At 38.8% G+C, this 107,972-nt stretch overlaps 1 protein-coding gene across 2 annotated transcripts; it reads right to left on the bottom strand.

Annotated features, from left to right (window-relative positions):
- Nucleotides 1-369: 369 nt before the first annotated feature.
- On the bottom strand, nucleotides 370-71,911 carry mmp17a (matrix metallopeptidase 17a). 2 transcript variants are annotated; one of them, XM_086097236.1, is made up of 11 exons: nucleotides 71,746-71,911; nucleotides 71,393-71,596; nucleotides 34,247-34,379; nucleotides 32,458-32,593; nucleotides 20,584-20,870; nucleotides 10,803-10,979; nucleotides 10,052-10,154; nucleotides 7,940-8,022; nucleotides 6,808-6,960; nucleotides 6,416-6,673; nucleotides 370-2,915 (listed from the first exon to the last, which is right to left on the bottom strand). In XM_086097236.1, the coding sequence occupies exons 2-11, from the start codon at nucleotides 71,474-71,476 to the stop codon at nucleotides 2,590-2,592; spliced, it is 1,740 nt and encodes a 579-aa protein (XP_085953362.1). In that variant the 5' UTR covers nucleotides 71,477-71,596; nucleotides 71,746-71,911; the 3' UTR covers nucleotides 370-2,589. The 2 variants fall into 2 exon arrangements, with proteins under 2 accessions (XP_085953362.1, XP_085953363.1); XM_086097237.1 differs by having other exon boundaries at nucleotides 71,393-71,911.
- Between the last annotated feature and the right edge of the window lie 36,061 nt (nucleotides 71,912-107,972).

The following is a 107,972-nucleotide window of genomic DNA, read 5'->3' as shown; positions in this document are numbered from 1 at the left end:
ACTAGCAAAAAAGTGAATTGTGAATCTTGGTGTGTTGAATGAGCTTTATTTAGACAATAGTAGTTTAGTGTCATCTTGTGGCCTCTATAGGCAATTACAATACCTTTTTTTGGAGGTCCACAAGTTACTAAGGGCTTTTAGTTTTTCCTGTTAGGGCTTGGGCTCACTGTACAAAACAACAAAGAAAAGAAAAAAAGATGAGTTTTCCATCAAATTCTGGACTTACGTTTTACTTTTCTAAAATCCCTCCAAGTTTTTCATTTTTGGCTGCTGTATCATGCTATACTGAAGGCCTTAGTATCAGATGACTCTAAAAAAACTATCATGGCAAGACTTTTTAAAATACTTCTCAAAAAAGAAAGTTGCAACAACAATCCTCCAAACAGTGTGAGATTTATTTTCTTACAAAAATATCTTACATTATAAAACACACCTTGAAATATACACTCCACTAGGAACGATTGAAATATACTTGTTTCTAGTTTTCAAATTGCAGCTCATTGTTCGAGCCGATAGGTGGGGGTGCGGTGGGGGGATGGGGGGTTAATCCAGTTGCGAGCATGTGGGCTTAAAAAGAGTTCAGAGGTGAGGGGAAGAAAGCTTTGCAAACAAGAATCATCCATTAGCATTATAAAAATACAACTAAGCTTCTGCTTCTGTCTACGGCACGGCTGAAAAGGATCCGGGAACAAAACCCCCCAAAAAATCTGAGCTCCAACCAACGGGAGGAATGATGACACGGAAGGTCCCAGAGTGCGTCGACGCGGTGACACCTGTAAAGCTGACAATCTCAGCAGTACATGCAAGGGTTGCATTCGCCTGTCAGCTCCCAAATGTCAACGACTATATTCTTTCTGGAAGCTTCTCCTGTCACATGGGATGCAACTAAATGCCTTCTGTCAAAACCCAATCAGTCGCCATCACCGGAATGTGGTCTGGAGGTAAGTTGGGAGAATTTGGGGATGTTTTAAAATAGCGTGGCAGGGAGCCTAAAAAATGCAATTAAATTCTACTGGAGCACTTTTTCCACTAAGTTTCTGGAATTCATCACTGTTTCTTTCTTAGGTAAGAATGCCCTTATATGGTCAACGGGAGGGCCTTTTTGCCCTAATATGGGCAAAGAGAAGGACTTTTTATGTCCTTATATAGGCACGTGGAGGCTGTTTAATGTACTTATACTATAATACCTTAATATCCTTATATGGGCACCTAGACCTTTTCTTGTCCTTATAACTTTTAATTTCCTTATATGGAAAAGGGAGGTCTTTTAATGTCCTTGTATGGACAACAGGACACCCTTTGTTGTCTATACACGGGAGAGTGAGGGTCAATAATTGAGGGCCTTTAATGTCCTTATTTGGTCATAAGGGAGGGCCAATGGACCACTACCACCCCCCAGACCGATACCAGTACGACTATTCAAATCTTGTTGAGTCGTCACTGATTCAGATACAAAGTACTGATAGCAGGAGATAGATCATCATGGGGACATTATATATAATAATTAATATAAATCTCTCATATTTAGGCACAGATGGTCCCTTTTGAACATTTATATATTGATATATGTTTATATTAGGGGTGTCAGGCGATTAATTTTTTTTAATCCTAATGAATCGCATGACTTCAATAGTTAACTGCACGATTAATTGCAAATTTTATATCTGTTCTAAATGTACAATAGATTTTTTTCTAAGTTTCCATGCACTTGTTAGCATAAAAGTGGAAAAAGAATGTTAAACTAATAGAAATATGGCTGCTTCTTTTAGTCATTGAGGCAGTAATTTCATAATAATTCATAAAATTGAGTTAAAATTAAAAAGATGTACTGTACTGTAAAAAAATGAATGTGATTGGTTTGTTTTTAGGTAATTTTTCTGCCACTAGATGGCATAATTGCATTTGTAAGACATTGGTGACAGCTCAGTGCATTTTCCTTTCATATTAAGAGCTATCTTATGAGTAACTTTAAATTAACTAAAAAAAAAAACACACTAATTTTGACACCCCTAGTTTATATATGTTTCAAATACTTGGTCCACCATTAAAATATTAAGAATATTACTAACACATTTGAATTTGTGGAAGCTCTGTAGAATTGGTTGTACCTTTGAGAAGAATAACACTTTAATTAGTGAACTTAAGCGAAACTGGCGAAAGTCAAACATAATTTCCTGTCTTCAGCCCTTACAGCCTTTCATTAATTGGATTTAGCAATCACACATTCTCTTTTGAAAAAAGGTCAAACTGCTCTTTTACCAGTTTTCGTGTCTACTTTTTTAAAAATCCCTCCTTGTTATGAGTTAGTTTCATATAACATTTTTAATTACCGGAGCTGCTCCAAGACTCTGTATAGGCTCATTATTAAAGCATGAACTACCTTTGTCATTAAGAATGGATTGAAGCCCACCTCCTATGATAACCGTACTGCAAGGCTTTTAGAGAAACATCACATGGCTTGAGAAATAAATAAGAAGGAAACAAGAGCAAGAAAGTACAGCAATTAGTACTGATATAAAGAGACGGTTCCGTGTTGAGTGTAAGCTGGATGTCCACCAGTGAGTCTCAAGTGCATCCTGCGTTTTGGCATCATAGCGGTCGAGGGCGAAAGGCCAGCGAGAGCGTCCAGAGGGGCGGCAGCAGCCACAAAAAGGACGGGGAAGGGCGGACCCCTAAAGGCGAAGCGCTATCCGAGGTGCACGAGCACACTTCGTAGCCGTTCTCGGCGTGGTCCGGGTGAGGGTGCACGTTGACCCGGCTCTCGGTGCTTTTGGCCCCGGTGCCCGGAGAGTCCGACTGCATGTCGGTGCACAGCAGCCAGTCCTTGGCGATGAGGCGGGGGTAGTCCGCCTCCACCTCCATGTCGCTGTTGGGCACGCGCCAGTACTCTTTGCCCTTGAAGAAGTAAGACGAACCTGCGCCGGGGATGGAGAATGTCAGATTAAGTAGGATTTGTCCAAAACAGCCTTCGGGCGTACCATACACAAAGACGCGAGTAAATAATTGACAACCACTTATAAAGCAGTGGATGTCCAAATTCAGAGCACCAGCAGAATAACCAACACCGATAAGCAGAATACTTACAGAGTTTGCTAGCTTAATGTAATGCAATGCAAGAAACAGTAAATGGGCTAACAAATAACCTTATTGTCACATTATAAAAACTGATATTTGAACACAAATAGTGCAGCTACAAATGTAGACATACAGTACTCACAGACATATAGTCTTTATCCTCTGCAAAAAACTTTTCAATTACTGCAGCTTGCTGTTGTGAGTCTTTCGTGTACATCTGCATCTCTGTATCACACTGCCCTCTGGTGGCCAAGGAGCACGATGCGAGGCTGGAATGGCGTTTCTATTCATTTCAAGAGGCAAATGTGATTTCGAATAATGTCTTAAATGAAAACTAACGAAAATAATTAAATTAAAAAGAAAAATTTCATTTACGAAATAAAATAAAAACGAAAATGCTTTTTAAAAAACGAAAACTAACTGAAACTGCATTTTATGTTTACAAAACGAACTATAATTATAGCGAAAATGTCCTTCGTTTTAGTCTGGCAATTAATTTCATACATGAGCTTTTGAGGATGATTTTAAGTATATTTATTTTAATATTAACCAGAATATTTATAATTGAAAGTAGTAGTGTAGAGTAGTGATGTCATCTAGCAGCAGCCAATAGAAAAGCAACTTCAGATGACGTCGCCATTAAGAGACAAATTTGCCTGCTTGACTTTTGGCTCCAATGGCTCGGCTCGTCTGCTTTTTCATTTAACTCAGCCAAAATGCAAGGCTCGGTAAGAAATGCGTTATTTTTTTAATTTTACCATGGTGTTTATTAAATATACACGAGTAATATCATTCCAAAAACTAATACTGAAGCTAAAACTAAAATTAAGCTTTTTTTTTTTTTTACACCATTAAAACTAATAAAAACTAACAGAACCACTCTGAAAACTAATTAAGCTAAATTTAAAAAACAAAACTCAAAATAAAATAAAAACTAACTAAAATTAAAATTCCAAAACTATAATAACCCTGGTCTTGAGTTATGAGCCCAATCACGGATGCAATTAAACATGTAAGTCGAGGCACCAGTACTGTAATTAATCATGACGATTCTCCCTTAACCTCCATATTAGTACCTCCTCACTGCCTTAGTTACCGCTTTACCACATGCTCATGAATCAACCTGAAGGCAGATTAACGCCTTCATTGGCCTCAAATTCCCTTTGCCAAAACGGGCTGTCTGAGTATAAATGAATGTGTGCTTACGTTGATAGACTCTAAAGCCAGTGATTCCCAACCGGTGTGGCGTGAAAGATCATGGAAATGATTCAATTGAACTTAATTGCTCTGAAATGGGGTCAACTTGAATGATATTTACTAACATATCCTGGAAGGCCGAGCACGAGCCATCCAGCTATTTGGATCACCGTACATTTTCCTCAGAGTAAATAATGTAAAGTGAATTTCTTTGTTTCAGAGTCAAACTGTGACCGCGATAAAACCCTTTATGTGAACGGGCAAAGTCTCAAGGAGCATTTTTTTAAGGTTATTTGGCAGGGACAAGGTGCAAATAACCTTAATTAGGAAGATATATGCGGAGTGCAGCTCAGTGAGCTCATTTCCATCTGTGGCCCCTCACAAAGAAATATTTAAAAGATTTTTTTTAATCATCGTCATTAGATTTGTCTTTTCTGACAACTCCTTCTTACACTGCAGGTGTGTCATCTCTTTTCATTTTCTTTTGGCCTGCTCTCATTTACAAAAAACATCAGCAAACTGGAGCTGGCAAAACAACATACACCTGAGCGGAACTTCAGAAGTGGTACACCGCTTTTGGAGCGCCATTCCAAAGTCAGCCAAAGAGCCCGAGAGAAGCTCCTGCTAATGAGTTGTTTTCGTGCCAGTTCTGAAAACCCTCACAAGTGGCTTATCAAAGGTTAATCTCATCAGACGAATCAATCGCATAAATGGAAGGCAAAGGTTGTCGGCTCGCTAAATGCTACTACTTACTTCAATTCGTCTGCAAACTTTGTAGCTTTGCATTCAATTAAGGATTCAGAATCAAACTTAATAAGATGACTTTCGTCATAACGTAGCTCAGAGCATGTCCGTAAATCCGAATTGGGGATTGCATGACTTCAGGTTGTTTAGGTCGACGCTAATGTGATGAGAGACACATCGAACTATCTTGTGCCACCTTAAGGCAAATCTTTATTCGTGAGAGGCATCCACATCTAATTGAGGCGGCTAATAGAGCGAATTATCTGAATTTGAACTCCTTTCATTCTAAAAAGAGTTGGGTGAAAATTGAACAGACCCACTAAATTGGACACATTTTTTGTGTACAAAACAATTAAGAAAGGTCAAGTCAAAAATTGACTTGAGTCAATTTGACCCAACTTTAAACTGGATTGATTAATACAAAACAATCCAGAAAGTTGGGTCAAATTGACCCAAGTAAATAGGTCATCCAAAATTTGACACAAATTGGGTCGTTTTAAGAATGTACACTCTAAAAATAGTTGACTCAAAAACAAGCCGCAGTGAATCAAAAAGGGACTAACCCAACTTTTTGGGTCAATTGAATAACCCAAAAAGTTGGGTCAAATGATTAACCCACAAAAAAAACAAAAAAAAACCCACTGTAATTGCCTTGTGGGTTATTCATTTGACCCAACTTTTTGGGTTAAATAACTCAAAAAGTAGGGTTGGTTTATTTTTTGGGGCTAATTGAGGTTAAAAAAAAATAAACCAACTCAACTTTTTGAGTTATTTAACCAAATTAACCAAATGGCAAAAATCATTGGGAATAATCCACAAAACAACCCAAAAAGATTTTGTTGCTTTGTGGGTTATTAATTTATTTTGGCTCAAGTTTTAGTGTTAAATAATTCAAAAAGTTGGATCGGTTATATTTTTTTTAACCAATTCAATTGGGTTATTCAATTAACCCAAAACGTTGGGTAACCCACAAATTGGTTAAAAAAATTAACCGACCCAACTTTTTGAGTTATTTAACACTAAAACTTGAGCCAAAATAATTTAATAACCCACAAAGCAACCAAATATTTTTGGGTTGTTTTGTGGATTATTCCCAATGTTTTGCGTTAAATAACTCAAAAGTTGGGTGGGTTTATTTTTTGGGGGTTAATTGTGGTAAAAAATAAACCCACCCAACTTTTTGAGTTATTTAACCCAAAAAGTTGGGTCAAATTAATAACCCACAAAACAACCCAGAAAGATGTGGTTGCTATGTGGGTTATTATTTATTTTGGCTCAAGTTTTAGTGTTAAATAACTCAAAAAGTTAGGTCAATTGGGTTATTCAATTAACCCAAAATGTTGGGTCAGTCCTTTCTTCACCCAATTTGGGTTATTTTTGACCCAACTGCATGACTCACCATCAGACCACCTCATGGCGTCATCCAGGTGCGGGGGCAGGCCCTTCCACAGCGTGCTGTCCTTCGGGTAGCCCAGGTCCATGCGTCTCAGGTGGTCGTCATAGCGCCAGTAGCGGTTGTCCTTGAAGAAGTACGTCTTCTCGTTGTGGAGCCACACAAAAGCCGCGTCCACGCTCTCCAAAGGCAGGCCGAAGTCGCTGATTGGACGCGGGTAACCCTCCTCTACAATATTGTCTTTAAATACCCAGTACTTTAGACCTAGAAAGGATGGATAAAGATTTTTTTATTTTATTTTTTTAAAGATGTTGACATTTGGTAAGCTTATGTCACAACAGAAAAATAAACAGAAAAAGCAGCATGGTGAATTAGTGGTTAGCACGTCTGTTGCGCACCTTTAAAAAAGACGATTTTGTGATCGCCGGGCCTCTCGTAAATGGCGTCCACGCTGTCGACGTTGAGCGGGAGGCCTCTCCAGAATCGATGGATCTGCGCCGGACGCAGAGACACCAGGTTCTTCTCTCGTGTTAGACGCCAGAAGTATTTTCCTACGACAAGAAGCGACAGAATTAAGACGTTTGCTTGGAATTTCACAGATCATCATTGTTAAGTTTTACTTACTTGCAGAAATCCCGTTGCAATCGTAGGAATTATTTGTGTATCTAATTGGTATGTGGATACTGAAGCATACTGAAAATTGCTTTCAGTATGCTTCTGCGGAGGAGCTTCCTTGCACACTCTCTTAGAATGAGAGCACCACTGCCACCTACTGTAGCGGATGTCTAATTACACTTTATTCCAGTACAGCATTAAAAAGAATATATCTTGGGGTCACACACGTCACGCCAGCTGCTTTACATGGCTATAAAACTAGAATTTAGACTCTTGAAATTCCAGGACAACATAACTTGGGTCTTCTAAATATATTTTTCTAATTAAACACATTCTACTGACCTTGTTTTACCCCTTTTTAATTAAAGGCAGATTTTGAATTGCACTATTAGATTTTTGGATAATCAAACAGAGAGCGTACTCCCATGACTATTGTTTTCATTCAATATGAATATAATCAACTATGGTACTAATTTAACAACATACGTATGTACCCCGGGGTTGTGCTTCCCATTCCGAATCTGTGCTCAGCGTCAGCACTGTTGCATAAACTTCAGTTAATAAATGCAGTATGACCTTATTAAACACATTTTGCCGAGCTATTCTGCAGACGTATTAGTCGCCCGAGCTAATGAGCAAGCAAAGACGCACTGGCCATTAAACAGATAATACGTCTAAAGCGAGGCAGCCTGTTGGAGCATTTTGTTTAGAGCGTTAAATTCACTGACGGTGTGTGAGGAGCGTGCTGGGAGCAACACATCACTTGGCTTCCTATTGATCGCTGGATCGCCCACAAGCCCGTCTCTTCCTTTCAATTTATCTCCTTTCACCTCTTTCCTTGTCTCTCGCTCGCAATCATCTGCCATCCGGCGCTCTGCTTGTCTTGTACACACGCTTCCTTTGAGGCTTAAGTACCTTTAAAAAAGAAGGCCTCCCCTCGGATTTGGGCGACGGCGTCAAAGTGACCGGCGCATCTGTCGGGGGAATCGTGCACCAGCCTGTGTGTGTGTGGGGGGGGATTGGCAATAGAGGAAGGAAAAGAATAATGAAATATTTGCAGTCACCGAGTGAGAAAAGCGTGCATGTTAGTGGATGTGTCAAATAGGCTAAACACTGGGTGAGATGCTCTCATGCAGACAAGCTTGACCCCCCCCAAAGTGCATTTATCCACTAGGATAATAAGTGATCTCAAGTAGTGACGTGGCCGGCCTGCCAATGATGAAGCCATTGGACCCACAGGGCGGTCACTGTGCGTGGGAGGCAGTCAGCTCTCCTATTCTAAACAAACACAGCTCTGTTGACACAACACTGCTGCCTAGTGGTCAAATATTGAGACCTCGCCCGTGAAAAAGAGGCAGCTTGCCCGACCTCAGGCCATATGGGGGAAAAGCTCATTATAGAGAGGAAGCAGGATTTTCTCGTCTGATTGATTCCTAAAGGCTCCACATTCTTTAAAAAAATAAATAAAAATTAATTAAAATGGACTTGTGTGGATTTCAATGTATTTCCTCAGACCTACAGTAGAACGCACACTTCATTCCAATCAAGTGTAATAACTTGAACAGGATTCAGCCTGCTTTGGCTGATGATTAACATATCAAAGCGCAAGGGTTTTTTTGCATTGTGGCTGCTTGACAGCAACCCAAGGCATTATTGTTTGCGCGCTGAAAAGGGTGCTATTTATCAAGCCCCACTTGAGGGGCTTCTAAAGAATACTAACAGTGGTCATATGTCTGTTTAGACCAATTAGTGTCCTGCACATATTCACTGATCATATTGTATATCCTTCGGTTGACCTACTATTTGTTTGGATTTTACATAATGGAAATAGATTTCATGTATTGCCAGAGGTGGCAAATCCAGGTCCAGAAAGTAAAAACCCTGCCACTGTTTGGCTTTAGCCCCTAGCTAGCTCCCTAGCAGGTAAATGAGCACCATGGGAGCTAGCTAGGGAGCTAGCTAGCTAACACATGGGGCTAAAGCAGGGTTTTTACTTCCTGGACCTGGATTTGCCACCTCTGTGTATTCCAGGGTCAAACTATTACTTTATTAGTATATATATATATATATATATATATATATATATATATATATATATATATATTTTTTTTTTACTCCTCCAGATGATGCTCTTGGTTTAAAGGTAAATGCTAGTGCAATAGAAATTTATGACATTTCCATTACATCTTTAAACCAAGAATGTATCACAAGTGTTTCATGAAGCTTCATTTGTCCATCACTCATGGCCATGTAAAATCACACTTTGTTTTTCAATAAAGAACAGAAGAGTTGAGTACTCATACTGGTATCGGTCTGAAAAAGAAAGAAGTGATGTTGAACATCCCTAATTTGTTTCAGACTGGCCGTACCTTTGGAATACGTGTTGCAAAAAAGTCCAAAGAGAAACCAAAAAGCAAGCTAAGTTACTGCTTTGGTGCTCAGCGGGCTGAGGTGTGATAATATATTTACTTAACACCTTGCTTTTGTGCTTTTATGTTGAGCTGATGAGGATCATTTGTTCCGCCTTAAGATGGACATGGCACTTTCAGGACTTGAACTGTGCTGCTGTTAGTGGGGCATTATACTTTCACACAGTTGGAATTCCCTTATCGGTAGTGAAGAACAAACGAAGCTTCATGAAGCACTTGTGATATTTTTTGACTCCTCTCGATGCCACTCGTGGTTTAAAGATGCAATGGACATTTAATCAAGTTGTGTTGCACTAGCCTTTATCTTTAAACCAAAAGCGCCATCTAGAGGAGTCAAAATATATTGCAAGTGCCTCATGAAGCTTCATTTGACCATTGACCTTTACTACGACATCTTTCACAAAGGCGGATGGCAAAGACTAAGGTCTAAGGGTGAGAATCGATCAGGAGTGTGTACATTTGTGTGTTTTTCAGAACACCAGAAGAGTATAAAGGAAAAAAAGAAGAAGAGGATAACTGATGAAAAGGTCGAGGTCATTTCATGCGTTTGACTCAGTTGTTGGTGTTTGCATTAAATACAGGCGAATCGTCTACTTACAAGACAGACGATCTGTTTTCTGGGAGGTCCAGCAGGACTGGAGGCTCCGCTGTCTGGGAGGGATTGCCGGGTTGAGTGGTGTGGGACACCGAGTCTCTGACACCTGAGAAGGCCATACAGTTGAAGAAAAGTTGGGATTATTGATTCCAGCATCAGAGGTGGCAAATCCAGGTCCAGAAAGTAAAAACCCTGCCACAGTTTGGCTTTAGCCCCAGGTGCTAGCTAACTAGCTAGCTCCCATAATGCTCGTTTACCTGCTAGCGAGCGAGCTAGCTAAAGCTAAACTGTGGCAGGGTTTTTACTTTCTGGACCTGGATTTGCCACCTCTGTCTAGCATCCGCCAACAATAATTGGACGTGTTGAGAAACCTAAAGGAAGTATTGAGTCAAAAGAAGCATACGATGACATCACTCATGGGTAACCAATGATGGTGATTATTATTTAGTGTCATTTTATGAATAAAAAAAACTATTAAGTGGAGAATTGACTGATTTGCTGTCTCATGCTACATCATTTGTGAGCAGGGATTAAAATTCATTTATTTCCATTGTCCTCTTTCTCAGTGTCTCGCTCCCCACCGCTCTTTTTCATTTTCAACTCCATTATTCTGTCCCCCGCGCGCCGCTTCTATCAACACAGGGTGTGATAAGGTCAAACGCCCAAAAGATACCCAATTAACTTCATCCATGTTTTCATTAATCAATATGTTTTTACTATTCAGCTCAGTCTTTTGCACATAAAGCCATCGTACCGTAGAGCTGCCAGACGCGGACTTTGTCTTCATAGGGGAGGTTGTACTTCAAAGGGTCTCCGACAGGACCCTGGTAGTACGGCCTCATGATGGACTCCATGGCTGAGGTGTGGACAAGGCCGATGGCGTGACCAAACTCGTGGACGGCGACTGCAAACAGGTCCATCCCGTGAGAGTCTGAAGAAGACACGAATAAAAGGATTGTGGATGCCAATATACAATACAAAACACCGACGTGTGAGTGGTTTTACTCATTTTACTTTTAGTGGCTAATGTCTATTATTGTGAATAAACTAAAAAAAAAAAAAAAAAAAAAGGTCACTTGTAGCATGGGTATGACAGATAAAGCCAGCCGAGGCCACACCCTTTTTTGCTGAAAATTAAGTGGGCCATAGTTGCCAAACCCCTGCTCCGATTGACTTAAAATTTGAGATTTAGTGTTGTGCCATCACTATCATCATGTACACCAAGTTCCATTAAAATCAAACAACAATAAACCTGTCAATCAGAGCAGGGCTTTGCGAGCTCTGACCAGCCAAAGGGTTTAAAGGAAGGAAGCCACGCCCATATCCCCCCCGCCCCAATTGACCTAAAATTTTGTGTTGTGCCATCACTACCAACAAGTACACCAAGATAAAAAGTCAACTTCAAACATTTCTTGACAATAATATGTTATATGTGACCTCACTAATCTAAACATGACATTCTGATTAATATTACATTTGTGGAATATGAGTTATGCAGCGAATTTCAGCCATTTTTATCCAGCTCAGCTTCATAAAACAGCAGAGCTGTGATTGGTCGTTGCCTGAGCCCTGAGCAACTGTGATGTCATCTTCAGTCGACCGCAAGTGGCAAAATGGCCGCCCCCTGAGATGGATAAAAAAAAAAAACGCTGGATTTTGCTGCTTAACTCACAATATTAATCAGAATACAATATTTCAACCCCTGGTTGTTATGGCATGGAACAGGCTCTTATGTTGTCACCCCACAATTGGAAGCTCAAACAACATGTGTGAGGAAAAATATGCTACAAAAGTCAAACAAAATAGACTCTGGATCAGTTAGCATTTAAATGACTAACCTCTCAAGTTGCTTTTCGTTTTACGTGATATTGCCACAAAGTGCACCAGTGATCCAAATAAATCGATTCCACACCCAAAATAATGGCTCAAGGTTACCAATAAAATAACCAGATGATCCTGCTAAATCCATTTCCTCTACCACAGGGGGGACATGCAAATAGGAGGCCTATATATTATATCATACACAACACCATCGTGTTTTCATCATTTTTTGTTTTGTCACACAGTGTGAGTGACATCTTGAGCGTAAAATGAATGATTTCCAAAATATTATGGAGAACATTAGTTTTAAAATTAGAATGACTTAAATATATCTGTTCCACTATATGTAAACTATGCGTTTATGATGATAAGAAGGTCCATTTTATTCAGCGGAGAGCGTTTTTCTGCTACACCTGTGTGACTTTTATAGAACTAAAATGACGACTGTTTGCATGTTTGTGCCCTTTCACCAGTGAAGCCTATAGGTTGAGAGGCAAGGGAGACGGCTTCGGTGGCTGTGAGTGCTGTCGGCCATGTGGTGGAGTGAGATAACTATGGTAATACCGCCCCAGTCCTCGGGCTGCCAATCAAAGGCAAAGTGCAGAGAGAGGCTGCAGGCTCAAATAATAATGCTCAAATATATATATATATATATATATATATATATATATATATATATATATATATATATATATATATATATATAAAAAGGGAAAGCCTCAAAAAGCTTCTTGTCAGGCTCCACTAAACAAGACAATAGCTCAGTACAGATTCAGATTTGCAGAAATGTGAGCATTAGCCTGCTTGTTTGTGTGGATGTTGTTGTGCCGTACTCAAAGCAAGGCAAATATGTAACCTGAACTTGTTCCCGCGACAACACCGGGGGATCCAAAGACGCCGCATTATAGACGGCAAGTCTCTCAGAGTACACAGAGACGAACGAGGGCACGAGAGGGATGGTGAAGAAAAGAACATAACACAAAGAAGAAATCACGCCATTCTCTTCCCAGGAAAAAAAAAAACAATCTTATGTGTACAGATGAATCGAAATACAAAAGCAGCGACTGCGAGGGCATAAAAAAGCGATCGCGCAATCACGGGCCAAACAATATCACTGAATCACACGGCATATTATACATGCACCAAGCTAATGAAGCTTTTGAAGGCCAGATAGGTTATTGGGAAAAGTAATTATAGCGATGCACAGTAAACACACTGTGTAAACTTTGGATTTAGCACAGAAATGCTATAAAACATAGCCTGCAGCCCAGATGGCTAGTTTAATGAGATTGTGATAGCATGCGCTGGATGGAAATGAGAAGGAGGCCAACTAGCCCACGGCTATTCTCTTTGATGGGATTTGATTCTTGTACCATTGTACCATTTTAACACTTTCCACTATTGACTCCTGTAGCTGCGTGGGACCCGATTGGAAGCTCTTAACGTCCCACAAGTCAGTCAGTCAGTCAATTTGGAATTCAACCAATATTTTTAAGAAAGAAAAAAAAGATCCTCAAATATCATATTCATCCGCCTGGCTGAATAGTTAATCGCCAATCCCAGTTGAAGTTTACTGTTAAACTAAAGGACAACGCATTGAGTATTTAAAACAACCACATAACTTTGCCTTTATGTCTGCTTGGTTTCAATTTGATCACGATTCTGTGATTTTATATAACTGAGTACAATATTCGACAGTGGTGGCTCCAGCTCCACCCTAATAAGAAAAACACTATAAAAAAAACTGGGTGATGGTTGACTTCATTTTAAAAACGGTCACAATTGAGACAACAACAATAATAATAATAATAATAATGAAAGTGATGTTTTACACTTAACCTATTTTTATACTTGTATTAGAGCTAAGAATTCAATTATTATTGATCAATACATTGCTTAAGTCAGGGGTGTCAAACTCATATTAGCTCAGGGGACACAATGAGGAAAATATATCACCAAGTGGGCTGGATCGGTAAAATCATTGTACTGTATAAAAAATGTATTCATTATCAATTATACGCAGATTTTTGCTATTTGCGGGCCAGCCCTAATTTGCGGGTCCCAACTTAAAATATATTGTCCCAAAAAATAACACGAATGCAAATGAAACACGGCAACATTTTCCCCTTATGAGTTTTGGCCGTGTTATATACCTGTATATTGTTCACAGAATAAGAACAAACTAACTTTGCATGTAAAATAACGACATCCAGAGCAATTCCGTGTTTTACTGTACAAAATAATCTTACGGGCTGGATTCAACCCCTTTGCGGGCCTGATCCGGCCCGCGAGCCGTATGCTTGACACCCTTGGTGTAAGTGGAAGTCAAGTCAAAACATCCACCACGAGTCCAAACACAACATTCTGATTCAATTTGTTTGTGGAATTTAACCCCTTCGGACCCATAGATGATTGCAGCGGACATGACATATTTGCGCGTCTTAACCAATAAAACGCACAATGCGGATGACGTCAACACTTCTGGTTCATGATTGGATCCTAGCTAACCAACCACAATCACAAGTTAATTTGCATGATGTTCATGTTAAAAATGTTACATATAAGCTTGGTAAGTTTACAACACGTTACAGCCATATTATCCTGGCATCCACTATAAGAAATTAAATATGAGATAACCCCCCCCCCACCATTTTTTTCCATGTTGCTCTTATTGTGGGAAAAGAGTGAAAATCAACAAAATAAATAAATAAAAAATATGGCCAGCAAAAAAAAATGCGGGTCTGAAGTGAAGCAGAATTTTTTTTATCCATCTCAGAGGGCGGCCATTTTAACACTTTTACTGTCGACTGAAAATGACATCACAGTTGCTCAGGGCTCAAACCACGACCAATCACGGCTCACCTGTTTTCGGAGTTTGGTCATGTGACATTCATACGATGAGCTGTGATGTCACTTTCAGTCGACAGCAAGTGACAAAATGGCCGACTGCTGAGTTGGATACAAAAAAAAAGGGAGGATTTTGCTGCTTAGCTCATATTGCACAAAAACAATTTTAATCAGAATGCCGTGTTTAGACTAGTAGTGGCCCATACAACATATAAGTGTAAAGAAAAGTTTTGGGTTGACTTTGGGTTGACTTCCCCTGTAAGAACTCACATTAAGAATTCATCATGCAGTGACTTGATTAGATGACAATTTTGTTCCAAAATTGCCAATATAAGGTTTTAGGATAGTTTCATCCTGGAACAGATAATATTTTCCTGTGGGAAATTATGTTCCGAAATCCAAACAACAGGTCAAACAGCCACCTGGAACCCATTGAATAGTAAAAATTTCACTGCGAACAATTTGAAATGCTTTTATTCTATTTGCGGAAACAGATCAAAATTCATTGGAGACAAACACCTGATTGGTTCATCAGCAGGGTGTTGATTCAAGAAAATGAAAAGCAAACATCCAAGATCGGGACGCAGCAGCATTTCCAAAAACGAAAAAAAGGCTGGGGGCTACTGCAGAGATATAACAAAACACAAAAAGATGAGCACGGCTGCTGGCAAATAGAATTAGGAAGAGGAAAGTGTTGTGAACTTGTCACTTCACAGTAATGCGAGTTGGCAGCTTCAAATGGAGATCTGTCAGTTAATATAATAGAATCCATTAACTCTGGGACAAATTTGAGTTCTTTGCGATTGAACGAATAAATAGCATTTACATTGGGTGGGTTGTTTCTTTCTTTATGACAAAATGGTTTGTGGGAAAAAAAAACATTGGTTATTTTTTTGCTGGCGTTTTTTACTATTGTATAGTAGTAGCATGACACCCGGACAGGATGTGTAAAAAAATAAAATTAGGATGTCCAGGCAAAAGAGGACATATGGTTACTAAAGCTGATTTGGTTGAATCCTTTGCTCTTTTTGAATGAGGACGTGAAGTGTCTTACATCCGGCAAGTTGTCAGCTCTGAAACATGACGCTTTAATTGAAAGAACAGATCGAGTGGCTGCAGAACTAAACAAGGGACATGGGACATATCAGAGGCCTTGTTTAACAAAGACATGCTTAGTTTGCGACAATAGTAAAGACAGCATGCAATTTAGATCCGACAGCCCCAACCAGCATCGATGGCTAAATGGGGGAGAGCAAGACAGAAGTTTAAGGAAAAGAGGTTACAAATAAAAACAAAAACAAAACAAAACCGCAACTGTCAATTGAGTGTACTTCACAACTTCACACATCCCTCGAACGCGTAAAGGTAAACAGATAAGCGAGCAACGAGCCGGGGAATATACGGAACATAATGAGATAGATAAAGGCTTGCATTTGTCAGACAGCCAATAACGCAGTTCATCAAGGTGGTTGGAAATGCAAATGAGCAAGGGTTTATTATCTTGATCAGCATATAATCAAGACACACTAATATACCACATTCGGTGTATTAGTTTACGACCGTGAATCACATTTATTCATTACGTGTAATTTCATTCTGTTCGCTAAGTGCAAAAGCACGAGGGAGTAGAATTGTTTTGATCGAGCAGAGGATTTATTTTACGCAGTTACAGTCTACTTGCATTGGGGACTAATTGGTGCAGTGCCCGGCCAGATCCATCAAGTGGAAAAGTATGGCCTTGCATGACATTATTTTCAAACAAGAAAAAAAAAATATATATATATATATGATTAGCGCGACTCGGCCTTGGTGGAGGTTAGTCGTCCACAAAGCGCTATTCCTGTACGCGTTTATAGCTGCAAACTAAATCCATTCTGCGACACGCGAGGATCCCTCCGCACAGATCAACAGTGAACTGTGTAACTAATATCCTTTCAAGTGTTTGCACAAAGAAATACATTTAGAACTCCATAATTAGCCAGGAGCATGAACAGATAGTGTCTGATTGTTAAATCCTTGGAGCAGACGGTCAGAAACTTTCAGAGGGTTTGCAAGGACAGGCGACACTTTCAGGGACGGGATTTATCTCCTTTTTCGGAAATGATGTTTTTATATTGCACATTATCTGCCTTTACAAGAAAAGTCAAAGAGTTAGATTTGATGATAAAAAAAGAACGTTTGAAACACGTCAATATGACAGACTAGCAGCCTTATAGAAGACACTGGTTCTACTATTGGAAAAGTTTGACTTGCGCAAAGGGATACGTTTTTTAAAAGCGCATGATGGAAGTAGCTTCGCAAAGGAGAAAATGATTAAAAAAAAAAAAGCCAAGTGCGACAGTTACAAAGGACACTGTCTGTTAATTATTCTCCTGTCCCATTAATAATCCTTTTAAAAAATATTGTTCAACTTCCAAGAACACTTCGGCCCCTTTTTTTTTTTTTTATTCTCCTGTTTGCAAGAAGCAAGTCGACTACAACAACATCCTCAGAATATTTGACATGGCCGCTTATCGTAGTGTTCCGTGACTCCACAGTTGGATAGTTGAAATACCAAAGAGAGAATCGACTCCTCCATATACTTGAATTGTCATTTTCATGCATTAATTTAAGAAAATTTCGAAAAATGCCATTTCATTGCCTCATTTGCTCCCCAAAACATATAAATACGTTCTATTTTAAATGTTTTAAGTGTCCCAAATTATTATTATTATTATTATTATTTTTTTTTTTAAATATGAAAGCATACGGAAGGCTTTGATGCAGCCTCTCAACTGCACAGAACGGTTGAGGAAATGCCAGTTATTACAAAAACGGCCAGCGGGTGGCAGCAGAGCAAAAGAGATCAATCAGGGCCATGTTGAAAAAAAAGCTGTTTTCCCCACAATTTGAAATAGATTTGTGAATAATGATGAAACTTAGCTATATTCTAATGCTAATTGCTGCAAAACGGAAACAGAAATTACCTTTTTTTTTCCTGATGAAAGAAGAGACTCTAATCTTTCGTTTGGACCAAGATCCAAGAAAATCAACCTTATTTTACAGTTAGTAAAATTGAGAAGACTATCCGAGTCAATATCACCATAGGAGATTAAGATTTCACCCAGAAAATGTGAGCTTTTCTACTGACATTAATTAACTGCAAGCAGACAATGGCAATGGGCATGCACATAGAAAAGCCTGTGCTTGCTGACAGGGTGGACAGTAACATAGTGGACATCTTTGGCTAATGTTAGCATTTGATGAGCGCAAAATGCACTTCGCCACACGATTCAGTTAGAGAGCTGTTTAACAAATATATTTCAAAAATCAAGTTTTTTTTTTTTTTCAGGGATGCATGCAAAAATGATCATGAAAATTAAATGATGCAAGGTCAAAATGACTCGCTTTATCAAACAACTTGCGCTGGACGATAAAATCTTTTTTTTTTTTTTTTTTTGGAGGGTAGTTTGCAAAATTAAAAATGTAACCATTTATTAAACTTATTAAATTGTAGTTAGTAGAGCAGTGAGTGGGATGTGCCAAAATCATATACATCCAATTAAAACATAATGATGAAGGACACATATCTTAAGAAACTGGTATGTGTGCAAATATTTAGCCACTTATGAGACTTCAGAATTTCATTATTCTGCTCCATTTTTATGATTCTGATGAGGACACCAAAAGCACTTCACAGTGATATTGACTCACCTAATTTGAAAAAGAACAAGACCTTAAAGAGATAACTTAATGACATTATCCAACGATCCGCTTTCTGTACCATGCATCCCCTCCTATTTAAATAAACATCTAATTGAAATATATTAGCAGATTGGCATAAAAAAAAAGAGATTTCTGAAGAAGGGGATTGGGGCTTGCAGACGGCTAAATGCTTCTAGTACCGGTTGGCACATGCTGCATCTCTCGCTCTCCACAGGGGGTTGAAAGCAAAGCATAAAAATTCTCTAATATGTCATCCATCTTCATAGGGGCTCTATTTTGACAAAATATCAGAGGGCCAACAGATGCTCAGCAGAATGCGAGTGGAATAATAATTTTGACAGCTATGGGAGTTTTGAGTCAATAGACATTTTATGAAAATATGAATATGTGACTTATTTGATTTGTGTCAAGTGTTTGTGTTATGAAGGTCCCCCCAGTCAATAGATTTTAAGTTTACACACGGGCATACAATGTATGCACTCCAATGTAAATGTAACTCGAACAAAACATATGACAGGTTAACAGTAGTAAAAAAGCATCAAGACTTGAAATGCAAAACAATAAGGGATTCAAAAGAGCCTCGTTACATCTGTACTCAGCTGTCAAAGCGCCATCATCGTGTCCCGACGTTGATTGTTTTTAGCGCGGCGCTTAAACGACACCGAAAAACTCTTCATGAAGTCTGACAACGGTTTATTAGTTAGAAGTTAAGAAAGTTCTTAAAATGTTTCATTCATTATTAATCACCCGCTAGCTGAATCTTATAAAAAAGATTTCTTGAAACTACAGCGCTTTAATAGGATTGTTTATAACATTTGGAGGGACTAAGGAAATATTTTACACCTCTTGGGGGGGGGGGGGGGTATCACCTCTATTTTAGTCATAACTCAGTATGAGACCCTGTTTAAATTTTAAATTCACATTATAATGATAAATAAATATTAACTAAAGAGACTGGGACATGAAAGGGGCCTAAAAGGAATGCTTGAATCCTTAATAAAGCCTGCTCTAGTTTTTGGATCGAGAAGCTTTAAGTCTCTATGGATCCATGGAAACTCCACAAAAATGGCCTCATCGTACTTTTATACATACACACGAACAAAATGGTGGCACGCTACATACTAAGAACGAAAACCCCATAATGTTTGCTGAAACAACAGCAGTTTAAAGGTGAAATGCTTGTTTTTAACAATTTTGTCTGTGCTAGTGTTCATTTTGAAAACTGAAGAAACTCCCAAACAAAACAAATTTTTTTTTTCCGTCAACGATCATTTTTCACCGGACGAACTTAACCAACCTAACTGACCTTAAAACCAATAGTTATAATGTACCAACAATAACGTTAAGTCGACCGCTAACATACTAGCGTTTAGCGTGTAGCGATAGTAGCCAATTGATATAATGGTGTGTGAAGTTGAAATTGTGCTAACTGCGATACTAGCCAGGAAACTATGGTTTTAGTTGGAATGCAAGTTTAGTTAAAGGGGAAGTCAACCCCCCAAATTTTTTATATGTTCTATGCAGCCCCACTAGTCTAAATATGGTATTCGGGTTAATATGAGTTAAGCAGCAAAATCCAGCCATTTTTATCCATCTCAGGGGGGCGGCCATTTTGCCACTTGCTGTCGACTGAAGATGACATCAGAGTTGCTCAGGCAAAACAGGTGAGCTGTGATTGGTCATCGCCTGAGCCCTGAGCAACTGTGATGTCAAAATGGCCGACCCTGAGATGGATAAAAACGACTGGATTTTGCTGCATAACTCATATTCCACAAATGTAATCTTAATCAGAATGTCATGTTTAGACTAGCGAGGTCACATAGCTGCAAGCGAACCATAGTTCACACAAATTGCCTGCGCGCACATGAACGCAAACTAAAAACTAAAAATGAACGAAAACAATTGAGATACAATAAAATAATACGCCACACATAATTCAAAAATGAAACGTAAAAGGGATTATCCTGACTAAAATTAAACACTTTTTGTTGACTAAAACTAGACCAATAAAACATTTTTTTTTTGGACTAAATACTAATAGTTGTCTACAACATTTTATAAGCGTGAAGTGAACCGAGACTAAAACTAGGACTAAGACTAAATTTTAAATCATCTTAATGTGTAAGAACAGCCAAGTAGAAATAATGTCGACCCCCCCCTACCCGGTGATCTGAAGGTCCAAGCCTCGTCATCGTCGAAGTGCGTATCCCCAGCTGTGAATCTCTCCCCGGGAAAAAACGCGTGGGCCACCGTGCCCCCGGGCCCGTCAAAGGGATATCCGTCATTGTGGTCGGCCTTAGTGAAGTCGATCTGAATGTCGGCGTCGCTTCCTGCCACCTCGTGGAAGTTGAGCGGCGCGATGTCACTCCACACCTTCAAGGCGTAATACATGAGAGCTCGAACCGTGTCTCTGCCCAGTAAAGCCGAGTCCTTTGGGAACGTCCGCACTCTGAAACGAGAGAAGGGGGAGAAGTCACGTTCAAACAAATTCTTCATGTTAAGTAATGACAACTCTTCTGTTTTGGAGCGGTGGGAATCGAGCGATCATTTTCCATGTCCCTCTCGACCTCCGCAGATGACGATATCAAAGTGTTAATAGCGACTTTGACCCGAGCTTCACGTCAGACCTTTCATCCTTGTGAGTTTGAGCAGCTGTTCCCTCGTTTCAGATCACTCGTGAAGGTTGCCGGACTGTTTTTTTTGGGGTGGTGTGTGTGTGTGTGGGGGGGGGGGGGGTGTCAAAGTCACACTTTTAAACACCTGCCAGACGGGATTAAGATCTCGAAATACTTTTAAATCACTTCTCGAAGAACAATTTTCTTTTTTTCACAGCAACGCTTAAAGTTAAAGCTTTTCGATGTGTATGTCCAATGTCAGTGGTTCTTAACCTGGGTTCAGTGAGTCGGTCTCAGGGGTTCGGCAGAGGTCAAGACGTACCCGACTCCAATGATTTGTGATGGTACACTCCGCTTGGCCATCATTGGCTGCAGGTGATCATATGACATTACCTGACATCTGTGCTGCAGTGACTTGTTGTGACTGTGTAACTTGTGTTGGTACGTCATGTGATTTCTTAGTGGAAGTCAACCGTAAACATTTCTTGACAATAATAAATTATATGCGACCTCACTTTTGATTAATATTACATTTGTGGATTAAGAGTTACGAAGCAAATTCCAGCCACTTTTTATCCATCTCAGGGGGCGGCCATTTTGCCACTTGCTGTCGACTAGAGATGACATCACAGTTGCTCAGGGCTCAGGCAACGACCAATCACAGCTCACCTGTTTTTCTGAAACTGAGCTGTGATTGGTTGTTACCTGTGACTTGAGCAACTGTGATGTCATCTTCAGTTGACAGCAAGTGTCAAAATGGCTGCCCGGTGAGATGGATAAAAACAGCTGGATTTTGCTGCTAATTCCACTAACGCAATATAACCAGAATACCATATTTAGACCAGTGGGGCTGCATAGAACATATTATTGTCAAAATATTTACTGTAATCCCTTCATACTGTCGAGCAAAAAAAAGAAAGAAAAAAAAGTAATTGATTGGATGAATATGTGCCATATGAATTCACATGTAAAATGGAATGTATGGTGTTCCACAGGGTTCAATTCTGGGCCCTCTGATGTTTTCATGTGCCCCTGGGTTCCATCTCAGCAAAACAGAAGAATCATATTCCATTTTTCAATAAAGATGGGCTCGGTGAATGCGCATCGGAAAGTGGTGGGGTTCCGAAACACTGTCCGATGTCCTTCATGCATGGACCGATGGAACATTTTTAAATAATCGCGTTTTTTGTCATTTTTTCTAAATGCAAAGATAGTAGTTTGAGTAAAATGAATGATCTGTGAAAACAAATCTGCCCTCTCTGGACCCACCTCGTCTCTCTAATTAGATTTTTAAGAAACCACCGCGCCTGAGGAAAAACAACCAATCAGAAACCAAACGCGTGACTGACAAGGTGTTTCTCATTCTCATGCATTCACGCGCACACTCACAGTGGTAAGTCTATTTATAGTAAGTGTAGTATAGCAAGTTTATTTATAGTTCAGTAAAGTGAGGCTACATTCAGAGCTTGCTGGCAGTTTTAAAACCGCAAACTCTTCCTTTCATCTCACACTTGATTGGTGGGTAGGCTATTGAATTATATTGGAAGGGGGGGGGGGTGGGAACAAAAGCCAAGAGGAAGCGAAACGCTCCTTTGATGCTCGCTCAACTGAGGTCTCGCGTTACGTCATGCTCGACAGCTTCATAAGCGCCGCCGCTCCCCCCCCCCCCACATCCACATCATTCTAATAAGATCCTTCCCAAACTCTTTAATCTTTCACCCACTGATATTCACTTGTCAGTGTTTTCAACACACCCACTGATGCGAATGAGTTGATTAGTCCAACTAATTTATATGCTCAATTAGAGAATGTGTCAACATGTGAAGAAGCGCACAGGCGCTATCCGTTACTCAAGCAAAAACAGCACCAGGGAGGTTCGAAAATGAGCCGCACCTCATTGGTATGCAAGCAAAAAAAAAGCCACCTCCAAACATGATCAGATTTCTCCAGTGAAATTTCCGCAACTTTCCATACACAGATGTGCCCGCGCGGTGCGTTTATTCACACCGCGCCAGCAGATTCGCCCATGACTGCTGCTCCGCACTTTTCCAAGGTCGTTGCAAATTGCTTATCCTCCGCAGACAATTCACCTGCTTATTAAAGCTAATTCGGACGGACGAGGGCGGGTGATTGCGTTCCGTGTGTAAATAAAAAGATATGCGTATCCAAATGGTGCGTGTGCGCGGGGCAATGGCGGTTAAGTCAGCCAAGGTCGGAGCCCCGCTGTCCTGCATCTGGGATGATGTGGCGAGTCCCAGGGAAATGCTCGTGTTTACATTAGGTGACTGTAGGCGCATAACAAATGAGCCAGGTGTTATTTCCCAGCGGTGCCTTGCAGAAATTGGATTCACCTGATGGACCTGACAGCGGGGTCGCATCAGTTTGTAAATTTCTCATTTTTAATTATTGATAACATTTCATCTAAAGTCTACTATAGAGTTTGTGTTTGTTTGTTTATTTTCCCAACAAGATGGAGCTAACGCCCAATTCACACTGACCGCGGAACGGAGGCCGTGCGTTTTCCATACGAGGAATAGAAAGCGTTCGAGTATGTTGTTGTAAGTTTCCGCAAGCGTTCTATTTAAAAAAAATAAAAGTTTTTCATCAAAAAGATGAGAGAACATTTTATGTCAAATAGTTTTATATCCAAAATGTTCAACATAATCGGCTGACAATTTTTTTTTTTATAATACAGGGGTTAAATGATTGTCCTGACTAAAACTAGACTAAAACGTTGACAGTTTTTGTTGACTAAAACTAGACGAATAAAATGATGTTTTCTTGGACTAAAATAAAGGCTAAAATGCTAGATTTATAGTCGACTAAAAGTCAACTAAATAAAAACGGGATGAGGTTGACTAAATATGATAAAAAAATAACAGACTAAATAAAAAAATGGCGGCTAAAATTGACACTACCGACACCATCTTTTGGATTTTACATAGTTACTCAACATAAACAATTCGTTGACCGAATAATAATGCACATCTGCACATACAGCATTCATGAACAGTTGCCACATATACTGCTGCTCCTTCTCGTTGCTTGGTGTTGTAAATATGTTCATGCCTGACTGCAAAAGGAAACATGGGCTCAATTTGTGATGGTGAATGTAAATGCCTGTCTGTCTATGACTATATATGTGCACTGTGAGTGACTGGCGACAAGAACTGGGCGTAGACTGTGATGGGCTTCAGCTCCCAGCGATCTCAAACAGGATCGATTTGTTTTTATTTCTGTCTAGCTAGTTCCTAGTTTGCTTCTGTAAAAAAAATGTAATCCTCCATTACTTGACTTATAAAAAGCTCATTGAGATGAGATTCCAACTCAAGACCCTAGAACTAGCATAGTACAAACATGCTAACGCTAACTTGCGTGTTCAAAATGTCATGGCTAAAATGAGCCGTGAAATCAGTCTCAAACTTTTCACTCCATTTTAAAGTACCCAGCAGCAAAAATTTCAAGCTAGCGAAAACACTGCCAGATTCCGGTTTTCTGATCAAGCTGTTGGCTGTGCGATCGCAACATAAATGTTTACTTTCTTGAAATTTCACGACCGTGACAAACAAGCAGCTGGAATATAATAAGCTTGTGAGCCAGCCAAGTTTGAGGGTGAACCAAAACTGCACGTGTAAGAGTTTTAAAGAAGCCCAGTGGCTGTTTCGCAGGAACGCGCCTTTTTCCTGAGAGTGCATCGTTGACTTACATATAAAATACCTGAGAACAACACAGTGTGCTGTCTCACTACAAACATGAAGAAGTGCTTTCGTCAACAAACGCGAACACGCTATTGAACAGACAGTCCAGGACAGATTGTGCATCTTTTGCTTTGACAGAAGAAAAAAAAAAGGGACGTGCATTGTTGCTAATGGATCAGAAGGGAACCAGGCAGAGTCAGTAAACAACAAGAGGCTTAATGTCACAACATTTATTCTTCAAACAAGAATGATCTTTACCATTTTAAAATCTTTTCATAACGTTATTCATCTTGGAAGCACGGTAAAAACAGCATCAAATTGTATTCATGCTTGTGCTGAATGTAAGCAAATTTCCTCCATTTATCAAGTGTTTTCTCATTTATTAGAACCACATGCCTGTGCCTATTAAAAATAGTCATTCTTTTTTTTTTTTGGTGGGGGGGGGGGCAATGTTTCTAGCAATTGTTAAGAAAAAAAAATCACAAACACAAGCTAAATGTAGCTATAGCGCAATTCCGGCTGTCAGCGTATTCGTTACAGCTGAATCTTCAGTCGAACGCAATCCGTTCTATGATGCTGATTGTGCTAATCTTGAAATCATCTTCCCCATGGGAAATACTGTAAGATGAGTTGATTTTGTTCCAAGCTAAAGCTGTTAGCCTCATAAAATCCTTATTAACTATACAGGCAGTGTGAAAGTAACTGGAATATGACCATCAAGACAAAATAAACTGCGGTACTAAGGAGAAGTCAACCCAAATGTTCTATGCAGCATTCTGATTAATATTGTGTTTGTTGAAAATAAATTAAGCTGCCAAACCCGCCCAATTTTAGCCATCTCAGGGAGTGTGGCCATTTTGTCACTTTCTGTAAATAACATCACCGTTGCTCGGGGCTCAAGAAACGATCAATCACGGCTCACCTGTTTTCTGAAGTTTTTTAGGCATGTTTTTCTTTTTTCAGAAATGTCTAAATATTAAATAGAAACATTTAAGTCTTCGCTTAGTGACCAGTTGTGCTTTTTTCCTATTTTTTTCTTCTTCAAAGTCAGCTGCGATAGGCTCCCGGCGACCTTGACCAGGATAAGCAGTATTAAAAAAAAGAAGTATGTATGGATCTAGGCCTTATTAAAGAGTAATAGTGTGTGTCCTCCTTCCTCCCATGTGTGCTTTTTAAGAGTTAGTGAGTGAGCAAAGCTGGACTTGTGCAAATATAAAAGACCAGCCAAACTTCCTCCCCGCACCTCAGAGTTTAGCCCTGTTCAAGCTAGACACAATTAATTTGGCAATTAACCCCAGAGCAGTAATTTGCATCTCCCCTGCGACCCTGAGGCTAATAGGCTGGAACTGCTAACACTATTCAAAACAGAAAATGGATTTTCTGCATTGTGCATCCCTTTTTCTGTGCTACTGGTCCTCATTAAGGTCATGGGTGAACAGGAGAATATCCCAGCGGACTTTGGACTGGTTGTTAGCCAATCGCAGGACACATGGACAGAAAAAAATATATATTCCGACTCATATTCATACCTATGGACAATAAACATGCGTGTTTTTGAAATGTCAGAGGACGTTGAAGTATCATGAGGAAATCCACGCAAGCACAAATGTGACATCAAATGCATGCATTTAAAGTAGAGCGTAAATGTTGAGTTTTCCTAAATGACCTCCATACTGATGCTATAGTAGCTTCCAAACGTTCCACAAGATATAACGGCTTCCAAACACACCTTGATATATTTGGCTTTCCTTGTCCTAACATGCAGCTGATTGATTAGACTTCTATCTTTATCCTTGTTCTGGAAATTGGCTTGGCCCCCCTCTGGGCTGTGTGCCCACTGCTGACATGCTCAGAGAGACTTACTGTAAAACCATTATTAAGAGTAAAGAACTACCTTACATGCATGTTGCTGCTCGTATATTAAAATGCAACCCCGTGCACTCGATTAACGAATAAGTGCACAACGTAAAATTCTTCCGGGAAGTCAAAAAAATCCAGATGAGTAAATAAATCGACGACGATTTGTCACAGTGACCAGTTTTTTGTACTGCTGATGCTTTACATAATAAGATCAACTGGCTGCCATCTTTGCAGCAGAAAAACTAGGGTGGTGTCTGGTCGGTGCTGGATTTCACCTTCCTTGGTTTTCTTTGGTCCCCTTGGGTCTCCTGACGGCGGTGTTCGGTTTAGGTGAACGGTATGAGATTTTTTCTAATAGGTTTTTTGGTGAGCTAACAAATACACGCACGCACGCACATACACATACTCACCCACACACACACAAAAAACAAACAAAAAAACCCCAATATATATATATATATATATAAAAAAATATATATATATATAAAAAAAATAAAAATAAAAATAAAGAGCAATGATGATGACATTTCCGAATGACCAATACTGAGCTCTTAAAAAAAAAGAAGAAAAAAAAAAAACTAAAAATACGTCTGTACCTACAGAAACATACACCACGAGCAGAAATCGATGCATTTCTCTCCCACACATGTGCAACTCTGACCAGCTTGATGTGAGGGAATATACTGTATATATTATTAAATTATTCCCACCGTAACCTTTTGTGGAAGTATACTGCCAAAAAAATGTGAGTACATGTTTTTTTTTTAAGTAGCTGTGATTTCTTATAGCTTCTATCACTGTAAACTTTGTTCATCAAACATACACACTATACAGTACAGGGTCTGACATTTAGTTTTTTAAAGTTACATTAAACAATCATAGTTAAATTAAATTGATTTTTTTTAAAGTAACATAAAGTAAATGAGTAAATAATAAAGTAAAAAATAAAGTAATCAATAAAAAATAAAGTAATCAATAAAAAATAAAATGAAAAATAAAGTTAATTAAATAATAAATAAATAAATAAAATAAAACAGTTTTAATGTAATACAAAATTCATAATTATACAGTACGTGGATGAAAAAGTGTGTCGTCAAGACCAGCAGTCCCCAACAACCCGCACAGTTGAAAAGAATAAAAAACATACTGTACTTCCGGATAATTGATTAGCCGAGGCTTAAAAACATTTTATTTTGAAACGTGACCGGATTCTCTCGGTTTACGATGGACTCTTGACGCATGTCAACATGCTAAATATCTCAGGCGCGTAGCACTGATGCTAATCGACAAGTTAGCAAAATGAGTAAAAAAACCGACACATTTGCAAAGTTTCTTTGCAATGGAGAAAAGAAGAAAAAGAAAGGTGCATGGACTTTTCAGCTACAGGTGATTCCCACGCATGATGGGCTCTGCGGCGAGCGGCTCGTAATTTAGCGTTATGGTAAGTGAGTAACTCATGGACTTTATATTTGTTCTGTGGTTCCTTGTTATGTTGGCGCATTTAAGGAGGGCGGCTGCTAATACAGTTACATAAAAATGTGGCTTCACATTTATTGTTATATCTACAAAATGCCCCCGTTTTTGTGTTGCTCGTATCATTCATAAGCATTACCATGGTGACCTCACCATTAAAGCGTCGTTCTTACCCTTGTTATGGTGTTTGTGCTGCTAGTACAGGTACATAAAAAGACATAGTGGATTTGCGTTTGTTGTTGTAGCCTTTTATTAATTATCCGCCGAACAGCCAAGCACCCCCCACCAACCCCCTCCGTTGCCCGTCCGCGAAAGTTGTGGACTTGTATAAACCGGTCCATGGTGGAAAAAAGGTTGGGGAAGAAAAAACTGCCAAAATGTACGCAAAGTATGGGGGATCAAGACCCTTAAGAAAATATCCACACACTCAAATGCCGCATAGAGTGGAAATAATACTTAACTCATTTGCTCCCAAAAACGTATAACTATGTTCTATTCTAAATATTACCACGCTCCCAAAGACATATTTATACGTTTTTTATGTTGTTGTCTTTTATGCTAGAGCATACATAAGGCTTTGATGTAGCCTCTGAACTGAAGAGGATGGTTGAAGCAATGGTAGTTATTACAAAAACGGTGGCAGGTGGCAGCAGAGTATAAGAGATCAGCCAGGGCCATGTTGCAAAAAAACTCTTTCCCCCACTGTTTTAAACAGATTTGTGAATAATGGTGAAACTTAGCTATATTCCAATGATAATTGCAGCAAAACGGAAACAGAGAGAAAAGTACTTTTGGTAGGTTCTATGTTTTTATAGCAATAGAAGAGAATATTCTGTGGGCCTTGCAAAAAAACCCGTCAAAATCCAGTAAAACAGCCGGGAGGGAAGGGGGTTGCTTCAGTGAAAATGGCTGAGAGTAAATGAGTTAACAAGTAATATTGTATTTAACAAGATTCATAATTATATACTGCATGTAAGGCCTTCCCTGTGGATGAAACAGTGAAGCGGTATTGGTGGCCCTGGGTCAATTTATAGGCACTCTACGTCTCCCACTCCCAACGTACCATTTCCACACCATACTTGTTTTCCACAAGCAGGTACATCCTGCAACCTGAGGCAATACCACACTCTGCTGAACTAAGAAGACGGCCTGTCAGCTGCACTTCAAAATTCAAGAAAAAACCCCACTAATAAAGAGGAATAGTTAGCATTGTTACTAGTGAAATCAATTATCCCCCCCAACTGAAACAAGGCTACAGACAACCAAACAGTAGGGCGGGAAACCCTGAAGGCCTTTTTGCAGGCTATCCTTAGTAATGGGAACAAAGTTCCGAAACCCTGTGCCAAACCACATAATGAAATCACAAAATACCACAACAACAGTCGCTACAAAATGAAAGCGCAACGACGACGTGTGAATAACAAGCGACATCAATGCTTAATGACACGCCTTCTGGTAGAATAAATGAAGAAAGGGAGCTAAACTAAAGAGACATCAAGATCGAGGCTTGCAAAGCGATTACCAAGCATCCTTCTGTTTCTAAGATATCACGACTAAAATTCACAGCAAGACAAGCTGGTTGGCACGAAGACACGGAACGTCAACATGATTCGTACCCTTCTGCGTGATATTGGCAGAAACATGTCATGTTTAGATATTTCAGTTGAGATAAAAGTGCTGATATGGAAAAATGCATGCTGCTTTGTCTGGCATCTTTCTTATGCCCACACAACGTCACATATATATATATACGCTAACAGAATTAAAATAAATGAATAAAATGTATTGATAAGGTCATCGTGCTGACTTTTAAATTTGTTTTAACTCGTTCTTCTACCTTTTTCCATGTACTCGTGCCTGACAACGGTGCGCTCTAAAGCGGCCAAGCCAACCTGGAGCCCAGGTCCGCACGCTGGCTGTCAAGTAGTGTTCATTTTATCCGCCATTTTAAAATGTAGTCTCAGCTTCAGTCCAGTTTCAATCACGCTTGTTAGTTTTTATCATAGTTAGTCAACCTCTTCCCGTTTTTATTTTGTTTACTTTTAGTCGACTATAACTTTTTATTTTAGTCCAAGAAAACATAATTGTATTCATCTAGTTTTACTTAACAAAAACTGCCAACCTTTTAGTCAGGACAATCATTTTACCCCTGTATATTTTTTTGTCAGAAGATTATGTTGAACATTTCGGATCTAAAACGATTTCACATACAATTTTCTCTCGTCCTTTTTGATGAAAAACAACTTCACACACAATTACAGTATATCAACAAGTGGCTACATACAAAAAAAATAAATAATATATATATATATATATATATTTTAAAAAAATTAAATAAAAAAAGAGCAATGATGATGACATTACCGAATGAACAATACTGAGCTCTATTAAAAAAAATAATAAGAAAAAACAAACAAACAAAAAAAAACAAGTGGCTACTATGGCACCATGCTATGAGCTAGTAAATTAGCCGGCATTAGTTAGCGGTCGGATTAAGATTATTGTTGGAACGTTATAGTCGTTGGATTAATGTTACGTTTTAACTATAATTTACTTTTTTTTCTTCTTCACTTTTCACCGTGAATCCACCTCCTGTCTGTGCTACGCGTTTGCGCATGTTGCACTCGCTAGCTGCAGATTTGAAAGGTGTGTGTATGTGTGTGTGTGTCACATGACAGTGACAGATTGGCAGAGACAAGATTTTACAAAATCATATAATTGACATCTCGTTTTTGTTCATGACCTAAAATGTCCATCGATTTTAGCCCGGTTTTTATGAAGTGAAGTACATTTTCGTCTCGTCTTCATTAGTTGACGACAATGCGTACTGATTTAGTCCCAATTATTGTTTATTAATGAAGGTTTTAGTCTAGTTTTCGTCCGGTGAAAAATGTGCGTGTGGTTTTCATTGACGAAAATAACACTAATGCCAAGCACAACATAAAAAAACAACAACTTGTGCACACACTCACGGCAGACAATGGTGTGCTCTAAAGTGTCCATCGAACATACAATCTGTAGGCATTTTTTTGATTGCAACTCAGATTGAACCTCTTTACAAATATCCCTTTTGTCATACCCATAACAGAAAATGGAGCCATTTATTCTGCAGTGCTTTTTACACAGAACCCAGCAAAAGCGGGATATTGCCGTGACTGTGTGTCCCCCTCAAATAGTTTACTGCAATTACATGTCGGCACCGGGGCCTGGTGTGACATATAAAATGTGTTGGACAGTGAGAACTGCTTTCAAGAGGGTCGTGATGTTAAAATTCACATGCAGCTCCCGGCTTTGCAGAACACCCTGACACAGAGGCATCTGCCCGCCTCTGTTAACTTTTCAGAGTCGGCTACATCCACCTCGTCTTTCTGCGTCGGTGCTGGTTGTACAGAACAGCAGTATGGGGAAAAGCAGGCGAAATGCGGACTTTTACAGGCAGCGTGAAATGCGCTAATAAGGCCCAAAGCACCTCGAAAGAACCTTGTAACTGACAGAAATATAAAAAAAAAATCTCAAAATATATATCTATATATTTTTTTAGCAATCTGCAGCTGTTTTTGGGGAAACTGATAGTTATGCTCAATGTGAAACACACAAATATTAGAAAGTAGAATAATACGCAGTAGGGGTGTTAGAAAAAAATCGATTCGGGAATATATCGAAATATTACAGCGTGCAATTCTCGAATAGATTTTTAAACATACATTTTTTATGGGAATATTCAACAAAACGTCTTACTTAGGGTTAGGATTTACACATTAAGCATGGAAGAATATTTTATTAATATTATTAATATTAATATTTTATTTCAGTGCTGTTCAAACATGAAACAGAGAGCAACCTGAATTTTCAGATAAATAAATACATTTTCATACAAATCTTACAGTGTACATGTACAAGTTTACTGATTAGTATTTTTTAAATTTGAGTAAAAAAAAAAAATCGCAATAATCAATGTACAGATTCGAATCGGGATAAATCGGTATCGAATCGAATCGTGACCTACGAATCGTGATACGAATCGAATCGCCAAGTACTAGGCAATTCACACCCCTAATGCGCAGTGCTGTTTAAGGTTTCTCGAGCTTGTATCACAACTTCCTTTAAACAAACATTGATTTATAAAATCAATAGATTTAGGCAAAAGATTTCCCCAATCAAGAGTCATCCAGTGCACCCACAGTAAGGAAGGACGTATTGAAAATGTGACTTGTTTAAGAACTGACTCTCCATCGCACTGATGTGATTATCTGGCCTATAAACAGAGCCGGGCTGTACTTCAAAGAATCAATGGAAATAAATAGTCTGGTCACTCAAATTCTTGTCATGTTTAAGCACAGTTCTGAACCTACGCAAAAGCCTTCACTTCAAGTTGCTAAGACTTCAATACCTCCAAGATAGATGCCTTTTTGTCCATTTGTTTGGAGTGTTCAGGCTGCGTTTCCGGCGGCCCACTGTCCCCTCAGACACAGGCACATCTGGCAGAGAACATCTGGGGGTTTTCATGAGTCCCAATGTGGCTTGATCTGAAGAGAGACAAAAGGTGTTTAGCATGGAACAAATACATAAAAGTACACTATATTTAATTGCAGCCCCTGTAAAGTAAAAATGTTCTAAATTTCGCTCACACCACAGAGAAGAGTGTAAAAAAAAAAAAAAAGCCCATTTTATACAACGAGGCTTCAAACTTATGAGAAAATCAAACGTCCTTACATGTTTCAACCAGGAAAATGTGCGCTAAAAGCCTCCAGTGGACAGAATATTTCCCACGGACGGTCAGTGGACTCGCCCACATCGTCACCTCCTTGATTAGGAATTTAAACAATGATACTGAATCATTCTGTAAATTGTAGCATCCAGGAAAGATGCATTTTCGGGTTGTAGGCATAGCTAGCTAGCTAAATGCATGCTGTAGGGGGAGAAATGGGCCTTGTAATAATAACTAAGTGACTGATTTTGACCAGATAACGCTCAGGTTATGAAAGGGGGACTGGGGACCAGAGGTGGCAAATCCAGGTCCAGAAAGTAAAAACCCTGCCACAGTTTGGCTTTAGCCATTGATGCTAGCTAGCTAGCTCCCTAGTAGGTAAACGAGCACCATGGGAGGTAGCTAGGGAGCTAGCTAGCTAGTACATGGGGCAAAAGCCAAACTGTGGCAGGGTTTTTACTTCCTGGACCTGGATTTGCCGCCACTGCTGGGGACAAGTGCACCACTGGATGTGAGGATGGGGGGAAGATTGTATTCACAAAATTTAAATAGTTAAAACCAAACACTGTACTGTATCTCCATAATTAAGTCCAACATTGTTCTCACAAACATCTTCAGCAATTATGTTGAAACATGCAATCTGTTTAGAAAGCAATCTTTGAATTCAATTTATAAACAGGCTTCACATTGCCTCACATTTAATTGATTTATTTATTTATTTTTAGGGCATGTGTGGAGGAAAATGAGTTGGCTGTTTGATAGGAATTCTTTGTTAATTAGCAGCAACAGGCACAAATAGCGCAAGGTAATATGTTAGTATATGTTTTCATGGATGTTCGTTAGTAAGCAAAACAAAAAACAAAAACACATAAGCAGGGGTGCATAAGTGCTTGCTGTGTTTGGCAATCCACTCACGTTGTAACGCGTGCACTGCCACCTACAGGACCGGAGTGGTGCAGTACATCCTTTCTTTTGGATTGCCTTGGTGGAGGAGTACTAACACAATACTTGAAATCTAGTTTTAATGCACGTTTTTCCCCTTTCAGATTTAAAAGAAAATAAACGTTATTTAAAAAAAAAAAAAACTGCTCATGTACTATATACAGCATGATCACTTGGGCAATCAGATTAAATTACTGTCTGTGCATTTCAATACAATTGCACACACATGTACTCTCTTTGAAGGATCATCTCCCAGATTGGCTCGCTCTCTTGTCCCTACACTCATGCATGTAAAATGAGAAAGCGGTGTGTGTTTGACTTTGTAAGTGGGAAGTGCACTGTGTATGAAGATTTATGGCGTCATGTTTACGAGCGAGAGCGGGATGCGCACTTATCATTCTTAGACTGTCACAATGTTTTATTCACCTCAGTGCAATCTCAAGAGAGATTATAAATTTGCATTCACATCCAACACCCGTTGACACATGCTGTAGTCATGCATAAAACACACACACAAACGCGCACGCACCGAAGATTCCTGTCTCCTTGAGTCCTCCGAACTTCTGCATGGCTTTGATGGCCTTGGTCAGGGCCTCCTTGGTCTGAAGTTGGCCAGTTACGGGATCTGGGGGTGGGAGGTAGCCAAACTTGCTCAGCCAGTCCTGGAGAAGAAAGGGGAGACATAGGTCAGTATCTATGTATCTATCTATCCATCCATCTATCACTTATCAGAGCTAGCTAGCTTCTATCTATCTATCTATCTATCTATCTATCTATCTATCTATCTATCTATCTATCTATCTATCTATCTATCTATCTATCTATCTATCTATCTATCTATCTGCTACTTATCCGAGCTAGCTAGCTAGCTAGCTTCTATCTATCAGCTACTTATCCGAGCTAGCTAGCTTCTATCTATCTATCTATCTATCTATCTATCTATCTATCTATCTATCTATCTATCTATCTATCTATCTATCTATCTATCTATCTATCTATCTATCTATCAGCTACTTATCCGAGCTAGTTAGCAAGCTTCTATCAGCTACTTATCCGAGCTAGCTAGCTTCTATCTATCTATCTATCAGCTACTTATCCGAGCTAGCTAGCTTCTATCTATCTATCTGCTACTTATCCGAGCTAGCTTCTATCTATCAATCCATCCATCCATCCACTAAAATGATGGTTTTGCAAATTAATGTAATTTATAATGGGAATTGAACATGTTTTAGTGCAGTTGTAACTATGCTGAGGCATGAGATGCAGATCCAGTCCAACGGATTTTATATTACCATGGGCCATAGTAAAAATCATGGAATGATTAAGAGGTACAACCCCTTGCACTGAAAAGCATCGTAATAACAGTAGAATGTGTAGTTCCGGCACAGACAATCACCACCATAAGGTTGAGCTTCCACATTTGGTATGAACACCTACTGTACATAATGTAGTTATTATGGGTGTCAGGCGATTACATTTTTTAATCGTAATTAATCACATGCCTTCAATAGTTAACTCACAATTAATCGCAAATTAACAAAAATTTAATAAAAAGTTTTCATACTCTTGAAAGTAAAAGTGAAAAAAAAAAGCTAAACTAATAGAAATATGGCTGCATCTTTTAGTCAGTGATACAATAATTTCATAATAATTCATAAAATTGAGTTAAAATTAAAAAGATGTACTGTACTGTAAAAAAACGAGTGTGATATTGATATATGTTGGTCATTTTTCTGCCACTAGATGGCATAATTGCATTTGTAAGACGGTGACAGCTCAGTGCATTTTTCTCCACAAATATATGCATTATTATTACATCTATTTTTGCTATATTTTGACGTGGACGTGTCAGCTGTGTTGTGACTGGAATTCCCCCAGTACAAGCTTTTCAAGTAAGGGGCGGTCATTAATCGTGCGTAAAATTTTTTTGGTGACCTTTAACCCCTTATCATTAGGGCAAGTTTTTTTTTTTTACATATTACTTAGAATTTTTGCTTCCGCACGATAAGGGGTTTAAATTGACTCAAAATTAACACACTAAAGGTGACCATTTTTTTCTTTTCCAAAAAAATAGGACATTAAGCCCGGCCTGGAGATACTTAAATAATACTCAGAGATGCCGCAACAATTTTAACGTATGCCTCCGCTATATGGGTAGAAAATAAAAAAACATAACTCTTTTGAAGTCTTACATGACAAATGAATAAATAATGATTGCATTCTGCCGCACAATGAAAAATGGAAATTTTCATGAATTTATTAAAACAAAAAGAAAAAAAAACATGCCAGGACAGGATGTAAAATGGACACCCTATCACTGATAACAACCAAACCTGTGCGGCTGATGTAAGAAGTTTAAAATGGAGGCAAATGGTGGCTATGCAATTTGTCATTGAATGTTTTTGCGCTTAGTTTGTTATTCCCTTGGTTTTAAATGCGCATGTTTGTGGGAGGAGAGGTACAGCTGAGGCTGTGTTTATGCTGATGAGCCGCTGCAGTGATATTTCTGTACTCATTTTGCCATGAAATTGCATTTGTGTTAAAACCTGCCCAAGCCTCTTATCACAATTCATCACTGGGCAATTTAGTTTTTTGTTGTTGTTTGGTAGAAGCGCACATGCGAAGACATTTCCAAATTGACAAATCATCTTCCCAGTTACGCTTGGCCTCTTTCATTTTTCGCAAACGGGGTTTCATCGACTGCAGGTATGCCAGCTGTTATGGATTGCAATAAATCAAGCTTGCTGTTTTTTCTGCCACTGACAGCAAAATGTCTAAATCTTTAATTAATATTTAGCGTTGAGTATATTAGCACTTTTAACCTTCGGGTAGCTCGAAATCTCACAGTCGCTCTCCATGCTTTTACTTACGTCTGCAAGCGTGGCAGAATATGTTTGACAGCTGACAGGAAAGAGTTTTGCCCCATTTTAAAGGACGCTATATATTAGGATTCCATCCAAATGAGGATTCCACTGTAGTATCATATGTTTTTATGTATAACCAACTAAATGCTGGGGCACACTGATCTACTTTACTGAAACGTAAAAAAAAATGATGTGAGATACAATTCAACAGAAGCAAACTTTGGCAATACTCAGATAGAATCGACTCTTGGTAGATTGTGAATTCCCTGAACTGATTTTTTAAGAGAAGTGAGGTGGAACAAATTAGGGCAAAGGGGTCCCGAATAACATAAATAATGTTCACTGTTCCCAGTTTGCCATGGCAGCCTTACAGTCATGCACAATACACCCTTGGTGGGGGTGGTGGGGGGGGGGGGGGGGTTGTTGGGGGGATTCTATGGTAATCTTGTCATCCATTTATTTGACTTCAGATCCTGGTCCTGAGACACATAGGAATTTAATTAAGAAAAAGATCCATTCCTCGTTTTGAGCTTCACATTGTTAGCATTATTTGATTTGCCAACATGCTTTGTCAAATCGCAATCAATAAAAAAAAATAAAATAAATAAATGGAATGAATTCTCTATGTGAATGCTATGCTTTGCATTCTACTTAGCTGCTGTATCAATTTAACATTGTTTGTTTTTAAATCAATAACATTACCAGTGGCCCCAATTAGCCTTCCGCTTCTTCTTCTTTCTTTTAAATGGATTCTTTCTGGTTCTTTTTCTATCACACTGATGATGATCCATGTTAGGGATTAACATAAAGGTGGATAGGCAGCTCCAAGACATGTTGCTTTGAATTATAATGCTGTTCTGCCAATTAGATTTCACCCGACATAATGTCTCCTTTTAGTAGTTGTATGCAACATGACTAATACAGCATTTTACAGTGCTCATATATATATATTTTTTGCTTGCATCGTTCGTCATCATCTTGAAAAATTACTTATTTCTCAAGGCATCACTGTAATTAGAGCTGCTCGATTATGGAGAAAATAATAAGCACAATTATTTTGGCAGTAATTGAAATAACCATGATTCAAATGATTATTGTTTGGTACAAAACAAGAAAAATGTTTAAGCATTTAAAAGTATTAAGACCACAATAATTATGTGCGTTCCTTTTGAACCAAACAGAATTTATTATAATATTTAATTATTTATGTATGTTAGCAAAATACTTGAAGTTGGAGTGCAACATGTACACTGTGCAGTAGGACATTTTTTTTGGGTGCAAAACAAGAATATGTTTAAATGTAAAAAATAATAATAAAAAAAAAAATATATATTAAGACAAAATAAGATTCTTTGAAACACTGACTATGCAAGTTCCTTTTGGATGAAACAACATTTATTAAATTAGTTATTTTAACATTTAAAAAAGGTGCAAATGTATAAATGTAAACAAAATATTTTTGGGGGGAGGGAAATCTTTCAAAAACAATTGTGCTGATTTTGTAATGTGTGAAGTGTAATAATTGAAATTGTAATTGAATCTCGATTAATTGCACAGCCCTAATCTCTCATAGTCAATCAAGGAAATTGATCATATGCTGATCCCTCAGCCGCGATATACAAATAGGACTAAACAATTTCACGATTCTATTGATTGACAGGTCCCTTCAAAATCGCAAAACATCATTTTTTAGAGATATTTGATGATGCAAATGAAAAGAGTTGTGTGAAGCGTCCTACTCGTCTCCTGAAACAGAAAATGCTGTACATGGCAATGAAAGAGCCCAAGCTTGCCTGTGCAAGTTTGCTGTCTTAATCTGTGATTAAGTGTGGCATGAGTGGGCCGACGCAGATGGCTGAAGCTCCGGTCTTCTTTAATCATGAATTATTTACATGTACAGAAGCTGAGATGTAACGCCGCCGAACGATGTCGAACACGTTGCTCTTGTTGCTCTTGTACTTGAGGAAACATGCTAGTTATGAAATTTGCTTGGCTGAGAAGCGTTTACTGCGTATCCACTCTTGGAGCATGAATATGGAGGGAAAATGTGCCCCCAGTGTCCAGAGTTTTAACTTATTCACTGCCATTGACGGCTATAGACGTCAAAACTAAATTTGAACTATTTATATTAGTTTAAAAAAAAAATCCACTTTTGCTAACAAGAGTATGAAAACCTAGGGATTTTTTAAAATTGTAAATTTAGAACAGATATAAAATTTGTGATTAATTGTTAGTCATGTGATTAATTACAATTTAAAAAAATTATCGCCTGACCGGTCTAATTAGAATAAAGGGTTTTCATAAAAAATGAAATGAAATGAAAAATTGTTAAACTAATAGAAATAGTTTCCATACATTTTTTACGTCTATAGTCGTCAATGGCAGTGAATGAGTTAATATTAAAATATATAATCTTGTCAGGTGTCATTAATTACATGACTTCAATAGTTAACTCAAAGATTAATCACAAATTTTATATCAACTCTAAATGTACAATAAAATGTACAATAAAATATATATTAAAAATATTTTTACGTTTTTATACTCTTGTTAACATAAAAGTGGGATTTTTTTTAAACTAATAGAAATATGGCTGCATCTTTTAGTTTCACAATAATGCATAAATTTGAGTTAAAATTAAAGAGCTGTACTGTACTGTAAAAAACGAGTATGGTTTGTGTTGGTCATTTTTCTGCCACTAGATGGCATAGTTGCATTTGTAAGACTTTGGTGACAAATCAGTGCATTTTTCTTTTCATATCACAGTTTTTTCTCCATAGGTTTGGCACATTTCTTGAAACTCAGATGACATTTTCAAAACTGCAAGCTCATTTGGCCAAACAGACTTACCTTTGTGCACAACAGTTCATTAGCAAAAGCTCATATCTCTCCCAAAACAGCTCACCTATGTGTCAACATCAAATTTCTATGTCATACAAGTAGTCAGTGCCCCAAAAATGCATCATCCCTTTGGCATTCCGTGAGCACCACAAGTCAAAATCATTAGATGTTTTCTCACAACAGCTAACAAAAAAAACAAACAATTATATATAAAACTGAGGGGGAAAAAAGGATTTTAACAAAAGCAGTTTTCAAAGTTTGCGGTTTGACATACTCTAATCACAGTCAAGGAAATTGCAACACTTTTTATTGACACAAAGTAACTTACACATTAGAGTGCAACAAAATAAAGTGTAAACCGAAATCTGTATATTCATGAAAAACTAAAATTAGACCTAACGCACAGTGTAAATGAAGACCCAACTACTGTAACCCCTTTCACTACACAGTAAATTCTGTCGAGTAAATTTGACTATTTAGAGTGGGACCAAATAGACTCAGTTTTAGACTAATATTTACACTTAAGAAGAATGTAAAATAAAGAAGTGAAAAATAAATAAGTGAAAGTCACTCAAGGGTTGAGGAACGAACTCACGACCTTCAGCTTGGGAGACAGCAAATTGATTGTTTTTGTCAATTCTTTATTTTACAATGGCCCTAGTACGCCATTGTATATATGAAACCCGAGATTGATGATGGACTATACAAAAATATCCAATATGGCAGCGTACTGTATCATCATCCATCCATCCATTTTGATACTTAATCATCTTAAAACAGTTTTTCAGCGAATGAGATGCCATTTATATTTGCACTTTTGATGTTCATATATACTACCTCATCGAATGAAGGAAAACAAATTGCCGCTCAATTAATATGCCCATCCCTCGCATTTGTATTGTGTGTTTGCATGACCGTAAAAAAACGTGTTATTTATGAGTTTATTAGTCATACAAGTGCCCAAAGAGGGAGTTGGAACATTTAAATTAAAAACAGCTTCTCGACAACTAGCAGCTGACTGCACACTTCTTTTTTTTTCCCCAAACATGGGGTTTCGTTTCATCACCGGCTTAGTTTTTGCTTTAATTTATCAACACTTTTTTGTAATGTTCCTCATAAAGGTCAAACAAAAAAGTGACATATACAAAACCTGACAACATTTTGAGTACCCTGTAGTGGAAAGTGGAAACCCTTTACGTTGAGGAAATGTGAGTCTCAACTCGAGTCGTACAACCTCGTAAATGTTGAACTAAAGCAGAGAATATGATTTCACACATAATAAAGTGGGCGGTTGTGCAATGACTACGCAACCCCCTCGAATAACAAGAGACTCTAAAGCCCAATAAGATAAGTCCAGGAAGTAAAAGAACATGGGGGTCTTGTGTCCTTCCAATTTTTCTTGATTTCTACTACCGTAGTTTGTTTTTCCAAGGTCAGATGGCTTTCAATATGAACAACAAACAAACACAGAATGCATTTCTATAGTTTTAAATGGGCAATATATGAAACTGCAAGCATTGACTCGCTGTCCTTCAAACAATAACAAATACCTCCATTTTCAATTCAAGCTTCCAAACCGGGCATTTCAGGAGATCTGAATTTGTTTGAAGTATGCTTTGTGAGTAATAAAAAATATCTGTTCTAGGATATAACATAAATTGCCAGTATGACAGAGGAAAATTCAATTTCGAGGATTTCTCGACAGAAAATCCATCATTCCTTAATGTAAGATCATACTGCTATGATTGCGCTGTTATCTTCAGTGTAAGGGCAAACTCGAAGGCTACATTTTACGGTGCCATTGCTCTGATAGTGCAGTTGGTCAAATCATGTGAACGTTATCATCCGTGCCCTGGGAAAAAAAAAACACGCGGTCTTGGTCTGCTTGCAAGTGAACTCCAGTGCAATTCAGCTCAACTGTGAACTTTGTATTGATGAGCGTTAAAATGGCAGCTAAGGGCACGGGGGAGATCACAAGAATGTGTCAGAAGTGCTGTCTCTCTCTCTGCGGCTTGTCTGCCTCAGCGCATGTGGATGCGAAGCTTGTTAAATCACATGACATTACTGTACATAAAGCAAACGTATGTAACCCTGAAAAAAAAAATACCAGTACAAGAACTTGATACAAACTATTCTACCCCTCCGCCCCCAAAATATATATATATTTTTTGCAGTTTTACTTCAAATTGCATGAAATGAATGGCAATTTTGTATTTTTCAATTTTTTTATTCTTAATTATAAAACAGCCAAAAGAGGTGCACGTCCTGAATACTGATAGGTATGATATGTCCTGATACTGGGAAACTAATACTAGAGCAGTATATTTTGTCCATATCTAAAATTGCGTGGTCCCATGTGCCCCTCCCCCCACCCTCCAGTATCACTGATGAACAATTGTGACCCCCTCCCACCACCACCACCACCATAATTTACGTTGCCCGTTCCTGTACTCGAGTACCATCGAGTATGTATGAACTATAAAAGACACTATAGTCAACAAAAAAAACTGTGAACCGCTACATTAGCGTACATTAGCACTTCATTTGTCAATCAGTAAATAATACTAATATATTCGGAATAAAATGAACGCCTATAGTCAAATCTTAAGTCTTAGTCCCCCGGAAGAAAAAATATTCATTTGATTTTATCCAAAGTGCTGCAAATCAATTGCTTGCACACGTTCGCTCTGCTTTTCGAGCCGCTCTCTGATTCATTCACACATAAATTGTCCGTGAGAATCCAGTAGGCCAATGATTTATACTTTCCATTTCATGCTACATTATCTTCCAGATAAAATTAGTTGTCTTCAAAAAATGCTGTGATCCTACAGTTGCATGTGCGTTGTGTAGCTTGGCCCATTTCATCTTTCCGTCACTCCACGCATTTTCACCCCTACATTTTATTTATATCCCAAAGAACAGATCCGAGTCTGTGTGGTGCTTCTACGCTGTAAATGGTAAACAGTGAAGGACCCATGAGAATAAAAACAAAAGTGGGCGTGAGGGAAGTGCAGCTAACAAACAGCATTTTGTATTTAACTCACTCGTTATTAATCATCCTGCTGCATGTCAGAAGGGGGGTCAAATTTCCTCCCCGTTCCCCGCAAAGGTCAAAGTGCAACGCCTAGACTTGCTTTGTCCTCCGTTTTTGTGAGACGTTCCATCCAACAAAACCTCTCTGTTTTCCTCCCGAGAGCTTTTAACCTCGCTCTTATTGACATGACAAACCGGTCATTCTTGTCATTTACCCCAGAAAAATACAAATAAAAATAAAAATGCAACATCTACTTCAGTCAGATGATGTTTTGTTTGGAACGCTACGTGGTGAAACACATGCCTTAAATGCTGATCGGTTGAAAGTTACATTATTTATTGTTTAAGGCGACAAACCAACTAAAGCCTTTAAAAAAAATATATATATATATATCCTTGTTCAATATCCATTGGTGGGGGGTTCCAATAATCTATTGAATCGAGTTTTTCAAAGCAAGATCATGTTTCAACTCTGATTCCAATTCCTGAATGTGCAAATACTAACACTTTTTATATGATATAAAAAATGTATCACATTGTGTTCTGGAAGTGACTGTTCCAAATCCTTTGATTCTTTGAGAATTTTTTTTTCCTTTGGTCCTATTAATCTTCACTGAAGTTCAGCAATCAGACATTATTGCCCCTTTGTTGCTTTTTAGTGAAATTTCCACCAATACTGGATGGAGGGAATTTGGTACATCAAAATTCCAATCCCATCACTTTTCATCAAACACAATATCAAAGGGATGATCAGAATCCATTATTCAACTCTTTAATAATAATTTGGTAAAACGTTTTCAATTTCAGCTCACAAAAACTCAACAAAACACTCCTGTAGGTTTTGTTGCGTAAGGGCCCACTATAGACAAAGTTCCTCCCTAACTTTGAAAGTACATTCTACCATGCCATTTTACAAAACAATTTCTGTTATAAGTTGTCCTTGGCAGTGGAAAAGGCATAATTTAGGCGCTATACTAGTAATGAGATGACCTCAACACAATCTTGCTTTACTCACAAAAGGGGCTGACTTCATTCCAAGTCCAAGGCCAGAAAGTAAATGTCAACAACTCTCCGAGGCATACCGTGCAGTTACAAGCAGCATAATGTTGCTAAAGGACATTTTTCATCCTTCATATATAGTGATGTTTAAGTAATGTAATCCATATATGCTGCCAACGACTTGGATGGTGCTAAAGGCACTTCGTTTTAAGTAGGAGCATCGTTTCTTCATTAAAAGTCAGTGGGAATCCATTTTTTTTTTTGGCCCACATCCCACTTGTAGCTGCTTCGTGTGAAGCCGCTTGTCGAGTGAGAAAGCGAAATGCTCCGTTGTGTGTATGCATGACACAAATGGCGTACGTTGACCCCCGGGGTCACGCTTAATCAGGGATGTTCCTTCACTCCATGTGCACGCGTGCGTTTGTCAGAGAGACAATCACACTTGCAAGTACGATGAGTGCGGGTGGACAGAGCAAGTCGGCTGAAAGATGGAGAGAAAACCCTTTTCTTGTTAAAGTGAGTTTGTGTTTTTAGCGGGGTGCAAAAGTGTAAACACAACACCTACATTCAAGACACAAAGTATAAATATTAATATGAAAATAAAAATATTTTGAAATAAGTGTAGGTAGGCTATATATATATATATATATATATATATATATATATATATATATATATATATATATATATATTTTTTTTTTAAGATGAGCAGGTATACGGTACTCTTATTGAACTAGAATAAGTGCAATTTCTGCAGAAATTGCGTGGGAATGCTAATAGCTAAATGCTAAGCTGTACGTAAAAGCTGAATGCTAAGTTGAATGCTTTTGAAGTAAATTGAAAGATAAATTATGTGAAAATTACAAAGTATTAATTTTAGTTGAAAGATAAATGAATAAAAAAAACACTTGAACACCGAGAGAGGTGTGAATTTTTGAAGCAAGTCGAAATTTATATGGAAAAGTGTTATCTGAAAGTACCCTCCATTCATTTAGATGGAAAACTGGAACTAATGATATCCAATGGTAAAATGGAAAAAATATATATTACTCAATAGCGCCACCTAGGTATGCAGTACCTTCCATCATTTAGATGGAAAACTGGAACTAATGATATCCAATGGAAAAATGCCCAAAATAAAATAATCACTCAATAGCGCCACCTAGGCATGCAGTACCTTCCATCATTTAGATGGAAAACTGGAACTAATGATCTTCAATGGAAAAAGGCAAAAAATAAAATAAAACAATCACTCAATAGCGCCACCTAGGCATGCAATACCCTCCATTCATTTAGATAGAAAAGTGGAACTATGCTAGTCAGTTGGTTAGCATCTAATCACTTAGTATAATTGCCATGGATACATTTGCAGTGTACAGTCGGTGGTGGGAATTGAACCTGCGACCTCCTAGTTACTGGACAATGTATTTTACCAAATGCACCACTGAGCAGAATCAACCAGCTGGTAATAATGATCAGTTATATGTATGGAAGTGGGCGTGGAAGGGACTTAGAAAAAGCCCAATGTCAGTTCCAAAGTTGATAGTTGAAGGAAAAGTTTGTACTTAACGTTAAATTGTGTGAATACTGTAAGTAATGTGGAAGCAGACGATAAAAACGGCGGAAGGCGTGAATTTTTGAAGCAAGTTGAAATTCGAACGGTGTATATCGGTAGTATTATGTGGGAGTTTCTCGGCAAAAAAGTGAGGAGAATAAAAATCACAACAACATATAAAGTAAGTTTGCTAACATTGGTTGCTAGCTTAAAGTCATCATGAGCGTACCGAGTGTTTGTGTAACAATTCTTCCCTCATCACTGCCACACTTGAAGTTCTAGACATATTGTCGAAAGCCACCGTGACACCTTAAGAGTTCATTTCCCATTGCGTTAGGAAGCTAGGCTTTAGCTTAGCGGTTAGCAGCGAACGACGTTTAAGCCCCTTGAGTTTTGCAGTCTGTCCCTGTCTTGCTAATACATTTTACTGTAATGTTTGTGTGCCTTGCAAATGTGGCAGCAAGGGTAAAGTAAAAGTGTACAAATGTTTTTCAAAATTAATAAATCAAGCAATAATCTAGTTAAAAAGATCATCAGACGATGCTAATGATGTTTACATGCTCCCATTCAAGTCACGGTGGAAATGATTTGTATAACAATAACAATAATAATATCTATGTCTTTGTTTCTCCATTATATGTATTGTTTTCATTCTATTTGGTATTACCCTTTCAACATCTAAATTGCAGTATCTGCCAAGCCAAACAAAGAAAGACACCATTTTGGACAAAACAAAATAATGAATTTTTCAGGAGACGCTGAAAGCAATTAGTTTACAAATAAATATGTTGAGTGTCTTGACTGAATCGGTGATTAACATTCATCCCGTGGCTGTCAACACTTCCGAAATGAATGGCAAAATACATCTCTGTCTGCTGCATGTCAAAATGTGAAATTATTCGCCAATACTGCTCCATCACATGCAGTACTGAATGTCATTCGCACCCCTAACCCCCCCCGCTGCTAAATCCCAGTTGTGGGTTTTAGGAATAAGAAAGAATGCGCCTTATTTTAAAACGGTGCGGTTGATCGAGAGGTAAAGACGAAAATTGGCATTCCTGGTGTTCTGGGGAGTGTTTTAAGTGCGCCTTAACCTTTAAACAGCGTACCGCAAGGCTTTCCATCCGAAAGGCCGCACAGCTTTCTTTCATCTGAAGACATTTAGCAGACTTCGTATCCAGCAAAAATTGCGAGCATGTGGTCCTGAAGACCACATAAAAGTAAGCTTTCCTCCTTTGGTGAAAAAAGAGCCATCACCAACCCCCCCCCCCCCCCCCCGCCCTCCTCCTTTGTTCTATATATTCATTAGCATTTTCCCCTGGTCCAACGAAGGGGTTAAAGCCATGAAGTATGGTTGGCCTTGGGATAGCGCCGAGCCACACACACAGGCTGGCATGTCGGAAAACTCAACAGTTTAAATCAACAGAAAGAAGCCACGAATGAGGCAGGATGGGAAAAGGAAAGCCGAGGCAGCCCCCTCAATACGAGTCGCTTTTTGATGGAGTCCAAACTCAGATTATGTTCTTAGATGTAATGTTTTCGGAAAAACGGTCGAATGAATGTGTAGAAATTAGGGGTGTCAAAATGAGTGCGTTAATTATGATTTAATTTAAAGTTCCTTTAATGCGCGATTCATGACCGCCACTTACTTGGTAAGCCTGTAATGGGGCAGCACACGCGTCCACAACAGAATTTACCAGCAATACATTTAATAATAATGTATATTTTATTTGTGTCAAGCTGTATTTTACAATTTTAAAAGACTAGATAACTCTTAATATGAAAAGGAAAATGCACTGAGCTGTCACCATCGTCTTACAAATGCAATTATGCCATCTAGTGGCAGAAAATGACCTCAACACATATCACGCTGGTTTTTTTTACAGTACAGTACATCTTTTTAATTTTAACTCAATATTATGAATTATTGTGAAATGACTGTATCAATGACTAAAACATGCAGCCATATTTCTTATTTCTTGTTGCAGGTTGCAGTCTGTTTCATGTTTGAACAGCACGGAAATAAAATATTACGGCTTAATGTTCCATTAACATAGCATTCTTCCATGCTTAAGGTGTGAATCCTAACCCTAAGTAAGACGTTTTGTTGAATATTCCCATAAAAAATGGATGTTTAAAAATCGATTCGGCCGCATATCGAATCGATTCGAGAATTTCTTCTAACACCCCTAATATCTTTGTTTTTATTGGAAAGGATGCATAATCATAAACATCTGAAATGATTTTTTTTTTTATCCAAATAACATAATTTCCAAAGTAATTAAGGAACATTTTGGGAAAAAATACCATTTTCCCCAATTCAACCTGTGCGGATTGCCATGCTCGGATGGCTGAGAAAACAAAACAAATCTGTATTTTTTTCATTGATACTGTGACACGAAGTTAAAATGACATTGGCAATTATGCTTTTAGGCTTTTATTTTATTGTCCGTCCCTCATATGCAATAATAGTCATCTGCTCTATTTGAACGCTTCAAGCAGATGCCCCCCCCCCCCCCCCCAACCCCCCACCCGCCGCATCACTCAATCTCCTCATCAGACAAATACTCCCATAGTCCACAACGGAACTGCCTTCTTGTAAATTTCCCGGAACTGCCTTCTTGTAAAGTTCCCGGGTGTGCTCGCTTTCGCACCAAGGTTCCACCTGCGCTGCTATGCCATTGTTCAATTCCGCATACATCCAGCATAATTCAATTTTGGGAGCCCACGTGAAGACACAAAGTGCGTGTGCGTGTGTCTCGGTGTCTCGGAGCAAGTGTGTGACAGAGAGGATTAAAATGCGGCTGGTAAATGAATCATTTAATCCCCCTGGTTTAGAGACAGCTGGTTCGACAGCGAGCTGAGACACAGCTCCTGTCTGTTGACTGAGGCACTGCAGGAGACAACAAGAGACGGCGGGCGAAGGCGGGAAGGAAACGAGAAAGGAAGGCTTTCTCTCCTTGATATTCAACCCTAAGTGACCCGGAGGTGCCCGCTTAATGGAGCATGCCAATTGTTCAATCCTATTATAGGCAGCGGAGGATGTTCGTGGAAGGAGCGGAGATAACACGTGGAAATGGGTTTCCAATGCATGGAATGCCATGAGGTGACCGTGCCGGTTACATTTAGTTGACTAGTCGACGACACTACAATGTTTAACGCTAATCGTGTTTTTTTGGTATTTCATCTCTATTTTATGATGTTTTTCTCATTTGTTTAACATTTGGCATTTCGAGTATGAAAACCTAGATATTTTTATTATTTATTGTTATTTATCACACATTTTATATCTGTTCTAAATGTTCTAAATGCGATTAATTACGATTATTTACGATTATTTATGATTATTTTATTTTCTATATTAGGCCAGTCAGGCGATTACATTTTTTTAATTAACTAACGATTAATCTCAAATTTACAATAATTTATTTTCTAGGTTTTCATACTCTTGTTAGCAAAAGTGGATTTTTTAAAAAACTAATAGAAATAGTTCAAATGAATTTTTGACGTCTATAGCCGTCAATGGCAGTAATTGAGTTAATGTCCGAATGAGTTAATGTCCGAATGAGTTAATGTCCGAATGAGTTAATGTCCGATTTTTGCTGGCAAAATTCAGTGTAAACTCCAACAACAATACAAGAATGAACACAAGAAACGTCAAACGGTAATCGTCTTTTAAATTTCCACTACATATTAAAATTTGCATACAGAAAGCTGCACGCAACAAAAGAATAACAGCTAACCCCGCAGTGACAAAACTAATCATTTGACCCCACTGTATCCGTCGGTGAACCTGCAGGGAGTCGCGCAGTTTCCGTTCCAAGTGAAGGATACTTTGACCTTCTGCCAAAGCCCCAGCTGCTCACGGAAGCTCGCCCCCTTTTCACCCCTGCTCATATTCAGCCCTCACTGGTGTTTCAATGAAAGGAAGAAGTTCTCCAAAATGATTATTCCTCATTGTACAAGCAAGAGTGCAGATGATATCATGCGCCTGTCCAGAATGCAAGGAAGATTCGTGATAAATATGTAGTCCTCCACAAATATGTACCTCAATGGACACTAGTATCCAGCCATGCAACCCATGCAAAATTATAATGCTACTAGTGCAGTATAATATTGACACAGCATTTAAACTTGTGGTTTGAGCAATTACTTTCCTTTCCAAAATGTAAAACCACATTGGTAGGTTGTTGCACGTACTTCATTAGATTGGGGGCGTCCCTATTTTAACTCATTCACTGCCATTGACGGCTATAGACGTCAAAAATTCATTTGATCTATTTCTATTAGTTTTCCCCACATTTGTTAACAAGAGTTATGAAAACCTAGAATTGTTTTTATTGTATTAGAACAGATATAAAATTTGTGATTAATCGTGAGTTAACTAGTGAAGTCATGCGATTAATTACGATTACAAATTGTAATCGCCTAATGCCCCTAATTTTTAATAATCTTTTCGTAAAAAAAAAAAAAAAAAGCTAAAAAAAATAAAAAATTACAATTATTATTATTATTTTATTTTTTTTTAAAGAAAAGATTAGGTTATTAGGTTATTAGGTTAATGAAAAATTTGGGGCGCCAGGATTTTAATCGTAATTAATTGCATGACTTCACTATTTAACTCACGATTAATCACAAATTTTATATCTGTTCTAAATGTACAAAAAAAATTCTAGGTTTTCCTATTAACAAAAGTGGGGGAAAAATGTTTAACTAAAAGAAATAGTTAAAATGCATTTATGACGTCTATAACCGTCAATGGCAGTGAATGAGTTAATATGTTAATGTCCTAAAAGGATTCTAGATGGACATTTGACTAAAGCTCCTTGATTGACTATGATGAAAATAACTGCAAAAAAGTAATGAGAATTATTTGTAGAATCACCTTAAATTGGTTCTGTATGAACTTCTTGTATCGATCAAAATAATGCTACCGGGAGAAGTTGATGTTAGGACTCGGCGAAATGGCCTAAAATTCACATCATGGGATAAACTGAAACCCTTCATAGTACAGAATACTGTTTATCGCAATATAAACATAAACAGTGTAAATAATGATATTATTTCTGAATGGGTTATAGTCCCTTACACAAAAATAAGTTATAACCAAACAATGATATAGGGGTGCACCGATCGATCGGCCGGCCGATTTATCCATTTTGGGTGATCGGCCGATCCCTTAAGTATAAATCGATCTTTTCCACCGATCTCATCTCCCTCCTCAGAGGTCTGAAAAGGTCGGCCACTGTCCTCTTCTGCTGAGATGACTAATAGGCTTTTCGTTTTTATTTCATTTGCAGTTAAAACAACCCGTTTGTATTATTTCACTGAAGGCATATGCTCCTTGTTATGAAAAAAATAAAATAATCGAAATCGGAAAAATCGGGATCGGCAAGACTTTTTAAAAGATCTGAGATCGATGATCGTCCAGAAAATTGTGACCGGTACACCCCTACAAGGATATAGTGAAGTTTTGAGAACATTGTACAGATCTTAAAACTCAAAATTAAAACTCAGCACTCTATGGTGAAAAAAAGGCAAACACACACACACACACAAAAAAAAAAAAATACAAATATATGTTCGAATTTATAGGCCCTCTCCTGCCTCATACAGTAACGCACCGATTCAGTTCCGATTTTTGGACGTGTGCTTGTGATTCGTGACTTAGAGGAGCAAGCTTTGTACCCTTAAAAAGAACAGCTTTTAGCTGCGCTAGCTAGCTAGCCTAGCCAGCTGCATCTCTTAGCTGGCGCCGAGCAAGTTAGCTTAGCAACTAGCATTCCCTGGTAGTTCCCAGGCAGTCAGTAAAGCAGAAAGGACGGTTAGCTGGTAAAGCCCAATTGAAATTTTCACATCGACATATAATGTACGCCGCCGACCCACGTCATGTTGTTCCGTCTTTCAGCCACAAATTGGTCATGTGAAGCAACAGTTGCAGCCGCTTAGCAACCATGATTAATCAAAATTGCACATGATTCCCAACGGTCAATTCAATCAATGATTATGCCCGCCCGTCCGCATTGCGCGGTCATAAAAAAGGAAACAAAAAAAGTGCATTTAACGTTGTGGAATAATTGGGCTATATAACGTGCCAACGTCCACAGCAGGAACGGAATATCCTATAATTACATCGTTGATTTGCAGGCTGATCTTTGTGCATTGTTCTCATGGTCCGAGCACAAGTGGAGAGACCAGCTGCATTATCATCAACGTCTAAGAAGCCAAATTCACTGCAGACGGCAATAAAAATAATATATATCGTTAAATAAATAAGTCACACATTTAAAACCAAAGAAACTGATAGCTTGTGGAATCATTTGGGCCGCGCGTGTGTAACTGGAGCATCTTTCGGAGGAAGGACGATTCAGTGGCTCCTCTCAAGGGAATCAACGTTTCAACAGAGTCTTAAATGTTCTTTGAAGTTCCCCGTCTCCGTGGGTGGGAATGTGGCACGGCACTGCGCCAATACCGCAAACACGTGGATTGAGTAACGCCTGCCCGCTGTCCCTGCTCTTGCATTCATCCCAGAAGCCACACACACACACGCGCGCACACACACACTCACACGCACGCATGCAATTCGTACAGCTATCACATACGCAATCCTCTGCCGGAAATAATCCGTAGCTTTTAACTCATTTACTGCCAATGACGGCTATAAACGTCAAAAATAAATTTGAACTATTTCTATTAGTTTAACATTTTTTCCACTTTTGTTAACAAGAGTATGAAAACCTAGAATTTTTTTATTGTACATTTAGAACAGATATGAAATTTGTGATTAATCGCGAGTTAACTAGTGAAGTCATGAGATTAATTACAATTAAAAAACTTTCATTGCCTGACGCCCCAAATTTTTTGTTATATTGTCTTTCCTTTTTTTTGTTTTTTTTAATCATTCACTGCCGTTGACGGCTATAAACGTCAAAAATAAATTTTAACTATTTCTATTAGTTTAACATTTTTCCCACTTTTGTTAACAAGAGTATGAAAACCTAGAATTTTTTTATTGTACATTTAGAACAGATATAACATTTGTGATTAATCGCGAGTTAACTAGTGAAGTCATGAGATTAATTACGATTTTAAAAAAATAACCGCCTTTTGCCCGTAATTTTTAATAATCTTTTTTTTTAATAATTTATGGCAGTAAATGAGCTAAGTGTATGTCCGAGAAGATGTTTTCAAACTTATAAACTATAAAATATAAAAAAATATATAAAAAACATATATGTATATATATATATATGAGACCATAACTCCAAAGCTAAGTTGTAATTATAAAAAGCTTACTAGTGTTAAATGCTGTTGTGTACGGAAAATAACTCACAAACTAGCAACGCATGACACACTCTGACTGAAAAGTTTCAATTATTTCGTTTTCAGCCGTCACTCAGCATTATAACAACCGTAGCCTAGCTAAGCGTGGCAGCTACCTGACATTTCTACCTTGAGCCCCGGCCCGCGTCACAACCTCCGGTGTCTAGTCTCCTTCATATCACAAGAACGTAATCCCTTCCAAGGCAGCTCAGGCGAAGTCTTATCCTGCTGTTCGCATTGAATTATTAATTGCACACAGCCACTCTCACTGTAGTTCAGTGGAAGTTTTTATTTTTAATACAACCTGTTCTGAGACACTGGTCAACCTCAGATACTTTTTTTTTTTTAATAAGAAATAATAGAAATTGAATAAATTTGTTTAACTGAACAATACGTAAAATTGTATCTTACTTCATTCTTAAATGCCATATACCACAAAAAAATTATAATAATTAAAATAAAAAAAACATGGCGAGGCACAGAGAAACCATGTGAGGAAAGGCACCCAGGAGAATAAACCATTTGTGACATTAACATTAACTTTAAGCTTACTGTCAATTTAGCCAGGACAGAGATGCATGTCCTACTTTTGTTGCTAAGTAGTAAGGTCGTCATCATTTAGACACATTGCTATCACTAATACTGGCAGACCCCAAAAAACAAAGAAAAAGCGAAGCATTCAATGGTGTTTATTAGGAAAGCACAGATTCCATGTTTTTGGGAGTGCTGTAATCGAGTCTTGCATTCGGTCATCTTGTAATTGTGATGACAACGTGTTGCATTTTTTGAACCACACAACATTTTCACAAGTCATTACTGACATTTTAACATCCAACTGCATGCTTTTCTAACTGTCTTGTCGCACACATTTACTTAAATGTAACCGGTAAAACAAGGTATTTCAGTTACCTGGTGTCTCAGTTTAAACATTATGGAATTCTACGTAAAAGGAGTTCTAACACATGACATAATAGGGCTGTGTTGAAAATATATAAATCGAATAATCGACATCGAATCGGTGTTCCTTTTCGAGCCCTATATCGATCCATAAAACCATGAATCGATTATTTTAATGTATTTTTTTCCATAATTTTATTAGAAAATAACATTTTAAATGTCATATATTAATTAATTAATTAATTTCATTAAAAAGAAAAACATTTTAACCAGTCATTGCCTCCGAAAATTTTTATTTTGCAATTTTTATCATGCCCTTGATATTTAAGAAGAATTGACGTTCCGTAGATAATCAATATCGGCTTGAATTGAAGGGAATCGAATCGGAAAATAATCGAAATCGAATCAAACTGATCTCTTGTGTATAATCGATTGAGGATATTAGAAACAATACTTATTCCTGATACATAATAAAAGTGATGAAGCGCGAATAAGAGATGAAGAAAATAACGGAGTCTGGTGAATGTAAACAAGTAGGAATATTGTTGCCATGTTAACTATTAAAAAAAATAAGTGAGTAAAATAGATACAAGACTGCTTCTTGAGAACATAGCAGCAGTTTCAATTCAGGTGTTTTTGTGCAAATCCTAAAAATGTTGGTTCAAGTGACCGACACCAAGCATGATTTCCCTTTCCCTCTTTTCTTATGCGTTTATGTTTTTGCAACTACAGCAGAATCATTGTGGGGTGGCTCGACAATGGCGTGACAATTCCATTTTGTGGAAACAGATGTAGTGGTTCGAGAGTGACTTTCGCTATCATGCAAAAGCCCAGAATTGAACGTTCGGTTACGAGTCGTGTGTGCAAAGGAGCGGAGGGGCATCCTTTGCGTTTGAGCTGCGCAGCAGGATAACAGGAAACTCTCAGTCACCGGGCAGCGAAGAAGCAAAAATGTGGTGGAATTGGAACAACCTCTTATATTCTGGCACATGAGGCGCGAGACTTTGCTTTAGCAACTATTAGGAAAGTTCATGATCAATTAATTGATTTATTGTACTTTGGTTTTGGGATAGACCATAATTCGGCAGATTATCGGCGCCGATATTGGGCATTTTGACGAATGTCGGTATCGGCCTTCATTCAAAAAATCTGTCGGCCAATAAAAAACATTTTAATCTCAGGGAACTATTTATTTAAATTTTTAGTTAACGTTATAAAAGATGCTGTTGAGCTTAGGAACCTATTGAACAATTTGTTTTTTTTTCGACGTTAAAACAAAAAAATGTGAACGTTTAAGATTTCAGGTATTTTAAAATTTTGGGTGGGAAAAAATATTTACTGTAGAAAACTATAGAGAGCTATGGTATTGTTTACGTTTCCATTAACTTTACTTACATAACTTTTTAAGACGTACTGATGACCTCGGAAGCTTAAAAGGATGAACTTCTACATGACATGTCAGAAAAATTGTTCAATAAAACATGCTTTAAGACATTACAACAAAGTCAAGATTGACGTGTATTTTATTTTATTTTTTTATAAATTGACGCCAATATCTATTTACTGAAAATGAATATCGGCTCCAAATATCGCTTATCGGCATCGGCCCTGGAAAAAAAAACATATCGGTCTATCTCTACTTTGGTTAGGGTGAGCAGATTTTCAAATTAACTCATTCACTGCCATTGACGGATATAGACGACAAAAATTAATTTGAACTATTTCTATTAGTTTAACATGTTTTTCCACTTTTGTTAACAAGAGTATGAAAACCTAGAATTTTTTATTATAGAACATATATAAAATGTGTGATTAATTGTGAGTTAACTATTGAAGTCATGCGATTAATGACAATTAAAAATTGTAATCGCCTGACATGATAAAAAAAAAATTGTGATTAAAATTTTTAATTGTAATTAATCACATGACTTTACTATAGTTAATTCACGATGAATCACAATGTACAATTTTAAAAAAATCTAGGTTTTCATACTCTTGTTAACAAAAGTGGAAAAAAAAAGTTTAACTAATGGAAATAGTTCAAATGAATTTTTGACGTCTATAGCCGTCAATGGCAGTAAATGAGTTTAAAAAACGGGGACACCACAATTTCATTGAAAATCAAAAAATGGATGGATGGAATCATGAGCATCGATTCTGCAGCCATCAGAGGTAGAACCCGTGCAAAAATATCATTCCAGAACCAAACCCTAACTCTAAAGACTCAAAATGACAAGAACCCAAAAACCTGTCAAAAAGCACATCAAAAGTAATTATCATCACTTCAAGGCTTTTAAACTTTACTTTGTTTACTTGTTTGTCTTCACACAGCTCTGCCCTCAAGCACACCAACACTTTTATCACCTGCTCTAGAAAAGTGTTTCTAAAAAATAAAAAATAAATACAAAAAAAAAGGCCATCAAAACAAAACAAACAGAAGTTGTGTTTCGAGTCGCCCACTGCTGCGGGCTGTAAAAAGAACACAAAGCGGGTAGGTGAGGAGAAGCCATCGTGACATCAGAGGAGTTATCTGACAAAGACGACTAGCGAGGGGGGGCAAAAGAGGTGGTGCGCGTGCGCGTGTGCACAATGTACCTGCAGGAAGCTGTCAAGATATATGCAATTTAATTAGCAGGGAAAGGCGAGAGAAGCTTCACTGGACCTACAGCAATAAGAGCCGTGCAACCAAACGACGCCGCGACTGCGGATCAAGCGCTTCCCCCCCCCAACAGCCTTCGAGCACACCTGCACTAAGGCAGCCTCGCAGCAGGAGGACGTCGGACTTCAAGGGTAAAGAATGGAGAGTTGAATGGGACAAAATGAGCTGCAGAGGGACTTTGCTTGTCTCGCCATCCGACACGGCGGCAGCAGCCAGGGAATTGGGGTCAAAGTTCAAACTCGGCAGTCCCTTTGCGACTTTGAAGGAAACGGGCGTTGCGGGAACATACTGACACGCCTCTGTACTCATCTATAGCAGTTAGTAACGGCTTGAAAAGGGTTTTACTTGTCGATAATCGAAAAATCTGACCGATTATTCATTGTTTTTACATGAGTTCTCGCAAAGACAAATGATCTGCCGTGAAAAGAAATACCATCCCGCTAGTTCCTACTGAGATTTATGTGCGTGTCAACATACAGAAGGAAGGGGTGGGAATCTTTGAATGTCTCACGGTTCGATTCCAATTTTTGGGTGTGCGATTCGATTCAGAATCGATTATGGCCGGTTTTTGATTCAAAATGATTTCATTGACAATGATTTTTGTTTAAATTTATAGATGTTCAAGGAATCGTAATGATCTACTCCAGTCTGACTCGCTAATGCTAACTAGCGCGCTACTAGCGAAACTTTTATTAATCAAAAGAACGGCTCCACGCTACAAAAAAACTACTTTTATTGGAATAACTTGATCGTGACTTTATCCTTCTACTCTCTAATGTGGCTACAACTTAACAGTGTATCAGAACCACACTGCCCCTAAGTGGCCAAATCGGGTACAACATGAACAGCGCTCCAAATAAAGGCAAGACAGTAGAAAATAATTTAAATAAAATCGATTTGGGGACATTTAAAATCGATTCTGAATCATACTAAATGAGAATCGCGATTCTTATGAGAATCTATTTTTGGGCACACCCCGACTCTGTACTATGGCTTTAAAAAGGTTTTATTTGTCGATAATCAAGAAATCTGGCCGATTATTCATTGTTTTTACATTATTTCTCACAAAGACAAATGATCTGCCGTGAAAAGAAACACCATCCCGCTAGTTCCTATTGAGATTTATGTGCGTGTCAACATACAGAAGGACCCTAGTGACCCCCCCCTGGAAAGGTACACGAGAGGCAGGGTACATCCTGAACTGGAAGCCGGTCAATCATATGGCACAGATGGGCTTAAAAAAAGAAAAGAAAGCAATTCTTCAGTGAATCCAACATGCAAGTTTTTGGAATGTGATAATAAGACCCCGGTGAAATTCCATGCAAACGCCGCAAAGGAAGGCAGAGATTAGAAACCAGACCCTCGCGTTCGCCACATGCTCTGCTGTGCCTGGCTTTGTACAATGACATCACCAACTTTGATCCAGCAATACTTTTTTTTTTGGTACTTAATTGAAGTGCTTTGTTTAAACAAAAGAAAAGCAGTGCAGCCTGAGGCGCTGAGATAACTTCTTGACATTACGCTGTAAAACAAAAACGAAGAAAGTCCATCCCACTGGTTCGTTTATGAACATGTTAATACATAAAAAGAAAAAAAAGGAAAACCCACCTGCCAGTCAAGACAATGCTCTAAATCAACAATATGGCTCAAAAAGGCAAATGCTCAGACACCTAAAGCACTCAATAAGTGCATTGATTTGAAAATCAAAGACTTTTTTTTCCCATGAAATACAAATAAAGCTAGAGAAAGCCCTAGGGTCCTTTTAATACAATGAATGTTTGGTATCACACTGACAAAATCGAATAACATCGCACGATGCTAACTCGGAAAAACAAAAATGATTAAGAGTTAGTGGAGCGGCAGTCTTTTTTTCTTTTCTTTTTTTTTTGTTAACCTCAGCAGCCATTTGAACAATAGAGACGAGAAGTTGGATAATCCTAATAATATAATTGCAGCTATCTCACAAAAAGGTGAAGCTAGTGCAAAGTGTTTTTGTCAAACTAATTGGTTAATTGTGCAATTAGATGATCAAAGAGCTTTTTTTCCTGTATAACGCTAATCTGCTATTGTTACGTTCTCCTCGGTTGTGCTAAGATGAGGGCTAAAAATGTGAATATTTTTGATGCAGGGGCTTTAAGACATGACACGACGACAAATTGGCCAACATAAATGACAACGATCACTAAACAATTCAAACATCTCTCAGCACTTCATTGTGTGCGAAGACACGAAACGCTTTCACTTCATGACCCAGAAGCGTTGGCAGCTTGGCTGATGTTAGCTAAAACGGCACTGATTTTGCCTAACGTTAGCTTTTAGGGCGAGATAACAGTTAGCATGGCGGGAGTCCGTTGCCATTCCGGTAATCAAATAATTTATACGTTTCTGACGTGTACGTACGTTTAATATAATACCACAACAACAATTGATATGTAACATATCATGCTACAGCCAAACACAATATACTGTGACTGAGTTTTTTGATGTTGGTTACATTAGCTAAAACGGCATTGACTTTGCCTAAACGTTAGCTTTCAGGGTGAGATAACAGTTAGCATGGCGGGAGTGAGTTACCATTCCGGTAATCAAAGAATTATACGTTTCTGACATGTACGTAAATTTAATATAATACCACAACAATCAATTGATATCCAACGCATCGTGCTACAGCCAAACACAATGCTGTAATTCCCCATTTCTGGACGTTGGTTACAATTGCTAAAACAGCATTGAATTTGCCTAACGTTAGCTTTCAGGGCAAGATAGCAGTTAGCACGGTGGGAGTCATTCCGGTAATCAAAGAATTCTACATTTCTGACGTGTACGTACGTTTAATATAATACGGTAACCATGAAAACAATCAATTGATATCCAAACGTATCGTGCTACAGCCAAACACAACACAGAGTAATTCCCAATTTGTTTTATGTTAGAATTTGTTCTCGAACACGCAATAAGTACTTATGCAAAACAGCGCGTCAACGTCCAACATGGGTGCGTCAAAATAGTTAACTATTTACTTATATTAGAAATGATCTATGATTTATTTATTTAGATCGCTGATTTGCAAAAATGAGCTATCTTTGTCAAAACACCAAAACTACAGCCCCCCCCCCCCCCTCCCCGACTTAGTGGGAGAACTCTCAAGTTACAACGTTCCTACATATGTTAACAGCTGCTGTTCATGTCTGCCTCCTGCAGATGTTGTTCCCTGAACAGACCGAGCACAATATTCTGGTACAGGTTCTGCTGGAACACTCAGGATGACACCAGCACTGTGCCCCGAATAATTAATGTGTCAAAGCAGCCGTCAATAACACATGGGCTGTCGGAGCCAAGGATTTGTTTTGGAAAAAAAAAAGTCAGCACCGAAAATAAAATCAGTTCAGTCCTAGCCACAAATAAAGCCCATTTGAATTTATTTAGAGTCATCGGCGACAGTGAGCTACATTTTCTATTTCTGCGGGAATCTCTGGCCTACTACAGCTGTCATTCGAGCTTGATAAATTTCCCAACGTTTATTACTTTGTGCCAACAGTAAATCATATTCACTGCGAACGTTGATGAATAATCTTTTTAAATATGCACGTCATGGCTGTCTTATCAAAGGCCGCTTTACGGCAACGTTGATTTTGAGATGTTGATTAAACTGGAATGTCCTTCAAAGCGCACACTTCATTTGCAGTCGTGGGGGGGGGGGGGGATTGGGGGGCTTGTACACTGATGATATAATAATACACAGTACTGCAAAAATGTGAATATTTCAAAAGAAAAATGCGCTGAATGCATGCTTGAGGGTTGCCTATCTGTTGTTGAAAAAAAACTCCTCCAACTCCAGGTGGATATGTAAAGCGGATAGCAGGTGTGTTGCCCAAAAAAAAATATTTGATCTTTCTATGACCTAGTTTGGCAGACTATGCTTCTTGTGCTTTCCTCCATTCCGCCGTATGAAAAACGCGGCCCATTTCAGCTTGTGGAAAATCCCCAAAATTGGCTCTGCTCGGATAAAAGTAAGAAGTGTGTTTACACGCTACAAAGGAAATTTTGTGGTAAGTCCAGTTGACACCGAGGCGGTTTTGCGCTATACAAAATAATTAGACCACCTCCCGGTGTAAAGTTTCTGCTAAATTACCAGCATTTGTAATGACCCAAAATCATATACTATGCTTCTAAAATGGTTAATAAACTAGCGCTCTATGTATAATTGGTGAAATCACATTCTTAATTGTTAAAATACAATTGTTCTTGTTATCCACCCTGTTACCAAAAAAATAGTAAAGCAAACGTTATTGATGTTTAGAGTTATGAATTTACACAAAAAAAACTGTAAAAATTGAATAATAATAATAATAACTCTGATAAGTAATATCGCAATTAGATTGTCAATTAAGTGCATTTAAAATATTTTAGTCAAAGACATAAAAAAAGGTTCGTGGGAGGGTTCTGATGCATGTTATTTTTTATTTTTTTGCACCCAACACACAAGATAAAAATGATTATGGTTTGTTTTCTGTTAGAAAACAAAAAACATGAAGTGATGATAGCAGCCCAAACCCACCCCCACCTCCCCCCGCCCCCCCTAATGTTGTCAACCCTGCCAGAATTTTAAACCTTCTATACAATTCTCGATGGGCAAAAAACAATATTGGCAGTTATTTGTTATTGTTATTTTGCCGGCGCCGTGGTCTTCTGCTTCAATTCACACAACAATGAAATTAGGCATGCACAAATGAAAACTGTCAGTAAGAGATGGATCATACCCCCCCCCCCCACCCCACCCCCCTCCCGCATGCTACATTTTGCCAACAACGGGCACAGTTGAGTTAAGGATAAAGAGCTGACGATGGTAACGTTCAAAAATAATATCCAAAGATTCCACACTGTTGGTTTGTTGTATGTTGAATTACATCATCAGATTTGATGTTAGTACACGTCATTATAACAACTATACTGTATGTTTACTCTTCAAGATAACAGGTCATGTGTAATAGTTTGCGTGGCAATGCAAGATGTTTGGTTATGATGTTATCAAAGCAGTGCATTGATATTTGACGTCGAATACTTAATTTAACCACCAGTTGTTGTTTTTTTTACCACAGGCAAATTTGACACTAGTTAAACAATACGCTGACTATGACAACCAATAAGTCAATTATGGTTGTTGATTAACTCATTCGCTCCCAGCCATTTTCACTGAAGCAACCCCCTTTGCTCCCAGCTCTTTTACTGGATTTTGACTGATTTTGCAAGGCCCACAGAATATTGTGTTCTATTGCTATAAAAACATGGAAGCTATCAAAAGAAAGATTGATTTTTTTAAGGCTCATTTAAAAACAATTAGCATTATAATATAGCTGAGTTTCATCGATATTCACATTCCTGGTGAAAACACTGACAAAAAGAGCTTGTTGCAACATGGACCTGGCTGATCTCTTATACTCTGCTTCCACCTGATGGCCGTTTTTTGTAATATCTCCCATGTCAGGAGCTGCAGCAAAGCATTCTTCTGTATGCTCTTGCATAAAAAAATAAAAAATAAAATAAAAAGTGTAAATGCGTTTTGGGGAGTGAAGGACAAAGTAGTAAAAACGTGTTTCCTCGTTTTTGGGTTTGAATGAGTTAAGCGCATCTTGAAGCACATCCATGCAGCACATGGCAACATGATTCTCAACAATGAAAAGAATAGTTTAGAACCGATGGCAAAAGATTCTCCCAAACCTCTTTTCAAATATTTTAACACAAGGACAATTCATCAGGTGATTCCCCCCCCCCCCCCCCCCCTATTGTTGATCAAGGAAATTTCAATCATCAATTGGTTAAGTTGCAGCAACAATCGTCTGATAACCAGCGGAAAGGCTCATTAAAAACAAGACCGATATTTTCACTAGCGGTTTAACGATGCAGTTTCTCGAGAAGCTACACATTCCCATCCCATTTAAAAATTCAAAAAGCACTCAAATTTGGTTAAATTCAAGTAGCTCAAGTGACATTAACACGCCGGGCTGGCCCGTCTGTAAGGTTGTGTAAGGTAACCAACCGCTCCAGACTCTTATTTGGGTTTTGAAATATGCAACCCTTAGCCAAAGCCAAGGTCTCAAGAGAAAAGGAGCTAGCAACAAGTAAGTGAGGGTCGTTCCCTCCAGCAAGAATGTGATCCGAAAATAGAGGAAACTCTGACAGGATGAAAGGAGACGTTAATTTCTGGCCTCTTCAAGGCTGTTCATTGTTGATGTGAGATCATTAACTTCTTCTTGTAGAACACGAGCCATTCTGTGTAATAACTCTTCTGGCTGTTCCCAATTAGGGGGTGGGGGGAAACAAAAACATCTAATTAGCCAATATATAAGACAAGCACATAAAGATACAATTGAGAGTCTCAAAAGCGTGTGCCTTGATTATGTTATTTTTCTGATTATAATGTAATCCATCAAAAAAAAAAAAAGCCAGTCGCCACTTAAAAGCTGCGTCGCACCCAGCGGCCAACGGACATATAATAACCAAGCCAAATTACTAGGTGGCCAAAAAAGGTCCTGGCCCATTTTCAGTAAATATGGTGTCATTAAGAGACAAACACCAAAATGGCAATTATTTCTCTCCAACTTTCCGCTCGAAACACGTCCACATTTTCAGAGCAATGCACGTCTCCCGAATGTCAATTACCACTTTTCTTCCTGCTTTCTTCTTGTCAGCTAGAAAAAACAAACGCATTCGCGTTCCGAGAGCAAAAAAAGTGGCTGAAAATGAATTCCCAAACACATTTTATTTTCAAATTGGAGGAAGCAGGCTTGTGTGCGTCTTTTAATTTGAGTTAAGAAGCAAGCCGCGAGCCTTTGGGTGCCCGTCACTCCTACAACAATGTCAAAGATGAAATCAGCTACGCATGTGACTCCAGGCAACAGCGCTTTTTTCTTTATCCTAACAAGCAAACAAACATGCTTTGAATTTATTACGTCTCAACGTGTCTCCAAAAGGCAAACTTCAAGAGGAGCACTCGCTGCTCGCCCGCCGCTCGCCGCTTTGTGGTTTTATTCCGTTGGCTTGGTGGGCCTTTTGGACTTGTTCGACTTGAACGTGAATACGCAGGCTGCAAACCCTCAAGCAACAACCGTAATTACAAGATCGGGTTCTCTGGATGGCATTGGTAGCCTTGATCTTGCGTAGGACTGAAAGGGAGGTGGGCCTCGCTTAAAATAGGACGGCCACATGGAGTTGATTTGGGGGGGGTTATTATTACTTCGGGAAGTTGAGAGTGTGCCAGCTTGTTTCCAACCCACACTTGCCATAAGTCCTGAAATGGTGAAGAATGAATGGGAGGATTGGGAAATCACCTGCAGTTGAGAGGGGACCCTTTTTCCTGCTCCGTTGCTTTCCTTTTTCTCCCCCCCCCCCTCCCCCCTCCCCCCATTACAAACATGTGAACTCACAGGCTGGATTTGCACCACAGGTGGCCAATTCCTATTTTGTGCCTCTAGCCGAGGGTTCTTAGCCTGGGTTTGATCGAACCTCAGGGGGTTTGGTGAGTCAGTCTCAGGGGTTCAGCGCAGGTCAAGGCACACACCCGGCTCAAATGATTCGTGATGATACGGTTCGTTTGGCCATCATTGACTGCGGGTGATCACGCGACATTGCTTGGCCTATCTGTGTTGCAGGTTTTTTTTTTTTGGGGGGGGGGGCGCTCAGTTGCCAACTTGTGACTTTTGTGATGTGATGATTTCTCTATTATTGTAATTCCTTCAAGCAAGAAAAGTGGTGGGATAAATATGCGCAATATCAATTCAAATGTATACCGGAACGGTGTTCCACAGGGTTCAATTATGAGGCCTCTGCCGTTTTCACTGTATCTGCTGCCTCTGGATTCCATCTTAAGAAAACAGTGGTGGTTGTTTTTATCATGACGCATAGCTAAAATGGGAATGGGCCATGGGAATATACCTAATGTTTCATCAGGATGAAGTATTTGTCCATCCATCCTTGTCTTTTATGGCTATCTCATATGTTCATATAACACATCTGGTAAGACTTCAGTCATCAAGTCATCAAGTCATCAAGTCATGGATATAGATTGTCACAACTTTGTTTTTAACACGGTTATAGACTATGTCTAAGTCAAGTCATTGTTTATTGCAGACACAGGTCCATACAAAATAGAAATATTCACAGAAAAAAATGACAATTAAGATTAAAAATATACGATGCAAGTTAAAAAGCAGTTACACATCCATATACACGTCCGTCACTTCCTCCAGTGACCCTTTATTGAAACAATCCAAAAAAATTATAATTCTGAAATCTTATTAATGCTTTCACACTTACGCATGTCTCCGGAGGACATCACACTTGAAGAAATCTGACGTGACGCCTGATTTCCATTTTTTCTCCGATGAAAATAATGAGACTTTCCAGTTACGAGGTGTGTCCGAAAATTTCCAAGACGAGTGACACAAAAGGTTATATTTCAGTATATATCAGAGGTAAGAGCTGAGACAGGACAACTTGTGGCTACTTCACCATGCACCTGTTCATATTGCCCTGAGTATCTGACAGTTCCTTGCCGAGAAGAACATCAACGTGCTGGTGCAACCTTCCGACCCACTCAACCTGGCTCTGTTTTGTGACCCCCAGTCCTGGATGTTTTTTGACAGAATATCTCTGTGGAGAAATCAACAATTTAAGTTTTCTTGCTCCTGAAATAATCTCCTTGCCACTAAAATGTGTCCTCGAGTGCATTTCAGTCAAATAACCCAATGTCAGCACGTTAGATGGAAGTGGGACAGCAGAGCTAAAAGTATCCTAATGAGTTTTGGCTGAGAACGGAGATTTACGATCTGATCCCAGTTATTAGTTCTTTATATTGTGGCAACCATCTTTTTATTTTTTTTATTTTGTGTTTTTTTAACCATTGACTATTGACGTCAAAAATTAATTTGAACTATTTCTATTAGTTTAATATTTTTTAAACTTTTGTTAACGAGTATGAAAACCTAGAATTTTTTTATTGTACATTTAGAACAGATATCAAATTTATGATTAATCGCGAGTAAACTATTATAGTCATGCGATTAATTACAATTAAAAATTAGGAGCGTCGGGCGATTAAAATCGCATGAATTTACGAGTTAACTCACGATTAATCACACATTTGATATCTGTTCTAAATGGAAAATTAAAAAAATTCTAGGTTTTCATACTTTTGTTAACAAAAGTGGAAAAACATGTTAAACTAATAGAAATAGTTCAAATGAATTTTTGACGTCTATAACCGTCAATGGCAGTGAATGAGTTAAAGTGGAAGTCAACCTTAAACATTTCTCGACAATAATATGTTATGTGACCTCACTAGTCTAAACATGACCTTCTGATTAATATTGCATTTGTGGAATATGAATTATGCAGCAAAATCCAGCTGTTTTTATCCATCTCAGGGGGCGGCCATTTTGCCACTTGCTGTCGACTCGAGATCACATCACAGTTGTTCCGAGCTCAGGCAACGACAAATCACAGCTCACCTGTTTTCTGAAGCTGCGCTGTGATTGGTTGTTACCTGAGACTTGAGCAACATTGATGTCATCTACTGTCGACAGCAAGTGGCAAAATGGCCGCCCCATGAGATAGATTAAAAAACGGCTGAATTTTGCTGCTTGACTACACTAATGCAATATTAACTCGAATACCATATTAAGACTATTGGGGCTGCATAGAACATATTATTGTCCCCAAAAAAAAAAAATTGGGGGGGGGGGGGTTGGATGAGCACTTCAAACACCTCTAAAATCCTCCACAACAAATACATTCAGGAAAAATAAATACACGTTGCTCTTCTCATAAATAATATTCCATTTGCACGCAGTTACTGTTTTTTGGGCAAGTGGGTTGGAGCCCATCATCCAATTTTCAAAACTCTTGCTGCGTCGCACTCCGTTTGAAGTGGCTTTGCGAACCCGACGCAGCATTTTTTGATACAATGCCATTTTGGGGAAGTCTGTCCCGTTGAATGACGTCGACAAAGTCTGATAAGTTAAGACGATTATTAGTATTCGCCACTTTTTTGGCCAGAGCCTCTTTTTCCCGTCTTCATTTTGCATATGGCATTTTTACTTGACCCTTTGTTATTTCAAACCTCCAATCCCTCCTTGGTACTTCTCCTGGACTTTCACTGCATCCAATTTTCTCTCGCTGAGCCCCCTTCTATCCTTAGGCCTTTGGGTGTAATCAGACAGCGTATGATGGGCTGGCATAAGAAAACCTCCTACGTGAAGAGCAGGAGGTAGGAGTGGAAGTGTTTAAAAAAAAAAAATGGATATAAAACTGGTGATATGCGCATTTCAGACTGTAAGGGAGATGACAACCAGTTGTACAGACGCTTGTCAAAATATAGTTTAGAAATTATTATAATTTCTTTTTTTTTTTAAATAAAACCCAAGGCCCATCATTTATTTTGCGCACCAGCTCCTTCCATGCAGCGAAAGCATTGCTAGCAGAGTGATGGACGAACTAAATAAATGAAAAAAAGAACTGGCATTGACTTGAAGAGTAATGCCGTGAATTAGAGATAGTGTTTTAATCTGAAGACTCATTCAGAGTAAATGATTCACCTGATGGCAAGATATTTTACTTGCAGCCAATTTACCATAATCAATTGCCAAATAACACACAAAGAATGCCAAGTTGTAGGGTAGATTAAGATTCTTTTTTTTTGGGGGGGGGGGGGGTCTGTATTCCAGCAAGAATGTATTTTAAATGTGGTAAATGACTATAAAGTAAAGAAAATATTGTAGTAATTAGCTACTGTGTTCCCATATAGATGCCTAAAAACATAATATGATTGACTACAAGTCACTTACTGATTTTTTTTTGGGGGGGGGGGGGGGGGTCAGATTCCACATTTTCCGCATGTCATATGATCCAGCTGAAGTTAAACATGGCAATCATCTGGGACGGCAAAAGTTCATTCCACAGGGATTTGGCATTGGGACTCGTGTCGACAAGGGCAGAAACAAAAAAAAAACATTCAAATGTAACTGGTTGTCAGAAAGATGCTAATCTGCTTCCTGCTCTTGAGCAAGCACCTCACCTCCAAACCAACAATTTGCTACTTCTGCAGCTTGACAATCATTTTTTGCTATAAAATACCAACTTGCCTTTCATTAAAAAGCTTCCATGGGAAACAGAAAGTGTTGGCGGGGAGAATTCGGAGAACTGACAAACTGGCAAAAACAAGACTACGGTCGTTCTTTTTTTTTCCACAGCTTGAAACATGACAGAGAATAATTGCAGAAAGAGCCGCACAGTAAGATTTTAGATGAAGAGCTTCCCGCGTGACAAATTGCACGCAAACTTCTCAGCGAGGCGTCCAGCTCATCTCGCAAGCGCCATCGACGACACGGAGGCCGAAAACTTGCGCGGCTTTCAAAAAGCAAACAAGAGATATTGGAAAAAAGGCGTCATCAACTAGAAGCGGTACAGTTGACCCTTAGATGACATCAGCTATGGGAAGCTATGAGATGCTACATCCATTGCACGACAGCACAACTCATATGGGCAGCAAAAATTAATTCAGTATTAGTATTAGGAGAGAGATTCTTCCATTGCGTTAAAAATAACGATAAAGGCAATATCGCCGTCATCATGTTACGATATTAAGCAGCGCATCTGTTAACAAAAAAAAACAAAAACAGGTTGTTTTCCATTTGTGCAGTTCCAGCAGCGCCCTCTGGTGGGTAGTTAAAAAAAGTAACTTAAAAGTAACTTAAACTTGAGTAATTCATTACTCGACACAGACGGCAATGTTGTAAAGATACGTATTACTTTCAAATGAAAGTAGCTAGTAATATGAAATATGTAACATTTTGCTCAACACTGATTATCATATCGTGAGATTCATATCCTTCCTATCACGTCCTTATCATTTTCCAAAAGTAGTCAAAACGTAGGGATGCTCGATTATGAAGAAAATATTCATCACGATTATTTTTGGTAATGATTAAAATGACGATCTTTTATTTTTTGGAACAAAGCAAGAAAATGTTTAATCGTAAAAAATATATAAAGACAAATAAAAATCTTTGAAACACTATATTACGCAAGTTCCTTATTAAATTTGTTACTTTTAATTTAAAAAAAGGTGCAAATGTAAAAAAACTCAAATTTAGTGTTAACATTCTCTTTTTTTTTTACGATTATGCCGATTTTGTAATTGTGGAGTGTCGTAACTGATTGGATTCATCGCACAGCCCGAGCCCAACGCAAATGTTAAAGATTCTTGGAAAACTATACAAACGTGCATGAAGGTCATCTACTCAATTCATACATTTCGACAAAGCAGCCGCATATAACGTCATTTCGTTCCTTTATCTGGTTGTGTCACTCTTGCGTGCCAACAGGAAAACGCTGCTCATTCAGGTGTGCAGATCCTTCGGGAAGCTCATCAGTTACTGTATACTTCAGTGGGGGAGGGAGGGGGGGGGGAAGTAAAAAAAAAAAAAAAAGAAAAAAAAAGGAAAAAGTCCTCATGGGGAAAATAACCCGATGAGCACAAAGCAAAAGCGTATTGTGTTTTAGATGTTATGACTCAAGTGCTGAAACGGCACATCGGCGCCGTGCAGCAGCTACACAGTATATGACCGAGGATAGGAGCAGAGCAATAATACCGCTGATGTGTGCCGAGGTGTGTGGTTGTTATGGACACTAAGATCACAACGTGGGCATGCAAACATATGACAAAGGGGGGAGTTAACGATATAAATGGTTGAATAATTACTTTGTGATGAAGCGATTTTCAGATCCTTAGCCGTTTTTTGACGGCCATGTTGCACGTCAGCTTGCGATGTGACCACATGGCGCCGCGGCAAAAAGTTACGTCCAGTCCCCTCGATGACAACATGTGACCGACTCATCAGCATCCAGGCTGCTCGCGCTGATTTGTTTTGTCTCCGTGAAATGATATTCACTATCGCTAATGAACTTGAAATTGGAGTTGCGGGCGAACGCTGAGAAGAAGCGGTTGCCAAGCAAATAAGCCGGGGGGAACGAAATGAACAGCGGCTGTAGGGTAATACCCCCGGAAGTTGAGCGGGTAATTTGGAAATCAACCAATGTGTGACGAGAAATCTGTTCATGATTGTGTCTTTTCGGGGTGTTAGAAAAAAATCGATTGGGCAATATATCGCAATATTGCAGCGCGCAATACTCGAATCGATTTTTTAAACATCCATTTTTGATGGGAATATTCAACAAAAGTCTTACTTAGGGTTAGGGTTCACACATTAAGCATGGAGGAATGTTATATTAATGGAACATTAAGCCGTGATATTTTATTTCAGTGCTGTTCAAGTTTACTGATTAGTATTTTTTAAATTTGAGTAAAAAAATTAATTAAAAAAATCGCAATAATCAATTTATAGATTCGCATCGGGATTAATCGGTATCGAATTGAATTGTGACCTATGAATCGTGTCACGAATCGAATCGCCGGGTACGAGGCAATTCACACCCCGAGTGTCTTTAAACATCCATCAAAAGTCTGACAAAAAGATTTGTCATGATATAAAATGGAAGCATTTTTTTTTTTCCGCCATGCAGTTACTTCGGCCATTTTGTGGCTTTTTTTTTTTTTTAAATCACTTATAGACCATCATAGCTCAGGCTCATGACAGGTTTTTTTTTGCAAAATATTTATTTATTTATTTATTTTCAAAACCTGCCATGAAGAGAAAGGTTGGCAATGTGACACACTTCAAGAAAAAAACAGGAGAGTCCCTGAAATATCTCACAGGAAAATGTTGGTACTCTAGAAATCACATGTCGTTACTCAGCCAGACATGTTGAGGAGTATGCAAAGTATCGGGGAGATGACGGAGAGGACCAGGTCGCAGTTCATTAGCACCCAGTCTCTCGTCTCCAAGTTGAGACCCCTCATCGAGCCTTTTCTTTCACACAATGATGACGATTTTCAAGAAGAAAAAAAAACAATTGTCTTAAACGTTTCGTACTTTATATTTCCTTTCATTCACAAATATATTTTTTAAGGCTCTCTTATAATTCAAATGTATTCAGACTACCTTCAAGCATTTCTCTGCTTTCTTTCGGACACAGGCTTTGACAGACAAACTGAAAATATCACATCTTCCCATAATAAAAGCATGAACCGCAAGACGGGGTGGGGGGGGGGGGGGCAAGCAGGGACAGCAACACTTTCATGTCCTTGTCACAATTTGAGATTGTAACTGAAACTCCAGAGTATCCCCCATCATTTAACAATCGGCAAGGAGAATGGTTTGAAAAGTTTACATCTTTATCTTTTATTTCAAACCTCAAAGCTCCTCCGCTGAACATACAAAAAAGAACAATACAACAGATCGAGCCAGCGGGGGTGCAATTCAGTTCGGTTCGGTTCGATACTCAAAGGAAATATGTCTCAATCTGTTTAGAAAACACGGAGGCAAGCGCTTCTGCATTTTTTTTTTTTTTAAGCTGTGATTGGAAAATACAAAATATCACCAGCCACAGATACGTCTATGCCAGCTGACTTCAGACGAAAAAGCAGTCAACGCTGTGGAATGGCCTCCAGTCTTTAAACGGCACATATACTGCAGAAAAAAGACGCCCATTTATACGGTCACTAATTTGGAAACTTAACTCGCATGCTGCCAGCACAGAGAAGTCAGGTGACCGAAGCACTCCACCATCAGAGACTCCAGCGACATATTTATTATCTATTTCCGTGCAGAAAAAGGGTCGTGTTAAGTGACAAGCAAAACAGGCATTTAGAAATAGTGGGTTTCACTTAGCTACTTTTCACAAGTTAAAATCTTCCTTGTCAAAGCTGTTTTTGACTACGAGCACCTGCGTGATGCTCGTGTCAGTATTTATGGATTTAGAAGACAATTATTACAGCGGATAAGTCATCCCGCTTGACGGCTCAGCTTCACGAGCAGTCAAACGGGGGAACTTTCCTTTGCAATTTGCATGAGTGAGAAAAGCCTTGATGTCATAATCTCTCGCATGCCTGGTGGGCTAACGCCGGTGACAGTGAGCTCCCCTTGTTATCAGCGCGGGATGCTGTCGGGAAAGCTGGGCAAATCCCCTTCGCATCCATTTATTTATCAATCGCCTCACAGTTCACAGAGTTTGTGAGTCTCTTCAGTCTCCGGCGTGGCAGGAACATGCATGTTAGGTTCGTTGAAGATGATCCCCGTGATAGACCAGAGACCAATCCAGGGTGTAGCCTACCTCGCAACAAAAAAGTCTGTCTGTCTGGATGCATGGATGGATGGATGTACAGGTTTTTTTTTCTGTATCTTTTTTTAAAAAAGAGAGGAGGCTCCCCAAACACGTGTATTTTTTTTTATGGTATGAGATATTGGGCTGCATTAGGCTAACATTCACAACAAATATACGCAATATGGAGAAACAGTGTGGGAATTTTGAGAGGGTGTTCACGAATTCGGAGGAGGTTGTGTGTGTGTGGGGGGGGGGGGGGGGAGTCATCCATAGCAAGTAACTTACCACCCCCATGTCCTCCCTGTCGGTCTGCGGGGGAGCCGCTCCGCTCAGAGGCAGCAGCCACGGAATGAGCACCAGGAGCAGCATCTCCGCACATAAATTCCCTCCTCGTCCAGTCCACTTGGTAAAAGCGAGAAGACAAGAAATTCACGCCCTTAAAACCCGCTTGGTACAGCGGGACTCGAGCGACAACCCGCGAGGCAGCATCTAGCGCGATGGAAGAAAAAAAAAAAAATACCGGTAAATAATTTTTTTTTAAAAGTCACGCAACAAGAGTGCAAAATGTCCTTAAATAGTCTACATCACTGTGGAACGTAAACACATTGAAGACATGAAACAGGTGCGAAGCATCACACCTGTTTAAACGGTCCAACTCGGCGCTATTAAAAAAACAAAACAACAAAAAAAAAAACGACAACTAATGACACGGGAATATTCCGACCAGGGTTAAAGGTCCGACGACGTGCTGTGGTGCGCCTCTCATGACCGGAGTGGCTCCAGGCAGCTCTGCTCAAAGTAAGTAAGCAGCTGCACAGTACACGCGGATCAGCACACAGACGGTTGGCGTCAACGCAGACTACTTCCGGGATTGACGGTCAAAATAAAAGTGACACTTTTGACGATGCTACCGTTTTCTGGAAAGCACCTTGAAAGTTATATCTGGGTAAAAGGGACAGTGTGGGATTGAAAGTTTGGGCACCCCTGGTAAAAACAAAATTGTACATAAACAAACCAAGAAAATTGAAAAATCTCCAAGAGGCATCAAATTACAGATGAGACATTCTTATAAAATTTCACAAAAAATAAAAGTCAATTTTATTGCCATAATTTACACTTTCAAAAGAACAGAAAACAATTAAATCACTAGTGTTTTTTTTTTATTATGAATCAACCCTTTATTTATCCTTTCAAGTACTTACATGCTGTGTCTAAATTTGTAGGCCGTGCCCTCGAAAGGGCGATTTTGTTGTCCACGTGGCATCATTTGACATTGCTTTGATCATCAAAGTGTGTAGATTCACTTTCACCATCTGCTGTAACAATATAACTTCAGTTGTGTGCTTTTACTCTTTGGTGTGTTGGTTTAACTTCCTGTTGGCTCCCATTGAATAGTGTGCACTTTATTTAAACAGCTGTGAGAGAGTGAGTTGAAAATTGAGGGCATCCTTTAGTTTAAGCTTTAATCACCCCCCAAAATAAGAATTAGAACATAACTTGAATACTAAGAATGTGATGCAATGTAATGGGGCGAAAAATGCCTGTTACAATGTTAATAAAGATCTTTATAAACTGTATATGACCCAACTGTTACTTATATCCCTAAACACAGGCAAGATAGATAATGCTAACTCATTCACTGCCATTGACGGCTATAAACGTCAACAATTCATTTGAACTATTTATATTCGTTAAATTTGTTTCCACTTTTGTTAACAATTGCATGAAACCTAGAATTTTTTTTATTGTATATTTAGAACAGATATGAAATTTGTGATTAATCGCAAGTTAACTAGTGAAGTCATGCGATTAAATACGATTAAAAACTTGAATCGCCTGACGCCCCGAATTTTTAATAATTTGTTCTTTTTCCTTTTTTATTCATTCACTGCCATTGACGGCTGTAATCGTCAAAAATTAATTTGAACTATTTCTATTAGTTTAACTTTTTTTCCACTTTTCTAAACAAGAGTATGAAAACTTAAAATTTTTTTATTGTACATTTAGAACAGATGTAAAATTTGTGATTAATTAAAAATAAAAAATTTTAATCGCCTCTTGCCTTTAATTTTTTATATATTTTTTTGCCATGTTGATGGAGCACAATCAAGTTTTTCATTGGTAATTGCCATTGTGTTTATTATTCGGCTCACCCCCTTCTCCAGTCATTTTGGGAAGTTTCGTTGTCTCACAGACAAGCGTGATCGTGTGTATTTCGTCCTCAGTTAAAATAAGTGAAATTAAGTTTAGAGCCTATTAAAAATCTATTGTTAGAAGTACCTGCATTTCATTTCCTTATTTGAAAGTAAAGCCATTGTGGAGGCTTAATGACAAACAAAGTCACTCAAGTGGAAAAATGAAGTTCAAGCCCTCATTGCGGCAATTATCCACCTTCCGGAAATACAATCTCACAAAACCTTGGAATTCTTATTAGTTTCAGTGATGCTGCACACAGCTTGAAAGCTGGCTAGCAGTGGGCTCACGCGGGGCCTTAGGCGAGATATACACTGTAGGCCCAAGTGCCCAGTTCGGATTTATTTCCTGTATCGTTTTTTTATTTGTATTTTTGTGTGTGTTTATTCCCATCTATTTCTATGGGTGTTTTTCTATTTACACTACATAGACAGAAAAAACTTGGGGGAAAAAACTATGAAAATCCAGCATTTATGCTTTACAGTATTTTTTCTCATCTGTCATTCTGGTCGATGACAACAAAGAGCTTACATCATGTTTTTTTAATTTAAGTTTCTATCATCTTCAGATTGTTTGTGAGAATGCAGAGAATCAAACAATTTTGCCTTCTTTCTGGCTGATTCCTTACTAGTTTTGTATTTTCTACTGTCCTTGCCTCTTGTGGCCAGAAGAAGTGGTATCTGCAACCCCGCAAACATTTCTCAGGTTGTACAGTCGGCTCCTGGTTAGCACCTCCGTAAGTACCATGGCCTGAAGGTTAACGGTATCTCCCAGCGCATTTTCAAGAGTGTGGAAGAAATACCAGGAGACGGGCCGGTACATCAGGTGAGGGGGAGGGCAACGACCCAGCAGCAAGACTACTATCTACTTATTTGGGCAAGGAGATAGAGGAAGAGAACTGCCAAAGCCCAACGAATAGACCTCCAGCGAGCCACGAGTGCAACCATCCAAGACTTTGGCATAAGGCCGCCCATAATCCACGAGTCTTGTGTACACACAACACTAGAATTTGGCCACATTGTGCTCAGCCACATTCTGTATTTTGGGGGGTGGCTTAAGTGGTTCTCAAGAAAAGGAATGCCATCATAAAATAAAATAAAATAAAATAAACCAATGCCCCAATCACAATAAAAAGTATGATACATGACAGGATGTAGCTTCCTAACCGGACTATCAGTTGTTAGCATCTGGTCAAGAATGGCTTTCTTCAGTTCATTGAGCCAGCGCAGGCTCAGCAGACAGAAATTAGGAACGATCAACAACAAAAGAGGCTTATTTTTGTGTTGTCGACATCAAATTACAACCAACCATATGCTGAGCAGCTAATATTTGTGCAGACTTAAGAGACATACAGATAGACAGCTAGAGAGAATGGAAGCGACAGATAGCTGGGCTAGCTAGCCAGCTAGAAAGCTAGCTAGTTAGAGAGAATGGAAGAGACAGATAGCTGGCTCGCTAGACAGCTAGCCAGCTAGATAGCTAGCTAGTTAGAGACAATGGAAGAGACAGATAGCTGGCTAGCTAGACAGCTAGCCAGCTAGATAGATAGATAGCCAGCTAGTGTTAACATTGTTAACATTTTTACTGATTCAATTTATATTTTAACTGTTTTGAATTTAGTTATAGCTGTGTAGTAATAAGTATAACAGTTAATTCAATTTAACTTGATGTATATATAGTGTCTTTGTTCTCTTCCCCGTGAAAGTAATGTGTAATAAGGTTCCTGTGATTTATCTAAGGAGTATATGTTTAAAACGTGCAGGCAGAGTTTCTGTGCATCAGTTATCCGGTCTAAAGTTCAAGGAAGAGATGGGTCCAATTAATTTTCCAAAAGCTGGGATGAACTAAGATATGAGCTGTCGGAAGTCTGATCTGTTTTTTCTACTTCACTCGTTCCCCCCAAGGACTGAGGGAGGGGAGAAACCATATCCTGTAAACACTGTTTTTGTATAAAGGTGCTGTGGATCCACTTTAAGGACACACATTTGGACAGATCACTACTTGAGTGAACTCATTTGTGTCTTCAGAAACTTTCTGTAATAAAAACCTTGCAAGGAAACCTCTTCACAGATCTCAACTTTGATTTTTATTCAAACACGCAAAGAAAACAAAATAACGTTTTCTAACACTAGCCAGCTAAATAGATAGCGAGCTAGCTAGAGACAATGGAAGAGACAGATAGTTGGCTAGCTATCCAGCTAGCTAGATAGATAGCTAGATAGCTAGATAGCTAGATAGCCAGCTAGATAGATAGATAGATAGATAGATAGATAGATAGATAGATAGATAGATAGATAGATAGATAGATAGATAGATAGATAGATAGATAGATAGATAGATAGATAGATAGATAGATAGATAGATAGATAGATAGATAGATAGATAGATAGATAGATAGATAGATAGATAGATAGATAGATAGATAGATAGATAGATAGATAGATAGATAGATAGATAGATAGATAGATAGATAGATAGATAGAATAATTTGTATTACCTTTAGACATCTTTAACTGTGCAGCTTCCAGTAAACTTAATCGCCCATGACAAAACGTTTTGTCAACTCCCACACAACCCATATGTGCAACCATTGTTGTGTTTATCTCCCACGTTTGTCGCTCTAATATGAATCTTTTCAACAAAGCACTTTCAAAATCTTTAGTATATGGGGATAAAATACATAGTAATTAGAACCGATTGTGTTGGTGGTTTAAATAGATAGTTTCTTTGTAGGAAGAAAGCAACATTTGACAACATTGTTCCATAGATATGCAAATTAGTTTTAAGTATCTTGCCACCAGTTAACTTCAGCGCCTTTGCACCAAAAGGAGGAATTTAAAAGGGATTTAAATGTTGGTTGTTAGATGTTACGTTTGGCCGACTGTTTGAAAGATTAAATGTTTTAACAACACATCAGTGGATCACATTTTTGGCACGTTATCTATGATAACAGTATTAGTCGGAATTAGCAAACTTTCTCATAAGAAACAGCCAAGATTCTGAATACAACTTTGGTGCTTAACGAGTGAGCTTTGGAATTGATACACAACATTCATTAAAAGACTAAACATTGTAATCGAGTTTGACATACTTCACACATCATGAGAAAACAAACGGACGTGTTTCTAACTGCTTTCATAGTGTGTTGTTTCCTCAAGATGACCAACACAGCACACTACAGACATAACAATATTTTCTCCGGAAATCGACTGACCTGGCGGCCATTTTGCCACTTGCTATCGACTGAAAATAGTAGTGTTTCCATCCACCCATTTTTATTTGAATTTTCAAGAAATGTGAAAATAAAACTGAATGGAAACGCTAGAAATTCAAAAAAAAAAAGGGCCCAAAATTCACCCCTCAAAAAATTACGCTTGGAAGGGGTGGATTTTGAAGCGTATCGAAAAAGGGAAAATGCAAAAAATGTTTTTGCGAATAAACGCTGGCAAGACGCACGTTTTGACCGGATATTACGTCACACGTACGTTTGTATTCAAGTAAAGGTATGTTTGGGGTGGGGGGGATGACGAAAAAGAAATATTTTTGGATTTAATTAAAGAAATGAATATTAATGCAATTTTAGATGGAAAACAGCAAAGAAACGCTACGGGTTATCAAGAATTACAAAATAAAACTCAAACGACCTCACTTCCTGGTCTTCTTCTTCTTTTAAAGTTCTAGTGGATCACATCTCTATGGTGTATACCGCCACCTACAGCGGCGGAGTCCCCTCTCATTATTCGCAAAAGAAGAACAGATGGAAATGGGCATAAGTCGCATGTCCGTGTAAAAATCGCTTAAAACAATTAGATGGAAACCTGACTCGTGACGTCAAAGTTGCTTAGGCCTCTGGTAACAACCAATCATGGCTTATCTGTTTTCTGAAGCTGAGCCGTGATTGGTCGTTGCCTCGGCCCTGAGCAACGGTGATGTCATTTTCAGCCGACAACATGTGGCAAAATGGCCGCCCTCTGAGACGTATGAAAAGGGTAGATGTGGCCACTTAACTCATATTCCACAAACGTATTAATCAGAATTCCGCATTGTAATGAAAATATTTGGGTTGACCTTTGACTTTGACTAACTTAACTTGACTTAACTCAGGATAATCTTTTCGGGACTTCTGATAATCAGACCTTTATAGTCTTTGATCATACGTGTGGAATCAGGTTCAAATTAGGCCAGGAAAATGTCACCCCAGTGCAACGTTCTAATTTACAGAAAAGTCAGTTGGGGTTTTAAAATGAAAAGATTTCTCCTTTCTTCCATGAAGGGGAACAGAGCAGTAAGAACAAAATTAAAGATGTCGATCCCAAGAGAAATTAAAAAGACCTTTCATGGGTCAAGACAAATTCCGTTTTGAAAAATGCTAATCCAACAGCTGTAAACTGGCGAATGTTTGAGTGTTGAAAAACAATTTGAATTCATCTCACACGATTTGCAGACGCAAAGTCAGATAGGATGTTGTTAACGTTTCGGCTGGCATGAAGCTTTTACATAAAAGCAGTGTTACTCGGTTGTTAAAAAACAAAGAGGATGAAATGATGCAGTGGAGTGCAGCTTACAGCACTTTTCATTCCATTACCAACCATTTCGAAAGATGCTCTGAAGTGCACTCGTGTTCCACCACTGGTTTGTTTTAGCAAGTGCAACTTATTGAGGGGAGTGTGTGTAGTCATGTGTGCGCGTTAAAGTACCACAACCTTCCAAGTGAACAGTATTAAGTTTGCTTCACATTGTAATGTTGATGGAAAACCAGCCCCCTAATGACTCACATTTAATAGAATTAATGTTTCTAAATTGCTGTACCATGTAGCCAATTTATAGAAAATTATTCCAAGCAACAACCGGGCTATTCTTTTATATTCCTCATTACAGTCATTTTGTATACCTTTGAGAATCAATAACAGGTCGGCCAGATTGATTTTTTTTTTTTTTGTTCGCTCAATACAGGAACACTTTCATAACAGGTATCTTATATAAAAAATAAATAAATAAATAAATAAACCTTGGAAGTGAAGCGGTGTCTGCTTTGTGTTTGTATCTCTTTCCCAAAAAGCTATTAAGATTTTCCCATAAAAATACATCTCTATTTAGACATAAAAATGTTATTAACAAAAATGGTATCCCATTGAAACAAAATGCGCAACAAAAGTTAATACATTTTATACGCAATGTTTTTTTTAATGTCAATTTGGAAACAGAGCTCTTCACTATATTTACAGTTTATTAACTCATTTACTGCCATTGACGGCTATAGACGTCAAAAATTCATTTAAACTATTTCTATTAGTTTAACAAGTTTATTTTCCACTTTTGTTAACAAGAGTATGAACATCTAGAATTTTTTTTATTGTACATTTAGAACAGATATAAAATTTGTGATTAATCGTGAGTTAACTAGTGAATCTATGCGATTAATTACGATTACAATTTTTAATAGACTGACACCCCTAATTTTTAGTAATCTTTTTTTTTTAAATCATGTCCGGCGATTACAATTTTTAATTGTAGTTAATCGCATGACTTCAATAGTTAACTCACGATTAATCACACATTTTAGATCTGTTATAAATGTACAATAAATAAAAAAAATCCTAGGTTTTCATACTCTTGGTAACACAAGTGGGAAAAAATTTAAACTAATTGAAATAGTTCAAATGAAATTTTGACATCTATAACCGTCAATGGCAGTGAATGAGTTAAATTTAGAAAACAAATAGCAAGACCATCTGTTGCCACACATTTACATAGCAAATAGGAAATGTACATACAAAACAAATATATTAAAATTACAAAACAAAACAAGATAATCTGGTATATATTTTTTAATTAAATAAGACGATATTATTTATCAAATTATATAAGGACTATGCACTTTTACTAAAATATAATAATAATAATCCATCAGGAGAATGGGATGAAATTTTGTGTTCAGTGTTGCCTTTTTGGACATGAAATGATCTGGCTACTTATGCTTTACAGTTAATTGTGATTTACTTTTAATCAGAGTTTGACAGTTTGCTAATTTAGTCACTTGCCCGGAGAGCAGCAGTTGAATGCAACAGCATGATCATTTGCTCATAAAAGCCGGCTCACTCCTGTACAATTTGTCCTGACTTCTGAAATAATGGCTACACCCCTATTCTATTATGCACACTTAAAAAGGAAAAAGGAAAAGAAAAGAAAAAAAAGGCACATTACTTGTATTCTTCAAGGTGCTTTATGCTTGATGGCAGCTAAATTGCACAGAGTAATAGGCGCCTGCATCCAAATGATTAAGCAAATATACAATTATGAATGTTTTTCCTTTCTTTACTGCTCACTCTCTGTGACTGAAACTGTTGAAATTGTCCCTGTTGGGTTTTTTTTTCTTCCAATTTGAGCTGCTAAAATAGAGGAAATTGATTTTGACATCTCGAATTGTTTGTTTAGTACAGCGGGGCTCCGTACAAAGAGACGGCGGGTTTTATACCTGCACAAACATCTTTCTCTACTAAGCACACTTGGTTTCCAAATGAAACTTTGAGGCTCTATTTGTATTGAAACAATAGCAAGTCTGCATTCCATAATGCCCCCCTTTAATAACTACCAGCCATTTTCACTGAAGCAATCCCCTTCGCTCCCTGCTGCTTTACTGGATTTTGGCTGATGTTGCAAGGCCCACAGAATATTGTGTTCTATTGCTACAAAAACATGAAAAAAAAAAAAAAAGATTAGAGTCCCTTCTTTCATCAGAAAAAAAAAAAGATATTTCTATCTGTTTCCATTTTGCAGCAATTAGCATTAGAATATAGCAAATTGGTTAAAAACACTGGCGAAAAGAGCTTGTTGCAACATGGCCCTGGTTGATCTCGTATACTCTGCTGCCACCTGCTGGCCGTTTTTGTAATAACTACTATTGCTTCAAGGATTTCTCTTCAGTATGTTCTAGCATAAATATGCATAAGTACGTCTTTGGGGAGCATGGTAATATTTAAAATAGAATAATATGTGTACGTTTTTGGGAGCAAATTAGTTCATTAATAACCCTGTAAAATGAATTCAGATTTTTGTGCTCTCGCATAAAAAAATTGCATTTAATTTTGTGTATTTCTTTCCCCCACACAAAAATCAGCTCACTGAAAATTTTAATATTTGAGCTAATATGTTTGTCCTGCATTTTCTTTCAAATACAAATATGTTTTGTTTGTTTTTTTTCTTTACCGAGAGAGCTCAGTGTTGTTCATTCGGTAATTTTACCAATTTGACATGTCATCATCATGGCTCTCTCTCTTTTTTTAAATATTATTATTTTTATTATTTTATTTTGTATGTCGGTGAGTATGTGCATGTGCGTGTGTATGTGTGTGTGTGTGTGTGTGCATGCGTGTGAGTGTGTACTCATTAGTTCACCTAAAACCTATTAAAAATCCCATACCGTTCACCTAAACCGAATACTTCAGAATCCAGCTAGAGTCGTGGGGTTGGCAGGAGACCCGAGGAAGGATCAAAGAAAAGAAAGGAAAGTGAAATCCAGCACTGACCAGACATTACCTACTACCCACCGGGTTACAAACCAGAGTCTTTCACCAACCCCAGAAACAAAAAAACAACAACAACAACAACAAAAACAAATACGCATTAAATTATTCCCTATTCATGTTGTAGTTCTGGGCAGAAACACCCGATGTAAAGGCAACTAAGCCATGTCTGCCATCTAGTAGCGAATGGTAATATTACAACTTAAAGCTACAACCCACAAATTCACATACATTCACTGTTCTTTTGTCTTTTCCCCCCCAATATTTAAAAATATTTTTTACTTATTTTCCTCCCACATTTGTAGCACATTTTTTTGTAGTCATTCAAACTTAGCATGCTAGTTAACAACACTTCTGTGGCGTGTCAAATTAATAATGACTTCCGCTGCACTGTATTTTCCCATGCCTCCTGTAAGTGGTCGGTACGCGGCAATTTTTTGGCGTACTTCTCTCCTCTGATAGCAAAATTGCCATCCACAGTTCAATCATTCTTGTTGTGCGTTACAGCCAGTGAGAGGCGCAAAAGACATTTCGACGCCGCTCTAATAGAAAGCGTGCTCAGCTGTTGGCATCAGTGGGACCTTAACATCGGTCATATCGGTGAGAGCCATCAATGATTTAGATCAACGCTATTCCGCCTTAACAGGGTCCGCGGGTGTGCCGTCGCAATCGTTCGCCACTAAATCATTTTCCATTCTCCTGCAATTTCCCACAGTGGGACGACAGGTGACTGCTTTTCACTCTGCGGCAATGAGCGCCATCATTTTTTCTTCTTCTTTTTTTTTTCTTTCTTTTTTTAATCAGGCACACTTGCTCCTTTTGTGAGCTGCGAAGAGAAAAGCGCAGTTAATGAGCTCTGATTAAAAGGATTTTTTTTCTTTTGATAGCAGGGATCAGTTTGGATTCTTGTTGGACTGACTAACCTTCTGCTTGGCTTGATGATAAAAGCGAGCATCAGAGAAATGAGCAAATTCAAAGACAGATGGATGAAGGCACTAAAAGTGCGGATGGATCCTTAAAAATGCATTCTTACAATACTGCGAGGCTGTTTTTAGTTAATAATAATAATATAATCATATCTACGGCGGCCTTGAAGTGCAAAAACGCAAAAACAACAAAGTGAACACGACTTCAAACCAAAAAAACACAAACCAAATAAAAAACACAAAAACGATACACCACAGCAAAAAAAATCACAAAAACAAAAAGGTAATCACAAACAAATAAAAAAATAACACAAAATACGCAACAAAACAACAAAATGTAATTGCAAACTAATTTGAAAAACAAACACAAAATATGAAACTAAACAAAAAGTAATCACAAACACAAATTTCCACTTTTTGTATTCATGTTTTTTATTATTTGTGTTTGCGATAAAAAAAAATTTGTTTCATATTTTGTATTTGTGTTTTTAAAATTAGTGTTTACTATGACTTTTTGTTGTTTTGTTTCAGATTTTGTTTCTGTTTTTAAACTCGGGCGGGACCCAGTATCCGGGGGGCGAGCCCTATCGCCCCGCCGGACGGGTCCCATATGCCCGCCGGGGTCCTGGTGGGGTGGGTGGGGGCTTGGTGGGCCGGTGCGCCTCCTGCCCCCGCCCGGTTGGGGAGGGCCCCGCTGGTCACTCCTCTTAACTCACTACACTAGGTTTGCACAATACACTTTTATAGACATATAGGGCACATAACACACTTTGGGGGGTGGGGTAGGGTGGAAACACCGTCTTCACCCTACAACTCCCCTCCAATTTTAATACACCACACAACTTGTGGGGGGGGGAGGGGCTTGTGGGGGTGCCATCGGTTGGGGGCCGCAGTATAGAGCAGTGCTGCGGTCCCCTGTCCGTGCCCCCCCCCCCCGTGCGTGCGTGCGTGCGTGTATTTGTTAGCTCACCAGAAAACCTATTAGAAAAAATCTCATACCGTTCACCTAAACCGAACACCAGGAGACCCGAGGGGACCAAAGAAAACCAAGGAAGGTGAAATCCAGCACCGACCAGACACCCCCCACCAGAACTCCTCCCCAGCCCAAGAAACATCCAGACCCCAACAAATCCAAAAAACATAAAATCAGGGAGGCCTCAAGAGACCGAAGGAGAGACCGAGAAAAGGAAGGAAGGACAGACGAAGCCGCGTGAGATCCACAGACACCAGCCTCCACCGATTCAATAACCTGAGGAGGAAACAGATTGTGTCTGAGTTTCGGTAGATGCTGGTGTGGTGGATCTGGCATGCATGAAAATCTCCACCAAAGAGGGGAGCCGTCGACCCCCGCCGGAACAGAGCAAGCGCAACACCTCAGGGCCCCCCAGGCCGCGGCAGCGCCAAAGGACGACCCCCGGGCCCCGCCAGGGCCACCGGCCGGAGAGCAAACCCAGGAGCAGGAGCGATCCCCGCCCCAACACGGCCCGCGCCCCCGGCCCAACGCAGCAGGACGGGGCACTGCAGGCCCGCCAGGCACCCCACCGGCCCCCAACCCCGCACCCCCCACTTACTATGACTTTTTGTTGTTTTGTTTCAGATTTTGTTTCTGTTTTTAAACTTGTGATAAATTTTTAGTTTTTTTGTTTCGTTTTCTGTGTTTGTGTTTTTTGACTGGTGTTTGCGATTACTTTTTTTTTTTTTTGGTGTTTGTGTTTTTTGATTACGTTTTTAGGTTTGCGATTACCTTTTTTTGTTTTTGTGATTTTTTTTAATTTGCTGTCGTGTTTCGTTTTTGTTTCTGTGTTTTAAAAAAAAATCAGTTTGTGTTTTTTGGTTTGCAGTTGTGTTCACTTTTTTCTTTTTGCACTTCAGGGCCACCGTACATATACAGTGGTGCGTTGAGACAACTAGTGATTCGAAATACGAGCGCTAAACGAATAGCAATGGATATCCGAACATAAACTGTGAGCACCACATGGCAACAATGAATACAACAATGTTGTATACAGTATGTTCTTTATCCTCTGTAAAGAACCACTGATATGAAGTCAAGCTTATTTGTCCTGTGCGGTCAGGACCTCTATTGCCCGTGACAATGGTGCATCATGCGTTGTGGAGGGGCCATTGGCAGTTAATAATATTTGGCTGCATATTGGAAAAGTGTTTTCAGGCTCATGTCAATACGCTTTAATTGTGGATGCACGCCGATGCTAAATGGGGTTGCAAAGGTGGACTCATTCAAAAGCATAATAATTTAGTAGGGAAAAGGCTATTATTTGTGTTGTTGCTTTTTTAATGGTGTCTTGGCCAAAAGGTTATTATCCACCAAAATTAACTTGGCTTTGTCTATTTAAAAAGTCAACCAATGGGTTATTTTCACAGCCACAAATACTACATTCTGTGAGGCTGTTACCATTTTTGCGGGAGTGAAAAAGTAGTGGGCTGGCGTATATATGTGTCAAAATGTCTTGCCGCACGGATCCCCGACACCAAAAGAGAGTCCACGCTTTGTGTGAAGCAGACAGAATTAGGCCACGGAAGCACCCCGAGGAGTCCCATTAAAGGCTTTAATATGAGCTGGTAGCAATGAAACAGTGAGGTTAATACGTAGTCATCCCGCTTAATAAGCATCCCGATGCATCCCGCAGAGCTCCGTTGTAACGGGGCACGCGATTGTCGTAAGTCACACGAGTCGTAGAAACACGTTGGACAAAAAATAGGAGAATACATTTCAATTAAATTAAGGAAAAGAAAGAAAGAAATCGAGTGCCATCTTGATATGCTTCGTGCAAATCATGGTGCCCATATAGAGATCTATTGAAAGGGAAGTCAACCTTCTTTTTTTTGGGATAATAATATGTTCTATGCAGCCCCACTAGTCCAAATATGGTTTTCTGGTTGATAATGTGCTAGTGGAATAGGAGTTAAGCAGCAAAACCTAGCCGTTTTTATCTATCTTAGGGGGCGGCCATTTTGCCACGTGCTGTCATCTTTAGTCGACAGCACGTGGCAAAATGGCCGCCCCCTGAGATGGATAAAAAAAACGGAGGGATTTTGCTTCATAATTACTAATATTCCCAAAATGTAAGTAAATACAATTTTAGGCTAGTGAGGTGACATCACATATAACAATAGACAATATAATTGTCAAGAAATGTTTGAGGTTGACTTCCACTTTGAATGAAATAAAAAACAAAAACTTGAATAAACACTCATTACAATAAAAATTTGTAATAAATTGTAAAGAGAGCATCAACATATACTGTGTTAATAATGTCCCTTTTTGTTGAATTTTGAAAATGTATTTTGTAATATTGCGATTTTATTTTGCTTTCAAACTATACATGACTATTTATTGGAAATAGCTGACATATTTTCACATATAATCATTTATTTATTTTTAATTGTTAACATTGTAGCAAAAAAACACGGTATGCATGATTTCTTGAATTTATAAAAAAAAAAAAAATCCTATTAATATTACAACTTAGTCTAATAAAATATTTGTTTCTAAAATTGCAATTTTACTGGATGGATGGATGGATAGATGGATAGATAGATAGATAGATGCTTTATAACCACTGTATTATGCTACTGCATATCTAATATGGGCTGAAGACTGATCCATGGTGTACCCCGCCTCTTGCCCAAAGCCAAGACAGAAAACCACATTTCAGTATATCTTTTCACCTCTTTTTTTTTTTTTTTTTTTGGCTTTGGAAGAGCCATATTACAGTATCACTCTAAAACAATTTTTGAAGAATGGGGAAATAATGGAGACAATGTGACACTACCATAAAAGTGAGTGAAACCCCCCGAAAATGAGAGCGACAGCGAAGTAGAACAGAACCTGAGGGAGAAGTTTTTTTTTTTTTTAAGAGTGCCCATAAGGCCCAGCCAATTACTTACTTGGAGATGCTGTTACAATGCCAAATGTTTTAAACTCTCGACACTTTTGCAAGCGGCATTAAAGGCTTCATGTGTCCTCTGGCAGCTGCGCAAGTGCTGATGGGGGGGGGGGGGGGGGGGGGGGAAGATAGAAGTTGAGACTTCATTATGTTGTCTGCAAACTGCTACAGCGCGTCCAAATCCGGATGATTGACTTCTTGGAAGTATCATATCGTACGGGTGGACTTAAGACAAATTGTCAAATTGTGGTGATTATTAAAAACCAAGAGGAAGTCTATTATTACACTTCTATGACATTATGTGTGAATTACCTCCATCACGAGCAGGACATCACAGCATGCGTTGATCCCCTTTTTGGTTCGTTAGTGGGTGAGCTGGAGTCTTTTCGGTCTAGTTGGAGAAAAAGAAAAATCACAGACGGGGGGTTGAGTGAATTGGGAGATTGCGCCAGCATCTTGGCCAGGATCTGTCAGATGCTCAAGGCCTGAGATGTGAATTGCAAAAGAATTATATTAAAAAAATATGTTTCATAATATTGAGCCAGTTTTTCCATTCTTCTTATTAAACCCAATTAACGGTTTCTAAAATGCAACTGTTGAGCTGCCTTTGTGAGCTAATTAAAATTGAATTCCAGTTACAGCATTTTCTTCAAAAAAAATTTTTTTTTTCTTCCATATGGCTTTCATATGAAAAGCCGCCGGTTTCTAAGATTGACATCATCATAAGGATAACGCATTAGCAATGAACACTTTTTTTGTGCCTTGCTTTACAGTAAGTAGCACGCACAATTGTCATCACATTCAATTAAAAGAAGCTCAAGTGAAATTGAGAACGAAGCTCATGCATTTCTAATGCGCGGTTAGTCGCCCCCACCTGAATATCTGTTAATTACTGACTAATTGACAGACAGCCAAGGACTCGCAATGAGGTGATCGCGAGGGAACATTTGCATTCAAAAAGATAATTTCCCTTTCAAAGGACGCCGTCTACACGCTGGTAAGTACACATAAGTGTGAGAGCATCATGTTGCTTCTTTTTGCTGTCGAGCTTCAACATCCGCCTCCCACCAAAATGTCAAGGTGGTTGCGCAACAGTATCTCGCCTCCATGAATACTGGGCTGTGTAGAACACCTTTCCGCCACAGGCATTGAAAAGGGTACATTTAGAACCACGACAAGATGTACGTCATATGTGGTGAGATGAGGTAAGGAGCGCTCCCACTCAGTGGGGAAAAAAAGTCCTGGGATTTGTGATGTAGAAATTTGAATTAGTTTCTTGAAAACTAGTGACAGACCGATATGTTTTTTTTTTCAAGACTGATACGATACGATTATTAGTAGTCAATGAGACCAATAACCGATATTTCAAGCCGATATTCATTTAAAATAAGGCAAAATATCAGCCTAAAAAAAAAAATATATATATATATATATTTATTTTCATTCTGAACATCTAAACAATTGACAGCTTTGTTTAAAAAAATAAAAAATAATTAATAGTTTCCTAAAGTTTTCTACTGTAAATAAAGTTTTCCAAAATTTCAACATAATTTTTGATTATTTTTTTAAAATAAAAGAGTAAGGCGTTCCCGGTGTCAACATTTTTTTATTTTATTTAAATAAAATGAAATTTAAATAAATCCATCAATGAAAAGTAGTATGCAAATGTAGCTAATTTTGGGTTTTCGTCAGGGTTTGTAAAAAGGTTTCAAAAGATCTTCGCAGACAGCGAAAAATTGTCTGATTATGATCGAAATGTCTTTGCGACAAGTAAAAATTGTGAAGAGCTTACAAATTCTGATGAAAGCCCGAAATTTGCTACGTTCGCAAGCATTCATCACTCAGTGAGATACCAGCCTTATCGGCCTTCAGATTCGCAAAAAGGCCGATGCCGATATTTATCAAAATGCCAACTATCGGCACCGATAATCGGCCTGGCAGATAATCGGTCTATCCCTATTAAAAACTGTGCAAAAACACGCTTGTGTAAGCTTGTGTAATTCTATGGGTGTTGCGGGAAAAAAAAGAAAAAATAATGCATGCATTTTTTTTAACAGCCGTTTTATTCCTTACATATAGATACAAGTGGCGTACCTCAGGAGTCATACACAAGTACTCCACACTTCATATTTATGTGGCCCCAGAAGACAAAAGTAGGACTAATTTTCATCCTATATGTGTGACAGTGACACATTTTGTCTTCTTGTTATGTGGCAGTTACATTTATTTATTTTTTTAACAATTCATATCTGCAGTACACATGGTAGCATGTTTGTACCAATTTATCTTCTTTACCCATTTGTAAATCGCGGCACTGTTCCTACTGTGCCATCAAATCTGGTACGCCCTGCCAAATTGTCCCACCCGCATCGTTAATCCCAATAAGTGCATCACCTTTTAGAACGTCAGAATGTTGAATTTGCCAAATCTTCAATTCCATCCTGCATTTGTGGCTGCTTTCCTGCATTTTGATTCACACTGTTCCCACCTCTTACCGCCACGGCCTGTTGTCCTATATCAAAGCGCAACGTTGATTTGAACGTCTGATGAAAGCTGTGTAAGGTCAAATCAATATGTTTTCACAGCTGTTCTAGTCACACAGGATTACTGTTCTGATGTCAGAACATGACCACAATATATATATATATTTTTTTTTTATAGATCTCTGGCTGAGGAAGTTAGAGGTATCTTAGGATGCATAAATGTCATATTAGCACGTAACATGACATCAACACATGAGGTAAATATATAAATTATAAATAAATATATATATATATATATATATATATATATATATATATATATATATATATATATATATAATATATGCCACACCACAAAAAAATCTATCAGGATAATCTTAAAAGCCAAAAAATAATTTGCTGACTTTGGTCAGAAGAAGGAATTATTTGTGTGTGTGTGCCGTGCTTTAGTGATTCACGCATTGGGACATTTTCGCCGATTGTTGAGCTTTGCATTGAAGTCAGAAATCCTTCTCCTCGTGCCTCAGCGTCCCTGAGTGCCTAACAAATTGCACTTCAGCTGCCACGCACAATTTAGTGTTCACAACATAGGAATCTATTTACTGCCTTTGTGCCGATCTCCATGCAGTCAAGAGGTCTTAACGTTCACGTGCTCCGTCAATTGTGACAGGAATTAAGCTCATTATTGCACTTAGAATATTCATGTATTATTAAATACCTGAATGTCTCAAGATGCAGATGAATCCAAATTAATTCATGATTTTCATTAATTGTGTTACAATATGTAGATAATGTGCACTTTATGTAATCCCAGTCTTTGTATACTGATCCATTCTATTATCTATGAATTTTCATATATACATTGTAAATGTATTATATTTTAGGCATTTGAAGTAGAGGGCACGTCAAGGCGTTTCAAATATCCACTGACCGGAGACCAACACCGCAAATAATGAACCCGTCCACCACCTCAAGAAGCCATCAGAAAGATAAACACAGCCCTCCAAAGGGCCAGACCTTCAAAATGCCACCTCTTGGATTTAGTGTAACATAAGCCCCCCTGCAATCTCCGAACAGCTTCTGTTTGAAGGAGTTGTTGTTCCTCGTAAATCGGAAAAATGTTTTTTTCTTTGGGGCTAAATGAGTGTCGAGGCACAGTGTATATTCCAGCCAGCAAAGGTTTCTCTCCTGTGAGATCATCGCCTTCCCGAGATTCGTGCACGACCTCAGAGTCCTGTGTCGAAAGGTCTCAAAGCAGTCAAAACATGACATTTATTTGATTCACTTATCACTTTCCTTTGAGGAACATTTATTCCGATTCTTTATTTTTGTGCTAATGAGGATGTGACATAGGCCAAGAAATAACTAGATGAAGCAATTTCTGGAAAAATTGTGTGTGACTGTTGAAATGCTGAATGAAAAAATATAGAAATGTGGAACCATAATGAGGAATGTTGTTGAAAGATATGGAATGATGACAAATTGTATTGAATGGTTTAGAATGATATTGAAGTGAAAATGTGCAATATTTGAGTGAAAAATGTGGAATTTTTGGTTTGTGTATATTTTTGGAATGTTAAAAATCCTAACTGAATGTTTTTAATTTCAAATGGAAAAAAAATTGTAGAATAAATGGGAAATTTGGGGGAGAAAAACAGGGAATTGTGGTCGATAAACCGTGAATTTTTTAAATGAGAAAAATAGAAGCTGTGTTGGTGTGAATTTTTGGAATATGTTGAAGTTGGAATGGTGAGAATCTGTCGAGAAATATGGAAGTAGTAGCGAGACAAAGTGTGAGGAATAAAACAGCGGAAGAATAAGTTGAACGTGTTGAATAACATATTTTACCAAAATTTGACTGTCATGTGAGATAAAAGGGGAAGTCAAGTCCAAAATGTTCTTTACAATAATTGGCACATTCGGAAATTCGCTCTAAGCACGCACTGTTTAACTCGAACGGTTCGGTAACTGCGTTGCTTGAATTTGACGTTGGTCGTTCACTCTCACATTGCGTTTACTCACATTTGTTCAATGAACGTAACGTATGTTTTGGGAATGTGAGAGGAACCCAGAGCACCTTTTTTTGTGTTGGTTGTTGTCTTAATAAAGACAGAGAGGGTCCAAAAGAAATCACAATCTTGAGATTTTGATGTAGCATAATGTTCCATTGATTTAACCCAACAATGGATTGCGCGTTAAGAGGTCATGACATCCTTTCATCCATTTCGTCTACGAGGCTGACGGGGAAAAAAACAAAACAATACAGTATTTTCTGCCTACTTTGAGTTCTGAAGGCAAGTTCATCTAACCTTACTTTAGTTTGAGTGGTATTGATCGTTACGTCTGACTGCGAGGAGCAAGCGCTCATACAAGCACATTTTCCGAAATGCTGAACCATGAACAGAATGTCCATTATACGCTTCGCTCACAGAGCTCTCGTGCAAGGCTAAGAGCAAAAGCAATTGAAAAATATTGGGCATGAACCGTTTCTCTACTGATATGTTTTATGCTGCTTGTTTTATCAACCTTCCTCTTAATTTAACCCTAGTTCAGGTGCTATTTTACCCAGTCTACTTCCTATCAAAGTGTTCCATTAACACCAGAGCTCCGACAAAAGTGCTGATTTATCCGCGGCAAAAAGTCACCGAAGCGCACCGCAACGCAAAAAACAGCGGAGCTTAAAATCAAGGCGTCCATCAGGAAACCATCAAGGAGCATCCTCTGGTCGAGTATTACGTTCCAGTCAATCCTAATCGTGTAACGCATCTGAGTGCACCAATGTAAGGAAGGATTAATTACGGGATGAACGCGGATCCATACGCATAGCCATTTTTCAATTTAACTGGATTATCATCGTCTTCTTTAGTTCCATGAAATTGCCTGAGCCGCTTGGATTGCGCGGCATGCTTGGCCACAGACACTTATGTGCCCTTCAGTGAGCAATGGAGGAGAAGGGGGCCATTATCCTGCATAAGAAGATCCATATCCATACCATCCCCCCCCCCCCCCCCCCCCCCACACACGTGCCTGCCTCTCGTCTGTCTTCCTTTTTAATCTTCCTCTGTCATCTACCTGTAAGTATTCCCTTCTACGCGTTTTTATCTCGCCAAAGTGCAAGCGAAGGCAAGATACCGTCCTTCGATCCATTCAGCCATTTTCTATAGGACCTGCTCTCATTAGGATCACGGGTGGGCTTGAGTCTATCCCAGCTGACTTTGGGCGAGGTAGAGTACACCCTAGACTGGTCGGTCGCCAGTCAATCACGATAAATTGTGTTCTCTGAGCAGTATCCGAGATGCTCTTGGTGTCCACGTCTTGGCGCAAGTAGTGTAGGGCCATTTTGGTGAATTTGTTCAAGGTGCAGGCAGACAGATTCTGAGCACCGCGGATGTGTGGTCACAAATGACAACAGCGTGCGTCGAAAGTTCACTCATTACAGTGCCTACTTCACAGATCTGGGATCTCCCATGGAGTTCTGCTTCGTAAACATAGCCTAATTTGCGTGCTTCAATTTCAAACAAATCAGTTTCCCTTTCTGCCATGTCAAGGACAGTGCGCCTCTCGTGCCCCGAAATAAGAGGAGCCGAGCCAAGTCGTCCTCGTCATAGCCAACCAAGTCGTCCTCGTCACAGCCAAGTCATCCTCGTTACAGCCAAGTCATTCTCATCACAGCCAAGTCATTCTCATCACAGCCAAGTACTCCTCGTCACAGCCAACCAAGTTGTCCTCGTCACAGCCAATTCATCGCCACAGCAAAGTCATCCTCGTCACAGCCAAGTCATTCTCATCACAGCCACGTCGTCCTCGTCACAGCCAACCAAGTCATCCTCGTCACAGCCAACCAAGTCATCGTCACAGCCATGTCCTCCTCGGCACAGCCAAGTCATTCTCGTCACAGCCACGTCGTCGTCACAGTCAACCAAGTCGTCCTCGTCACAGCCAAGAAGCCATATTCCCAGCCAAGTCAAGTCACTCCACAGCAAGTCAAGTCAAGGCAAATCAGGTCCTGTCACGTCCCGTTCCAGTCATGGCGACCAGTTTACTCACGTCCTGTCCAGTCATCATTGAACAGTTTTTTTTTGTACCACCTATCCATCCATTTTATCTAGCATGTATCCTTAGTTCGAGCCCATCACACCTGATTTTGGGCAGTAACTGATTTTAGCATGTTAACTAAAGCCTTTTGCTTTTTCTGTCTGCGGTCCTTGGAAGAAAACGTAAACTAGTCAAAAATCAAATCAAACGGAGGCTCATGATGAGAGCGCACCATATATGTAATCATTTTGTCAATATACCCATTCATACCAACAAAATGACTGCTAAAAGGTATTTTTCTTGAAAATGTCATTGAATGTCAAATATAACTGGACGACAGGGTGTTGTTGCAACCCTATTTGTTTCTCAGTTCAATCCCTCTGCAATTTTTTTTCCTCTTGGACACATCCTGTCTTTCCTCTCCGTGTGTATCCATCCTTTCACATCCGTCCAATCTCTCGAATTAATCTGGTTAATGGGCCTGGCCTCTGTGCAGTCGTGTCAAAGACGAACACGCAGCAAGCTGCTAACATGCGTACCGCGCACACACAAACATATCACCATTAGAATGTAGCATTGCAGAAAACGTGTTAACAAATGTAAGCAGCCACATCCTCTCGCCGGACCTTATTTTATCTCTTGGCTGAGCCGCCCCAAAGGAGACGGAAGTGTTTGATTTATGACTCCACTGATTTGATTATGTAATGCTTTAGGTAGTAACCAGTAACTGGAAGAGGCGCGGAGCACCAGAAGTGACTCAAGGCGACGGGAGAGGGGCACAGTTGGGGCTTTTTCCTTAATTGCACTGCCAAATAGAACACGTGGCCAGCTGTGAAGGGTGTCAAAGAGCAAGTGGAAAACAAAAAAAAAAAGACATAATTGAGATTTCTCCCATGAACTGGCCTTTCTATCATCATGATGTCGCTCTTTTCCTATTCGTATGCCCCAATGAACCTGCCCCCAGCAGACATTTTTAGGTAATTGGGGTCAAACTCCCTGTTGAATGTATAGCCGGGTATAATCGCAAAGGTCAAGAGAGGATCCCCCTCCCTGACGGCAAATAAGGAAAGTCACTCAATGACAAGATATTCCCCGAATGTGAAATGTGATTAAATACCCAGCGGGGGCAGCAACGTCGCTGACGGGTTGGAGTGGCTGTCTTACAAATGGATGATGGTTTGTTTGACTTTCGGTTGGTCTTGGACACGTCAAAGTACAGTTAAAGTTGCCTTGGTGTGAATTGTTGTCAACGCACGTACAATACGTACGCACGTACGTACGATACATATGTACAGGGACGGCCCTAAGTGATTTGGTGCCCTAAGCGGCAAAATAAATAAATTGTACACCATATTTAATAGCTAAAAATACTTTTTGATCTTTTTTTTTTTGCCCTGCTTTTTGGCGCCCCCTCCACTAGAAGGCGCCCTAGTGCGACCGCCTAGTTCGCCTATGCTCGGGCCTGCATATGTCCGTGCCACACATCTGTCCATCCATCCATTAATACAGTTTATTCTAACATACGAGCCATATTTTTTTCTTATAGGAACAATACTCAGAACTTCTCGCACCCAGGTTTAGTTGTACCCACAAGCAGCAGACTTCGGAAGGGTTGATTTGCGAGAACCCGTGGAGGGAACTTGAGCAAGACATTTTACTCTAAGATGATGCGCCAAAGACGTAAAGCTAATATGCTATTTGAATTTGGCTTTGCAAAGTGCACACATTACTTGAGATTTGTCCAACTAGCGTCAAGTAAAACTACATTTAGTTCATGTTTGGCTATGGTTAAGTTTGGCTGCAGGTTTTAGGCCATAACAGGAAGTTAAATGCTTGAAATGCTTGAATGAATTGAAAGTAATCTCCAAATAGTTAACCCTTTATTTTTTACAGCCCCTAATTGTTTTGTTCATAGTATTTCCAGTGTAGTAGTGGTTAAATAGTAAAATCCTAATAATATTTGTATACATTTTGTATTGAAGTAATTCATTGAATATGTGTCCATTTGACCACATTACTGCCTGGTTTCTTTTTATTGCTGTGTTGGAATATGAATGTAAGATGAACTTGAGTGTGGTCTTCCCCACATTGACTACCTGAACTGTCCTCGGCCAATTAATGGAAGTTTGTGTTATTGCCAGTGGCATTTTCATGACTAAACGAATATTTCATTTGAAATTCATCAGACTTATTGGACTTAAATTAACTTTCAGATGCAGAAGATGAACCGTGTGTGTGTGTTATATACTGCAGTTCAATTGGTATAAGTGTGAACGTTGGCTTGTTTATAAAAACGTTAAGCAATAATGATTTGATTTGAATTGATTATTTGTCACGCACAAAATGTCTTTTGATTAAAATGTTTTACAAACAAAGAAAATGTGCCCTGGTTGATGATTATTGCGTGGGCCATATATTTGTCAAGTCTTATCACAAAAAAACACGTTCATGTCTACAGACAATTAACTCATTCATGAAGCAACCCCCTTCGCTCCCGGCTGTTTTACTGGATTTTGACCAATATTGTGTTCTATTGCTATAAAAACATGGAACCTACCAAAATAAATATTAGAGTCTCTTTTTTCATCAGGAAAAAAAAAGTATATTTCTATCTGGTTCCATTTTGCAGCAATTAGCATTAGAATTAGCATTAGAATGTAGCTACGTTTGAAAACACAGGGGGAAGGAGACTTTTTGCAACATGGCCCTGGTTGATCTCTGTTATGGAAAACAATTATTCAGTACATATTAACGTAAGTTTATAGCTTACTGTATTGTGGACATCTGTATTTTCGTTAACAAAGGGCTTTTCATTCTTTGGACAGAAAGCTACACCTGCCGGCCCTTTTTTGTAATAACTACCATTGCTTTAAGCGTTCTCGTCAGTTCAGAGGCTGCATCAAAGCCTTCTGTAACATTTGGGTCAAAAGTAACCCAATTATGGATCGATCCACTTTATGGGTCAATTTGACCCAAATTTCTGGGTTGTTTTATACAAAATGACCCAATTTTTTGACCTAAGTAAAGGATCTGACCAGTATTTATGAGTTGTTTTACACTAAATGAGCCATTTCTTGACTCAAAGTTGGGTCAAATTGACCTAAGTAGAGGATCGGTCCATAGTTGGCTTATTTTTGACCCAACTTTTTTTATAGTGTATACAAAAAACATTTAAAAAATAAATAATAATAAAAAAAAAATGTTTTGGGGGGCCATGGCAATATTTAAAATAGAACATTTTTAAACGTTTTTGGGAGCAACTGAGTTAAGAGACTTCAATTAATTGTAATTAATAGTTTGAAATGTGGAAGGACAATTGAGTACCTGAAAAAACAACAACCTGTGAGGCACACATGCTAACCGCTATGCTGCTTATATAACTCAACAGTAATAATAAGAAGTTTGAATTAGTATCGCAACGATTGCCAAGTAATAATCTCAAAAACAGCTGCCAGCGCATGCTTTTTGTAAATAATAGATGAGCAGGGTTCTCAGCACCAGTTTAGCCTCACTGGCAATGGGAGCAGCGACACGCAGATACAACAGCGCTAGCAAAAGAGGAGCTTCAACAAACGCTCCAACAGCCTTTCCCTTATCTCTTCTTCCTCGACAACGAAATGCGGAGGTGACAGTCAGATCTGATGAGTGCAAGCTTGGCACCGGCGCAGGGTTAGGAGCACACGTAGTCAAAAACATGCTATCAAGCGCAAACACACAACCTTTGAGCCCCTTAAGCCTTTAATCCGGAGATGAGTCGCAGCCTGCTAGACCGGACGGCTTCTTTGATTTGCGGCACGTGTCAATGATGTGTTGGCGTGCTTGTTAACTACTTGACTTTGACTGCAAATAAGCAAGCCCCTGATTACGTCTCTCTCGGAACGTCACGCACTCTGCCGATATTGGCAGCACCGTGAGCGGCCTATTTTGTGCTAATCTAGTCTTGATGAAGTCCTTTTGTACATGCTGTGCGCTAGTTTGGCTTCCAGCTGCAAGAATGAGTGCAAATCACTTACTGCCACTTTTTATATAATCACACATGAATTCCCTGAGAATTTTCTTGTGGTGAGCTTTCTGTTTCAGTCACTGTGTTCTAACTGTGGCTTATTTTGTTGGCGAGTCAAAAAGCTAAGACTATACTTTTTTTGTTTTTGTTTTTGCACCTTTTGGCAGCATACCCAATTCAGTTTTTATCTAATGTTTGGAGTACGGTAATCCCCCTCCATTACAGGGTTATATTCCAGACCACCACTGATGAAATCCACAATATAAAAATACCCTATTTAAAAACTCCCTATGCATGTTTTTATAGCATTTTTTTTTTGTTAAAAGGATTAAAACACACTTTTAAAATACACACAGGGCTGCTGCAAGGGCTGTCACTTGATTTAAATTTTTTTTTTAAGAATCGATTATTCTATTTATTATTTATTCCATCAATTAATCGGATAAGTTAAGTGTATTACAAAACCTTTTTTCCCCTAGACTACTTGATTATTAACCAGATATTGTTGTTTATTTGGATTAATAATAAAAATTAAGCAACAACACCAACCTTTTTATAATATATTCAGTTCATATTTTGGTCATTATTTTCTCAAATAAAAGCAGATGTTTGCAAATGTCTAATGCTCGTTGCTGAAAAACAGAAATGGATACAAATATATTTCATTTCCTGATGAAAGAAGAGACTCTAATCTTAATTTTTTGGGTAGTTTCCATGTTTTTGTAGCAATAAAACAGAATATTCTGCGGGCCTTGCAAAATCAGTCCAAATCCAGTAAAACTGCCGGGAGCAAAGGGGGTTGCTTCAGTGTTGTTAAACAATGGTTCTAAACGATTACTCGATTATTAATCTATTAATTAGATAATAATTACTTGTTGATTCATCTATTAATTTCGACACTTCTATGCGTTGCCGAGTTTGACTTTGGGACTCCTGGAATACATACATTATCCTCGGAATACGCACGTTTGCAGAAAGAGGTGAGGCGAATCATCCACGAGGGCACCGGCTGGTTAAAAAGGTCGGCCGACCGACTCGAGGCATGAATCCGAGCAAAGGCATCACGCTTGCCTGTGAGTAAATGCACTATCATTAATAAGTGTGAGCATTCCATTTGACCTCAGCAGTAAACAGAACAAGCACCTATTCATTTTCTAAAATGCATCGATCCGTCGACTCCCAGCAGTCGAAACGCGCTGATCAATGAAGAAGTCATTGAGGGTTATTCCCTCCTAAAGTGATCCTTTAAAAGATGACTGCAGGACATCGGGGAGTAAGAGGCATCATTTCCAGCTCAGTGGGAGCTGCTTAAGTGAGTGATAGAAGGGGAGGGCGGGGGGTGGGGGGCGGGGATAACAGGGCACATCGTCAATTAGGGTTAAGATGAAACACCGATGGGATCAGCGTAAAGGATTGGGCGACGCCCCCGATAGAGCGGACAAGAGCCATTGTCAAACGGGCTATTAAGCCGTCTCATTTGCAAGGGCAGTCTAAGGACGACACGTGCAAAGATCTGCATTAAAACCAACGTAGTCAGCTCGGCCCTGCCCCCCCACCCCCACCCCGAAAAAAGAAAAAACGATTTTTTAATGCTTCGTTCTAAGAGCTTCCTTCCTCTTCTCATAAAACTGTTTATAAGTCCATTTATACGATGACACAATTAAGCCGATTCACCTTGAACACAACATTTGTAATGTGTTCATCATCGTTTGATTGGATTTGCTTTTAAAAAGTGAAAATGATTACAAACTTTTGCCTGCCAGCAACCGAAGCCAACTCTTAAATGGAATCAATCTTCCCATCCCTGGTGATGAGATAAGCATTTGGAGTGTGCGTTGTGAGAGTTGCAACGTACACAACGCAGTAGTAGCAATTTGCCATTTGTAAAATGACAAAACTTCATATTTTACACGCAACTAAATTATTCCTGATCCGAACTTCATGCATGGTGCATTCGGGACTGCAACAAAAAACGCTTGGTTTGATATTCTGCTGAAATGAGTCGAAGAGTGTCGGGAATAGTTTGAACACATCGCAGTCTCCGTGGAGGAACTGCGCTTGGAATTGTTATGCTCTACGACGATCCAATAGGTTCCCTGTAGAATTCTGTAGAACGTTGAGGATGTCATGTTGCTTTTGTTTGTTTGTTTGACCGTAACGCTTTGAAGTGGCCCCGGTGAGCTCACATTGGGAACTTTCTGGCTTCTCACCGGTCTCAAGTGGAGCATATGACCTAGATTACTTGAAGTGAGGCTTGTTTTCTGGCTAAATATGTTTCGGGGGGTTCCTGACTTGCCCCACGAATGAACTTAAAGCACATAAGTGAGTCAGGTGAGAGTTCCATCCATTTCAACAAGGTGGCACATATGTTGATCTTTAGACTTTTAACTGGTTCGACAGTATCAAGATTTTTTGCTGATTAAATAATGCTTTCCGTTAATTTTCTGACCGACAGCTAATAGCTAGCTAAGAGCAAGGGATATAGCATTTAGCTGACAACATTTCCTTGCTCAACTATGGGCTATACTTTATAACACGGTACGGGATGAGAGACTCCATGCCAGTCTTGAATTCTGGAGGATTGACAAAAGAGAGTCTGAAAAGTGATGTTTCTACCCAAAAAAATGATGGGGGAAGGGAATTCACAGTCATTGTAAAATCTTAGTCTGAGGCTAAAACCTCTTTTGTCTTTAAATGTGAATCAACTGTAAGATGATAGTTTTGCAAAGGTCTTTTCCAATCTTCTCGCTTGATATACAAGCATTTTGTAACAAATGTTTAGGCAATGCTAAATTATTGTAACGTGTACATCGTAACATGACTGGGCTAAATCGGAAGATTCTAAATTTGGCTACTAGAGGGCAGAGGCAGTAAAACTTCCACTTGTTAGCATTAGCATTGTGGCTACTGCTAATGCTAACTTATGCTAATGCTAGCATGTGTTGCCAGGATACAGTTTGTCTGAGGATTTGAACTGTTTGTCTAGTTACCATTATTAGGCAGCAAGTTAGATAAGACTGGATTAACAGCACCTCTACTGGTTCCACACAAGTAGTGCACTCTATTGCTTCAAAACACCTTCAGTCAACAATTACACATAATGAACTGAATTCAAGATAAATGTTTAACTTCCATCGCTACTAGCAGCATGCAAAAGTTGAATTTCACTTCGGGTAGCAGACTTTACCCAGAAATGGTTACATACTACTCATTTTCTTTCACAAAGAACAGGTTTGTGGGTTCCAATTTGGTGTGATTTTTTTCAATTTCAAGATAGACTTGCCTTTGGTGGGCACCCAATTTTAGAGCCCCTGGTTGTTTCCTAAACTGCACTTTTAAGATTTCTGTCACAATCAGATGGGCTCCTGCAAATGTTACATTCTCGGCTCTCGATTAAATGAAACTCTTTCTCGAGAGGGCCGATGTTCACCCGTGTCCCCTTTGAGACAATTTGTACATCCTCTCCAAATGTACTACTTCAACTTCAGACACTCCCCTTCAGTTCCTCAAGAACCCTCATAGGGTTCGTCTTAACGCTCCGCACGTGTACATTTTCTTCATTGGCCACTCGTGTTAAGTTGAGACTGACATGCATTCACAATCACACAGCCTGTGGAGATCTCTCACCCCGACATGTGATTGGCCACTCGTCTCTGCGCTGCATGTGATGAACTGATCAGTCAGCTTCCCCCTCAGACGCCTCAGCCGAGATGGAACCCTTACCACTTGATCACAGCAGCTCCTCGTAGCCTGCAATTTGAGAAGACGTTTGACGCGTTCCATACTCTCGGGGAAGACAAAAAAAAATAAATCTTCATCCGTTGTACTTTAAAAAAAAATTGTGAATTATTTGCAGTGATGACAGTAACTCGTTACTCTAAATGTGCACATTTTTGTGTAACAACTCATTTAACATAATACTTTTTACAGTCAAATAATCAGACGACAGTTACTCTTATATCACAAAGTATCACTTTGCAGACTGCTTTAATTTCCACAAGCAGGTTACATCGGTTTTTCTGAAAGTGGCATCTTTCACCACCACAGGCAGTTTCTGTTAAACGCCTGCGGGATGCAGCAGTGACAAGAATTGACAAGACATAAATAAACAACACAAACTTCTCAGTCACGGTGCCTCCCTCACGCACAGTTAATGAATAATAAAAAAAAATAGAGGACACCTATTCTTAACACTATAGTATGCATTAGCCACTAAACCATTATCTATACGTTACAGAAAACGGTGATATTTACCGTTTGAACGCAGTGAAATGCATTGAGGGAGTATTCCAATTCATATTCCTGTCAGAGAGAGCAACATCATTGTTTTCAGCGCGTTGGCGGTTCAAGCGCTCATAAACAGCAAGATGATGAGTCAAAAAGGTTGTCATTATTTCATTAATTTTTTTTTATTTTTTTTTAATTAATTAATTTTTATGCTAAGTAGGGTTGTCGGTATCTGATCACTATAACTATTAAAGTAATTTAATTACTTTTAAAATTACATCAGAAAAATAACTAAGTTACTTTTTAAAGGAAGCAATTAGTAAAGTAACTAAGGTACTTTTCCAAGTCCCAGTCATCTGGGATAGAATCCAATTTACCAGCGAATCTAATAAAGACAAGCACTATAGAACATGAATGGATTTTTATTTTTATTTTTTATAGCTCAGTATGATTTATTTGACAGCCTTCCCAAGTCATCATGTCATGATCATTGCTCTTTTTTTTTTTGCATCTGTGTGTGCGTGCAAGCTTGTGCTCTTTAATTCACATGCAACCTGTTAAAAATCACAAACCCTTCACCTTAACCGGGCAGTTCAGAGTCCAGCCAGAGTCGTGAAGTTGTCAGGAGACCAGAGGAAGGATCAAAGGAAATAAATAAGTGAAATCCAGCACCACCCAGACACCACCTACCACCCACAGTTACAAAACCAGAATCTTTTCACCAACCCCAGAAACATCTAAATTCCAACAGATTAGGGAAACCTCAAGAGACCGTTGGAAAGACTAAAGGAAGGAACGGTTCTTTTTTTTTTCTCTAACTTTCTTTAACACTACTTATGTACTAATGGGCAGTCTACCATTTGACTTATAAAAACATCTCATATCGAAGATTTTAGATTGTAAAGTTGATCTATGGCTGTGTTGATAATGGCTTGCGATTATGACCAATATCTGTTCCATCGACAGATTTTGGGGGAATATAGTAAAGTTTACAGTAGCATGTGGATATACTCGTAAATAGAGATTTAACAGGGAAAAAAACCTATTTAAAAATATAAATATAAAATATAAATCTCATGGAAATATTAATGATGTTATAGGGCAGCAGAAAATTGAGTTGTAATTCAATTTTGGTCATATTAAAACGTCTCGAGAGGAGGTTGGGGGTGGGGGGGGGGGGGGTGCCTTTTGACATCCTTCAGCAGAAGCAAGACAATTCACCCTAAAGTATTTTTCCAAATGATTTGCTTTTGTCTGGCACATTCACCTAAACCGCACTGTGCACTCCATCATGCTGGTCAAAGACTGCATGTAAAAAGACGGCACTGGTTCAGTCAGGCCCACGGAACTGTGACTCATTACACACAATATTAGTCTTGTGGACCACGAGGTTACAGTAGAGGAGTGCTATTTGAATAATGAACTCCTCCATTTATGATTTATGATTCGGCTTCAAACTCTTATGCCAGCTAAATGCAGATAAAAGTGAAATATTAACATTGCAATGCATATATTTGGGCAGTTTATTCTCGCTTCACGGTACCGCCACTGGATGAATAGTCGCGGCTGCACTGTGTCATTTATTGATGGACAAGAAGGAACATTAACAGTCAGGGCTAAATTTGAGGGAAAGAAAATTGATAGCAAAAAAAAAGGAATTCAAACCTACTGGTTGCAGGACATCATGTGACATCAGCCTCAATAAGTGTTACAAAGATGTTATGTCAGATAACACAATAGCTTTTTTTTTCAGCTTTGAGAGGTCAGCCATGTCTCATGAATATAAGCAACCAGTAACCATGCCCTACTGTTGTGATGTGAACATGAAGCCTCATGAAGCTTCATGAAGCACTTGTGCTATTATTATTATTATTATTACTCCTCTAGATTGTGCTCTTGTTTTAAATATAAAGGCTCGTGCAATGAAACTTTATTACATATCCACTGCATCTTTAAACCAAGAGTGCCATCTAGAGGAGTCCAAAAAAATATCACAAGTGCTTCATGAAGCTTCATTTGTCCATCACTCGACATGAGTTGTCATTGCGCCGAAAACGATGATGTTACTGTCAGACGGGAACGCAAGTTTCAATTTGTTTGCTTGCCTGACAATCCCGCTTAACGATTCTTCCTGATAAGCAAGTGCTTCACGAGAATGCAGACATGACGTAAGTTTTTCACTAACATAATATGCAGACACTTCATCAGGAAGCTCCACTAGCCGGGGACCCGTTGACCCTCAGACGCGCTGTTCGTATGGCCTTCGGCATGTTTAACAAGGAACATGAGACGCTTCTTTTTGGTCTGGCGTTCTAATTAAGCGCCACCATGGTGGTTCAAGTCTCAGCGGTCCTGCTCATATGAAACACTGCTCTTGCTGCGGGGCACTGATAATACCTCGTCTCACTCCGAGGACGTCTCATGAGGAGATATGACAACAATATTGTGACTGCAGACATCATCATCGCTTTAGGTCCACAAGATGACGTATTGCAATCATTTTTCGAAGAACAAATTTCCAGCCCCTTGAATGGTGTTTTAAAATTCTCTCTCTTTTAACTGGAACACACATTTTCAGGATGTAAAGCATATGCCAGAGCAGCAGGTGGCACTGTAGTTTGTGACTGCTATCTGTACCTTATCTGTGTCTACCTTACTTGAGTATTCATTTTTCTCACCCCTTTTTACTTATAGTCCCGACATTTTTCTCACCACTTTTTACCCGACATCTGAAAACAGTTCTGTACTTTCTTCACTTTGTCCAAACGGGCATGTTGAACATTTTTAACCTCTGCGGATAACGACACACTGTTAAAGACGTAAATAAAGAGAGGGAAAGTGGTTGAGATTTTGACTAGTGATTGACAAATGAAGCTTCATGAAGCAATGGAAATGTAATCAACTTTCATTGCACTATCCTTTATATTTAAAACAAGAGCACCATCTAGAGGAGTAAAAAATAGTCCACGTGCTTCATGAAGCGTCATGAAGCTTCATTTTCCCATCACTTATTTTGACTGACCTTAGGGATTTATAAACCGAGTAAAACAGGGACAAAAGCAACATGGCGGACCATGATGGCATTATGATGGCAACAGATTCAGAGTTGCAATATATTGCCCAGTGATATAATCTGTAAGTAAGGTGTCATTATCATTCAGTTGTCATAGAGGTCTTATTACACTCCCTAGGCATGTTTTTTTTCTTTAGGACATTTAAAATACCTTTAAAATAATCCCATATTTTCCAAAATAATAACCTTATCTCTAAATATACATCAATATTCATGCCCAAAGATGTACATCATAATACAAACCTACAGCCATCACTTTCTGTAGGCATAAAAATCAGGATTGAAGAGGATTTGACACAGCAAAATCTATGCTGAGTTCAAATACTTCCTGTTTTCATTCTTTTTTTAACCCCCAAATTTACAGTGTCAAATAAAAATATTGCCTTCTACTTGTCGACAGTTGAATTATACCCCATATAAATGGGAGGCCGAACATAACAGAGCTATAAAATGTACTGAAAATGTTTCTCTCAAATAGCAGGACCAAAAATGCGGTACCTGTGAGGGATGAAGGATTACTGTTTTCTGCCCCTTAAAGAAACCTTCTGATGTTTGATGTTGCTTAGCTGATGAAAGAAGAAAATGTAATTTTTGCTGTTGTTGTGGCAAGTTATCAAGACAAGTATTGCAGAGAACTGACAGTCAAATTTTAATTTTATCTTTACTGAAGTACAGGAATTTAATCAGTACTTCTATATTTACCAGCCTATTGGTTCACCTCTGTATAAATTAAACTAATTTGTAGGGGGAAAAAACAGCAATGGTGAATGCATTACAAGGGGTATCATACATGTGGACGAATAGCGACGTTACTCTACACCACACTTGAATATAAAGGTACCAAAAGCTTTGAATTTGTGTGGCCTTAAAGGGACAGCGGGATGTGAAGCAGATCGACAGATGTTGACAGTTACAGAAGTACAAAAATCCTCTCTGGGTATTGAGCACACAGAGGGGCGTCGGTGTCACATCTCTCTTATTGCTTTGCCGCCACGCAGGTGGCAGCTAAAGCAGCTATTGACTCACATTGCTGCTTGTTCAAAAACATCAACATACACAAGCCTTTCCGGAAACCCAGCAGGAAGGTAATAGTCACCAGTGATGCTATTTCCTTCATCTTTGGTAAATGGAAAGATGCCCGACTGCAATACGCCACGGCGCTGTGTACTGACATTTGCTTTAGATTCTCTCGGAATTGCATTTTTTCTTCCTTCCAATTTAATTCCCACAGAGAAGTGACGATTATTTTCCGACCAATCCATGGACGTGTATGACGCTCCACCAATCACAGCCTAATGCTACGGCAAACAGTACACAAGCTGAATGTTCCTGGTGGCGCGTAAGTGACCGTGGGAATGTGTGTAAAACATTGCCTCTTTCTATAAGTAGCCTGTGATTAATTGCTGACCAGTCCATAGTCCAGATCAAAGTGAAGTCTGCCTTTTTCCCCAAAGCCAGCGAGCTGGGATGCACTCCAGCTTCCTGTCACGCTGAACAGGATAAGCATTGAGGACGGATGGATGGGTGGACGACTGACTTTAGTGTAAATACAAACGAGGCAAAAACCAAAGGATTGGATGGACATTGCGGGAATGACCTGCTCGCCCAAATGAATATCCTCGCACGTAACGCAGACACGCGCAGACAATGCCAATTTGGTCCAATCCAAAGCCTCCAGAGGAGAAAGACAATACAGACTTGAAGGCTTTAGCTCAGAGGCCCATGGTCAGCCATTCAGCGTCGCTCATTAGAGGCTTTACAAATTACAGTGGAGCTGCCTGTTTCTTTTCCAATGTCACACTTATTCCAGAGGCTTTTGTTTGGAGAGCTGTGTTCCATAGTTTAGAGCCTACGGGGATGGATATGAAGGATTTTACGCTGTCAGGGAACAATGGATGTCCTTCCCGGAGTGGAGAGCAGGAGGAAACAGGGACGGCTGACTGTGAGAAGAAGCCAAGAGACTGAATCAGACAGCAGCAGGACAGAGGATGGACGTAGGCTTCAAATCACAACATTGCAGCTGTTTATCTTGCTGCCGTATTCTCACCTTGGCAAAAACCCAAGTGTTTCTGTACTCTCGTAGAGAGAGGAGGAGAAGAAGAAGAAGAAGACGATAAGGAGAATGACAACAAAAAAATTCGCAGCAGGTTGGTATCGGGCTGCGACTGTAACAAGAAACTTTAAGATAAAGAAAGCGCCGCAGCAATAAATCACAGCGAGATGGATTGGAATGCGTCTGCTGTTGGAATACAAAAGGAGCGAGACTAAGGTAGTGAATGATGCGATGGTACAGGAAAGTCAAAGTTCCACACAGAAACAAATAATCAGAAAAAGGGGGCGGGGGCGGCAACAAATAGAAAAAGGAGACAAAAGTCAGAGGCGCTAGGATGTACGATAAGACAGAGAGGTTCATTCATAAGAGCTCGACAAAGGCTGAATATAAAAGGTTGAAAACGTGTAGGGTTTTTTTTAACCACGGTCTAGCGACTAAACCAGGGGTCTGCAACCTGCAACCTTAGTCTCTTTACTGTGGCTCCCTGTGGATCTCTTAATTAGTAGAAATAATTTTTTGTACATATTCATTAAAAAACATTTAGGTAAAATATTATTTAAATGAATTAATGAATTTGATTAAAAAAAAATAATAATAATAATAATAATAATTATATATTCAAATAATGTCAGAGTCCAAATTTGTAAGTTATTTGTAAGGGTTTAGAGACAAAAGGTAGATGAAAACATTTTTTGTTTTTTTTTACTAAAAATGTCCAAAAAGGAAGAAGAGAACAGAAAATTTAAAAAAAGGCAAAAAAATAATCATTTTTAAATGCAGAATTTTTTTCCAAAACGTAACCATAAAATGTCCAAAAACAAAAGAAATGTAGAAAATTACCATAAAAGTTTATCTTGTCTGCAAATATCATAAAATGTTTTTTTAATTGCCAAAAAAAGTCAGAAAATTAATTTTAAAAAGAAAAGAAAATGTTCAAAAATTAACTTTTAAAAGAAAAAAAAATCCAGAAAATTACCATGAAATGTCCACAAAATTGCCAAAAATGTCAGAACATTTATAGCAAAAAAGGCAGAAGAAAATGTTTTCAAAAAAAATTCCATAAAATGTCCCAAAAAAGGAAGAAGAGAGGCAGAAAATTACCATGTGTCCATAAATGTATGAAACACTACATCTGAAAGATTTGTTTAAAAAAATAAATAATCCAAAAACATAAGACGAAGGGGAGAAGAAAATGAATCTCAAAATAGGATGCTGCATATTTTCTGTTATGATCCCTCAGTACATTAACTAACACAGACAGATTTTTTTAATATTATATATATATATATATATATATTTATTTGGCCTAAATTGGCTCTTTTGACAGGAAAGGTTGCTGACCCCTGGTCTAAACCAACCAAGACACTGTAGTTTCTACGCGTTTACACTGAAATTGCATCTCATTCTCACTACTTCACAAAAGTGTGTGTAATATTACAGTGGCCTTAACTTTTTTTTTTTTTTTTTTTTAAATAAAGCACAGTACATTTGAATTCTAAAATTCTGGTGCATTTTGGTGACTCGTAGGCGGACATTATAAAACTAGCATGCAACCTAAGCTAAAGTTATCCTGCACCTCTCCCAAAAGAAAGCGACAGGCGCAGCATGCAAGGACACCCACATTTCCAATCCACACCTCAAGAAGTAACTGCTGTGTCCTCGCAGCAGGAACGAAGGAACCCCACTTAGGTGGCAACTAAAGGCATCATCAGCGCTGGGGATTGCTTCATGCTTCAGGTAAGCAAAGCCGCTGGCTCCCACCTCCCTCATCCGAAAGTGGCTTTGGGGAAATGAAAAGCTCTGTGGGAGGGAAGGATGGCAATCATTGGCTCCATGCCATGTGTGTACTTTTTTGGGGGGGGGGGAGTTCTGAAATCCTCACTGAGTGACAAGGATGCCACCTCACAGCAGACGCTCCCACCGGCTGACATCTGGAAAGCAACCACAAGTTGGATTTCACAGCTCAATCCATGTTTGCGTATATAATTAGATGAGTGATTATATGTACTGTATATATATATATTAGGGGTGTCAAAATGAGTGCGTTAATTTAAATTTCCTTTAATGCCACAATTTTTTTTAAACGCATGATTAATGACCGCCCCATACTTGGGAAGCCCGCAGCAGACACATCCACGTCAAAATTTAGCAGCAATAAATGTAACAATAATGCATATACTTGGGGAAACTGGGGTAAAGTTGTATTTTACAATTTTTAAAATGTGCAGAATTTGGAAGTTACTTCATGTTAAAGATTAGATAGCTCTTAATATGAAAATAAAAATGCACTGAGCTGTCACCGTCTTATAAATACAATTATGCCATCTCGTGGCAGAAAAATGACCTCAACACAAATCAATATCACACTCATGCTTCTTTTTTTCGTTATTTTTAATTTGAACTCAATTTGATGAATTATTATGAAATTACTGTATCAGTGA

This window comes from Leptonotus elevatus, chromosome 15, assembly GCF_054856555.1.
Source record: "Leptonotus elevatus isolate MCC_2025b chromosome 15, RoL_Lele_1.0, whole genome shotgun sequence".
Lineage (NCBI taxonomy): Eukaryota > Metazoa > Chordata > Actinopteri > Syngnathiformes > Syngnathidae > Leptonotus > Leptonotus elevatus.
This window is presented reverse-complemented; position numbering and strand designations above follow the sequence as displayed.

What these genes read in the sequence shown, in the direction of transcription:
- mmp17a (XM_086097237.1), bottom strand. Translation starts at nt 71,476, where the DNA reads ATGCTGCTCCTGGTGCTCATTCCGTGGCTGCTGCCTCTGAGCGGAGCG. An exon ending in CAAGGAGACAGGAATCTTCG is followed by an intron (nt 32,594 to 34,246) that starts GTGCGTGCGCGT and finishes GTCTCTCTTCAG; the next exon opens with ATCAAGCCACATTGGGACTC. An exon ending in CCGCGTCTGGCAGCTCTACG is followed by an intron (nt 10,155 to 10,802) that starts GTACGATGGCTT and finishes TGGCCTTCTCAG; the next exon opens with GTGTCAGAGACTCGGTGTCC.